This window comes from Myxocyprinus asiaticus, chromosome 18 (genome assembly GCF_019703515.2).
Source record: "Myxocyprinus asiaticus isolate MX2 ecotype Aquarium Trade chromosome 18, UBuf_Myxa_2, whole genome shotgun sequence".
In the NCBI taxonomy this organism is placed as follows: Eukaryota; Metazoa; Chordata; class Actinopteri; order Cypriniformes; family Catostomidae; genus Myxocyprinus; species Myxocyprinus asiaticus.
In genome coordinates, this window is record NC_059361.1 from 29,272,641 (window position 1) to 29,373,954 (window position 101,314).

A 101,314-nucleotide genomic window follows, 5' to 3' on the forward strand; every position below is an offset into this window, starting at 1 on the left:
TGAATCGATTTTGCTTGACAATCCTCATAAGGCTGCGATTCTCTCGGTTGGTTGTGCATCTTTTTCTGTTAACATGCTTGGATACAGCACTCTGTGAACAGCCAGCTTCTTTGGCAATGTGGCTTGTGGCTTACCCTCCTTGTGAAGGGTGTCAATGATTGTCTTCTGGACAACTGTCAGATCAGCAGTCTTCCCCATGATTGTGTAGCCTAGTGAACCAAACTGAGAGACCATTTTGAAGGCTCAGGAAACCTTTGCAGGTGTTTTGAGTTGATTAGCTGTTTGGCATGTCACCATATTCAAATTTTTTGAGATAGTGAATTGGTGGGTTTTTGTTAAATGTGAGCCAAAATCATCACAATTAAAAGAACCAAAGACTTAAACTACTTCAGTCTGTGTGCATTGAATTTATTTAATACATGAGTTTCACAATTTGAGTTGAATTACTGAAATAAATGAACTTTTCCACGACATTCTAATTTATTGAGATGCACCTGTATATATATATATATATATATATATATATATATATATATATATATATATATATATATATAAAACACTGGTGGCCAGAAGTTTGGAATAATGTAGAGATTTTGCTCTTATGGAAAGAAATTGGTACTTTTATTCACCAAAGTGGCATTCACACAATCACAATGTATAGTCAGGACATTAATAAAAAAAAATCAGAACTATTTAAACTACTTCAGAGAGTTCTCAAAAAATCCTCCACGTGCAGCAATGACAGCTTTGCAGATCCTTGGCATTCTAGCTGTCAGTTTGTCCAGATACTCAGGTGACATTTCACCCCATGCTTCCTGTAGCACTTGCCATAGATGTGGATGTCTTGTTGGGCACTTCTCACGCACCTTACAGTCTGGCTGATCCCACAAAAGCTCAATGGGGTTAAGATCCATAACACTCTTTTCCAATTATCTGTTGTCCAATGTCTGTGTTTCTTTGCCCACTCTAACCTTTTTCTTTTTGTACTTATCTTTCAAAAGTGGCTTTTTCTTTGCAATTCTTCCCATAAGGCCTGCAGCCCTGAGTCTTCTCTTTACTGTTGTACATGAAACTGATGTTGAGCGGGTAGAATTCAATGAAGCTGTCAGCTGAGGACATGTGAGGCGTCTATTTCTCAAACTAGAGACTCTGATGTACTTATCCTCTTGTTTAGTTGTACATCTGGGCCTTCCACATCTCTTTCTGTCCTTGTTAGAGCCAGCTGTCTTTTGTCTTTGAAGACTGTAGCATACACCTTTGTATGAAATCTTCAGTTTTTTTGGCAATTTCAAGCATTGTATAGCCTTCATTCCTCAAAACAATGATTGACTGACAAGTTTCTAGAGAAAGCTGTTTCCTTTTTGCCATTTTTGACCTAATATTGACCTTAAGACATGCCAGTCTATTGTATACTGTGGCAATTCAAAAACAAACACAAAGACAATGTTAAGCTTCATTTAACAAACCAAATAGCTTACAGCTGTGTTTGATGTAATGGCAAGTGATTTGCTAGTACCAAATTAGCAATTTAGCATGATTCCTCAAGGATAAGGTGCTGGCGTGATGGCTGCTGGAAATGGGGTCTGTCTAGATTTGATCAAAAATGACTTTTTTCAAATAGTGATGGTGCTGTTTTTTTACATCAGTAATGTCCTGACTATACACTGTGATTAGTTGAATGCCACTTTGTTGAATAAAAGTACCAATTTCCTTCCATAAGAGCAACATCTGTACATTATTCCAAACTTTTGGCTGCCAGTACATATATATATATATATATATATATACAGACACTTCCGGTCAAAAGTTTTGAAACACTCATTCTTTATTATAATTTTTTTTTTTCTTTTTTTCACATTTTAGAATAATAGTAAAGTCATCAAAACTATGGAATAACATAAATGGAACTATGGGAATTATGTTGTGACTAAACAAAATCCAAAATAAATCAAAACTGTGTTATATTTTAGCATCTTCATAGTAGTCACCCTTTGCCTAGAATTTGTAGAAATGTACTCTTGATATTTTCTCAACCAACTTCTTGAGGTATCACCCTGGGATGCTTTTTAAACAGTATTGAAGGAGTTCCCATCTATGTTGGGCACTTATTGGCTGCTTTTCTTTATTATTTGGTCCAAGTCATCAATTTCAAAAACTTTTTTTATAATAAAATTTTTGTTTTGTAATGAAATAAATTAATATGGTGACACAATTATATTTTTGTCTACAAAGCTAATTTCAAACATTTAAGCATACGCCTTCAGATCAAAAGGTTAAGACCATGAGAAACATTTCAGGCAAGTGACTCCAAACTTTTGAACGGTAGTGTATATATATACACTGATCAGCCACAATATTAAAACCACCTGCCTAATATTGTGTAGGTACCCCACTCAAAATTCTAGAGACTGTTGTGTGTGAAAATCTCAGGTGATCAGCAGTTACAGAAATACTCAAACCAGCCCATCTGGCACCAACAACACGCCACAGTCAAAATCACTGAGATCACATTTTTCCCCATTCCGATGTAAACATTAACTGAAGCTCCTGACCCATATCTGCATGATTTTATGCACTGTACTGCTGCCACACGATTGGCTGATTAGATAATCACATGGATGATTGTTGGTGCCAGATGGGCTGGTTTGAGTATTTCTGTAACTGCTGATCTCCTGGGATTTTCACACACAAGTCTCTAGAATTTACTATGAATGGTGCCAAAAACAAAAAACATCCAGTGAGCGGCAGTTCTGTGGATGGAAATGTCTTGTTGATGAGAGAGGTCAACAGAGAACGGCCAGACTGGTTTGAACTGACAAAGTCCACGGTAACTCAGATAACCACTCTGTACAATTGTGGTGAGAAGAATAGCATCTCAGAATGCTATTCTGAGATGCGGGTTGGCGCTGTTTGGCGGCATGAGTGGGACCTACACAATATTAGGCAGGTGGTTTCAATGTTGTGGCTGATCGGTGTATGTATATATACTAACATAATTTTTTCCCATGTTGTTACCTCTAACAGTGTTCTCACAAACTCATACATTCAACTAAGTGCCTCCATTAGAAAGTTTGCCACATGACTTTACAAGTAGTAGTTTTTAATTAGATTTTAGCCTTAGCTGCTGAACCTGACTTTCAAGCATGTTTCTATGTGCTTATTTGTTCTCTTGCATTATATGCATTACAAATCATTACAGACCTTCAATCAAACCTCTTTTTTTATTTTTATCAATAAGCAGCCTTAACCAGACTAAATGAATAATGCCCAACTGGCTGTGTGGTAAAATTCAGTTACCTTAGGTCCATCTGTGCCATTACACACATAACTACAAACAGCACCTAGCCATTCTGAGATCATCCTGAATTTGAAACATAGTGAGGAGTTTATTCCAAAAGAAACTGTTTTTCTGATTTTCTCAAAGTGGACAGAAATAATAATAATAATAATAATAATAATAAAAAATGTAATTTCTTTCAGATCACAATTTTAACACAATAATAATTTCACATATTAAACTGTGTTTCATTGAACCCTGTAAATAAACAATTTAAGAGCTGAGTTGCTTGCATTTCTTAGCAGTGCAATCCTTTAGCTTTGTCTATAACAAACTCATGTCAGACTCCTAATATTAAATAAACTACTACGTAGGCTGAAGCTGAAATGTATCAATATTAAAACATATTTACAACCTGACATGCAATCTTTCCTCTGAGGAAAGATACAAGTATGCTCATTTACCATACACAGTCTTATTAAAATGGTTTGGCCTCATATCCCACTGTGGTTCAGTGAATTCCACAAACTGTTCACTGACTTAAAAAAACCCAGAGGAAAACAAATGTTTACTTTTAAAATTCCTCCTCAGCTATTTCTGCTAAGATTACAACCTCAAAATTGCTTTCTGGTTGTATAAAATCTTCTCATAATTATATGTACAATTGCATTTCTGTTGCCATTTAAATAAACACTGTCTTACAGAAAGAAACACTGGGAGTTTTGCATTTTCATTTTGTAAAATATTTAGAATCTCTCTTTACGGACAATATAAACTGCAATTTTGGTGGGCAAATGGAACCTTTCAGTGCAAAGATAAAGAGGGGTCATTAGATTGCACTGCTTCACATGGCAAGTTCACATTTTGGACCAAACTGTGAAAAGACCTTCAAATTTCATAGCATGTTAAACCTATATTACAGGTAGATATCTGCGATAAAGGCATCTATATATAAATTAACAAATTTAATCTTTTAGAATAAATGTATCTTTTAGAAGCATTTACATACTGTATAATTCATGAAGTAAATTAGAACTTTTTTTCTTTCTTGGTTCTTTCTTTCTTGGTTTCATTAAACATATACTTAAAAGATATGCCAAGTTATCTTTTAAATATATAAAGTCAGCATTTCGAAAGATCACAATCATACTTTCTAATCAATGTCCAAAATCTTTATCCACTGCTTAATCAAAAATAATTGTACACATCCATCATTACAGTCTTCCTCCTCCCAAAGCCCTCGGTCAAATAATATTTCCAAAACGTCCACCATAGCAACTTTATCCTTTAATCTGCACTTTAAGCAAACTCCTTCAAATAACTTTACCTTGTTTGGCTTGAAATTATTTGTTACAAATGAAAAAAAGGGGAAAACAGCTCTCCTTACTGACCCGGAAGTTTTAGACATTTCACAGCTAGCCTTTGTTTTCTTTAAAAGGTTTCAAATAGAAAACATTGAAACATTCTACATGCAAAATTGTCCTTTCCAGTCCCAGGATAGTTTCCCTGGTAAAGCACGTTCTGCATTGGTGCCCTCTGTTGGCAGTACTATCTTTGTAAATGGGCCAGTCCACAGTCCTGTGAAGCTGTTTGGTGGAGGGGGGAGTTGTCATCTGCATTTACTAGCTCCTGAGTGTTGCCGTTTGTGGGGCTGCAGCGAGGAGTAAGCTTGCGGAGATACTCTGCGTGGACAGGCTTATGGCACTGTAGCACCCGGATTGCCTCATCAATTTTGAACCATTTTCGCTTACGACCTGCAAAACATATCATGGTATATTAAATCAACAGCATTAACTTAAATTGAAAATCCAAGAATGAAAACTCTGTCATTATTTATTCACCCACACATCATTCCAAAGGTGCACAGTATGCTGTTATTTTTTCACAAAAAAAAATAAAAAGAAAGAAAAAATCACCATAAATGTAAAATGCTAAAAGAAATCCATACATCTTGTTCTCTTATTGAAGCTTCTGAAGTCTTCTGTGTGAGTAACAGACTTACCGAAAAGTCGTTATTCACTGATAATCTTTCCCTCTGCCAAAGCTCTGAAATCTAATTCGCGTTTGCATTCAGATTCAAAATTGGCATGTCAACGTACCGTGCCAGGTTTGGCATCACTGACAACAAATAGCATCGGTTCTTGAATGTGCTGTAGCCAAATGTGACATGCAATTTCAAATACGCGGAATAGAGAATGCAGTGGAGGGGAAGATTTTCAGTTAATAACAACATAAATTTAGGTCTGTTCTTCACACAAAGCTATTGTATGGCTTCAGAAGATTTGGAATACAATGCAGCAGTCATATGGACTACATATGGTGATTTCTTGTCCTTTTTGGAACTTGACAGACAGTGGTCACTATGAATTATCATTGCATTGAGAAGAGTTGTATAAAAGATTCTTTAATATTTTTGCTTTGTTCCACAGACAAAAAAATAACAGCATACGGATTTGGAACAACATGGGGGTGAGTAAACAAAATAATTTACATTTCTTTTTGATTAACTATTTATAATGTTGATATGTTGTGACTATAGTGATTTTGGTAGATGAAAATATTTACATTTTGTGCATTCCTTCAGGTGATAATTTTGGTCTTTTTAATTGCTTCATTTACTTTTGACCAACTGCCATTCAATACACTTGCTGCTTGGTTTTAAAAATGCATAGCATTGATTTGAATACAGTACAAAAGGTCAGTTTTGCAGTGAACTTGTCAGATGTTCGGCTGCACAATCATCTGGCTGACAAACATTCCACTTTATTTGTAGTCCTCAAAACTGTATCTCACAAAGTGCCAATACTTAAACATTCACCTAAAGGATTAAAAAAAAAAAAAAAAAAAAAAAAAAAAAAAGGCATGTGGATGTCGAATATGCAGGGGGTTAAAAGGTCACTGAGTTGACAATAATCTTATCGAGTTGGTTTATTTAACTCGGCTCTGTGTCAAGTATGCAGCTTGCTTCCTCTCAGTGTACTAAGGTTATGATGCCCTATTTGGCAGCTGAAACTATGGTACAGGCAGAGAGAGAGGGAGGCCAGTGATAGGGGAGCGTAGTGACGTTAACTGGAAAACAACTGTGCCGCTGCTACAGACACGCCTCCCTATGAACAAACTTAGGGCTATTTATATGGCTACTGGGAGTGAAGGATTACCAGGTTTTCTCTTTCCACACCATCTACAAATAGTTCAAGTTGTGAATTGCACCGTCTGTGGGCAATGTTATTTTTATGGATCCTTCCCAACAACAAAAATCCAGCAAGTAGCAGATTTCAGTGGCTAATCCACATGCCTGCTAAACATCTGTAATAGCTTTGTTAAATAGTTACATAAATCCCCATTTTTGCCCTTCTTCCAGATCAGCGGTTAACAGAAATTAGTTTGTTATGAATCGGATAAGCTGGCGAAAACCGCCATTAAAACCAATTATACTGTGTCCTTTTAGCAGACTAAGCCTCTTCTGTACACAAAAAAATTCCCCACTATTGATTTACCGCAGGCTTGGGAAGGGGTAATTTTGTTAAAGTTTATGGAAACACACCTTTGCCTTTTTATACTATTCCTTTAGTATAAATCTGTAAACAACTTTTTGCTCTGTCGGGCTGATTGCGATGCTCAAACAAATAGAGCAATGTTTTGATAGCGCCACAGCCATTAAACCAGATTTGTTATTATTCAGATAGCTAGCTACATGTTGATAATTTAAAAACTTTAATGTGCTCAGCAAGATTCTCTTCTAACCATAAAATAAAGATAGTTCACACTAATTCCTGCTATAATGTCAGAAAACAACATGTCAGTTTGAAATACAATGTGTACCTGTACTTTCTTTGCGTTGTAAAAAATGTTGGAATGCAACATTTGAAATGCAATGTGTACCTGTACATCCATTGCATTTTGAAATGTTTTTGGAACGCAACATTTGAAATGCAATGTGTACTTCCATTGTGTTGTCAAACATTTGAGAAAGCAATAACATTTGAAATTCAATGTGTACTGCCACTGCCTTGTGAAACATTTCGGAATGCAACGACACTTTATAATACAACGTGTACTTGCGCTGTCTTGTGAAATATTTGGAAACGCAACAACATTTTATAATATAACGCATACTTCCATTGTGTTGTCAATCATTTCGGAAAGCAGTAACATTTGAAATACAACGTGTAGTTCTATTGCTTTATAAAACATTTCGGAACGCAAACTATCTTTAATTGTTTCTTTGGTAGTAAAGTTAGAAAGATGGTTATAGCTATAGCTTCCCCAGCTGACACTCGTGTGATGTGACAGAGCAGCCAGACCTATTTTTCTGAGATTAGGGGCATGACTTAAACATGCAAAGAATACTGTGAATTTGCACCATATCCAACTCAGCAGCACAAAATAAAAAAAATCATTATTGTAGGCTTACCGTAGTGAATCGGGATAAGGACAGAGTTTTGAACACTGTTTATGTACTCACTCAAAAATGGATTTGTGTTCATTGCAACCAAAAAAATCTTCTTTAATGCAGCTTTAAAAAGCTGTTGTATATGCCTAGTCATGACCTTATCTGACACTAACAATAGTGGGGAAGAAGTTGCATAAGAAGAAACAAAAGCATGAAATTTGCACATTTTAACTGCAGAGCTGCCATTGTTTAGACCCACATAGAAATCTGACAGTAAACAACAACTCACCTATATTGACCGAGTCCTCCCAGTCTTCCAGTGTCTCTGTTACAGTAAGCACATACACATAGGTCCGATGTTTGCTGTCCTGGTTCTGCTATACAGAATGAGAAAAATACATTTATAATGTGGTTACACAAACTCAATGTGTGATACACTGGAAAGCATGCATTGAGAAGGTGTGAAGATAAAATTATTATGGAGTGTTTATGAAATAAAGTCTTGTTTATTAAAGTCTCAAGTGTGTGACATTTACCAGTACGATATGCTAGCAGGACTGAAGTAACATCTTACTTTATATAAGGCAGCTTGGCAGTCTTACCTCAAACACCCCCAGTAACCTGCCAAGAGTGCCCCTCACACCAGCCTGTTCAAGCAGGAATAGACATGGGAAAAAAAACATTCGTGAGACTTGAACAGGAAGAGAAAGCTGCAACATCTGCATTCTTCCCCACCCAAAAGCTACTTTTACAGTTTGGGTATAAATAAAGTTGCTTTCACAAGATGTCCCACACTGTAAATCATGCAGACATATTACTCAATTAACTAAACAATTTTTTACTTTACTAAACAAAAGTAAACAATTTTTTATTTTTTTTTATAAACCTCACATTATTTAAATTGTTACCTCCAATAGGTCATGTAGTTTAACATTAAATACTGTATATATATTAAAAAAAGGGGTTATTATGGTTAGGTGATATATACTGTAGAATATTTAAAATATAAATGGTGATAAGACTTCAACACAACACTTTTCACATGCTTATTTTTGTAATAGGCCTGCGAGCATGAAAGCATTAGAGATATTTGTAACAGGTAAAGGTTGGGCAAGGAGGATGCGGGAACCGGCTGAACAGTCAACATAGTTTAATGTAAAGCTCAACATAAAACAAACAAACACACACACACACACACACACACACACACACACACACACACGCAGCCACGTGCATCTCTCTCTCTCTCTCTCGAACTGGCATCTCCGGCTCCCCTTTAACTCGCTCTCCCACTGATCATCTGATTCAGTGCCAGCTGTGCACCCCCACGGCCCGGCCACGCCCTCCTCGTCACAATATTTTAATAGCATCTCAGATTTAAACCTCATTAAAATGAGTTGGGAAGTTCGATCAGTTCACAATTATTATTTAAATATGAATATGGAAGTCTCAGCATGGCATTTTACATGCTTTGTGTTATAGTAAAAATATATGCAGGAAAATATTGCTGTTCATTACCATGTATTGTTATATTGGTAAATAAATATAAACGAGGCATAGTTCACCCTAAAATGAAAATGTTAGCCTCAGTCACCATTCATTGTATGGAAAAAAAGATGCAATGAACATGAATGGTGACTGAGGCTAACATTCTGCCTAACATCTTTTTCAGCTATATGGCCCATCCCTAGGGGTTATGATGCTTTATGGTGTGTATACTTAAGAAAAGGAAATTTCTGAGAGTCACGTGGTGCCATGCGAGGATCGGACGTGTGAACAGCGAGCTCTGTGCACTTTGCTTGTTTTTAATTCTTTTTGTATCATAAACTGGTGAGATTCGATACACCCTGCTACATAACTGTTCTAAGAAGTCAACATGTTAAAGAATTCAAAATCCTCGGGCTCTGGAGATATTAAAAGACACTTACGTGCTCAAGCTGATACACCAGACAGCCCCCAGACCAGGGAATCTGTTTGGATGGTGCAGCAGGAGAAATTCAGCGGCAACTGGCGAGTATGTCTGTAATGCTTGCGAAAGTCGTAGCAGACCTGGAGGATCTCATCGATCGATTACGGCGATGGAGGAGAAATTCTCTGAGTTGGTTACAAGAATCAGGGATGTCGAGAAATTGATCGATTATCAGAGAGGGAATTAGCTGCTAATCCGCTAGCGACCAAGATAGACTTGGAACGCGTTTGGGAAAAACTGGGAGGATTTGGAGAATCGTAGTCGGCGAAACAACGTCCGAATTGTTGGAATTCCTGAGCATGAGGAAGGCCAATATATGGTAAAATTCCTAGACGAGCTCTTCCTGAGTCTGCTCGACATAACAGGCCATAAGCTGGAAATCGAGCGAGCTCACAGAGTCCCTGAGGAGTCTGCTGATGGAGACAGGCCCTGATCAATTCTGGCCAAATTTCTGTGATCATCCAATAAAGATCTTGTGTTACGCGAGGAAAGGAGTAAAGGAAGGCATTCTTGGAAAAACCACAGCATTTTCTTGTTCCCAGACTTTGCGATATCGACAAGAGAGAAACGTGATTGATTCAAGGAATGCAAGAAACTCTTACATCAACGGAAGGTCGCTTTTGCACTGATGTTCTTGGCCAAATTGAGAATAGATACTAAAGGATGGCCACAAAATATTTACATGCCCACAACAAGCGATGTCTTTCATAAAATCAATGGGGTGAGTAAGCCATTTGGTGTTTCTCACGTTGCTCCCAAGTGAGCTTGTCTCACTGAACATACACTTGACCATCCGAGGAAGCTGGGCGCCTTTCTTGCTTCTTTTTGTGCTGGGTCCGCCTAGCAGCTGGAGTTTGTTTTGTGGAATAACACTCCTTCGGGACAGTTGTGGGTGAATCTGCTCGTTCTTTGTGCTTATGCCTCCTACTGGCTGGAGTTTGTTTTGTGAGAATTTTTTGCAGGATATTGGAAGGATTAGGTCATCTGCTGCACTCATGAACAGCCAGCTCACTGAACAGTCGTTTGACTGTCCGAGGAAACTGAACAGGTTTTTTTTTCCTTTCCTCTTTGTGTGCTGGTTCCACTAGCGGCTGGAGTTTGTTTTGTGCAGGAACACACCTTTGGGACAGTTTTGTGAATGAATCTACACATTCTTTGTATTTATTCTGCCTATTGGCTGGAGTTTGTTTTATAGATTATTTTCTGTTATGTAATTCTGTCTGACAAAATTTATATAGAAACACTGGACTTGAGCAATCCGACGGCAAAGTTGTCGCAGGGACTCTCATAGGCGTACATGTACTGTTTGAGTTTAGAGGGATGGACACCGGTTGGCGCTGTCGTGCGTGGGGTTAATGCGCACATTTTTCTTTTTTTGTTTGTTTGGTTCGGAGGGAAGTTCGGGGTTTGATTGTTGCACTAATGGGAATGTAGTCTTTATAATTTTATTTTTGACACACAATCTATTTTTTCCTAACATGTCAAAATGTCAAATGTTAATATGAGTGGATTGTCTCTCTCCATGTGGAATGGGAATGGGTTGGGGCACCCCATAAAAAGAAGGTTATTTCTTTTCTTAAACGTAAGAAATATGATAGTGTTTCTTCAATAAACGCATTTTTTAAACGCATCTTTCCCCACAGGAAGCTGAAAAATTTGGGAAGATTTGGGGTGGACAGATTTTCTTAACCAGTCACTAATTAAAAAATAAAAATAAAAATTCTTGTTGCACTTTAATCTGTTTTGAATACTATTCTGATGCTAGTTGAAACTTTGTAATATGGCACTTTTTCATACCACTGTCTCCTGAAGATGATTTACTTATATTTTCCTCTTTTGTAAGTCGCTTTGGATAAGTGTCTGCCAAATGAATAAATGTAAATGTTTAGTGCTGGCTCAATTAAGAGCAGGGGAGTCATTACATTGATAGGTAAACATCTATAATTCAAATGTCTCAAACAGATTAAAGATAAATTAGGAAGAAATTTAGAAGAAATTCAGGGGCAAAGGTTGATTTTGGCTAATATTTATGCACCTAACGTTGATGATCAGGGCTTTTTTATAGATCATGAAGGGACCCCTCATGATATAATACTGGGAGGAGACTTTAATCTATTGATGGACTCAGTCCTTGATCATAGTGAAGCAAAAGTGTGCAAGCCCCCTAGAGCAACACTGACACTTCACAGGATGTATAAAAATCTTGGTCTTACAGATATTTGGAGACTTTTAAACCCAAATGGGAGGGACTATAAACAATTTTTATCAGTCCATAAGATTATTCTAGAATAGATTTTTTTCTTATATCCAAGTCTCTCATTTCTTCTGTCGTTTATTGCTCAATTGGAAACATCAGTCTCAGATCACGCCCTGGTGAGTTTAGAGGTGTTGCCACATACGGAGAAAAATAAATCATAGTTGGCGCTTTAATGTAACCCTTTTGCAAAATCCTGATTTCCAACAAATGTTAAAAGGCTGAAATCAATGTTTATATGGAGACCAACTGGTCCTCAGTATCCTCTGTGGGCGTGGCTTGGGAGGCACTTGAGGCGGTTCTTAGGGGCCGGATCATACAGTATGCCTCATTCATCAAAAAATCCAAAGCACGAGACCTCGTGGAGTTGGAAGGGAATATTAAAAGTGCCGAGGCAGAGCTGAAGCACAGAATGTCGTCTGATGGCCTCAAAGAATTGACCCAAAAATACAGATATAATACTATTTTTGGCTATTCAGGGCAAGACAGTCATACTTTGAGTCGGGGGATAAAGCAGGGAAGCTTTTGGCTAGATATATAAAGCAGAGAGAGTCTTTTTCTACCATTCCCTCAGTGAAATCTGCTGGTGGTGAAATATTAATATCAATGGCTGAGGTAAATAATGCTTTTTAAAGAATTCTGTTTTGATCTTTATAGTTCCACAATGTCTTCATCGGTAGACGAAGATATTAGAAACTTTGTGGAACCATTAGAACTCCCTAAACTGACGACTGAGCAAAAATATTCTCTTGATTCTGAGATAACCTTGGAGGAGCTTGACGAGGTAATTAAGGCCTTGCCTACAGGCAAGGCTCCGGGGCCAGATGGCTTTGCCACTGAATTTTTTAGATTTTATGCTACAGGCCCCAATTTCGTTAGAAGTTTATACGGAATCATTAAAGAATTGAAAGCTGGGGCCTGGGTAGCTCAGTGGTAAAGACACTGACTACCACCCCTGGAGTTCGTTAGTTCGAATCCCAGGGCATGCCGAGTGACTCCAGCCAGGTCTCCTAAGCAACCAAACTGGCCCGGTTGCTAGGGAGGGTAGAGTCACATGGGGTAACCTCCTTGTGGTCACAATAATGTGGTTCGTTCTCGGTGGGGCGCATGGTGAGTTGAGCATTGTTGCCGCGGTGGATGGCGTGAAGCCTCCACATGTGCTATGTCTCCGTGGCAATGCGCTTAACAAGCCACATGATAAGATGTGCGGGTTGACGTTCTCAGACGCGGAGGCAACTGGGATTCGTCCTCCGCCACCTGGACTGAGGCGAATCACTACGTGACCACGAGGACTTAAAAGTAGCACATTGGGAATTGGGCATTCCAAATGGAAAAAAGAGAATGGAAAGCTTCCACCAACCACGACAAGCTCAGATTAGTCTGATTCTTAAAAAGGACAAAGATCCAAGCGAGTGTAAGAGTTACCATCCAATTTCCTTGATCCAGCTGGACGTAAAAATAGTCAAAAAATTCTGGCTAACTGATTATGACATCTCTTATACATATAGATCAGGTGGGGTTTATTCAGGGCTGCAGCTCTTCTAATAACATTAGGCGTTTCATCAATATCACGTGGTCAGTGGCGAATGATCAGACTCCGGTCGCTGCTATCTCACTTGATGCCGAAAAGGCATTTGATATGGTAGAATGGGATTATCTTTAAGATTTTGGAAATGTATGGGTTTGGGAATATGTTTCTTGGATGGATTAAGTTACTTTATAGACACCTGGTAGCGGCGGTACAAACAAATGGATTACTTTTGGATTATTTTACTCTGGATAGTGTCACCCGGCAGGGTTGCCCTCTTTCCCCATTATTGTTCTGTCTTGCCCTGGAACCATTAGCAGCCGCAATAAGAAAGGAGGATGATTTTCCAGGGGTGATGGCGGGAGGTATGGCGCATAAGCTTCTGCTTTACACAGATTATATTTTATTATTCGTCTCCGACTCTACTAGATCTATGCCTTGCATCCACGGAATAATTAATTCCTTTTCTAAATTCTCGGGATACAGAGTTTTGGGCCAGTGGCCCAAACAGGGCATTAAATATTTGAGTATTTTATTTCCAGCAAATTTGTATTTAGTTAGAATTAATTTTCATGTTTAATAAAAAGCTTTGAGCAACGTGGACAGGTGGGCTTCATTACATTTATGATTGGGAAGCTAATGTTATTAAAATTAATTGTATTCCAAAATTCAACTACTTGCTACAGTCACTCCGTATAGATGTCCCCCTCTCTTATTTCAGGCAATTTGATAGCATAGCGAAGTCCTACATTTGGAATGGGAAACGTCCCAATTACATTTCAGTAAACTGCATAGGCTGATTGACAAAGGTGGGCTTGGCCTACCCAAGATTTTGTTTTATTATTATGTGTTCAGTCTCAGACATTTGGCTCATTGCTCGCTTCCACCTGAGAGAGCCCCTCCCTGATTTTGTATTGAACAGGAAGTTCTTGCCCCTATTTCGCCATTGCAAAGCCTTTCTATCAAAATAATCGGAGAAGTTACACCCCGTTATCTTGCATTTATACTCGGTATGGACAAAGTGTCCAGGGTGTTTAATTCGGACATTTATTTAAATGTTGCCTCAAGCTTGTGGCTTAACCCCAAATTATGTATTAATAAGTCCCCATTTTGCTGGTCAGATTGGATTGTGAGGGGGGTTACTACACTCTGTGACCTATATGAGAGTGGAGTATTGAGATCCTTTGAAAATCTGGTTCAACATTTTGGGATTCCCAGATCTCAGTTCTTTAGATATTTACAGCTGTGACACCTGCTATGTACTATTTTGGGAGCAGCATACCCCCCCCCCCCCCAGATACTCTGGGAGTGGTGATTACTGCTTTTGGAAAAGGTCATGAGGCATCAGTGTATTACTCCCTGCTAATTCAGAGTCTGGGGGTCAGAGCTTCAACCTCTCTCAAGAGATTATGGGAGAAAGATTAAATTTGGTATAGGAGGAGAGAGAGTGGGCTAGGATCAAGTTTACATCTAGAGATGCAAGGGTGCGCCTTATGCAATTCAAGATTTTACATCAGTTTTATTGGACCCCCTCTAGATTGTATAGGCTTGGTCTTAAAGACACAGCCACCTGCTGGCAATGCCAATCAGAGAATGGATACATAACCTATGTCTTTTGGGGGTGCGTTAAGATCCAGGAGTTTTGGTTGAAATTTCAGAGTCTTGTATGTGATGTATTGGGCACTTTCGTTTAGCCCCAGACTCTGTATTTTGGCCGATGGGGTGGTCATCGATGTTGAGAATAGGCACATAAAGAGTTGGGTCCTAACTAGCGTCATGATCGCCAGATAGGTTCTTTTAAGGGGATGGAGGTTGGTTGTGGGTTTAAATGATTGAATGATTCCACTCTATATATATGTGTTTTTTTTTTGCTCTTGTATATATGTTTTGTGGAATCAATAAAAAAAAAAGTTAATTACAAAAAAGGAAATGTCTTTGTCATTTTTACATGAGCTGCAGGATGATTCTTAGCATGTTTACAGTGGCTTAACAAGATGATCACACCAAATTTTTGGAACCATGCCAGGTGACACGGACACATCAGGCCAACGCATTAGACCCGGCTCACTTATCTGGGAGACCTGAGCCCCATGTTTCCATAACACAGGAGATTCCCAGACATTGCTCAAGGGAACAGCATGTCTTGATACAGACACCACAAAATACCCCAACCAACCTTGGTTCACCAGGTTTGAGGAAAAAAACTCTCAACCCTTCAACCACATGCAAATCTGGTTGATGAGACCATTTACAATTGGAACTGACAAACAACGGGGCAATTTTAGAGACTAAGAGAGTTTGTATATTTAAACTGCCTAAGGTGTATTTCTATCATGAAATGTATCCTCTTCTGACACAGTCACATAACAGTGTGCATAGTCCCAGTCAAACCCGTCAAACTCATCTGACCCTCAAAGAAACAGTATCAACAGTATCGAAACCAACATACAACCAAAAATAAATAGAAAATATAAAGACAAAAAGAAAAACTAATGATAACATGAAAATTGATATGAAAAAAGGTTATTTCATACTCTAAACATTTTTTGCACTTCTGTTTTTGCAGTTCAAAACAACAGAACTCACATTTTACATTTATGTACTGTATATGATAGAACAGTGGTTCCCAACCTTTTTCAACTCACGGCCCACACAACCAAACACACAAGTTTCCATGACCCACTGCAAAAATTTTAACGGACCCGACTATGTGTCGTGTTGGTAACTGAGGACTCCGAAGCAGAGATTGTCTTTATTGAATAAACTGGCAATAGACAGAAAATGCAGATAATGGGTCACTGAGCCTCGTGAGACTCGGGCTGGCAGTGCTCAGGAAAATGGGAAAACCAGATCCAGGCATAGGTCGGCAGTGGGTAGACCGTCAGCGGAGCAATCAGTCAGAGGGAACAGGCAAAGCAGGGTCGAGATGAGCAGAGTCAAAACCGGAAGAGGACTGGAGCACTGGACAAAGCAAGGCAAGGCAAGACTAGTCAGGCTCGAGTGACAAGCACAAAGCGAGGGCAGATATAGAGCAAACAAATCAATCAATAGAGAGAAAACAGGTGAGAAACCAATGAGCGTCTGCGCTGCGTGCAGCTGCCACGCAGAAGGGAAAAACAAAAACAAAGATACGAGGGAAACACAGAATTGAGAAGACAGCGATCAAACCCGAGTCCTGACCATTTGTAATTTGCAATGTGTGAATAATTTGAAAACAACAACCATGAAACAAACATAGCTAAACGGATAACATAAAAAAATAAAAAAAAAAACCCTTCTCGACTTGTTCACATGACAATTAGACCTCATAAACTACGATCATTGTGACTCACCTAATGCAAATGGTTGGTGTTGTTTAGCATTTACTAAGCGCTGTATGTCGGGCTTAAGAGAAGAAAGTTGCAAACGGAGATCAGGCTCAGCGTGAAGCTTATTCCGGTATTCTGTCTTGAGTGCCTATATTTTGTCTTGAGTGCCATAAATGCAGAAAATCCAGCTTCGCATAAGTATGTTGTCGGGAATGGCATCAAAAACCTCAGAGCTTTGTCAGAAAGATCAGGATACTCGGAGAGAGTATGAATCCAAAAATTCGTCAAAGATTTTTAAAGCACTGTCAATAAGGCTGTCATGCTCCTTTGTGCTTAAACTTGTGACAGCTCCCTCACACAAGTTTACAAAAGGATTTTCAATCAAGGTAACCTAAACATCTGGAGATGGAAAGTAGTCGCGCAACTGGCTCTTAAGACCTTGGAGATGCTCTTCAATCAGCTTTGCAACCGAGGCGGGTAGGCTCATGGCTTCTTCTGTCAAAACATGTGACAAATTCTCAAATGATTCAGAGTTTGATTTACAAATACGCCCAGCCCACATGTCCAGTTTCTTTATTGTGGCTTTGATTTGATTTTGGACTTGAAACGCTGTCACTTTGCCTTGAAGACTCAAGTTCAAACCATTTAAGTGATTGAAAATATCAGAAAGGTAGGACAATTTTGCAAGCCACTCAAAATCAGGTGGTCCGAAAGGTGACATTTCGAGTCGGATAAAAAAAAATTGTGCTTCGGTGCGTAATTCGAAGAGATGAGTAAGCACCCTACCCCATGAAAGCCATCATACCTCAGTTTGTAGAAGAAGCTGAACATGGTCACTGCCCATTTCTTCAAAGTCGTTGAAACAAATGTGACTGAAGGGGCCTAGTCTTTATGAAATTAACCATTTTAACAGCCTCATCCAAGACCTGTGGGCATCTTCTTGGTAGCTAATGCTTCCTGATGTAAACTGCAGTGGACGTTGCTCATGATATTTTTAGTCTTTTCGGTGTCAGGCATTGCTTAAGATTTATCCTTACATGTAGATGAAGAAACATCTGTATTTGTCCTTTTCAGTTACCCTGTGGATAACCATTTATCCATTTTTAAATCTGTTGTAGCCTACAGTTACTGTATGCAGCAAAAATATGATAAATTGGCAGGTTATTCTTAAACCAATCAGCGAACTCGAATAGTGAACGCACAGTAACAGTTTAATATTTATTTTTCGTTATTTAATTATTTATCAATTATACTTAATTGAGTTAGACATTTTTTATATATATTAACAAAATTATTATTTATATTAATAATAATTGGTGGCCCCTCTGCAATACCGTCACGGCTGTGGCCCACAGGTTGAAAACCACTGTGATAGAACATACATTTATACTATCCATATGTTGGGCAATTCCACAGAAATGTCAACCGCATATTGGGAAAATAATACATTTAAACCAAAGGAACAAAACCCCCTATTAAATTCTGTATTATATGCTCACTGAGCACTTTATTAGAAACACTTTGGTCCTGATTAAGTGCCCAATGTGGTCTTCTGCTGTTGTAGCACATCCGCCTCTAGGTTCAATTTGTAGTGCATTCTGAGGTGCTCTTCTTCTCACTACAATTGTACAGTGGTCCGAGTTACCGTAGCCTTTCTGTCAGCTCGAATCAGGCCATTCTTCATTGAACTCTCTCATCAACAAGGCATTTCCATCCACAAAACTGCCACTCACTTTATGTTTTTTGTTTTTGGCATCATTCTGAGTAAACTCTACAGACTGTTGTGGGTGAAAATCCCAGGAGATTAGCAGTTAAAGAAATACTCAAACCAGCCTGTCTGGCACCAATAATCATGCCACGATCAAAATCACAGAGATCAAATTTTTTTCTCCATTCTGATGGTTGATGTGAACATTAACTGTAGCTCCTGACCTGTATCTGTGTGGTTTTATGCATTGCACTGATGGCACACAACTGGCTGATTAGATAACTGCATGAATAAGTAGGTGTACAGATGCTTCTAATAAATTACTCAGTGAGTGTAGTGGTTAATGGATAAGGCCATTCAGACTGCTAGAGGGCGCCGCTTGCTAACACAGTGCTGACTTAAGCACTGAATGCAGAAACACAGCCTTTTAAGGTTTAATATTTGCGCAAGGCCATTTTAAGATTTAAATCTTGATTCAATCAATCATGCAGCATTAATGGATATCATATCGATGTCTCAGAAGTCAGTGTACTGTTTCAAAGCATTTTGAATGGTTTCCCTCATCATGTAGCCTATAGGTAAGTGCTGTTTTCACAACTGTCACACCCCTTTAAGGCGGTTTTGCCGAATTAACATAAGATCAAACAAAAAAACAAACAAAAAAATATTTCATGTTCTTTTTTTCTTTTCTTTTTTTTTGTTATAAAATTTTTTATTGATTCATAAATTAACACAAGAAATACAACAACATCTATATAATGAATCAAAAACTTTTAACATTAAACCCCCACTATATCCCCTCCCCCTACTAAACTCTCAACCCACCCTGACCCCCCAACGAACACCCCTGTGGTCAATAGAATATAGACACACACACAGAAAACTAAAACAACAACATAAAATAACATACAATAAATCAAGTATAATAATAATTAAAAAAAAAAAAAAAAAAAATTTACTCCCTCCACCGCCCCACCTACAGATTCCCTCAAAAATGCTAAATAATTGCCCCATTTCTTATTGTAAGTTTCTCTAACCCCCATCCTAATGCTCGACCCCTCCTCGAAGGCAGCCACCCTCCCCATATCCGCGCACCACTCCGGGAACGAGGGTGCTCCATCCGACTTCCAACTCCTCAAAATAACCCGCCTACCAATCACCACACCGGTCAAAACCCAGTCCTTCATGTACTTATCTACCAAATCCATGACCTCCCTATCTCCCAAAATACAGAGTCTGGGGCAGAACGAGACCTGAGTGCCCAACACATCACACACAAAACTTTGCACCTTCAGCCAAAATTCTTGGATCTTGAGGCACCCCCAAAAAACATGGATGGTGTCTCCATCTTCAGTATGGCATCGCCAGCAGATGGGAGTGTCCTTAAGACCAAGCCTATACAATCTAGAGGGGGTCCAATAAAATCTATGTAAAATCTTAAATTGCATAAGGCGAACCCTTGCATCTCTAGATGCAGACTTTATGTTTTTTAGAATCCTTGCCCACACTCCCTCCTCCAATACCAAGTTTAAATCTTTCTCCCATAATCTTTTAAGAGAATTTAAAGCTCCGTCCCCCAGACTCTGAATTAACAAGGAGTAATACACTGATGCCTCATGACCCTTCCCAAAAGCAGCAATCACCACTTCCAGAGTATCTGCCACTCTAGGGGGGTGTATGCTACTCCCAAAAACAGAGCAGAGCAGGTGGCGCAGCTGTAAATACTTATAAAATTGAGATCTGGAAATCCCAAAATGTTGAATCAAATTTTCAAAAGATCTCAATACTCCACCCTCATACAGGGCACCAAGTGTATTAACCCCCCTCACAATCCAATCTGACCAACAGAAAGGGGACTTATTAATACATAGTTTAGGGTTCAGCCATATGCTCGAAGCTACGTTTAAATAAATATCAGAATTAAACACTTGATACTTTTGTCCATATTGAGTGCAAATGCAAAATAACGGGGGTGCGACTTAACCTCTCCAGCTAGTTTGATCGAAAGGCTTGCAGTGGCAAGATAGGGGCAAGAACTTCCTTTTCAATACAAAACCAGGGAGGAGCTCTCTCAGGTGGAAGCGACCAATGAACCAAATGTCTAAGACTGAATGCATAATAATAAAATAAAATCTTGGGTAGGCCTAACCCACCTTTGTCAATCGGCCTATGTAACTTACTGAAATTTAACCTGGGACGTTTACCATTCCAAATGAAGGACTTCACCATGCTATCAATTTGCTTAAAATAAGAGAGAGGGACAACTACAGGGAGAGATTGTAGCAGGTAGTTAAATTTTGGAATGCTATTCATTTTAATAACATTAACTTTCCCAATCATCGATAAGTGTAATGAAGCCCACCTGTCCACATTATTCGAAAACCTTTTTATTAAGGGATCAAAATTAACTCAACTAAATCAGACAAATTTGCTGGGAATAAAATTCCCAAATACTTAATGCCCTGTTTGGGCCACTGGAAGGCACCCGGCTGGAAGGCCGTTACTGGACAGTACGCTGTCAAAGCCAAAGCTTCAGATTTAGACCAATTGACTTTGTATCCTGAGAATTTGGAAAAGGAGTTAATAATTCTGTGGAGGCAAGGCATTGATCTAGTGGGGTCGGAGACGAATAATAAAATATAATCTGCGTAAAGCAGAAGCTTATGCGCTACACCTCCTGCCGTCACCCCTAGAAAATCATCCTCCTTTCTTATCGTGGCTGCTAATGGTTCCAGGGCAAGACAGAACAATAAACGGGAAAGAGGGCAACCATGCCGAGTGGCCCTATCCAGAGTAAAATAATCTGAAATTAACCCTTTTGTTTGTACCGCTGCTACAGGGTGTCTATAAAGTAACTTAATCCAACCAATAAATGTATTCTCGAACCCATACATTTCCAAAATCTTAAAAAGATAATCCCATTCTACCATATCAAATGCCTTTTCGGCGTCAAGAGATATGGCAGCAACCGGAGATTGATCATTCGCTATTGACCACATGATATTGATGAAACGCCTAATATTATCAGAAGAACTACGGCCTCGAATAAACCCCACCTGATCTATAAGTGATGTCATAACTTTACTTAATCGATTAGCCAGAATTTTGGACAAAATTTTTACATCTAACTGGATCAGGGAAATTGGGCGGTAACTTTTACACTCACTTGGATCTTTGTCCTTTTTTAGAATCAGACTGATCCGGGCTTGGTTGGCGGAAGCTTTCCATTCTTTAATGAATCAGTATAAACTTCTAACAAAAGTGGAGCCAGTTCTGTAGCATAAGATTTGAAAAACTCAGCGGCAAAGCAGTCAGGCCCCGGAGCCTTGCCTGTAGGGCTTGCCTGCTCCTCCAAGGTTATCTCAGAATCAAGAGAATTTTTTTGCTCAGTCGTCAGTTTAGGGAGATCTAATGGTTCCACAAAGTTCCTAATATCTTCATCAGTGGATGAAGACGTGGACCTATAGAGATCAAGATAAAACTCATTAAAGGCATTATTAATATCAATAGCCGAGGTAAATATTTCACCACAAGCAGATTTCACAGAGGGAATGACAGAAAAAGACTCTCTTTGCTTTATATATCTAGCCAAAAGTTTTCCTGCTTTATCACCCGACTCAAAGTATGACTGTCTTGCCCTGAACAACCAAAACTCCACTTTCCGTGACAAAATAGTATTATATCTGCATTTCAGTCGGGTCAATTCTCTGAGGCCATCAGATGACATACGGCACTTCAGCTCTGCCTCAGCACTTTTAATATTTACTTTCAACTCCACAAGTTCTTGTGCTTTGGATTTTTTAATGCATACTGTATGATCCGACCCCTAAGAACCGCCTTAAGTGCCTCCCAAGCCACGCCCACAGAGGATACCGAGGACCAGTTGGTCTCCATATAAACACTGATTTCAGTCTTTAACATTTGTTGGAAATCAGGATTTTGCAAAAGGGACACATTAAGGCGCCAACTATAAGATTTATTTTTCTCTATATGTGGCATCACCTCTAAACTCACCAGAGCATGATCTGAGACTAAGATATTTCCAATTGAGCAATCAACAACAGATGAAATGAGGGATTTGGATATCAAAAAAAAATCTATTCTAGAATAAATCTTATGGACTGATGAAAAAAATGTATAGTTCCTACCAGATGGGTTCAAAAGTCTCCAAATATCTGTAAGACCAAGATTTTTACACATCCGGTGAAGCGTCACTGTTGCTCTAGGGGATTTGCACACTTTTGCTTCACTATGATCAAGGACTGAATCCATCAAAAGATTAAAGTCTCCTCCCAATATTATATCATGAGGGGTGCCAGCGGCTTGCAACATCCCCTCAAGATCTATAAAAAAGCCATGATCATCAGCGTTAGGTGCGTAAATATTAGCCAAAATCAACCTTTGCCCCTGAATTTCAACTAACACAATAATTACTCTTCCTAATTTATCTTTAATCTGTTTGAGACATTTGAATTGTAGATGTTTATTTACCAATATAATGACTCCCTTGCTCTTACTTGAGCCAGAACTAAAGAAAACATGTCCACCCCATATCTTCCCAAATTTTTCAGCTTCCTGCGTGGAGAGATGTGTTTCTTGAAGAAACACTATATCATATTTCTTATGTTTAAGAAAAGTAATAACTTTCCTTCTTTTTATGGGGTGCCCCAACCCATTTACATTCCATGTGGAAAGAGAAAGTACACTCATATTAACATTTGACATATTGATATTGTAGAAAAAATAAATTGTGTGTCAAAAACAAAATTATACAGACCACATTCCCCATTAGTGAAACAATCAACCCCTGAACTTCCCCCCGAACAAAACATACAAAAAAGAAAAACGTGCACATTAACCCCGTGCACGACAGCGGCAACCGGCGTCAATCCCTTTAAACTCAATAGGAAGAATGAACACAAAGAATGTGTAGATTCATTTACAGAACTGTCTCAAAGGTGTGATCTTCCACAAAACAAATTTCAGCTGATATAAAACCGATCAGATTCCTCGGACAGACAAACGAATCTTCAGTGAGCCGGCTGTTATGAGTTCAGCGGATGACGTAATCATTCCAATGTCCCGTAAAAATACTCCACAAAACAAACTCTAGCCAGCAGAAGGAATAAACACGAAGAACGAACAGATTAATCCACAGCTTGTCCAAAGGAGTGTTATTCAATAGAACAAGCTCCAGCTGCTAGGCAGAACCAATACAAAAAGAAACAAAACCGGCATCCCGGTTCCTCGGATGATCGAGTCAACTCACTCGGAGGCTGCATAAAAGTATATACCATGACTTACATAATCCGTCGACTTCATAAAAAACATCCTTTGTGTGAGCAGCATGTAGATATTTTGCGGTCATCCGTAGTGTCCACTCTCAATCTGTCCAGGAACTTCAATGCAAAAGTTTCTTTAAGTTTTGTTATTCACAAAACAAGTTCCAGCCGCTCGCCGGAGCCAACGCAAAAAACCCAAAATGTCGCCCAGCTTCCTCAAGAGTTAGTACAGCGAGTCAGGCCCACTCACATGAGAAACATCCAATGGTTTACTCAGTCATTGATTCTATAAAAGACATTGCCAGATTTGGACATGTAAATACTTTGCGACTGACCTTCGTTTCTATTCTCAGTTTGGCAGGAAACATCAGAGCAAACGAAATCTTTTTCTGATGTAAGAGTTTCTTACATTCCTTGAACCGATCGCGTTTCTCTTGTCGAACTCGCAAAGTCCGGGAACAAGAAAATATTATGGTTCTTCCAAGAAAGCTTTCCTTTGCTCCTCGCCTGGAGGAACACAAGATCTTTATCGGATGATCTCAGAAATCTGGCCAGAATCGATCTGGGCCTTTCTCCCTCAGCAGATCTGCGAGCCGGCACACTGTGAGCTCGCTCGATTTCCAGCTTGTGGCCTGTTATGTCGAGCAGACTCGGGAAAAACTCGTCTAGGAATTTCACCATATCTCTGCCCTCCTCATGCTCAGGAATTCCAACAATTCGAACATTATTCCTGCGGCTTCTCTTTTCAAGATCTTCAAGCTTTTCAAGGAGATGTTCCAGATCAACTTTGGTCGTGGGTGGATTAGCGGTTAATTCCCTCTCTGAAGATTCCAGAAAATCGATTCGTTTTTCAACATCAGTCACTCTTGTACCTAACTCGGAGAATTTTATTTCCATTGCCGTGATCGATCGATGCATTACAGCGAGATCCTCCAAGTCAGCAAGAATCTTCGTTAACATCACCGACATGTTGGATAACTGACGCTGGATTCCTTCTCCCGCTGCGCCATCCAAATCGAGTCCTCGGTCTGTAGGCCTGTCGGGGCTTTCATCCTGAGTGTCTTTTAATGTCTCCCGAGCCCGAGGATTTTGACTTCTTTGCCAAGTTTTGCAACAAAGGGCAAATGTGTAACTGGGTGTATCAAATTTCACCAGATTATAATATGAAAATAATCGAAAATTCAGCAAAGTGCGCAGAGCTCGTCGCTCACACGTCTGCTCCTTGCATGGCATCACGTGACCCCCATTTCATGTTTTTAGGAATGCCAACCCTTCTACAAATTGTGGCTATTATTATTATAATTTTTTTTTGGGGGGGGGGGGGGGTCTTAAAAAGTGTGTTACTAATTAATTTTAAATCAACCAAATAAATAAAAAACATGGAAATGTATAATGTGGGCCCTAATATGTTGTAAAATAGCAAAGAAATTAATTTTCAGTGGTACCTTACAACTGAAATTGAAATTAGATAAGCTATTAAAGTGGTGAGAAATGAGGGGATCGCAAAACTATAATGACGTTGTCTTTAGGAAACTTAATGGCCAATTAAAAACCACAAAATCATTGCGAAAATAATGAATCTACAATATATCGCTAAGCTCCAGCTGGAAGAGGACCACATTTTTAAGATGCTCATTTAATTTCCTGTGGCCAAATGCCATCCTTTACATTTGTTTTACTGTGGTAGCCACATATATTCAAGCCCACAGAGGAATAACCTGCTTCACCAGAACTTTGAGACATCCTGCAACTGGCAGGGTCCTATGAGTGCTGCCATACCGAGCAGCATACCATAATTCACAGACAGGTTTATGGTCTCCTCCAGGGTCTCGGTAACATTATAATGGTTTGGGTTACACCTTTTAAAACATTATGTAACAAATAAATCCCTCGAAGTAAAATTCAAATCTTGCACATAAAGAACAAAATGGATACAGAAAAAAATAGGCCTAATATGGCTTAGTTGCATGCATGTTTTTATTCAGAGCTTAATCTTCCTTTAACTGAAATGTCAAACTCTTAGCATGCAATTTCAAGTGAATTTAATTAAACCTGTTATCTACGGAAACATCAAGATTTTGACAGCATAGTTGACTAATTTCTTTATATGATCATATAGCCCATCCTAGCCCATACACTGCAAACATAATTTTCTAATCAGAATTTTGTTGTTTTCCATTAGAAAATCTATTTATCTAAAGACTATTTTTGAATTAAAGACTTAATTCAAATGTATTCTCTGAAACCAAGCCCTATTATTTTGTGCAATTATATGCTACATGTACATTTATCTTGCATGTTTAGATTTTTTTTTTGTTTTTTTTTGTTTTTTTGCAGTGTACTATGAAATCACTGGGACTATAAATAAATGACATACTTGGAAAAAAATTAATAAAAAAAAAATTAAGCAAGCAATTAAGCCACAGAAATTGGGCAACCGCAAGCTTCCAAACACTGTGACTCGTGAACCTCAGTGAGATGTACATTTCAGATGGAGGAGGCCAGCAGTAACAGGACACAGTTTCTAAATGTCACTGCAATACTTCACAGCTGTCAACAAATTACACTCTTGGCAGCTTCTTACAATGGCTTTTCAATGTCATGACACAGGTCTTCCTTAAAACGAACCACAAAACCATTAGCTCAACTTATCCATGACAGACATACAGGTGCATCTCAATAAATTAGAATGTCGTGGAAAAGTTCATTTATTTCAGTAATTCAACTCAAATTGTGAAACTCGTGTATTAAATAAATTCAATGCACACAGACTGAAGTAGTTTAAGTCTTTGGTTCTTTTAATTGTGATGATTTTGGCTCACATTTAACAAAAACCCACCAATTCACTATCTCAAAAAATTAGAATACATCATAAGACCAATAAAAAAAAAAAACTGTGAATTGTTGGCCTTCTGGAAAGTATGTTCATTTACTGTATATGTACTCAATACTTGGTAGGAGCTCCTTTTGCTTTAATTACTGCCTCAATTCGGCGTGGCATGGAGGTGATCAGTTTGTGGCACTGCTGAGGTGGTATGGAAGCCCAGGTTTCTTTGACAGTGGCCTTCAGCTCATCTGCATTTTTTGGTCTCTTGTTTCTCATTTTCCTCTTGACAATACCCCATAGATTCTCTATGGGGTTCAGGTCTGGTGAGTTTGCTGGCCAGTCAAGCACACCAACACCATGGTCATTTAACCAACTTTTGGTGCTTTTGGCAGTGTGGGCAGGTGCCAAATCCTGCTGGAAAATGAAATCAGCATCTTTAAAAAGCTGGTCAGCAGAAGGAAGCATGAAGTGCTCCAAAATTTCTTGGTAAACGGGTGCAGTGACTTTGGTTTTCAAAAAACACAATGGACCAACACCAGCAGATGACATTGCACCCCAAATCATCACAGACTGTGGAAACTTAACACTGGACTTCAAGCAACTTGGGCTATGAGCTTCTCCACCCTTCCTCCAGACTCTAGGACCTTGGTTTCCAAATGAAATACAAAACTTGCTCTCATCTGAAAAGAGGACTTTGGACCACTGGGCAACAGTCCAGTTCTTCTTCTCCTTAGCCCAGGTAAGACGCCTCTGACGTTGTCTGTGGTTCAGGAGTGGCTTAACAAGAGGAACACGACAACTGTAGCCAAATTCCTTGACACGTCTGTGTGTGGTGGCTCTTGATGCCTTGACCCCAGCCTCAGTCCATTCCTTGTGAAGTTCACCCAAATTCTTGAATCGATTTTGCTTGACAATCCTCATAAGGCTGCGGTTCTCTCGGTTGGTTGTGCATCTTTTTCTGTTAACATGCTTGGATACAGCACTCTGTGAACAGCCAGCTTCTTTGGCAATGTGGCTTGTGGCTTACCCTCCTTGTGAAGGGTGTCAATGATTGTCTTCTGGACAACTGTCAGATCAGCAGTCTTCCCCATGATTGTGTAGCCTAGTGAACCAAACTGAGAGACCATTTTGAAGGCTCAGGAAACCTTTGCAGGTGTTTTGAGTTGATTATCTGATTGGCATGTCACCATATTCTAATTTTTTGAGATAGTGAATTGGTGGGTTTTTGTTAAATGTGAGCCAAAATCATCACAATTAAAAGAACCAAAGACTTAAACTACTTAGTCTGTGTGCATTGAATTTATTTAATACACGAGTTTCACAATTTGAGTTGAATTACTGAAATAAATGAACTTTTCCACGACATTCTAATTTATTGAGATGCACCTGTATATGTGATGCACTTAGTGAAGGCTCTTAAATTGAATTTGACAGTAAACTTGCAGATGGATTAAATCACCTTGTGAATGATGATTAAGGAATCTATAATGTTGAGGTATCCAATGGCCATAATTTTCATACCTAAACTGCCTATAACAGTTTCAGATATGTGGGCAAAAAGTAAAATACGTAAAAATTATGAATGTGTGGTGCTCTCCTGTATTCAGGGTATCTGCAGGTTCAAAGGAATGAAATTTAAGACTTTAAGACTTTTTAAGGCCAAACAAAAGAAAAATGTAATACCACTTTCGAAACTCCCCCCCCCCCAAAAAAAACACATTAATTCATTAGCTGGTAAATACAAAACCACTGAGGCTACTTGAATGTCTCAGGACATGTTTTTATTTATATATATTTTATTGTGCATTTGTGTGTTAATAAGTTAATACAACATTAAAACTCTAAATGAAATCATTAAGAATGCATGTAGCCTAAAGTATATAGCCTATATTGTGACCCTTCTCTTTAGTCACTTGCTTTCTAGCAAGACATGACGCATTAGACCAGTGCTTTAGCAACGTCACAGCTTATGTCAAACACAGAAGTGGTGGCAAAAACCATGCGCAAAAATTACGTTGTTGAAAAATTATTCCGAGGGCTCTAGTTGACTGCTGTGGCTTCAAGATCATCAACAGAGCTGACTGGACAGAGGAGATCATTTCAACTCACAACTTTGCAGCATAAATTTATAACAAACATGATTACATGATTGTTATTAACTCACATCATTATAGTAATTGTATCGCCAAGAATATGTTTGTATTTATGATGGTTTTGTGTCATACATTCATTTAATCATCTAATCTGACAAATCTAACAACAATCAGCGGGCTTTCTGCCACCACTTGCTGACATTTTTGTAAATAAGAGGATTGGTCTATAGACCTTATTCACAGTAGCACCATGTTTGATTTTTAATAGGTACGGAAACGAGGCTGTGAGAGATAGACTTACCATTTCTTCAATGGCATGCATGGTATAAATCTGTAAAAAGCTCCAATATCCCATCTGATTTTCCACAACTCATATTGTCTGGAGTTTTTTGTCTACTGAGTGTCCTTGAAAAGATATTTCTTCAATGTTTTGTACACGGAATGATCCAAAAACACTTGAAACTGCAGTACAGCCAATTGAAGAGTCTGTACGTCTATCCCACACAGCCTAGTTGTCATTGTCATTAAAAAGCAAAGATACCACTGCTGTGAATAAGGTCTAGCATGTGCTGAATAACATTTATATATTTTTTTCTTGGCAGATACCTTTACCAAATACTTTAACAGGTAGCTAAAGGGCAGTTCATTTAAAAATTAAATTTCTGTCATCACTGCTCACACTTGAGTCTGTATGAATTTTTCTCTGCCACGGAACAAAAAAGGAGATGTTAAGCAAAACATTAAGTCTCAATCAACATTCACTGTCACTGCATCTTGTTTTTTATTCAATGAGAATGGTGACTGAAACTCCCTAATATCTCCTTTTGATATCCACTGGAATAAGAAAGTCATACAGGTTTAAAACAGCATGAAGGTAAGTGATGACAATTTAAATTGAGTGAAATGGCCATTTAAAGTTGACAAGATGTATTGAAAATGTTAACAGATTAAATTATGAAAGAGAGGGAGAGATGCTGTGCTGCTGCTTTCCCCCGATTAGTCTGAATAACTTGCAGCATCATGCAGGCTGCTCTGTCTTGTCTGTCCATGTGCTGTCAGTGTCCTCTTTGCTCCGTGATGTTATCACTGCGTGAGAAAACGGACGTGTGGCGTGAGAGCGTGAGAACAGTGTCAATTGCGTTGGCAGCCCTAGATCTAGAGAGATGGAGATGGGAGATATAACAGGTGTAACTCTGCAGCTGAGTAGTTCTGTTAGCTTTACAATTATTGTCAAAGGTAGTGTAAAATAAGTAAGCGCAACGATTCGAAAGGTGTCAAAAGACTGCTCCAACCTTGAGCACTTGCAAACTGTAACGTTGACTGCTTTGTCAATTATAAGCGGGAGCAAGTGTTAGAGATGCAAAATAATGCCATTTGCATTTCTAATGGATGGGTTTATGAAGGTTTATACATGTAACATCGTTAGTTCAGTAAAAATGCGCTTCCCTGTGCGCGCGCTCACACTAAACCCAAGCATCAGCTGCTAAATGCACGAGAGAGAGAGAGAGAAAGAGAGAGAGAGAGAGAGATGATTATGACTCATGCAGATTCTGCTGTTTTAAGCGTCTCCTCTATTCACGCCCCAAAATTTAAGACCTCAGCAAACGAAATTTAAGACTTCTTGTAATTTAAGACATTTAAGGCTTTTTATGGCCTTAAATTTTAAAAAGTACATTTAAGACTAAGACTTAAGGACCCGCGGATACCCTGGTATTGCAGACTTGCGCAGCGACTGATCTCTTAAGATCTTAATTTACAATTACTTGTATTTTTGGTAATGTGATAGTGTGTAATAAGAAATCGGATTTGGTACACAAGTACATGCCTTAAGTTGAACATCAACAACCATATCATTCAGCATCCATATCATAACCTGTACAGTTTAAACCATCTTAACAGGGCCCATATATTATGCCTGAAAGGTTAAAACCTATAATGCAACTATGACATCTCTAGTCAGAGAGGTTTGAAAGCTGGTCTTGTTGACCTTTTCAAAAAGTGTAGTCAATGTGGTGAAATGGAATTCCCTAGTAAGACTACAGTTTCATTGGCTCAATCAGTCTGATTAGCTAACAAGTTACACTGGTGGCCAAAAGTTTGGAATAATGTACAGATTTTGCTCTTATGGAAAGAAATTGGTACTTTTATTCACCAAAGTGGCATTCAACTGATCACAATGTATAGTCAGTAATTGTTCACATTATTAATGTCCTATTACAATTTAAAAAAAAAAAAAATTCAGAACTTCTTAAACTACAGTGTTCTCATCAAAAAATCCTCCACGTGCAGCAATGACAGCTTTGCAGATCCTTGGCATTTTAGCTGTTAGTTTGTCCAGATACTCAGGTGACATTTCACCCCATGCTTCCTGTAGCACTTGCCATAGATGTGGCTGTCTTGTCGGGCACTTCTCACGCACCTTACAGTCTGGCTGATCCCACAAAAGCTCAGTGGGGTTAAGATCCATAACACTCTTTTCCAATTATCTGTTGTCCAATGTCTGTGTTTCTTTGCCCACTCTTCTTCACATAAGGCCTGCACCCCTGAGTCTTCTCTTTACTGTTGTACATGAAACTGGTGTTGAGCGGGTAGAATTCAATGAAGCTGTCAGCTGAGGACATGTGAGGCATCTATTTCTCAAATTAGAGACTCTGATGTACTTATCCTCTTGTTTAGTTGTACATCTGGCCTTCCACATCTCATTCTGTCCTTGTTAGAGCCAGTTGTCCTTTGTCTTTGAAGACTGTAGTGTACACCTTGTATGAATTCTTCAGTTTTTGGGCAATTTCAAGCATTGTATAGCCGTAATTTCTCAAATCAATGATTGACTGACGAGTTTCCAGAGGAAGTGGTTTCTTTTTTGCTATTTTTAACCTAATATTGACCTTAAGACATGCCAGTCTATTGCATGCTATGGCAACTCAAAAACAATGTCAAGCTTCATTTAACAAACCAAATAGCTTTCAACTATGTTTGATATAATGGCAAGTACCAAATTAGCAATTTAGCATGATTACACAAGGATAAGGTGTAAAGTTATGGCTGCTGGAAATAGGGCCTGTCTAGATTTGATCAAAAATTACTTTTTTCAAATAGTGATGGTGCTGTTTTTTTACATCAGTAATGACTATACTTTGTGATCACTTGAATGCCACTTTGGTGAATTAAAGTACCAATTTCCGGAGAGAGTCACATCACGCCATGCAAGGAGTGGATGTGTAACCGATGAGCTCTGCACACTTTGCTTATTTTTTTTATAATTTTTATGTCATAATCCGGTGAGATTCGACACATCCTGCTACATATCTGTTCTTTGAAGTCAACATGGCAAAGAAGTCAAAATCCTCAGGCTCTGGAGAGATAAAAGACACTTATGTGCTAAAGCTGAAACCTCTGACGGACCTGCAGACCAGGGACTCGGTTTGGACGGTAGGGCGGGAGAAATCCAGCGCCAACTGTCCAACATGTTTGTAATGCTAATGAAAGTTGTTGCCAACTTAGAGGATCTTGCTGTAATATGTCGATCGATTACTACGATGGAAACTAAATTCTCTGAGTTGGTTACAAGATTGTTGGACGTCGAGAGAAGGATTTGATTATCTGGAGTCATCAGAAAGGGAATTATCTGCAAATCCGCTAGCAACCAAAATAGATTTGGAACGAATTTTTGAAAAATTGGAGGATTTGGAGAACCGCAGTAGGCGAAATGACGTCCGAATTGTTGGAATTCCTGAGCATGAAGGCAGAAATATGGTGGAATTCCTAGATGAGCTCTTCCCGAGTCTGCTCGGCATAACAGGCCACAAGCTGGAAATCAAGCGAGCTCAGAGTCCCGGCTTTCAGATCTGCTGAGGGAGACAGACCCCGATCAATTCTGGCCAAATATCTGGAGATCATCTTGTGTTACGCGAGACAACATTTTCTTGTTCCCAGACATTGCGAATTAGACAAGAGAGAAACTTGATCGATTCAAGAATTGCAAGAATCTCTTACATCAACAGAAGATCGCTTTTGCTCAAATGATTCCGGCCAAACTGAGAATAGATACCAAGGATGGCCACAAAGTATTTACATGCCCGCAGCAAGCACCGTCCTTCATAGAAACATTGGAGTGAGCCATTTGGTGATTTTCATGTTGCTGTCTAGTGGACCTGTCTCATTAAACATACACTCGACTGTCCGAGGAAGCTGGGCACCTTTTTCGTTTCTCTTTGCACTGGTTCCACCTAGCGGCTTGAGTTTGTTTTGTGTAATTCATTTATTCAGGACAGCTTGTGAATACATCTGCTCATTTTGGGTGCTTATGCCTCCTGTTGGCTGGAGTTGGTTTTGCTAAATATTTCTTGCAGGGCATTGGAGTGAGTTTGACTGCCCGAAGAACTGAACGGCCCGTTTGTTTTTTTTTTGTGTTGGTTCCGCTAGAGGCTGGAGCTTGTTTTGTGGAGGCACACACCTTTGAGACAGTTAAGTGGATGAATCTACATGTTTTTTTTGTGCGTTTATTCCGCTTATGGGCTGGAAATTGTTTTATAGACTATTTTTTGCTGTATAATTCTGTTTCACAAATTTGTACAGAAGCACCGGACTTGAGCAATCTGACGGCAAAGTTGTCGCGGGGGCTCTCGTAGGCGTACATGGACTGTTTGAGTTTAGAGGGATGGACACAGGTTGGCGCTGTCGTGTGCAGGGTTATTGCGCATGTTTTTCTTTTCTCTGTTTTATTTTGCTCTGGGTGAAGTTCGGGTTTGATTGTTGCACCAATGTGGAATGTGGTCTTTAGAATTAAATTTTTGACACACAATCTATTTTTTCTCATATGTCAAATTGTAAAATGTTAATATGAGTGGATTGTCTCTCTCCACGTGCAATGTGAATGGGTTGGGGCACCCCATAAAAAGAAGGAAGGTTATTTCTTTTCTTAAACGTAAGAAATATGATATAGTGTTTCTTCAAGAAACACATCTTTCCTCGCAGAAAGCTGGAAAATTTCGGAAGATATGGGGTGGACATGTTTTCTTTAGTGCTGGCTCAAGTAAGAGCAGGGGAGTCATTACACTGATAAGTAAGCATCTACAATTCAAATGTCTCAAACAAATTAAAGATAAATTAGGAAGAGTTATTGTTTTAGATGAAATTCAGGAACAAAGGTTGATTTGGGCAAATATTTACACACCGAACGCTGATGATCAGGGCTTTTTATAGATCTTGAAGGGTTGCTACAAGCCACTGGCAACCCTCATGACATAATATTGGGAGGAGACTTTAATCTTTTGATGGACTCAGTCCTTGATCATAGTGAAGCAAAAGTGTGTAAGCCCCCTAGGGCAGGGGTGTCAAACTCGGTTCCTGGAGGGCCACAGTCCAGCAGAGTTTAGCTCCAACCCTAATTAAACACACCTGAAGCAGCTAATCAAGGTCTTCAGGAGCGCTTGAAGATTACAATGAGGCATTTTGGAGCAGGGCTGGAACTAAACTCTGCAGGGCTGCGGCCCTCCAGGAACTGAGTTTGACACCCCTGCCCTAAGGCAACATTGACGCTCCATAGGATGTGTAAAAATCTTGGCCTTACAGATATTTGGAGACTTTTAAACCCATCTGGGAGGGACTATACATTTTTTTCATCAGTCCATAGATTTATTCTAGAATAGATTTTTTCTTGATATCTAAGTCCCTCATTTCATCTGTTGTTGATTGCTCATTTAAAAACATCTTAGTCTCAGATCGCACCCTGGTGAGTTTAGAGGTGCTGCCACATATGGAGAAAAAGAAATCATATAGTTGGTGCTTTAATGCATCCCTTTTGCAAAATCTTGATTTCCAAAATATTTTAAAGGCTGAAATCAATGTTTATATGGAGACCAACTGGTCCTCAGTATCCTCTGTGGGCATGGCTTGGGAGGCACTTAAGGCGGTTCTTAGGGGTCGGATCATACAGTATGCCTCATTCATCAAAAAATCCAAAACACGAGAACTCGGAGTTGGAAAGGAATATTAAAAGTGCCGAGGCAGAGCTGAAGCGTTGAATGTCGTCTGATGGCCTCAGAGAATTGACCCGACTGAAATACAGATATAATACTATTTTGTCACGGAAGATGGAGTTTTGGCTATTCAGGGCAAGACAGTCATAGTTTGAGTTGGGGGACAAAGCAGGGAAGCTTTTGGCTAGATATATAAAGCAGAGAGAGTCTTTTTCTACCATTCCCTCAGTGAAATCTGCTGGTGGTGAAATTTTTACCTCAGCCATTGATATTAATAATGCTTTTAAAGAATTCTATCTTGATCTTTATAGTTCCACGTCTTCGTCCACCGATTAAGATATTAGAAACTTTGTGGAACCATTAGAACTCCCTAAACTGACGACTGAGCAAAATAATTCTCTTGATTCTGAGATAACCCCTACAGGCAAGGCTCCGGGGCCAGATGGCTTTGCCGCTGAGTTTTATAGATCTAATACTACAGAACTGGCTCCACTTTTGTTAGAAGTTTACACGGAATCACTAAAGAATGGAAAGCTTCTGCCAACCATGACACAAGCCTGGATCAGTCTCATTCTTAAAAAGGACAAAGATCAAAGCGTGTGTAAGAGTTACCGTCCGATTTCCCTGATCCAGCTAGATGTACAAATTTTGTCAAAAATTTTGGCTAACCAATTAAGTTATGACATCTCTTATACATATAGATCAGGTGGGGTTTATTCGGGCCGGCTAATTAATATCATGTGGTCAATTGCGAATGAGCAGACTCCGGTCCCTGCCATCTCACTTGATGCTGAAAAAGAGTTTGATATGGTAGAATGGGATTATCTTTAAGATTTTGGAAATATACGGGTTCAGGAAGACTTTTATTGGATGGATTAAGTTACTTTATAGACATCCGGTAGTGGCGGTACAAACAAATGGATTAATTTCAGATTATTTCACTCTGGACAGGGGCACCCAGCAGGGTTGTCCTCTTTCCCCATTATTGTTCTGTCTTGCCCTGGAACCATTAGCTGCCACCATAAAAAGGGAAGATTATTTTCCAGGGGTGATGGCGGAAGGCATGGCACATAAGCTTTTGCTTTACGCAGATGATATTTTATTATTCGTCTCCGACCCCACTAGATCTATGCCTTGCCTCCACAGAATTATTAATTTCTTTTCTAAATTCCCAGGATACAGAGTCAATTGGTCTAAATCCAAAGCTTTGGCTCTGACAGCATCCTGCCCAGTAATGGCTTTCCAGCCGGGCACTTTCCAGTGGCCCAAACAGGGCATTAAATATTAACAGTATTTAATAGTTAATTTTGACCCCTTAATAAAAAGGTCTGAGCGATGTGGGCAGGTGGGCTTCATTACATTTATTTATGATTGGAAAGGTTAATGTTAAAATGAATTGTATTTCAAAATTCAACTACCTGCTACAATCTCTCCCTGTAGATGTCCCCTCTCTTAAAGCAATTTGATAGCATAGCGAAGTCCTTCATCTAGAATGGTAAGCGTCCCAGATTACTTTTCAATAAATTACATTGGCCGATTGACAAAGGGTGGGTTAGACCTAACCAAGATTTTGTTTTATTATTATGCATTCGGTCTCAGACATTTGTCTCATTGGATGCTTCCACCTGAGAGAGCCCCTCCCTGGTTTGTTATTGAACAGGAAGTTCTTGCCACTATTTTGCCACTGCAAATCCTTTCCATTAAACTAACCGGAAAGTTAAATTACACCCCGTTATTTCACATTTCCACAAGGTATGGACAAAAGTGTTGCCTCGAGCATATGGCTAAACCCAAAATTACGTATTAATAAGCCCCCTTTCTGCTGGTCAGACTGGATTGTGAGGGAGGTTAATACGCTCGGTGACCAATATGAGAGTGGAGTGTTGAGATCATTTGAAAATTTGGTCCAACATTTCAGGATTCCCAGATCTCAGTTCTTTAGGTATTTACAGCTGTGCCACCTGCTCTGTACTAATTTTGGGAGTAGCATACCCTAAAGGGGGAGATACTCTAGAAATGGTGATTACTGCTTTTGGAAGGGGTCATGAGGCATCAGTGTATTACTCCCTGTTAATTCAGAGTCTGAGGGACAGAGCTTCAGCTTCTCTCAAGAGATTATGGGAGAGGGAGTGTGGACTAGGATTCTAAAAAACGTCAAGTCTGCATCTAGAGATTTAAGGGTGCATCTGATGCAATTTAAGATTTTGCATTGATTATATTAGATACCCTCTAGATTGTATAGGCTTGGTCTTAAAGACACACCCAACTGCTGGCGATGCAATTCAGAAGAAGGGGACACAACCCATGTTTTTGGGGCTGTTTTAAGATACAATAATTTTGGTTGATGGTACAGAGATTTGTGTGTGACGTATTAGGCACTCAATTTTCATTTTGCCCCAGACTATGCATCTTAGGTGATGGAGCGGCTATTAATTTTGGGGATAGCCATTTAAAAAGTTGGGTCCTAGCCAGGGTTGTGGTTGGAAGGCAAATTACTCTTAGGGGGTGGAAGATGGTTGGAGCACCTTCGTTTCAGGAGTGGTGCGGGGAGATGGGCAGGGAGGCAGCATTGGAGGAGGCGATTTTTAGTAGGTTGGGAAAATGGGATTTATCGAATAGGAAGTGGGGTGGATATTTATATTTTTCTGGAGGTTTCTCGGGAAGGGGCAGTGGAGAGATATTTTTAATTTTTAGTTTGGTGTGTACGTGCATTCTTGTTTTTTGAAAGTATATTTTTTTAGGTTTTTTATTTTTATGTTGTATTGTAAGTGACAACTGTAGTGCGTGTTTGTGTCGGGTGGGGGGGGGGTTGTTCAGGGGGAGGGGTTTAATTTTATTTAACCGATTCCGTATTTTATGTTGTGTTTATTTGTCTTGTTGATGGAATCAATAAAAAAAAATTGTAATAAAAACATTATTCCGAAACAGCAAAATCTTTACATTATTCCAAACTTTTGGCCGCCAGTGTATATCTGCTATGAAGTCATACCATGAACTACACTAATTGTCATTTCTATCACATTAAATTACTTTTGGACAACATAAATGGGTGTTTCCTGTTGGGTTGTACACTCCTGACAGAAAAAAAAAACATGCTTATACTATATTAAGAATGTACACTGTATACTTCAGAATGAAAATTGGATATCCGAGATATTTACAAGAGATATCTCCACCATGGTCCTACAGCTGTTTGGATTTGCAACCATGACCCGTGAAGTCCAGTAGAGGAAACAGCTCTTGGCTATAGGGCCACTCCAGTAACAAGTCTGAAGTGACACAATTCTGATGTCTCTAACATTACCCTAACCAAGGCAAATCAGACACATAGTGGATATGTGAAGCACAATCCTGGTGACAAAATAATGAGGGACAGCTGGAACCCATAACTCTCAACCCAAACATGAGAAAGGCCTCTATGCTAGTACAGATTTAGCACTGGAGTTCAGTCAGACCACATTTAGGACCCTGGACTAACAGACTGCAAAGTCTATGCCCCTCAAAGACCATGATTACTCAATAGACCACCTATAGTACTGATGATGCAACCCCCTTCAAAAAGTTCAGATAACCTCACCTGCTGAAGAAAAACAAAAACAAAAAAACAAGTAAGATGGTTTGCTGGACATGGCTAGTCTCCCAGCCTTGTAGTTGTCTGTTGACTGGTTTTAGAGGCCTTGAGGGTAAATTTAAACTGTTTAGGCAGGGAAACCAACTGGCCTCCCAGCTAAGTCCAGTAAACCAGATAAGGATGGTTTGAGCTGTTTTTTTTTTTTCAGGGTCAACAACAAATCCCCCACTTACTTTTCATTTTTTCCCTTAATAAATACATAAATAACCTACTAATCAACCTATAACCTGTCATTCACGTAAATTATGTAAATATAAATAATCCTTATATTTCTGACTGTTGTTTTTTCATAGTGGATAGCACTGTCACTATGACTTAAAAAAAACAACAACATTTAACATGTTTTATTTAATAAATACATGGATTTACATTATCTCTGGAAGGTGATTATCTGCGAGGTGAGCTGGGATTTGATCCTCTCATTGTCCCAAACTGATTTTTACATGGTAGTTAATTAAACTAGTCTGTATACATATGTATAACTGCTATTGTTAGAAGATTATAATGACTAACAAGTAGTCAATAATAAAGTTGAGGTCTTAGCGGTTTACATTCAAACCTCCTGGTGTGTCTTTTCTAATTAATTGAGGAGCAGATCACAGGAGGACAGAGCTCACCTCCTCATAGACTTCTCGAACCGCAGCTCCTCCAGGTTCCTCTTCCGGCTCCATCCCACCTCCGGGAACGATCCATTGATCTGGGTGCCGACTGCTGCTAACAAGCAAGACCTGTCACACACACACACACACACACACACACACACAGACCCAGATAGAGCTTAGTCAGAGAAGTCCAAATCCCAGTTCTCAACAACACTTTGTCAGAACATCTTCATTAAATAACTGGGCCCAACCTGACACTGCTCACAGTACATCAATCTGCAAAAGTATCATCCATCTGCTGACCCTTCTGACACTGCTGGAGGTTCAGCATGTACTGTGGCAATTAATTTAATTAAGTCTGCTTGACAAAAGCCAACACACTATTATTCTACAAACATGGTATAGGGTTTTTTCAAAATCCCTAAACCAAGGAAAAAATTTCTAATACTAACTCCTAGAGAATTCAAGCTACATACAAAAAACTTGGTACAGACCTTCAGACTGTTCTGACTTAGTGTTGTATGTCTTTTCTAACTGATCAGATTTACGGTTTTCGCACAGTAGACAATAAAATATTACAAAAATCCCATAGACTTACATTGACGGAATTATTAAACAGGCCAACAAAATACTCATTAAAAGGTGCTGTAAGCATTTTTAGCGTTCAGAAGCTTTCACATGACTGAGCCGTTGAATTATCCACGGCCCCTCATTCCAAAACCCCACCCTCCAAAGGTAATTTTGAGACCAAAAGAGCAAAAGAGCAGCATTGTTTGTTCCTGTGGGTGTCAAATTCAACAGTGGCACAATAGCACCCTCAACAGACAAACATTATGAATCATAGCCTCAATGATCCACTTCAAATTAAACACTGAGAACAAGTAAAATGACTAACAGGTGAAAAGTGTCAATGTCCGCGGTACGTGGACACATATTTGTTTGCTGTTTACAAAGTCTCCAGCTGTCACAGAAACCGGTGAGGTATCTCAGGACTAGTTTTGTCAAAAGTACCGGTACTTCAGTACCAAGTCGATCCTAAAAAACAAAAAGATGTAACGATACCAGTGATTCTACAGTACAGTACAGTACATTACCGAGCACAGACTCAATCCGGTACCTGCACACACGACTGCTTTCAAATACTCACGCTTATTTGAGTGTGTGCTCTGTTGCCCCTTTTACACTGAAATGCACAACTAATCAAATTAAAATTGTGATATGTCCTAGTGTGATAAACTGTGAAATGCTGCAATCTTAGTCTGTATGAGCTACATGAAGCAGACCACTCATACACTGGAAACCCCACAGACTATGAGAATCATTCGCGTTGTATGAGAGATGAGCACTAATCCACTCTGAAGCATTTTTTATATAATTTATATAATTAAAATCACATCATTTGCGCTTTAACGATCACACTGGGCCATGTCAATCACACGTTTCACACGTCAAAATAAAAGCATGATTCATAATAAAAGCTAAACACCTGAAATTGAAGAAAATGCAACAGAAATATATTATAACTGTACAGTAAAATAATTATTAATGAATAATGATTGTAATAACACAAATTAAGCAATATATCACAAGCAAGAGTGCTTTTGTACTGAATAAAAGTTTGTTAAATGCAGTGGTATGTTGATAAGTAATTGTTCTATATTTTACTTTTTAAAAGTTTAAGGAAAAATTATTGATTGGACACCATTTTGATAATGAAATTAACTTTAAAACATGGAATAATAATAATGCAAGAAAAGGAACAAAGAATTTGGGGAAAAAATAAAACAGATTTCAGTAGGGCCCTGCTTAAAAACAAACATGCATATCTTTTAATTTATTATTTACATTGAAATTTAACTTTAGGCTAAAGAAGTGTGTTCAAAGTACATTATCATATTAGCACATATTTTCTGCGGTATCGAAATTGGTATCGAGAACAATGAAATTTCACTGGTATCGATACAGACTACTGAAATTTTGGTATGGTGTTACAACCCTACTCAGGACACTTATTTCATTAATATCTTTAAATATCTAAAAAAACACTTACAGCACCTTTAATTCAAACTCCAACAATAAAAAAAAAAATATATATAAAAAAAAAATTAAAAGAAATGCAAATGTAAACAAACCCACAAAAGGCCTTTTATCTGCTTTCAAGGTGCTGTAAGTGATTTTAGCAGTTCTGGAACTTCTACCAGACCAGTCGTTGAATTAGAAACGCACCCTCTTTCCAAAACACTGCACTCCAAAGACATGTCCACACACACAAACACACTAGAGACCGTTGTGTTGGAGCAGAAGGGTCACCCGAAGCATTTAGCCGTCTGCCTGTGAGTGTTTCGTGGGAGCAGGACACCATACCAGCACTTACAGTATACGAGCACATATGGGCTGCACTGTGAGCGCATACAATGATTGACAGGCAGAAAGTCTTCTGATTGGCTAAACAAACAATCAGACCACAGCCCGCTGACATCTTTTCCCCTGTTGTTTATCGAGCCTAGGGCTGTTACAGTGGCACATATTTCAGTGATATCTGACAGGTAATAAAAGACATTTTCTGCATGTCATTTCATAAAAAATCTCTTACAGCTCTTTTAAGTTGCTCTCTCTCTCCATCTATCTTTCTATCTATCTGATGGTTTATCTGACTATCTAGCTAGCTGGCTGTTTGTCTTACAGTAAGGTTTGTATAATCATCAAACTTAAAACTTGTTTAAATTCAGACAAGGCTTTGTCAAGCCAACATCAAAGATTTTTTGTTAAAAGGGGTTATGTAGTCAAAAAAGGGTTTTATTTATCCATGACACCATTTAAAAATACATAAAACTAGATTTTTACAGATTCTGAAGCAAATGTAAATGGTGCTTGTCCATGCAAAACTCACTGCCACAATGCTAGGGTGTTGTGGGTGGTTGCCAGGGCATTGCTAAGTGTGGTTGCCAAGTGGTTTTTAACATGTTGTTATGCACTTGGTGTTCTGGGTGGCTGCTAACTGGCCCAAGTCAAAAGACCCCACATCCAAATTTCTATTATATTCTGTTGGGTCCCTACTTCAGCTTAAGTAAGGATTTTTTCACCTGTTTTATCATCAGGCAGGGAAAAGTCATACTGTATGTCTGATTGTTTTAAAAAGTAATATCATTCATGTCTATAGCACAAAGGACACTGCATGTGCCCAAGTTTAATACTTAGGGTTAGTGGTTTGTTCAAATCCCTAATCCGCAATAGTAATAGTGATGCAAATACCACTTGTCACTAATGGCACACAAATTTCTAGTTGGAGACACGGCTTAGCAGTTAGCACACACTCCATTTTGGTGCTCATGCATGTTGCTCAAATGGACTACGAGACTTTGAGTCTGGTTTGCGTTAATTCCTAATCCCATTCCCTATCCCCATCAATTCCTATCCTCTCTCTCTGCTACAATCAGTAAAAAAGGCCAAATAATGGTTAATGGTGTAACTCAAATGTCTTTCACTAAAATGTATGAATGTGTTCATATCTGTTTATGAGTCACATGCTCCATCAATGATGAGCTAATGTGATTCTACTGTATTACTCCCACATTTAATGCTGACACTCCACTACTTTTCTAGAAGGCAATGTATATCTGTGGTATCACTTCATATAAATAAACTACCGGCAACAGCTGCCCCCAGCTAGAGCGGCAGATTCTGTATGCCGAGAGTCAAGCTCTTCTTTGGGGTATGAGGTGTGGGAGCAAGAACAGGTGCGGCCAAACCAAGTGGCCCTAACAGATATGGAGAAATCTCACAGATTCATCCTTCGCATTGCTACTGAAAAGGCACACAGTTCAATCACAGCCTTTGGTTGAGAAAACCCAAGAATCAATATGCTCACTAATGCAGATAATAAGTTGGGCTAGTCATTTAAGTTCCAAATAACACAGAGTGACACGATTTAACAGGTAGGCAATTAGTTTAATTAGACCAAAAAATATGTTTAATTGCATTTGTATTGACACAGAATCACTAACACAGGGGTGTTCAAACTTTGTCAAGCACCCCTAAATATGATGATCCCCTTGCAAAGGACCCCTTTTCTAAAATATAAAAGGCAACTATCCACTTGTAATAATTAAGAAGCGTGTTTTTAGAAAGCTATGCTATAAGTTTTCATTGTATTACAATGAAGTCAGTTTCTTCACTTTTTTACTACTATAAAATGCATTTTTCTCTCTCTCTCTCAAAATTTTCTTTTGGCCTCCTGAGGGTCCCTAGACCCCAGTTTGAAAACCACTGGTCTAACACACTAAACAAACAAAAATCTGGTAGTGCTGGCATACAAGATTAAAGTCACTAAAACGTATTATGGTACTCCCAAAGAAAACAATGCAACTATGAACTATTTACCAAATTTTGCCAATGAATCCTATTGCATGATTGCTATTTACAAATAAGAACACACCTGCCTCTTATTTTGTTCACATTTTTTTCACTTTAATTCCATTCAGCACTGCAGTCAGTATTGGAGTATGTGATGTGTCAGATAAAGTCCCCTGCCCACTGATAGCTATAAAACTATTTTCATTCAGCTCTTTCAGTTCACTCATCCTTGGAAGTTTCCAAGGACAGCAAACCTGCTGGCAGCGCTACTGTTCAAACGTGTTCTCATCACAGCATGTGTGCCCGCACACTGAACAGCACAACACACTGATGGTATTTACATTTTCCTGATTATGTAGAAAGGTAAAGCAGTATGGTGATTATATATATGGTGCCAATGGTATAAGGTGTCAGCGGTATAACCATTTTGCTATTCAATGTATATAGCGATATGTAAATCCATGTGCGTCATGATCAACCTGCACGTGAGACTGCGAATGAGAGAGACAAAGAAACATAGAGAAAGGTGAACATACAGATTGGGATGACTCCCAAACAAGTCAAATACAGGAGGAACTTTTTATTTAAAGAGGTGCAACATCCATGGCTTGGGCACAGGTTTTTTAATCTGCCAAAATAACGAACAGCATTTTGAAATTATCCGTCAATGTTTTAAAATTAAAATTTTAAATTAAACTATTGTCAATAAAATCAATGTCATGATAAATATGAATCACTGAAAAATGAAATGCATTACATAACTTCACTTATATAAATATATAACTGCCGTTATATACATTTCTTTGAATGTTAATTCAGTTCTACATGCCTCAAATTTAATACAAATTCAGGAAATGAATTTAAAAGGCATTCTCGATTTTATTCTGAATGGTGCATAATCCTGCACTGTTTATGAAACATTTTACTGGATGACAACCTTAAAGTCAAGGGTAAAGAAAAATATTCTCTTTTAAGATAAATAATGAATCAAGGACTGTCTAAAATTCACAACAAACGGACAATCGTTTCAATATGACTTTTAAAATTGTTCATTATAACTTCTGAATCTATGTACTGATTATCATTCTCCTATGTCTGCCAACCATGTTAAGTGGTTTAAACGTCATCTGCAGCCTGAAACTTTTGATTGGAAGTTTGATTGAATTAACTTAACTTCAAAAAGGAAGCTATAGGATGCTCCCTTTCTCCCTAATTAGGGAATGACTTAACCTCCAGCGTGCGGTCTGTCCGCACTGGTCTCAGAACAGTTTGAAATGCACCATATTTTCATCCTAACTCCATATAAAGCCTTTGAAAGCAAAATGTTTTTCCTCAATGTGAAAATACACAGTAAATGTAGAATTTCTAATGAAAACCTTGTACTATTCTACACTGTATTTAGCAGCGTGGCATTTCGCGATAAATCGTTCAAATTTTAAAAGTGGCATATCGGATAAAACTAGAGACTTTAATCTTTTGACAAACAGGTTTCAATGTAAAAACTTCATTAGGCTTCTAACCAGATGTAGTTTTGTTACCGTTTCTCCCAAAGACAAACTCTGCTGTGATCATCGCCATGTTGTTTTATCACATGACTCCATCCATCGAAATTTTAACCTTTTACTGACAGCTCAGAGTCTCCTGAACTGAGATCAGTCTGTTTAAATGAAATTAAATTATGCGTTGCGTATAGCGAAGCCAAAATACAACGTCCACGCATGTGTTCGTGGGGTCACACAAGGTTGAAGCAAATTTATGACGTTTTTTTGTAAAAGAAATTGTTAAATTACACAGGAATTCGATTGGAAACTGTGGAGACTGTGAATCAGAATCGAGGCTAACGACTATCAGTCACATGATGGGAAAGGCGTAATTTTATAGCGATTACACACCTGATAACATTAGTGTAAATGAACAGAACTGCTCATAACATCTCATAACAGACCCATTATGATGCTGCAAATGATTGTCTTTACCAAGACCTGAATCAATTCATGAATTAATGTTAAGTTATTAGCTTTAATTTATCTTGGAGCAAATGTAGGTGTCCTTGGTGATGTTATACATGTTCATTTGGAAATGAGGGCTGACATAGTTTAGTCCATAGCATACTTTTCTCGAGATTTATTTACAGATTAAATTAAAAAACAAATACTCTGTGTATCCTTTCTAGGTACCTCGTGTCACTATAACAAGTAACCCAGCAACAATGGTTTACATTTTATGGATAGTTTCTATCAAATTCACCTTAAAACTACTCAAACAAACATTACTCCCATAGACTCTCGTTGGAAAAGAGCAAGCGTTTAAATGGAAGACGACAACAGTTTCTAAAACAGGATTTTTAGGCTTATAAGGCGGGGCTTAGCAAAGGGTCAATTGCCTGTTTTAAAACAGCGGTTGTTTAAAACAATAATTGGGCTGCAGGTCTGTTTTAATATGATCAGACGGCAGTGAAAAACTACACTGAAAGCAAATGATAAAATAATAAATGCAAGATATAACCTTATAATCATGCATAGGTAGAATAGCAAAATAAAGGCTTATCAACTTAAAAATAAAAAGAGGAAAAAATGCTTCCCATATATTTTACTGTTAACGTCAAAGGCTATGCACCCCTTAAACTCTCATCTGTCATTTGATAGAAGCTAGCCAAATTAGGCTGATGGGCATTGAAAGGTTGAATGGTATGCCCTCTTTCTGGAAAACCACAAAGAAAACTACACAAGCCAAGGTAAAAGAAAAGAAAATCTCAGAAAATATTAAACATCTGGGTCCCTGAAGCAAAACCAGTTGAGAACCACTAGTTAAAATAATTTTCCCTCATTTAATTCACAACATTCAATTCACTGAATTAATCAGTTTGTTAGTTTGGTTTTTCATAATGTTATTGATTAACTATTGTACAAGGATTAATTAGCTCTGGCACTTAAATCACTCATTGTCCTGAGCATCAGCTGACATACTGACCCAGTTCAGAGCCCCAGTGACACCCAAGATGAATTGCATCTTAAATTCAACCATGTGTCTGAGATGAGAATGTGTGGTCAACACAACCCAAGAGAATGAGAATCTTTCACTTGGGCAAACACCAGTTAAAAATTACCAGTGGCTGTCTTCCAGTCATGACAGGCATCAGGGTCAGAGCTGTGTTATAAAGTTGAGTGTGTCTATTTGTGGATTGCATTAAGAACTGCATTACAAGATCCACAGATACTGTGTAACTGTTTGAAAGCAAAATATCACCACAACCTTTTATTGGGAATGTCATGTCAATCCAGAATACTAGCAATTCCTTTCTTTTTTTTAAATACACAATTTACATGCATAACAGCAGGTCAACAAACTACTATGCTCACAACCCACTTACACTTTAAATCAAACTTTCATATAGACCGTTAAACCAATTCTTCTCTTGAACCATTTCATTTGCTAGTGCTAAATGTAAAGCTCACAAGCTACAGTACCAGGAGGAAGCCCTCATGGTTTAAAGTCACGTACAGCATGCCACTCTATGCGGTTTTAATCTGGTTTGTTTTGATTGTCATTGTTCAGGGGCAGTCTAATGTATCATGTTCACATTAATCAGGATCATGGTTGCTAGGACTACTTTCACATTATTGTTATTCAACCAGTCTGCTCGGCTTAACAATTCAAGAACTCCAATAAAGTCCCTGTGGCAAACCATAAATGTAAATGTTTGTAAACAATTACAGTATTTGACCTAAACTATCCTTTCAAAAAAAAAGTTGAGCATTTCCAAATGTTTTTCATCAAGATGCTAAAGGAAATCAATTCAATTCAAACAAACAAAACAAGCGAAGCCAACAAATCCAGTAAGTCATCAACAGTGGCGATTTCTCAGGGCCAGCAAAGCCTTCTCTGCTGGTGTAACATGCCTAATAAATAAATATTTTTTCATCCTTTCATTCTCATTGACTTTTTTGCCTATGTATTTTCAAATCACTTTCCAATCCTAATTCACCTACATACGAATAGCAAAAAACAAAGTTTATCCAATCAGAATTTATTCCTCGATGCTCACAAGCAAAGTGTGACAACTGTTTCACAAATCGCATGCCCGAAGCCAAGCTCATTAGCCAAAGCAGCCCATGAGTCTGAGCTCCACCCCATCAAGCCTTCAGAATTCCCACAGAATCCCTCAACACTGCAGTGAATTGGCATCTAAAGTCAGATTGTCAGATTCATCAGCCAATCATTTTGATTTATTTGTTCTTGTGGGTGTGATCTTTAGGATATGTCCCGGTCGAGGCCTTCTAGCTGGCATTGAGTGATGCAATCACGCTTTAAGTGATGTCCGTAATTTGAAAGCGAAGAGCGCGAGATCTTGCTGATGAGTCGGCTGTCATCACCATTGAGAAAGAGATCCTTATGGATTTAAAAACCTGAGATGTTCTGCATGATCATGCGATTGATTAATTAAACAGGAAAGGAGGACTGATTTTCACTTCAAGTAAATTGATAAGTGCTTTTTGCATTGTTATAGCAACATCAGGAGTTTTCTAAGTGTAAATCAGGCTGCTTGAGCATTCAGTGTCGGATCAAGTTTTGAAAAGTAACCATGTACCCTGATGAAACAATTTATTGCAAGCAAAATTTTAATCACAAATATTATTAGAGAGCTTTTTCTTGGTATTAGACCTCCTCGGTTCTGGCTTTCGTGCGTGGACATGTTTTTAAAATGTCAATTGGTACTATTAGTTGACTGCCACATGCTGTATGCCCATCATACATTACCTTATTCATTGTGAAACTGTGTTTCTTAATGACATGAATCACACTGAAGGCCTAGACTTATAATGCACGGCCCGCGGCTGGTCATCAGTGGGTGGCAGAAATGACAGTGGCACAACCCATACGCACACCCACAAATACATTTTTTCAAAAGCACTGTTTCAGCAGTTTTACTTATGAACGTGAACACGCAGCAGTTACAACTGCACTGTCAAGAGAGGTACGTATGCACATGATGACTGGACAATCAACAAGCATGTTTATGAAAAAATTATTATTATTATTATTATTATTCGTGGTAGTATTACTCATACTTAGGGTTAAGGATTTGAATGTCCTGGTGGATGATCAAATAAAAAAAACAAATAAAAAATAAAAATCCCAAAGAGAAGAGAGAGACTTGGGCCAGTAAGCAATTATCTATCAATAACCCAGAACACCCTAATAACCACCAAAAATACCCAAAGCAACTGCATGTAAACACCATGGGCGGTCCGATTTACATGCACAAGCACCATTAACATTTCTTTAAAAATGCAACAATCTACACTCACTTAGAACTTGGGCTGTTGTAGCCCATCCACCTCAAGGTTCAACATGTTGTGCATTTTGAGACGCTATTCTACTCACTAAAATTGTACAGAGTGGTTATCTGAGTTATAGTAGCCTTTGTTAGCTCGAACCAGTCTGGCCATTCTCTGTTGACCTCCCTCATCAACAAGGCGTTTCCGTACGCAGAACTGCCGCTCACTGGTTGTTTTTGGGACCATTCCGAGTAAACTCTAGAGACTGTTGTGTGTGAAAATCCCAGGAGATCAACAGTTACAGCCTGTCTGGCACCAACAAACATGCCACAGTCGAAATCACTGAGATCACATTTTTCCCCACTCTGATGGTTGATGTGAACCTTACTGAAGCTCCTGACCCCTATCTACATGATTTTATGCATTGCACTGCTGCCACACGATTGGCTGATTAGATAACTGCATGAATACGTAGGTGTACAGGTGTACCTAATAAAGTGCTCAATGAGTGTAGGTATTATTATGTGGCTTTGTAATGCCTTATTTTATATAACAGGATAAACAGCAGAAAAGTTAACTACTTCAGGCCACATTACGTTTTTGCCTGTGCATGATTCACGTTCGCTGTTACAGGAATGTTATGAAATCCACTGTGCTGTCCCTGGATTTAACACTAAACATTATCAGCAGTAAACAGAAATTAATAGAGATGAGATCCTTTCCCAAAAGGAGGATAAAATGACAGAAAAAGGGTGACTGATCAAATAAATAAGAAATAAAGATACTGATAAAAACAAAAAAGCAGTAAAAGGAATATGTCTGGCGACAGAGAGTGCTTTCGTTCTGGTTCTATAAATTGCTGCTGATAGGTCACTTGGAGCCTTAGCACATAGTGTAACTTACCCCCTACCCCCAACAGAACCCTCTCTGTGATAATCACATGGAAGAGACCAGGGAGACTGTGTCCTGTTGCTATGTTGAATATTCAGGATCCAAGGCTCCCATGCCTCAACAAGCCTAATGTCTTCACTTCAGTAATCAAAATTTGAACACTGTATTCTATACAGTAGTTATTATTTTAATGATAGATTATTTGATCATAACTCCATTTGAAGGTATAGTTTGAACAAGTTAAAGGAAAAAAATACATGAGGCAGAAGGGGGTGGGGCGGAGGTTAAAGTATTTGTGTATGCAACAGCATTTTCCTGTCATTTCTGTGCATCCCCTTGTATCAAAACTCAAGAACACCTTAAGTGTAACTGACATGGTTCATAATAGACAGTATTTTTAGTCTAAAGTGGAACCTACTTCGAGGAGGTCACAAAATGCAATGGGTGGTCAGTGTCATAACAGCTTTTTAAACATTTTCAACAAGAATTTGTCGACATAAAAATGAATATTAGTAAAGAATTTTATTCTGGCCATGTAAATGAGGCATGTTAATTAGCTGTGTCAGCAAAAAATGGAACGAAAACAGCTTCTACAAAAGTTCAAAGAGTGCTGTGGTTCAAATGTTTATGGTTAAACAACACATTGTGAAGTAAAGAAGGTGGAGTGACTCATCATCATGCCATCCCAGATGTGAATGACTTTCTTCTGCAGAACTCAAACAAAGATTTTTAGAAGAATATCTCAGCTCTGTAGGTCCAAAGTGAATGGTGGAAAGAACTTTGAAGCTCCAAAAGGACATAAAGTCAGCATAAAAGTAATCCATACGACTCCAGTGGTTTAATTCATGTCTTCAGAAGCAAACTAATCGATTTTGTGTGAGAACAGACCAAAATATAACTCGTTTTTCACTATAAATCTTAGCGATCATGATTTTAAGCTCGAATACACTTTCTAGTGCTATCAAGCAATTTGCATATTAGGAAGTTTAATCGAAGTCGAAATCATGATCGTGCCTAGAAGATGCAATGGCAAGATGTACAATGAAAAAGGAGCTGTATTTTGGCTTGTTCGCACCCAAAACCGATTGGATCACTTCAGAAGTAATTGACTAAACCACTGGAGTCTGATGGATTACTTTTATGCTGCTTTTCTGTGCTTTTTGGAGTTACAGAGTTTTGGTCACCATTCATTTGCATTGTATGGACCTCCAGAGCTGAAATATTCTTCTAAAAATCTTCATTTGTGTTCAGCAAAAGAAAGTAATTCATACACATCTGTGATGGCATGAGGGTGAATAAATGATGAGAGAATTTTAATATTTGGGTGAACTATCCCTTTAACTAAACATTTATTTTACACTTATTTCCTTCACATTTTTGCTCACAAAAAAAACAGAAAATGTGCACTTTCAACTGACAGGTTTGTCAGTAGATTCTGGAACCGACAGATGGCTGATGCCTATAATCTGAAAATACCCAAGTATTGGCCAATATATTGATCGATCACTAAATCAGTCAATTTTCCTGATTTAGATATGAAAGAGCCAATACTTTTTATGTATCCATTTAACTCGAACTGATGAAGCCCAGGGAAAGCATGTGCACAAAATGTCTACATGTCAAACTACTGCCTACCAATTATACAACTACATACAGTACAACTTCCTTTTAATAAATGCATACCCAACCTGTGACAGACAAATAAAGTTAGCTGTATGAAAGTGACAGATGGAATAGAGTTAGAGATTAGGCAACAGCCTTGCTGTTTGTGTCCTCCTCCTCTATCACATATAAACTACAAAACTCTATACTGTACATACACCTTGCGTAGACACTAAACAAGCAAAAACCACGTTGACATTATATACGTATGGGAGACATGATCTGGGACAGAAGGTCAGTTACCTGTTGATGACAGCTGTCATTACTCATGACTAAAGCTCACTTCTGGCCTGGTGAGCTGATCTCACTGATTACTTTTATCTTCTATCATCAGCCTTCCATGCAGAGTCGATGTATTTTCTAGCCATGAATCATGAATTAGTTCTTCGGGACAAATAAGCAGATTAAATCATATTTGGAGGTTTGTGATCTGAGTGAGATTCCATTAATAAGAATAAACTTGATTACAGCAGCACATCTAATCATTTCAACGTGAAAGCCAACTATGATTTTTATCAGCAGCGATAACTTCGATCTAGTGCTTTTTTTACTTTAGGGAGTTAGAAGGGATGAATATCATATTGACTTCAGGCGTCTTACATCAGTAGTACACATTTCTTCAACCTTACCTCTTCCTCCCGGTCGTTCTTAAAACAAAGACACGCTGCCCGTTTTTTGAATCCCTCTCCGTCATATGTCCTTGTCTGATTGGGCTTGAATTTCATCATGTGGGGTTTTCTCCGAACAGAACAAGAATGCAAGTGTTCTCGGTTGATTAATGTTTGGCTATCACGCGCAACGCAACTGCCTTTCAGGCCAGGAGCTGAAAATCGTCCCAGAGAGTCCAGGTTGATCATACAGTTTGCGCTTATAAAAAATTGGCTCACGTTGACAACATAACTCCTCTCTTGACAGTGATGATTGTGAGATGGGGTGCTCTTGTCTTGACCATGGTAGCTGGTTGCTGCTGCAGCTCTGCGCAGTCGCCTTAAATCAGTTGCGTTAACCAAGATACCATCAACAGATAGGCGTTTCCCTCCTGAAAATATGAATGAGACATCATCCGTGCGGCCAAACCTTCCCGAAGGGGGAGTTGGATAATTTAGGGAACGCTCGCAGTGGACAGAATGGAACAATGCAACATTGTTACGCTTCATTGCTACAATAAATGTCAGTTATGGAGACAAACTAACAACTGCAGCGTTCTAATAACGATGATTGTGATATGTTGTGCTGGCGCCATCTGCAGGCTATCGTTCATCAACACAACCAACTGTGGAAACAGTAGGTCACGTGTTAAAAATCAATTCAATATATGTAAATAAAACCGTGCAAATAAAATCACTGTTAACAAATATGTCAAGAGTGATACTGACATAACCTAGAGGCAAAACAGGATCTATTTACAAAATTAAGAATTATTAAATGAATTAAAATCGAATGTTTAAATAAAATAAAATCCATAAAACATTTTTTTTTGACAAATTTAAATAAATCACTCTCAAGTCCAATTAAAGTTGCATTTAAACTTCCATTACTACAACCAGTTTCTCAATGCTTATAAAAATATTTATTCTCCATTTGAATGAAGAGTTAAATTACCAGTTAACCTTATTCATCCTCCAAAACGTAATAAAACCACCACATAAATGCTTCTTATTAATCAACAGATTTTATTTACAGAAAGAACAGAAATATGTGTGTGGACCGTTATCATCACGTCAAAAAGCAGGATCTTTCTCCTCTTTCTATAGAAAGCAGAAATTTACAAACGATGAGTTGATTCCTCCCCCCATATTTTTAACCAAAGACCAATCATGGAAATTGAGACAAAGCCTTTATTGAACTTTTGCAATGTTTTTGCCAACATTCCCACCCTTTTACTAAAATATCACTATTTATCATCTTTTCATCTCCAGCCCCCTTCAACCATGGTGTTTTGAAATAAATGCATAAGGGAAGAAACAGAAAAATGAATCGATGCACTGGACAGTGACAGACACAAGAAGAAAAAAAAACACACAATGTTGGAGTTTTGAGAGTGCAATTAGTACAGTGATGGCAAGACAGATAAAACAATACACTAAAATCAAATACATTAACAGAATTGTTATACTAAAAGAAACAACGCAAAATCTCCTTTATCTCTAGCTCTGCCTTGCCCATAGTCCAAAACATAAATCAAGTCCACATTAGGGGCTATGTTTTTAACAGTTTCTGTGACTTTCCAGTTGAACTATTTCTCTGGTGAAATTACTGTTTGCATTTTGTTTAAATCTTGCAACTTTTCCATTTTAGTGAACCTATATTTTCTGCTAGGTTTTCTAAGAGGGTAAGTCTGTAGTTTGACAGAAAGGGTGCTCTAAACAGGGGCTAGTCTGCTGCTCCTCATTAACAGAGAGCAATAAAAAAAAAAAAAAAAAAAAAAAAAAAAAAAAATTAAAAGAAATATAAAAATTTATTTACCCTCACCCCCCCACCCCCCCAAAAAAAATCAACAACAATGGGACAGACAAATGACGGTCAGTTTAATGCAAGCTTCATAGCAGAAGTCAGCGGCTGCCTCCCCAACCACTGTAAAAGAAAGCCGTATGAGTAGATCATCTGCCCATGCATCGGAACAGCAGTGAATAAGGACAAAGACGTTTTTTGTACTAATGTGCATTTAAATCACAAATTGTCTGCAGTTCTCTTTTTACTTTGTTAATATATTCTTTACAGTTTGTTTTATCATGTTTTGTTTCCTAAGACTGTGGAGACTGTTGGAACATGGAGTTGTGTTCACTCTTGACTTCCATTATTTATTTATTTTTTTACTTTTGTTGTCCCCCAAACATTTCTAGACTTCGATATTGTTTCCAGCATAAAGCCTGGTCCATGTTCGGGCTGCAAAAGAAAAACAAATGCAGAGTTAATTCACTTCCTCCACTACAGCAAAATAATATGACAATCATTTAGTTCTTTGACAGTGCATGGTGTAGTAGGAAACCTCAAATTGTACTCTATATGTGCCAAGTTTTATATCACACTCAAGCCCCTGAGGAGATCAATCATTCAGAGCACCTTTGGTACAGAGTTGACTCGTCTAAATCAAACTATGTGATCAATGAGGGTGTGTTTTTGCCCTTGCAAAATCAGTATGACTAACTATAACAAGCAATTAGCAAAAGCAAAAAACAATTACTTAGGAGACATTTACATGAGATAAGAAATAATTTTCGTAAGGTCAGCTCAAATGCTTCTGGGACTAAGGGGCCATTCACACAGGACAAAGCTCACTGGAATTTAACAAAAGGTCAATTTACAATTTATAGGTGCTTTAACTCCCATCTACACTGTAAACCCTAACAAGTTAGCAGAACTCAAACGATTTGAGGCAATCAGTAACAACATTTTTGAAGTTAATAAACTCCTAAGTTAACAGAACTATCAGATGTTGATTTTGTACTACACATGCATGATAATTACTCTTAACTTGAAACACTTAGTAAGCTAACTCATACATTTCAATGACACTTTTAATTATTTGACTGAACTTAAAATTATCATGCAAACTCAACTTAAATACTTCAAGTACAGGGAACCTAATTAGCTAGAACTAGCTAGTAAATTGAATGCATGCTAATTGGAAACACTATGCTTTGGTTAGCATAGCAATTGCTCAGCGAGTAAAGAAATATACGTAGAACAATCTTAAACTGTACCTGTCCTCAAGCTAAGCTTAAGCTCCACTCTTGACCATAATGGTAACCCCAAAAAACTTTAAAATAGCAAACTATTCTAAATAACACAACAAAACATTAAGTCTCCCCCTTTACATTAATCTTGCACAAAGACACATTATATAACACTTTATTTTTACATTTGCTCTCCATGTGGATTGCCATGCAAAACATACTGGGAAATAAAAAAGAAATCCCCTACACAGTTTCAGTTAAATATAAGTTTCTGTATGTTAATTAAACTCAAAACAATAGAACAACTCATGTTACTTAAAAGGTGTCAGTTTTGTGAACTCAGAAGAGAAAGTTCTAAATACTCAAGGTTAATTAATTTGAATGAACTTGTACAATTTAATTATTCCCTACTCAAAACAATTCATTATTTTGAGCATTAGGGTTTACAGTGTATCTTTGCTAATATTAACACTCTTGTCCATACGCAAATATGCTTACCACACCCCTAGATTCTTCTGATTAGTCCACTGTTTAAAAAAAAAGAATCTAATCTATTTTTAACTAGACACAAAAAACAATGCTTATGGCTCGAAATGCTGAAAATACATCACAGCCAAAGACATGTCTAGGACAAGTTTACATCGAACAATGATTTAAAAATAATGCAGACAGAATATATGAATGCTATGAAGGGCCCCTAAAAGATTCTTGCCTAGTACTAATGACTGCGCTCATCAGTGAGTTTAGTTCAAACAGACAAAGCACTACCAGCATCTTAATTTTTTATATTCTTCATGGCACATTACAACAGCTGTAGCAGGCAGAGCTGAAGTATGCAAAGTGTTGTTTAAACACATTTAACCAGCACCCACCTGTCTCTATGGCTTGAGCTTCATTACTCTTCCACTGCTCTGCGACATCGTTTGCTAGAGGATCATCAGGGTTGGGAGCGCTTAGTAATGCCTGGATTGATAGCAGCACTGTGCGGATCTGCAAGGCCGGAGACCACTTATCTGCATGACATCAAGAGAGATAAACAAGAGAAAGAGCATTAGGAGAAAGTAGCTGGTAGCTTTCTATTAGTAGTCCAGCACAGTACAGTAGCACAGAGAGAGATAATTTCTGAGGGGTCAAAATAGTAATCCGAGATACTTTTGATCTTTTAAAAGAGCAAATCTCACATAGTCTGTTCATGCCAAATGTCATCTATCCTTGTAGTTTACAGCTGCGATACACCATAACGTGGCTATGGTTATTAAATGTTGCAATTCTGGGAGTTACTCCAGTATACCGTACACGTATAGAATAAATAAATGCAGTTGTCACTCCCAAATCTGTGCATGTGGCCAATATTACCTACCTTACACAGTCAAAAAAGTAGCATTCATATTATTTTTATCATATAACTTGAAAGTTTCATTATAACAGATTCAGAGCACAAACACAGATGACATGTCCATCCCCTCCAAAAAATAGTAAACTCAGTAGAATTTATTACTTGAAAGGCTTTCCCAGTTGTACATTTAAAATGTGTTTGTTTTACAGGCCGAAATTTTGAGGATGGAATGAGACGGTCGCTCACCTTTCAAAATATCTAGACATATTCTTCCCAGCTTGTCTACATTGGGGTGATATATTTTGGTCATGAAGCGTACTTTTGGAGCTGCCATGGGATATTCTTCAGGAAGAAAGAGTTCAAGTTTAAAAGTTCCTCCCTCAAAGGGGGAGTCTTGAGGTCCGGCGATGACCACGTGGAAGTAGCGAGCGTTCCCCTCATCTGGCTCTGCCTTTATACCTGGCACTGGCTCAGCCAACAAACGCTGCGTTTCCTAAACACACATGGAAACAGGATCAATCAGGTTAGAACATGAAGATCTGAGATAGTGAGCCAACTTGTAATGCACACAAGAAAAACAGTTTTATTTGTGTTTTTGTAATGGAAAATTTCTATGACTATCTACTTAATTTTTGTTTTACTAAGGGGAGACTATGCAGACCAGACCACCATGTAAAGTTTTGTGGAAGGATATCAATCTCAAATGATAAGCAAAGTGTTTCTTACTCTGAATATCAGCCAAGTTCATGCACATTTAAAAATAGTTACTAATGTCACAAGACTGCAATATATATATATATATACACACAACAGCAACAAAGAAAATACAGTAAACTTAACCTTTGTACAGTATTTTCTAAATATCACTGGTAAGGCAATGTTTTTCAGTAAACATTTCCTTTGCACATCATACAAGGAAGACATGAGTGTTGAGTTGCTTGGAAATTTTTATGGCTTTCATCCAATGAAGTATTTTTACTATCCTGTAGACTGCACTGCTCTCTGACATTTAACCTGACATTATACCTGAAAGTAGGGCAAAAAGTCATATTGCGATTATTTAGAAAAATATCGCGATAGCGATTTGAACTGCGATTATGAAAAACAGAAAACAAAAATGTTTGTCATATGTTCAACTGCCAAAAGGCTATTGGGGTTTTCACACTTGAGTCCTCTTAAAAAGAGCCAAACTGAGACGTTTTTTTTTTTTTCAATTCACCTACAAACAAATAAATATATAAACCAGGGGTACTCAATAGGTGGACTCCGGTCCGAAGGACACTTCAATCCAGATGAGATCCAAATCTTTGTGCTAGTTATCTGACACCTGGTTAAGTGATTGTGTAGGCATACGTGTATACGCGTTCGGAGTGGGAATAGCGCGTTTCGCGCTGGAGAGAAATATTTCTCTCAAGAGAGGGAACAAAGCGCGTCCAGCGCTACGTGCTTATTCCTGCTCTCCGCTCGTTGCCGCTCTCCCAACTATAGGCATGATGCACCGTATAAAGCCTGATTTACTGTACGTAGTTGCATGCGCGTTTATTTTAACAATAGTAGCGGAGACCCCACTACAGATACTGCCATCTTTAGCTTAAACACACTGTAGAAAACAAAAATGAAGCAAAGTGAAACTATCTTCACCTGCCTGATATGTGATTCAGACGGTTCAGCAAAGCCAGGTTTGTGTCAGGACGTTTTTTCTAAATTTAGCTTCATTAATCAGCATTTTTGGAGCCTTTTATATAATAAACAAACAGATTTTTGTTCTAATTTTGTGAAATTAGATTTGTCTGACATGGATGGCAAGGAAAGTCTATTTATACTTAAATGAATAAAATATATTATATATATATATATATATATATATATATATATATATATATATATATATATATATATATATATATATATATATATAATAGTCAATTCAGACTTTAACATTTTTATACATTTTCTCTCAGGGGACCCCCCTACAGTATTTTTATCTGTCAAAAGACCTCCTATGTCCCATACACACATATATAATAATATAAAAATATTTAAACAAAAAAGCTGGACTGCTGTCATTCAGTTTTAAAACTATTGATATTTTCATTAAATATTTATATCCAATTGCCCTCGACTGATGAAGTCCTGATTAAATATTTTAATCCTTCTGAGATCCATCAGACCCCACTAATTTGACAGTCTCTGGGCCCCCAAAGTCCTCATCCCTGCCCAGTTTTGAAGAGACTATTTTGACTGTTTAGGATTTATTTTTTATTTCTTTACAAAGTACTATTGCTACCAATGTGACAAGTTATAAAAAATATTCAAAAATATACATTATATAATTTCATATCCATATGAATACTGACACCATGTAAGTTACGTATTATTATCCAGACCTTTGTTTGGAAGGAAATGTAGAGACCAGACCTCTTGGAAATTTAATTGAATACCCCTGATATAAACAGTGAAACAAAGAAAAAAACACTGTCTTCTTCATATTCAAATGGTACCATCCACCGTGTACCTGTTTTTGTCCATTTTGTGATTATAACCATTCGTTTTTGAAATCCAGTCAACTTAATAATGAATATTAGGGATGCTCCAATCAGGATTTTAACATCCAATACCAATCTCCAATTTTCTTTTCATCTAATCATCCTATGCTGATCATTTAACTTTTTATCAACAACTCTGTCAAAACTGGTTATATGTAAGCTTTCTGCTCAATTTCACTGTTAATTGAATTTCCCTGTTGGTAATAGTAGTTTTTGCTGTCAAAAATACTGTTGGTTAGTTGAATAATTAAATAAAATATTCCATTTGACTCTTTACTCTAGGCCTTATACAAACTATTCTCTACTGTATATAAGATAGTCCTAAAGAACGAGGCTTAATGTCAAACTGAAGTTGAACTGATAAACTATTGGTGTAATTAAACTTAAAGTGAAAGTTTTGGTTTGTCACCATTTCAATTAATTATTTTTATTAATTATTTTATTATATTTAAATTTAGCAATGCATTATATTATAGTATATAAATATTTTATATAGATTTATTATATGTACGTTCCGTCCTTTTCATTTTGTTGGATGTTGGTAATATTAGATACGCTTACACTTGTGTTGCTGGGAGAGTAATAAGGGTGACACGCTCTCTCATGAGGTAAACAAATGACAGGAGAATGGAGAATACAGGTGCTACTGTTAATGCCGTTTGCTCAGCAATCATTTAATAAAGATGTTTGAATTATACCCCATCTTGTATTCCCGTGTTATTATTATGATACCTGCGCCTGGCAGAGACTGAGATGCTGCTACCACAGATAATAATAAAAACCACTTCACGCAGGACGAGCTGGTTTAGTGCAAATAAAGCGCTTGGCGCACGTAAGCAAACGGAACCGAACTCTGAGCACTTCTGTTACTGTTAGCATGAGACGGCGTTGTGGAGCACAGAACCGCTCTGAAAACACTGTAATAATGCTCTAACTAAATACAGACTGGACAGAGCAGCACAAATAAACTTTGAAGCGATAACAATACCAGTAAAACAGTGTCTCAGAGTCCTGGTCTAACTCAATGTAATAATAAAATCGCAACATAAAAATAAAAAACGTCCAAAGACCTTGACACTAGTGATTGACCGATATGGGTTTTTCAATGGCCAATGCCGATATCCAGAGAGCAGGGTTGCTGATAGGCCGATATATCACACAATTTAATCTAGTAAATAACAAACATAAAATTGCAAAAAAAGAATCTAAAAAAATAATATTGTATTTTAAATGGTACATAGGCGTTTCTTCTGATTGCTATTCAGTCATCAAATTTTAGTAATTTATTTGCACATGAAAAATTGTTAATATATTAGGAAGAAGGAAATGACAGTACACACAGTAGTCCAGCAACCATGGATGGCATGTCCATGTTAGCAGTCGCATTTTCTCAAAAATTACAGAATCACACCAATTGTACATACAGTGCATAGTGAATAATACATTTACTTATAGCGCACGTGAAGTGCTTTTACTTTGAAGTTGTTCTCACGCGCTTGTGCGGATCCAGCGCGAGCAGCAGCAATCTCCTGAGTTTAAATGGCCTGGATCTCCTGCTTGGATTGTCACAGCCTGACCGTCATGATTTGTGAATCCAAGGAACTTTTGATCCTGAAGTTTTTGATTGGAATACACGCTTCAGAGAAAGATATCTGAATACGCGCTTCAGAGCACTCGACGTGAAGAAAACGCTGGATTTTCATGAGGTTCGTGAATTACATCTTTTTAAATGAGATATCTGCATATTTGCAAACGGTATATAATACAAGTTTTATTGATATTTGCCTTTTATTATTAGAAGAGTTACAGGGAACTGTTGAAGAGAGACTGTTAGAACACGTGCTTCAGAGGAAGATTTAAGAGCGTTCCACAGGATGCTGGATCTGCTCAAGTTGTGTGAGGTTGGTTTATTACATCCTTTTAAACGAGATATGTGCATATTTGCAGATGTATATGATATTAGTTTTATTTATATTTGCATTTTTATCATTACAAAAGACAGTTAAAAGTTACAGGGAACTGCTGAGGAGAGAGAGGGAGAATGAAACTAAAAAGTTGAAATTAAAGTTGAACTCACTTTAATATTATGAGTTCAAACACATCTCCTGCGGCTCTGAAATGCTGTATAATTGAGACTGTGTTGCACACCAGTCTATTATTGTAGTAACACAATGGCAAGTAACAACAAAACGAACCATGACTGGTCGTTTACATGTCTCAGTCACTTCACATTCAAGCAGGCGATTCTCAGCACCCTCAAGAAACAAACTGCCCAAAGGGGAAAATTTATCGGCCTATGATGATAATAAAACAATGTATTATTGGCGATATATTAGTTGACACCCTAGTAACTGTAGGAAAACTTCATGAAATGTCGCCCCACCAACCAGAGCCTCTTTGCACAACTGCATGAGGATGAAGCACATCAAACATATTCTGCTTCTATAACAAAGGCACGGTTTTCTTTTCCTTCGATCTTAAAAATTTATGGAAATTATACAACATCATAACCACACACTGCAAGACTGAAAAACCTCTTAAAACTGCATACATTGTTAAAATGTACATGCTTTACAAGGAGACCAAGCGGCTGCAAGGCTCTGTGTCGAGGCAGTGCGTGTTCCAAAAAATCATTGTATTATTATCATATTATTTTTATCAGTCATTACACTTTTGCAATTTGTTTTGTATTTTGCATGGCCACACACACACAGTGCACAGGGAGAGAGAGACAGTGCATTCATTGTCGTGACATAGCCTATGTGTACAGTAGACTTTCTGATATACAAGTAGATAGAGGCCTTCAAGGTAAAAAGGTTGGGAACCACTGGTCTAGCCCATATTTCATAAAGAAAAAGAAAAAACAGCATACACCGATCAGCCACAACATTACAACCACCTGCCTAACATTGTGCAGGTCCCCCTCGTGCCACCAAAACACCACCAACCCGCATCTCAGAACAGCATTCTAAGATGATATTCTTCACACCACAATTGTACAGAGTGGTTATCTGAGTTACCACAGACTTTGTCAGTTTGTACCAGTATGGCCATTCTCTGTTGACCTCATCAACAAGGCATTTCCATCCACAGAACTGCCACTCACTGGATGTTTTTTGTTTTTGGCACCATTCTGAGTAAATTCTAGAGACTGTTGAGCGTGAAAATCCCAGGAGATCAGCAGTTACAGAAATACTCAAACCAGCCCATCTGGCACCAACAATCATGCCACGGTCAAAATCACAGAGATCACATTTTTTCCCCATTCTGATGGTTGATGTGAACATTAACTGAAGCTCCTGACCCATATCTGCTTGATTTTATGCACTGCAGCCACACGATTGGCTGATTAGATAGCATGGATGATTGTTGGTGCCAGATTAGGGCTGGGCGATATGTAAAAAATATTTTTGCAACAACTGCCTTAAAAATATCGTGACATCCGATTACATCATCAAAACCCCTGCCGAGGGTCGGTAATTTTTTTGCTTTATTGATTTTGCTTTAAAAATTGTATTCATTTATTGAAACACAAAAAACATAAGACATTTCAAAATTCAAACTGCACTTTAAACTAAACTAAAAAAGCTATAAAATAAAGTGATCAAAAAATCTTATTTAACCACCCCAAATCCAAACATTTACAGTCTCCAACAGCACCATTTGCCATCACGCAAGCATCCATCAACACAGATGGAAAATTACTATAGCATATGATAGACAATTATAAATGTAAAGACAATGATAATCAAAATAGATAAGCCTAATAAATTCCCTTGTGTTCCCAAAATAATGCTGCCAAATGTGTGTTATTGAATTTGTGTTTGTACTGCATTTTGGTAATACAGTTAATGCTGCCAAAAGAAAATAATACTCAATTTTAGGTTCAAGGTGAACGTGTCTTGTATTACTTTATGATTTATTCACTTTCGTCTTTGTTTCTTTAAGATATATATTAGGCTACTGAACCTGCAGAGTTGTGTTCACAATGCATGCTAACAGCATGGAAATAAAGTGAACTAAAGTCACAGCACCTCCTGAGATGATCAGAGATCATTTGCAGCATTCTCATAGATGAATTTCACGAAGTGAAAATTCTTTAAATGCGCTTGTTCCACAAGACTTGTTACGGCTCACGCTGCACACCTCTGAAAAAACAGCTATGTTTCCATCCAAGTTGTGAATTTAATTTATGCGAAAAATCAGAATATCGCAAAAACAATGTGTGGATAAAGCCGCATTTCCATACCTTGCGTTCAAAAGAACAAAATCGTTAGGGGAAATTGTAGCGACTGTGTGACTCTTTTATTAATAAAATACTCATGGTTTAGGACACGCAGACAAAACACTTTAATAACTTGTTTCATGACTGGAAATGACAGCGCGTCACACAGTTCTGGGAGCACTATGTGTGTGCACGTTCCTCCATCATGACTTTGCGGTGTGGATCTAGAAGATATTCTTTAAAAGTATCAATAAACCTGCTCTTCGGGAAAAAGTGCAAGTTTGTGTTAAACTTATTTGCCCTGCAAGCTCTATGCAGGCTTTGGATTTTTAGGACACCGGTATTTCAGAATGACCAGGGCAACAATTCAGTTGCGATGATTGGTCTGCTGGTTCATCCAGTTATGAACGAATTATTTAGTCACATGATTTTTTTGATGCGCATCTTGTATTCCTGTTAAATTCAATAGGATTTTATTTGGAAAATGTGTTTCCATCATTGTTTATTCGATAAGAAGAAATGCGCATAAACTATGTATCCACTGCGAGCGCGTAAGTTTTCCATGTGCATTTTGGAGATTTTATTCGCATCTTGGCGTTTCCAACCAGCAGATTTTATGCGATATCCTAAAATGCACATAAAAAAAAGCATTGATGGAAACATAGCTATTGTCACTCCCGAGACGTCTGCAGCAGGTGGCCCGCCTGTTGCGGGTAGATGAGCAAAATTACCCGCACATGAAATACATTTGGACGAGGAGCTTGTGAACTGGATTCAGCCTCATCGCATTTGGCGGATGCTAGTTTCACACCCTGGTCACTGTTTAATATAATTGCTGACTTCCCAGATCCATGGTTTTGCCATTTCTCGATATTGTCGATCATGTCTGTTCGGAATCGGCATCGGGATCTTGTAAAACATCGTCAATATCCGATTACATCATCCTATCGCTCAGCCCTATGCCAGATACGGCTGGGCGACATATCAAATATTAACAATATATTCAAGATAATTTTGCAGACTATATCAAACTGACCAATATCGTGAATATCGCAATGATTTTAATGTGCTTTAATTTGGCCATTAAGATTCATAAAGAGCACATCAGTAGACTAATTTCACGATCCTTCAGGGATGCACAATTAATCGAAATAACATCAAAATGGCGAGTTGATCATGTGTGATTATTATTCAGCAAAAATGCCACATGCATGGCGCTCTCAGATCAGTTCACGTGCATTGTGAAATCAAAATAATGCTTGTTCATGCATTTGTGCAATTCCAAACATTAGTAACCACAAGATATTATACAAATCTACAAAAGTGGAATCGTATAACAGACAAGGCGGCAACAGCACTTTCGGTGTCAAAATAAAAGCCCCAGGTGGATTTGAAGTAAACAGGACATTAATATATTACTTTTGTATAATGTACATCTAATAATCAGAATAATGATAATTCAGCATTATATTATAATAATAAAACCTGACGTGTCCCACAGTAATAATTTAGTATTATGAAATGTCAACTGGCTTTCCAAAAATATGTCTGTGAAGTAGCTTTGCACTCCTAGTTCATTCACAAAAATGTATTTGTAAAGACTTTTGAAGGATATTTTAAATAATATTTTAAATATTGCTTTTTATTAAGCTACTATGTATCCTTTTAAATGAAATATAAATATAAAATGCATATCAATGAAAATTATTGAATTTCATTCTCCCTTGCGTTTAATGGAAAAACTAATTATTTTTAAATAGATTTTTATTTAATGTCTTTAAAATATTTAATCTACTTTGCTACAATGGCTGTTTGGATGAAATGATGGTTCCTCAAGCAAATAGCAAAATACATAATGCAAAATACAAAAGAGAGCAAATACATAATTATCGAGATATATATCTAATATCGTCAATAGGCTGAAAAATAACTAGATAAAAAAATTTTTTAAGACATATTGCCCAGCCATAGTGCCAGACGGGCTGGTTTGAGTATTTCTGTAACTGTTGATCTCCTGGGAATTTCACGCACAACAGTCTCTAGAGTTTACTCCGAATGGTGTCAAAAACCAAAAACATCCAGTGAGCGGCAGTTCTGTAGATGGAAATGTCTTGTTGATGAGAGCGGTCAACAGAGAATGACCAGACTGGATCGAACTGACAAAGTCTACGGTAACTCAGATAACCGCTCTGTACAATTTTGAGAAGAATACAATCTCAGAATGCTATTCTCAGATGCGTGTTGCTGCTGTTTTAGCGGCACAGGAGGACCTACACAATATTGGGCAGGTGGTTTTAATGTTGTGGCTGATCGGTGTATATGCCCACGGATGCAGAAATGCATCTTTGTGAGGTAGATTGTGTGTGTCATAAAATATGTTAACATTTTATAACTTTCATGAATAACCTTAACATTAAGCATTTTTGCATTACACAACGCTTAACAGATAGTTAACTGCAAATACATTCAGATAGTTATAAATGTCATGAAAGTTTTAATTTTATTCATTTAAATGTTGATGAACTACTATTCTGTAAAAAAATTACCTATATGTTTGTTAATGACAAACAGAAGTATAAAGTGTTATAGATATATTATTAGTGGCTTATAAAGGAGATCAGTCAGGACAGATGTTGTTTGGTGCTGCCTGTTAGGTTCATTTTAAAAATAAAAACTTGAAAAAGGTTCACCAGAGAAGGCATCCTTTGTCATGTATCAAGAATGTTTTGTTTATGAATTCTGTAGTAATTCTTAAAGGGATAGTTCACCCCAAAATGAAAATTCTCTCATTTACTCACCCTCATGCCATCCCAGATGTGTATGACTTACTTTCTTCTGCAGAACACAAACGAAGATTTTTAGAAGAATATCTCAGCTCTGTATGTCCATACAATGCAACTGAATGGTAATCAGGCCTTTGAAACTCCAAAAAGATAAAGTCAGAATAAAAGTAATCCATATGACTCCAGTGGTTTAATCAATGTCTTCTGAAGCGATCCAGGTGATTTTGTGTGAGACCAGACTTAAATGTAACTCCTTTTTCACTGAACATCTTGACAGCAGTCTCCTTGGTGATCATTATTTTAAGCTCGATTATACTTCTTATAGCGCACTGCACATGCGTCAAGCACAAGGAAGTGTAATCGAGCTTGATATCATAATCGTGGCTAGAGACTGCAATGTCAAGATGTATAGTGAGAAAGGAGTTACATTTTAGTCTGTTCTCACCCAAAACCAACTGGATAGTTTCAGAAGACATTAATTAAACCATTGGAGTCTGATGGATAATGTTTATGCTGACTTTATCTCCTTTTTGGAGCTTCAAAGGCCTGATCACCATTCACTTTCATTGTATGAACCTACAGAGCTGAGATATTCTTCTAAAAATCTTCGTTTGTGTTCTGCAGAAGAAAAAGTCACACACGTCTGGGATGGCATGAGGTTATGTAAATAATGAGATAATTTTCATTTTTGGGTGAACTATCCCTTTAATGCCTGCTTTTGTATATGCATGCTCTGTTGTGATACATTTTAAGTTACTCATTAAAAAAAAAAACTGAACTCCGACGGTGCCCCTAAAATTCTTTACTAAGGGGCGTGGCGTTAGGGGTGGACTTACCGGGCTTTGTTTCAGGAAAAGCCCCCACTGTTTTTATAACCTTGTAATAATCATGAGTTTTCATGCGCGCAGTAAAATAAAATCCTTGTTAGAACCGCTATTCTGCTCGCTGCACATCCAACAGTGTCTCCTTTTACGTTGATTCACTCTTGACAAGAACTGCCCACTCTGACAAGAAGTACTGATTGACATGTAAACTGGCCAATCGTCGATTAGCAAGTTACATGCGATCCAACCAATGAGACTGGAACTTTTGGATGCAATTACCTTGATGCTTGAGAGACAAATGGTTCGTAGGTGTGCGCTTGTCTTGGTGAGGGGATTTATTAGAATATTGAAATGGACATTTTAAAAAAGAAGTACTAAAACAGCTTCAGCCAGCATTAGCACTTCAACAGCAAGATGCGGTATGTGCAACTACTATATAACTTATTGACTGCATTATCAAACGGGGCTAACTATTTGTCCTTTAACAGCCCTGTAACTGTTAAGAGACAACTATAGATTTCATTATTATATTATTTTCAATTTTGTATCATTTATAAAAACAATTACAATAATAATTTAAAAAAAAAATAATAATAATAATAAAAAAAACTGTTTCTCTGAGGAAGAAAAGCTAGCAAAATTTCTGACTAGTCCTCGCATAGCCTCAGTCTTCCCAAAACACACACACGCACAGATTATATAAATGCTCAGTTTCTGTGATTTCCATGTGTGGTTCGAGTTTCCTACACCAGGCTTTCAGTTGATCTGATCTGGATGTATAGTGTTGTTTGTGCAAGACTTTTTTCCGGGTTTAAATATAATTGGCTTCAACATGTGTCTGTGTTTGTTATTTATCTACGTGTTTGTGTATAATACGACTAAATTATACAAATGTAATTATGTGATTGATGAATAGGTAAGGAATCTTTACTTATTATAGATAATATTTATTTATGCATTTGTTTATTCTCACAACAATATATTCTAAAAATTCAGTGCTTGGAAAGAAGTTTGGATTCACGGGCAACATAATATGAAAGAGAAATGGACTGATTTCTCGGTCACTAATGGCTACAGCAGTAAACATGTTAAACCTTACCTGTGCTGTACTTTTGTTTGTCAATCTAACATCTAGGAAAGTCTGGTATTCTCACTTTGTGGTCATGCATTTTTGTTGATGAATATGATATAATATATGGATGTTCTGTAGGCAGGTTCCTAATAGGAATTACAGATTGGTGTCATGGCTCTGGATTTGTAGGTTTTAAACATATAGTCTATGTGTTCAATCAGTTTGATTAAAAATTATAATAGCATAGAGCAGTATTATTAAGGAGGATTGCAGATGATTGTAATAAAGCATTCGGTAGATCTGAAAAGTTTCCAACTCATTTTATGCTCAGGCATATATTTTATGTTTTGTATTCTTTAACAAACAATAAAGAAAGATTTTTACTACATTTAAAAATTGAGCCTTTGCCGTTGTAACTTTTAAACATATTTTAAAGTGTTTCCTGTGTATTATGATGCATTCATGGAGTCAGTAGGTGAAGCCAAAGATGTCCACTGACCCTAGGACCACCCCTGCTCAGGGGAACAAGCGCTCCTTAGCAACAACGTTAGCGTAGAGCCCTGAAGGGTCTATTTATTATTTATTTCTATTTTCTCCCCAATTTGGAATGCCCAATTCCTAATGCGCTCTAAATCCTCATGGTGGTGTAGTGACTCGCCTCAATCCAGGTGGCGGAGGACGAATCTCAGTTGCCTCCACGTCTGAGACCGTCAATCTGCGCATTTTATCACGTGGCTTGCCGCGGAGACATAGCACATGTGGAGGCTTCACGCCATTCTCTGCGGCATCCATGCACAACTCACCACGTGCCCCACCAAGAGCGAACCACATTATAGCAACCACGAGGAGGTTAACCCGTGTGACCCTACCCTCCCTAGCAACCGGGCCAATTTGTTTGCTTAGGGGACCTGGCTGGAGTCACTGGAGCACACCCTGGATTCAAACTCGCGACTCCAGGGGTGGTAGTCAGCGGCCCTGAAGGGTCTATTAAGTTTTTTGTTATTTAACCAGTGGCCTCCATGGGGTATCGCCACATAGACACATCTGAGCATCTATTGTCTTTTTGAGTAGCATAACTTTCAATTTAGCATACAGGTTGAACTCCAAACGAAATTCCTAACATGTTTCAGATATCCCACAGACAAAAACATGCAGAGAAAACAGAGACACGAGAGGGGCTCCCTTTTATGCTCTCTCATGCTTGGGGGACAGGCTATTAAGGATGCGTTCCCAGCCCTCCCACTCATGTCAGTCAGTTCACTTCCCAACCTATCTGTTCACACGCAAACCCACTGACCACAACACCGTAACTCTTTTAATACCTTTAGATTTAGCGGGTGTAAATGTTTGTCGTTGCAATTTCTTTTGCATGTTCTTCCCGAATGGCCAAAAATGCTCGTATAATTCACTACTGAGGAATTATACATGGACTAAAAACCGAGCAATTGCAGATAGAATTGTTTTTTTTGTTTGTTTTTTAAATCAAACGTTTAGGAAAACTGCCTGTAAATGTCTTAAACATTTGATAATTATAAGTGAGATACTGAACAACACAAAAAACCCTGATACAGTTTTAAGGAGAATTTATCAGGGCGTTTACGTCTCTATTGTTACTTATTTCCTCATCAACTAAACATGTATATCCAGACTTATCTGTCCGAGATTACATTTCTGTTTGAATATGCGGAAAGATGTGCATTCATAGCAGTGATTTTTTTTGGAGGAAACGGCTTCAGTCATGTCATAAGCCATACATTTTAAATGTTAAATCTTTCTTAATGGCTGTTTATCTCAGTAAGGGGATTGTTCTATTATTAACGGCCCATTTAATCGTCACAAATCGCGTTTTAGTTGACATCTCTTCTGTTAGGGGCCTGCTGTCATTAGTTCGTTTAGCAGCAACACAACAAACAGCTTCCCTAGCTCACATCGAATAATTGTCCTCATACTCGAGACTGTTTTGACCAGATAATCGTCCAAATGTAGAAAAACACATTTATACTCCTCTATTTGTATAAATTAGTGGGAAAAGCCTTGGTTGAACACATGAGATTATTTGGTTGAGTTTTTTTACGCCATATAGCGCGCGGAGCAAGACGGGCGGCTTAGCACGTGAGCTAACAAACAACAGCTCGCGCTCAACCAGTTAATGACCGCATGCGAGGTTTTAACATCTAAACTTTTGTTTTGGGTGGTGGACTTTTGTCATTTTGTGTCGCATTTATTGTTTTCCCGTACAAATAGTAATGAATTAGAGACAGGCCCTCCGCCATCTTTCGGTCAAAACACAGCGCTGGATGTATTTTTAAACCACCCATTTTCGGGATCCGAGCGATTGTACCAAAACGGAAGTGGCTAACAAACACAGTGCTCAGGCGCACAAAGCTAAGCCAGCTGTCGCTTCTCGTTGGCTGAATATTTCAATGATATTTGAGGATTGCATGGCGTTCTGATATCAAATGACAGACTAAACATGTGCAATGTATCTAACTTCACGGTTACCTTAATAATCCTGCGGGGCAACCCTGCCATCTTGTCTTGAATGCGGTTTTGTGCTGGGACTCGGTGCCTCTTACTTCGTTTGCATTGACGGCGGAGACGCAGTGCAACACGCCCTCCGGCGCCTTGCGTCAGACCGGCCTGACCTCCAGACGCACGCGGAAACGAGTGTCCTTGATGATTTGGAACATGTAGTTTTGTAGTGAGGGAAGGCTGTTTATTTCAATGCATTGCAAACTACACATCCCGAAAATGCATGATAAGTTTTTGTCCTTCATTAAATTCAATGCAATGCACTTTTATGCAATGTTTTATATTGAGGATCTAATAGAAAGGAAATTGCTTTATACAACTTTTTTTTTTACATTGCTAGATAGCCAGATCATCCATTTAATACCGTACTGAGCATGCATGTATTATCATGCATGCATGTTGGGCTATTTTATGAAATATGAAGACAATGTTATGGCCCTATACATATTCACATTCACAGTAGGATAGACTGAGTACACTTTTTGCTATACTGCATAAATACTGAGCAGAAAAAAGTCATTTTTTCATATGATATGTCTTTATCTGTCTACCAACAAAATAGGCGAAATGTCAAAAAACCTACATAGTTCATATTTTCCACAATCAGAGTGTGAAGACATGGTTTGCATTTGTTATTGTTACAAGTGTGTGCTAATGTGAATGTGCATACTTATAATCACAGTTCGAACTTCCATGAGAAAGGAAATATTTACAGCATTACAGTTGTACTAGGTCTACCCCTACTTTAAACCCTTGCAAATACTTACAAAATTACACTGTGAAGGCAGTTGGCATTGGTCATGTATGCCTAGACATATTCTGGCATAGGTTGAAAATATGTATTGCTGAAGCACCTCCCCATTCTCTCTCTCTCTCTCTCTCTCTCTCTCTCTCTCTCTCTCTCTCTCTCTCTCTCTCTCTCTCTCTCTCTCATACCTCTTTTATTTGAATATTGGGACACTGTAGTTTTTGGTGAGATAGATGCCATAGAAATAACATTTGGACAGCTTCACAGTGTTGTAAAAACGGAGTCTTTCAGCGGCTTACAGGACAGAAAGAGGCTGGCCATCACAGATATGAAGTGTCTGCTGATATTTACACCAGGTAAAAACTGTGTTTGTGCTAAAGAACACATTACTTTTTTGTTTTAATCACTAAGATTTATTATCAGACATTGTGTTACAATAACTGTAGACCATATTACTTACAACTTTATTATTTAGTTTGAATCCATATTTCATTCATATTGAGTAACAGAACCGGTTTAAAAACAGTGTTGTTCAGCATCAGTGAATCATAAAAACATTTAGCCAAGTTTAATATTCTACAGTTATGATTTGTGTCTGATTTACTGTATTGAACAGTGAAATAATCTCTTTTGTTTATGAACTGATGCATAACTGAACTTGAATACCAATGCTTAGCCAAACAGGCCATTAAGAAAGGCTGTTTTCTATATGGCATTCAGTCATTGTGGCATTAAAGCCATTTTGTGTATTACATTAATGAATAGTGGGATCTGAGAAAAGGCGAAAGTGAATGAAATAGCTCAATATCAAAAAACTTGTAGGACTGATTTTGGGTATTTAATGTAAGACATTCTTGGATGAGTTATATGCTGATTTACAAAACCATTTTTTTAAAATTAATCATTAATTTTAAAGGAATATTCCGGGTTCAATACAAGTTAAGCTCAATCAACAGCATTTGTGTCAATGTTGATTACAACAAAAAATCATTTTGACTCGTCCCTCGAGGTTACAGTTTACAAAATCAAGGTTACAGTGGGGCACTTAATGTGGAAGTGAATGGAGACCAGTTTTTGGAGGGTGTAAAGTTAGAAATTTGAAGCCTAAAATTTTATAAAAGCACTTACATTAATTCTTCTGTTAGAACTTATTTTATTTTAACTTTGTGTATTATTTAATCATTTGAGTATTATTATATTATATGACCGTTTTTACCATTATACAGCATTATGTTGTTATGACAATGAAGTTTTAAAATGTAATATAACTTTTACACAGAAAAAGTTAGTAAGCGATTTATATTAGCATGCATATTGTTTACATCATGTGGCTATATTTTTGGAAAGGTGAGTATTTTAATGTTTACGGACTGGCCCCATTCACTTTCATTGTAAGTGCCTCACTGTAACCCAGATTTTTGCTTTTTAATAACCCTCCTGTTGCGTTCAAAATCTAAATACACCTTTTTCATTTGTGGGTCAGTTTTGACTTGGTGGAGTTTTAAGCTCATGAATCATTCATAATACAACTGTTTTCATCAAAAACATAGTGCAGCTCATTGTTAACCTCTTCACTGTTCATACATGTAAAAATATCTTTTTTTTTTTTTTTTGGCATGTTAATTGAAAAATATGAATGTTATCATGTATGATGTCAGTTGTTTTTTTTTATTTATTTTTTTTTATGTAGAAATTCTTTAACATTTCACAATATACATTAACTACAGCTAAACCAGTGTGATACATCTGAAGATATATATATATATATATATATATATATATATATATATATATATATATATATATATATATATATTATCAAGGTTTATATAACATTTTATTTGAAAATAACATTGCATTAAATTTATATAAACATTTAAAGTGAGGATTTCTAGTAATTATCTTCCATATTAATTAATTACTCATTACTGCTGAAAAACAACTCAGTAGTGAAAATCGAAGTACATTTTTTTCCAACCATGTTTTTAAACTAAATGTATTCTGTTTATTTCATGAACTGCTTAATGTTAATGTGTGATTATGCTGCAAGCTGGTTCAATATCAGATCAGTCTGTAGAGAGCTGCAGAGTAAAATGTGGACTTTCCTTCCTTCAACCCATATTCAGACTATGTAAGCTTGAACTTTTGCTCTTGCCACACCTCCCTTTAGGCAGTTTTTCCTTTGATATAATTTATTTGTTATGTTTGTTACATCTTATTTGTCAGTTCTGTGTGTGAGTGTGCATGAGACTGTATATGTGTGTGTGTGCATATTTGTAAACAAGATACAGTCCCATTATGAGACAAAAAAGTGAAAGAGGCTAAATGTAAGTAAAGTATATTTATGAAAAAAAAAATTCATAAATGTGCGAAAATATCGGCATAATACAGTATCATGTGTAAAGTCACAATTGATGCCCGGGTCAAAATTGACTGGAGCACGCAAAAGATGTAACAATTGTTTATAAAAATGGTTATATCTCTTAAATAAGTTCTTCTAAAAATCTGAAAAAATTACTTGTTCATTTTGGTAGTCTTGACAAAGTCGCAAAGTTTGGTTCCCGTACGAAAACTTTGTGGTATTTAAAAATTATGGTTTACCTCTACCAGGTCAAAAATGACTTGAACGCAGTAGGAGGGTTAAAGAAAAGTAGGGACATGTCGAAATGCATTTTTGTGGCAATCAATATATAAAAATAGATATATTACAAGGTAGGTACAATATAATAACAAAGTAGCCGTAGGAATTCTTGGCTAAACATTTCCTTATTGTCAATATGAGTCATTTTGACAGTATATCAAAAAGAAATGAAATACTACCCCTTGGTCACTTACTGGCCCTTAAAGGGATAGTTCACCCAGAAATGAAAATTCTCTCATTATTTACTCACTTTAATGTCATCCCTGGTGTGTATGACTTTCTTTCTTTCTTCTGCAGTACACAAACGAAGATTTTTAGAAGAATATTTCAGATCTGTAGGTCCATACAATGCAAGTGAATGGTGACCAGACCTTTTGAGCTCCAAAAATTACATAAATGTAGCATAAAAGTTATCCATATTACTCCATTAGTTTATTATATGTCTTCTGAAGTGATGCAATCACTTTGGGTGAGAAACGGATCAATATTTTAACCCTTTTTTATTTTAAATCTCCACTTTCACTTTCAGAATGTAAAAGAATGTGAAAATGGAGATTTATAGATAAAAAGGACTTAAATATGGATCTGTTTCTCACCCACACACTGCATCGCATATATTAAATCACTGGAGTCTTATGGATTACTTCTATGCTGCCTTTGTGAATTTTGGAGCTTCAAAGGTCTGGCCACCATTCACTTGCATTCTATGAACCTACAGAGCTGAAATATTCTTCTAAAAATCTTTGTTTGTGTTCTGCAGAAGAACGAAAGTCATACATATCTGGGATGGCATGAGGGTGAGTAAATGATGAGAGAATTTACATTTTTGGGTGAACTATCCCTTTAAAGGTGTTGTAAGCAATTTTAGCTGTTCTGGAACTTTCACTAGGCCGAGCCGTTAAATTAGACACGCCCTCTCTTTCCAAAAAACTGCCCTCCAAAGATAGAGTTGAGACGGTCATTGAACAGTAGAGCAGTGCGTCTTCTCACGGATGTCAAACACAGCGCCCTCAGCTATTATTAATCTGAATTACATTAAACCTGAATGTTCCGCTTCAACTACATTATGAGAACGTACAAAATGATCGACAGGCAGAAAGCACATCAAAGTCTTCTGATTGGCTGATCAAAGAATGTGTTGTTTACACAGTCTAATGATGTCACAGAGACCGGTGAGATATCTCAGGACAATTATTTCAGTGATATCTATCAGGGAGAAGGAACATTTTCTGCATACCATTCCATTAAAAAATTGCGTACAGCACCTTTAATGGAGACCTTATTATGGTCTCTGGTTTGGTCTTCATCTGTTATGACTGACTGAATCATCACTTGGCCATAAAGTCTCCCATGGATCTGCACCCGTGACATGTTTCAGTCCTCCCTCCCAAATATGCCTTTGTTCCAGCACATAAGAGCAGATGAACCAATGTCTAATCTATTGCCTTTTGCCAGTGCACATTGTGAACAGACAATGGCAGCTGAATTAGAGGGACTACTGCTTCCACTGAGCACTTGATATGAGAGGCAGAATCCATTCTGACAGGGTTAAACCTAACTTCCTAGCACATTTATATGGCATTTTAACCAGTTCATTACACATTAGATGGAGGGGGTGCAGGACCTTGAAGCTTTGAAGTTTTTTTTATAAATATAAGTGAGTGACGGAGAGTGAGAGAAGATCAGACGATAATATGATGACTGATAAAAACAAATTTTTCACAGGATGCTGCTAATAGACCTTTTTCACAGCAGCTCCATCTTTGATTGTTTGACGGGAATGACAATGAGGCTGTGAAGGACAGACGTACAGTCTCTTCAATGGGTTGTATTGCAGTTTAAAGTGTTTTTGGATCATTCCGAGGACAAAACATTGAAAAAACATATTTTTAAGAACAAGAACAGTAGACAAAAAAACTCAGCATGAGTTGTGGAAAATCAGATGTGATCTAGGTGCTTTTTGCAGGTTTATACTGTTCGTGCCATTAAAGAGATGTAAGTTAATCCCTCACAGCATCCCTATTAAAAATCAAAGATGGTGCTACCATGAATAAGGTCTGTTGTCAGGGATAGCAACAGTGCTAAACTAGATAGTTAGAGGAATGTATGGAAAATATGGATTTTTATTACACTTCCCTCTGGAATACTTCATTCTTATTGGTCAATCATAATATTTTGTGGTCAAATATGTATGATAATGCCTGTTAAGCTGTATATTTGGCCGATGTCTTTTTTATCTCTCCGCTATCTTTTTAATTTAATTGGGTAAATAGCCATGTCAATAATCAAGATAGCAATATCTGCAATATTTGCCAGTAATAAAATAATCTCACAATAGTAAAAAACTCTTTTGAAGATTTTGATATTTTTATGTTTTCAGCCGTGCCCAAAAGGTGGCACTTGATTTCTGACAAATGGTTCACCCACACATAAAAATTCTGTTATTATTAACTCACCCTCAATTTGTTCCAAATTCATATGACCTTCTTTCCACCTTGGCAGAATATTAGCCTCAGTCACCATTCACTTTCATTGTGTGGGAAAAAAGATTCAGTGAAAGTGAATGGTCTAACATTCTGTCTAACAGCCCCTTTTTTGTTTTCTACAAAAGAAAGAAAGTCATACGGGTGTTGACCAACATGATGGTGAGTAAAAGATTACATTTTTGTGAAATCTATACCTTTAAGCACCTTTGAGCATAACGATGATGTCTCCTTACTGCAGCTGGTATGACATTATGGAGACCATGCAGATGTGTTTCCTGTTTACTGTGGCTGTTCATCTATCTGTGCTGCGTGACTCCCTTGAACATTACTCCAATGACGTCAGGCCTGCGCTCGGCCTTCTCTGCCACACGTAGTACCAGTGTGTTGGGTGGCTCTCAGCGAGCTTTGTCCTTTGACCGTCTCCTAGTCAACGTTGGTGATGACTTCAACCCAGATACAGGCCGTTTCCGATGCCGCTTGCCTGGTGCATACTACTTCTCATTCACGGTGGGAAAGTTTCCTAAGAAGATGTTGTCGGTTATGTTGGTGAAAAATGGGATGGAAATTCAGGCCATGGCATATGACGGATCCAGAAAGAAAGGCCGCAAGGTGCAGAGTCAGAGTGTGATGATCAGTCTAAAGCCTATGGACACAGTCTCCCTGCTGCTTCAGGAAAGCCCTGACTATGCCATATACAGCAATATCGGACCATACATCACATTTAGTGGTTATCTCATCTACCCAGACTCCACGTCCTCTATTGAGTATCTCAATAACCACTTGTCTCCTCCAGGGCTCCATCTCCCAGGTTGTCCTCCCCCTGTAGACCCTCATTATAATTGGAGAAGAAGAGCTGCCTATGAGGAACCAAGGTCTGCATTTTCAGTGGCAAGGACATCATCGGCACTGGGAGAACGCAAAGGACATCATGAGAGAGAAGCTCTCACGTTTGACGTGGAGTACATCAACATTGGTGGCCATTTCAACAAAACATCTGGACGTTTCACCTGCCACTTCCCTGGTGCATATTACTTCGCATTTACCGTGGGCAAGCACCCCCACCGGGCAGTCTCTGTAAAGTTGATGAGGGGCAGAACGGAGGTTCAAGCCATGGTGTTCGACGAGGACATGTCTCGGAGGAGAGAGATGCAGAGTCAGAGTCTACTGTTGTCACTGAGGAAAGGAGATAATATCTGGCTGTACAGTCAACAGGATGAGGGCTATGCTGTTTACAGCAACCAAGGACGCTACACAACCTTCTCTGGTTTCCTTGTCTACCCTGATGGTGAATCCATAAACACAGACAGAACTTTCCCTTGAGACCAGAAGCCAGCTTAAGTGCTAAATAATTAATTGGTCTGCCTTTAAGCTTTAGTTTTTATATTAAAACTGTCAATACCTGCGTTTTTCTCAACATAGTGTTGATGCCATTTACCTTTACATACTGTCCCAGCTAAAATGTATCACTGTGGGGGCCTGGGTAGCTCAACGAGTAAAGACGCTGACTACCACACCTGGAGTGGCGAGTTCGAATCCAGGGCATGCTGAGTGACTCCAGCCAGGTCTCCTAAGCAACCAAATTGGCCTGGTAGCTAGGGAGGGTAGAATCACATGGGGTAACCTCCTTGTGGTTGCTATAATGTGGTTCGCTCTCGGTGGGGTGCGTGGTGAGTTGTGCATGGATTCTGCGGAGAATAGCGTGAAGCCTCCACACGTGCTACGTCTTCGCGGTAACACACTCAACAAGCCATGTAATAAGATGTGTGGATTGACAGTTTCAGACGCGGAGGCAACTGAGATTCGTCCTCCGCCACCCGGACTGAGGCGAGGCACTACGCCACCACGAGAACTTAGAGCACATTGGGAATTGGGCATGCCAAATTGGGGAGAAAAAGTGGAGAAATAATAATAATAATGTATCATGTTGATTATTTTTATTGAACATCTTATTAAGGTCAGGTCCTTATACTTAAATCATAATGTAAATATTGTATAATTTCATGGGTAAACCTTAATAATGGTAATCACATTCATTCATAACATTATGTTATCATATTATATAATGGCTTGCCGGTGATAACTAGTTAATGTACATTAAAATAAAAATTAGAAGATAGAATGTGTACAAATTTCTGATATGTTAAGCATTATACATATATATCTGTTAAGCATTATAAATATATATATATATATATATATACTATACATGGAAGTTAAAATGGAAGTCATTAAAAGTGTCACATTTTCTTGTATGATTGTTTTGCGGGTTATGTAAGTGCTAGTTTCTCATATTGTTAGAGCCAAAATGCTCAATGTAAGTATAGTTTATGCTAATTGTATTTAACTTTTGTATTTACTGTTGCTAACAAATAGAGGTTTAACAAATATTGGAAACATTGCCTTCTTAGGAAGCTATGATATTCCAGAGATCATGTGTATTATTTTACAAATAATAAACTGATACAAATACAAATAAACAAATAAACTGATTTAAGTAGTAGTAGTAGTTTTATTATTTTAGTTAGTTTAGTCGTAGTCATTTTTGTAGTTACATGCTAATTACATGGCAAGAACAAGAAATCAGTCAATCAAATCAGTGAAATCAATCACTCAATAAATAAAGCTAACCAACCTAAATGAAATAAAAATAGATAAGATACATAAAAAGATAAACAAACAAATGAAACAAACAAATAATCTTCATGCAGAAAAAGTTCAAATCTATATACATTTATACTGATTTAACCCTTATGTTGTGTTCTGGTCATTTTGACTTTATTTCTTTTTTTTTTTTTTCTTAATCCAGTTGCCATAAAATTACCTGACTTTGTTCACATATGGTATCTGAAAACACACACACACACACACACACACACACACACACACACACATTTGACCTATTAACAGTATTTCACTTTGTTACACTTGTTATGTTCCCGATCAAAAATGACCAGCCATTGGAAATTAATGGATTAGACTACAAAATACAGAAAAATTAAGTGTTCAGGAGCATTCCAATCCTTTAGATGAGCACATACTATGTGTGGATGTGTGATTGCACACACAAAGTCCTCATGTGCTCACTCACAACACACACACACACACACTTACACAGTGTGTGTTGAGCGCCCTTTTATGCATTGTCTTTCCATGTACACTCTTTGAGGAATATTTTATCATATAATGTTGTGTTTGGGCTCGTTACCATAACAGTGTCTGTGTGTGGTGCAAGTGTCTGTGTGGGGGAGGGAGGAATTCACTGTAAGTGTGAAAAGTAAAGTTTACATTGCAATTCTCAGTTTAAACTAAATTTTACTCACTCTTTCTTTGTACATTTTACTCAAGCAATGTAACAATGTAAGCTATGCTTTTAAAAGTGTACTAGGATTTCAGTGTGTTTTTAACTTAATCATGTACCACATGAGTCACACACAAGCCTTCCACAGGTAAGCTTAATGCATGCTATTTCCTCTATTAGACAACATCACCTTGCTTTAATGGTGATAGCAACAAGATCCAGAGCTGCACATGCAGACCTTAACACTTGGTATACAAACCACAATGACAGTAACAATCAACAGATAATTCTTTTGATCATGAATAGATAATCAAAAAAACAAGAAATCACCAAACTTCACAACAAAAGCAACAATAAAAACGTCGTAAATCAAATAGCAAACAGTGAAACCATGCAAGCTCATTCATTATTCAAGCCCGGTGCATGCTGGGAACACCAGCTTCGAAAAGTAAAGTAAAATGTACTCAAATTAGCACATAAATATGACAAGGTTTTTTACTTTAGGACTGTTACATGATGACACATTGTAAAGATAATAAACAAACATAAATAATATTTACTAATAAGCTAGTGCATTAATTTTGAATTGAGTACAAATGTAGAATTTACTTAATATTTTCAAGTTCACGCTTTAAACTAACTTATTCTATGTGGAAACTTAATTTTTCTACTATATTTACTTAACCAAAAAAAAAAAAAAAAAATAATCATAATAATAATAAAAAAATATTTTTTTTCCCAGTGCAATTCCATTTCCATTTTATGTTTATTTTACACTATGATCAAGCAACCAATTCTACAATTTTTGTATCTTTACATTAGCATGCTATTTATTAAAATCAAATCAGAGTCTCAACTAGCTTATGCATTTTTAAAAAGATTTTACATTTAATTATAATATCTACAATAATACAGTAACAAGCACATTTCATGTATCTTTTATTTCAACTACTGTCATTTGGCATTTATTATTAATAATCACCTTCTTTTCAGATCATTAAATAACCAACAGATGTGAAGCTTTAATTTAACTGCACTGATTGGTTGCTAAAACTGGCTCACTCACAGATCATCTTGTGTTTCAAGACATTTTAGGCTAATTTCGGACGTGAGCAAAAATGGTGATGTCCGAGTGGATTAGTTGTTTATTGGAGATATATAAATCTTGGAGAAAGCTATCCATTAACCCCCGGACAAACACAATCTAGAGGCTGCCATATTTGCTTTAATTTTTTTATAGTATTTTATTTATTGACAATTTATTTCGCATAACATACAACAAACAGAGAAACAGGACTTAACTTTTACACAAGACACATAACATATTCAATCTCAAACAAAATAAATACATTTTAAGACAAAAACATTTATGATCATAGTAATATTTTGCATTGAATAAATAAATAAATTTCACGCTTTTCTAATCTGCAGAAGAAAAGAGTGGTGACTTCTATTTGGACTCACACCTACATGATTATTTAAACACTTATACTTCCATTTTCCCCCCTTTTCTTTTCCATTCAAGTTTGAACATTAAAAGTGTTTAGAACTTTCTTTTAGCTGAATCCAGGGTTGGGGAGTAACGGAATACATGTATCGGGATTACGTATTTAAAATACAAAATATAAGTAACTGTATTCCACTACAGTTACAATTTAAATAATTGGTATTTAGAATACAGTTACATTCAAAAAGTATTTTGATTACTGAAGAGATTACTTTGAATTTTATTGTCATTTGTTTCATTTAATATTTAGTCCTTTCAGAAGAAAAAATGTATACATATAAATGATGTGATCCAAAGTGCATTTGAACAGTGGTGAAACACTTTCTTATGACGTGTTACATTCATATGAGCAGACAGAGAAGTAAGTTTGAAGTAAGTTTGGAGCAGAAGAAACAGAAATAAACCTTGTGTAAACTGCCAGCTTTACGCTAAGATAAAATGCTATTTCTAGCCATTTTACATGCACGTTACCAGGCACAATCATATTTTGTATCAAGAAAATTCACGTTGGATAATAATTTCTTTTTATCTAGTAAGATCTTTGATATTAGGGCAAAAATCTTAGTCTTGATAATAATTTTTGTTAATTTGATTTGATAATATCTAAAAATCCTTAAAACAAGATCAGTTTGATTTATCTTGTTTTAGAAACAACACTGCATAAGATATTTAGGTTTTTCAGAGAATGTATTTTTAACATGTGTATTTTGTCTTACTGTACTGGCAGAGTTTTTATAGTCAAAACAAGTGAAAAAATCTACCAGTGCTGAAGAAGTAATCCAAAGTATTTAGAATATGTTACTGACCTTGAGTAATCTAATGGAATATGTTACAAATGACATTTTACAGCATGTATTCTGTAATCTGTAGTGGAATACATTTCAAAAGTAACCCTCCCAACCCTGGCCGTATGTTAATATCAACATTACAATCAACCTTAATTGAGAATTGAAAACAGGTTCTGTCACTGGACGTTATGCCAAAGTTACACTCTGTACTGTAGTTGGGTTTTGAAAATATAATCCTCTGTCTGACTCATCCATCTCTTGCTGCTTTGACTTCATCCGTGCAACCTATTGAAATTGAGGCATGGTTATTTACAAAGCAATCCTGTTACTTAAATTACATAATCTTGTGCGTGTGATCCATTGACTGACCTCAGATGACTTTTGTCTTTGAGCTTTGGTTTCTGTATCATTATATGCCACAAAATGTATTAATGTGTAGATTCTGAAACAAGGAAACATAAACTTAATTACTTACACCAAGTATCCATGATATTTATCAGCTTGTGAGACAAATGTAAAGACACTGAACATTGCAACTGAGAGTCATGTTTTTCCAATATACTATACAGTAGATTGGTTTCGCATTTATTGTGGATAAGCTTCACTTTGTGATTTAGTCAATGACTAAAAGAGTAGTCTATATTTGGCATGAAAGGCCTATGCTAATAAAAACATCTCTTTATCAGTGAATGTGATTTGATTCTTTTGTGTATGGTTAGTTACCTGTGGTAAAGCATTGCAAAAAATTGCAATAACAGCAATACTGCAAAGCTCAGTAGAAACATCAGTGCAATTGGATCAAGGGAAAACGTTTCTGTCTTGGAATGAGTCCCATTGGGATAGACCTTTGGGATCTTTATGGAAATTGAGTTGCCAATAGTTTGAAGGAAGAAAGTTATCACTAACCAAAGTGCATTGAAGAAAAAAAAAACAAATGTCACCTGTACGGAAAAAGAAAAGCAAAACCTTTTAATGAGATGGATGAAACCACTGATACAAAGTAGCTTTTGCATTTGAATGGCTTACCTTATTTCTAAGGTCTCTCAGATCATTAGCAATTTTTTCCTGTTGTTCTTTATTCTCTTCAAGAGGCTTTAGGTACTTTTCCTGCAGCTTTAGCCAGAAATCAATTTCATCCTGCAAAATATGAGAAGAAAAAGAGACATAAAAACTTGAGGATTTTCTTATTAATGCAAATATATAATCAGCCAATCATGTGACAGTAATGCATAAAAGTAAGCAGACATGGTCAAGAGCTTCAGAAGAATGAAGAATATATGATCTATGAGAGTATCTCGGAAATTGCTGATCTCCTGGTATTTTCACGCATATATTTCTCTACAGTTTACAGTAAATGGTGAGAAAACATTGCAGTGAGTGTACATTCTTTGTGTGACAACACCTTGTGAATGAGAGTCAGAGGAAAATAGCCAGACATTACACCCCTTAAAGGGATATTTCACCCAAAAATTTTAACTCATTTCCTCATCATATTGTTCTATACTTTCTTTCTTTTTGGTTCCACAGAAAAAAAGAACATCATATAGTCTTGGAACAACATGAGTTTGAGTACATGACAGAATTTTGAGACTCCAACAAGTGCGCCATGACTCAGTGTATCTGGAGCTAACCACTAGACCACGGCTTCAACAAAGAATTAGTCTTACCTCAGAAAGTGTAGACTCCTCCATGGGGATATTGTTATCGTTAGATTTGTTCCACAGTGTTTCATTCCAAGGTTCTGGAATTAAACATACAGGAAATGTTAATTAAATGAAGGCTAACTCAATGATTAGAATATTTAAGGGAATATTCCATGATCAAAACAAGTTAAGCTCAATCAATAATATTTATGGCATAATGTTGATTGCCACAAAAATGTATTTCAACTCACCCTAATGGATAAAAAAGCAGTTAAAGTGTGGCATTTACAATGGAATGGGGCCAGTCCCTAAATGCTAATGCCACAAATTCTATTAATTCAGCTTAACCTGAACTGAAGACAGAATATTCATTTAAAAAGTATGAAAGTTATAGTTACTTTTGGATGGGCGCTGTAGTGACCTAGGAATACAGTATAATTATTATTAGTAGTAGTAGAAATAATAGTATTTTAATCTTAAATAAAGTAACTTCTTATATAAAATTTGTTTCAAAGTAATAGTATGGACATGATTTTACCTTGTTATTTCTGAAGGAATTTGATCATTTGTCTTCTTTTCAGTCATTTTTATGGTTTCTGTTTCAGGGACCTCCTCTCTCATTTCTTCGTAAGATCCCAAGCATGGACATTTATAACATCCCTTGATATTCATACAAAAGCCCTTGCTCTTGATGGCATTAATTGCTGAAGTCTTAGCTTGGCCTCCAGTTTCCCGAGTGCCCCACGAGACGTTGTTCATGTTGACTATGGAGTAAATGATTAATAGGAGATACCCGCTAGGAATGCAAAGGAAGTAAACAAATCCATAGATGACCAGTGAGAACTCTTGAGGGTGTAGAGCTGCTGTGATGATGTACATTAGCACCATGCCAATGATGAACATACCACTAGGGGTCACAAAAGTGCCCTGTTTAACTAAATCACCTGTGAGAGATGAGATGAGGAGAGATAGTGTATTATAGTTAAAGCTGAACTCATACAAGACAGGTTCATCACTTATTTGCATCTGTACTGGCTTAACATGAATTTTTAAAGGTGCGTGCTGTGACTGTGTCCAAATATGCATACTTGGACACTCCTATCGCATAATCCCATTATGCTGAGTCGTCGTCAGTAAACATCAAGTAAAAATAAAATGTCTGTGTCTATGTCTTCCGCCTAAAGATGTCAGAAGTCTAAGTGAGTAATATTCAGCTGGTCTTGAATGTGCACCAAGCACCATACAGTATGTAAAATAAAGCAGCTTTTTTCTCTTATACTGATGTGACTAGTGTCTTCATCTCATGTTTATGTACATAATTTATTTATTTTTTTTATTTTTCTGTTTAAATGTTTAGCAATTAGCAACAACCAAAAAACTGCTTAAGTACACCTTTAAAGGAAAAAAAGATTTTTTTTGGACATCTAAAAAAATCAACAGTTACCTATGATTGAGAGAATTGTTCCTGCCATGAGAAATGCATAGAACACACTCATAACTCCTGCGATTTTAATCTGCATATCAGCACTCAGTTTGAAGCACAGTATCAGGTAGACAGTAGGGGGGACTGTGGCCAAAACAAGTGCAATATTTACATCCAAATTAAAGATGAATACAAAGCATCCTGCAAAATAAACAAAGCATTAAATTACTTAACGAAAGTTACTGTACAAACAAAGCGTCCTTTTGGGATCTAAAATGCAACAGAGAAGCACAAATGAATGACAATTAAGGGATAGTTGACACAAAAATGGAAATTCTGTCAACATTTATGGATGACTTTGGTTGGCACACTTTTCATACTTTGTTGAATATCTCTGGTGGAACAAACATTAAGATACCCCAAGTAGGTGCAAACGAAAGCTTATTTCATAGGTAACAAACACATTCAATGTCATCAGATAGCCTATCTATTGACTTTTGTTAATTAATTGTCACAGTTATAATAATAATAATTATTATTATACACTATTTTATGATATTTATGTGTATATTAAATTCATACCCAGTGTGATAACCCACCCAAAAACCAATGTGCTAACGGACCCCACTCACACTGTTTTGATTAATGATGTTTGCCAGATAGCATAGCTTATCAATGGCTTACAAATCTTATATTAAAATATAGCTGAGACCTATCACTATTAACTAAAATTAATATATTTAAAAAAACTTTCTTGGTATTACTTCTATAACATTTTTTGCAGATGAGTTTAATTTTGGTTTCGAAATAGATCAAATGAAATGTTGACTTCACAGTAACAGATTTTAACATTCAGATGCCCTGACAGAATCAATCAGTGTAGGTCAAGAAAGTGAACAATTAGATGTTACACTTTTGTGAAAATTATTTCAAAATTACCAGAAATGAACTCTGTGCCAACCAACCACTACTCATCCTCATATTGTTTCAAACCTGTATGAACTGACATGGAACACAAAAGGAAGCAGAATGTTAGGGACTAAGAGCCTCAGTCACCATTTACTTTTTATTTTTGTTGTATGGAAAAAAGAGCAGTGTCACATTACTAAAAAAATTTCCTCTTGGGTTTCATGGAAGACAGAAAGTCATACACATAAATTTTGGGTTTGGAATCACATAAAGGTGAGTAAATTACTTAGATCCACCCCCCTCAGTTTTTTTGGTGAACTGTTCCTTTAATAAAAAATGTCTGTTCTCAACTGTACCTGCTAACATCAGACAAATAGTGGCAGGGCCCAAGATGGAAGCTGCCATGTTTAAAATCTGGTACAAGATGAAAAGTTTTGAGATGGAAGTGTTCCTCTGAGAAGTCAGTCCTCCTGAGCCCAAGAGGTCAATGGAATTGGCCATGGTGGAAGGGCCCCAGCGTCGGCGCTGGTTGTAGAATTCTTTGAAGTCCTGTGGAGCGTTTGTGTAAGCATCAGAGGCTGCATTATACTCCACTCTCCATCCCTGCTGCAGTAACAGAGTGCACAACCAGCGATCCTCACCTGACATTACACCAAATGAAGGATAAAGTAGTTTAAAGGGATAATTCATCGAACATGCTGTCATCATTTATACACTTAACATAAATTGTGGACAAAAGTTACTGTAAAAACAAATCTTCCTTTTGAGAGATTAAAAAAAGGACAATGCAACAGAAAAGAACAAATGAATTACAATAAAGGGATAGTTGACCAAAAATGGATATTCTGTCAACATTTAGTCACCCTCATGTTGTTCCAAACCCATATTACTTTATTTTATCTGTGGAAAACCAAAAGGAGATGTTTGGCAGAATGACAGCCTTATTCATCCTTCACTTTCATTGTTTGGAAAAAAGATAGAAGTGAATGGTGACTGAGACTAACAATCTGCCTAACATCTCATGTCATATAGGTTGGGAACAACATGAGTGTGAGAAAATGATGACAGAATTGTTATTTGTGGGTGAACTAGGCCTTTAAAGTTCAGTATGGCCTGATATTATTTGTCAATGGTTCTCTGCAGGTACCTTGGTCATACTGGACATATTGGCTGGCCTCAGTGGCTTTGGTTGTGTATCTCTTCATGATGTTGTCGTCAATGAGTGCGGCTCCTCTGAAAAGACTAAAACATCCAGGGCTGCACAGTACACAGCCGAGCACATGCTCTGCAGTCTTTTGCAGCCAGTGGGCGACAGCATATTCAAACTTCTGATACCACACCGTGGGTCCTTCAAGCATAGTAAAAGTAAAAAGCAAAGTAAATTATGGGCTCTAGTTTTGTGAGCGAAATTTTTACTGTGCGCTACGTCTTATCCAATTTTCATGAGAGTGCAAATTCTAAGCAAAATTTTTGTGCCAGCTCAAAGCGCAAGTGGGCGTGTGTGGGAGTGTTTGCGCTGTCTGTGGGTGTATGCGCGCAAGCTGTAGGTGTACTGTATTGATGAGGTGGCACAAAGTGCAATTTGTTGTTTTCCTGATAAATCACATCTTATCTCTGCGCAAAGTCTAAACTCAGTTCCTGCATTTGCAGTTTGGAGATTCCACCAGCAAGTGGTAATATAGTTCATGTCCAAACTCTGAAAATAAAGTGGAACATCAAATTATGTCCTGAAAGTTCACTGTTGTAGCTGTTTTAAATGAAGAAGAAAAAAAAATGTAACTATTAAACTGTTAAACTATCTTCAGGTCATGGTTTATTTTTAAATTATTATTAGCCTATTATGTTTACAATATTAACAATTGTATGTGAGGCTGCAGGACTATGAGTCTGATGTGTGAAGTGTTGTACCGGAGTCCCACAAAGAACAGTTCTAGCCCCTTTCCTGTTTATACTCTATACATCTCATTTTCAGTACAAAACCGGTAGCTGTTATCTTCAGAGATTTTCTGATGACACAGCAGTTGTTGGGTGCAACACTGAAGATAATGAGGGTGAATACAGGGGGCTGATCAAGAGCTTTGTGGACTGGTGCCAGCTGAACTGCCTCCAGCTTAATGCAAGTAAGACTAAAGAAACTGTAGTTGATTTCCGAAGGAAGACACACCAAACAGTGCCGGTAAACATCCAGGGGGAGGACATTGAGATTGTGAAATCATACAAATATCGTCTATCTAAATACTAGCTGGACTGGTCTAATAACACAGACTATTTGTACAAGAAGGGTCAAAGTTGTATCCAACTCCTGAGACAATTGAGATCCTTTGGTGTGTGTCGGGTATAGCTAAAGACTTTTTATGATACTGTGGTAACATCTGTCATTTTGTATGCTGTGGTGTGTTGGGGTGGAGGTGTTTTGGAGAGTATACATAAATAATAAATTGATCAGGAAGTCTAGTTCTGTCCTGGGGTGTCCTCTGCCCTTCATATATGAAATAGGACAGAAAAGGATGGTCATGAAGTTATCTTCTATTATAAAACAATAACTCTCAACCCCTCCATGAGACAGTGGGGGGCTCTAGGCAGCACATTCAGTGAAAGGGTTATTCATCCACGCTGCTCAAAAGAGCGTTACAGAAAGTATTTTCTTCCAACTGCCATACGATTGTATAATCAATATCACACATGATTGGCTTGACTATTGTGCAATGCTTTTATGGTATAGTGCTTAGGTTGGTGTAATATTGTCTGTTGGTTTGTTCTTTTTATATTTTATCACTTAGGATGTGCTGCTGTAATGTGTGAATTTCCCCTTAGGGGGATCAATAAAGTTGATCAAATATTCATGATATAAGTTGTATTGCTATTTTTCCACCTGTTTTGGTAGAGTCATTTTTAAGTCACTTAAAAAAGAGCTAGTGAAAGAAGTTGGAGAGAGTAAAATGTTTGGATTTGGTATGATATTTTCATTTCATTTCAAGTGTAATTTGAATTTAGAAATATTTTTGGTTTAATTTTTTTGTGTTTTAATAAATGAATTTAGTTTTTCAAAATCAAAATCGACCGGTAGAAGTGAAGTGCGATCCGACACAATCACTATTAATACTAGCCATGATTTTTGTGTCTCTAGATGAAAATGATTAATAATACTTACATTCTCTATCATTTTACGGAGCGTTCATCCAAATCAAGACGAGTACCACATTTTCCAAGCATATAAAAGGAATGTGTCACTGTCATAGAAATATGCCTGACATTCAACAAGGATGCAGTTAATACACAAAAGAATGTAAGTCCATATTTCTATTCTTCTACTTTATTGCACACAGTCCATTTACATTACCAACCGCTAATGAATGTGCTGGACTATATCATAGGTTGCAGATGGTGGAATAACAGGAGAAGAACCTCAGAATTAAAATTCACTTGACCCAGCCCATTAGCGATTGCGGAAATTCGTCAAACACACTTGCGCCTAGAATTAGCGCATGCTTGTATGAAAATGCTTGACCTATGGCATAGCTCTTCGCTTAATGCTAGTGCTGTTAAAATAGGGCCCTATTTGTTTATATTTAAAAATGTATACAAATATCTGATTATTAATACAATCGTCTAGAAAAAAAAAAAAAACAGAGAGGAAAAGTTTGTCAAGATAAACTTTGATGTTGGGTTGGCAAAGCCTTGTCTGAAAGTTTAAACTAGTTTTAAATGTTTGATGGTTATACAGACATTACAGTAAGAGAAACAGCCAGCTAGCTAGCTAGCTAAATAGTCATCAGACTGTCACATAGATAGTCAGATAAAGGATAGATAGACTAATTCCTTAAAATCAAATCATTTTTGTCATTTGGAAAATAAAAGTGGAATAATGGGTAAAACTTAGGGCTCTTAGTCAGAAGGTTCCTGGTTCTATTCCTGAGTGAGCCCTAATTATTATAATATTTATACTTAAAGAAAATGTATCCAACCTGTGCCTGTTGGATGAATCCTGCCGCACACAGCCCCAACCTCTGGGTAGAGTTTAAGTCTGTCAATTAATAACATCACTGCAGATGGCTGGAAATCAGTATCTCCATCTAGTGCCAAGATGTATGTGTTCTCACTCTCTTTCTGTTGAGCATTGAAAACATAGACAAAACTATAGGGCTTGTCATTATTATATTACTTTTTAGGGTACAAGTTCATTTCTAACCTTTAATCTCTTCTTAAGGGATTTCACGTCTTCTTTTTCGTCAAACTTCTTGAAGTATGGTGTGTTAAGTTTCCAGCCAAGAATGTAGTATAAATACATTATCTGAAAACATAGATGATTAGGGAATCACAAAATATCTCTAGCTGTGTTTACATCAGTGAAAAGTCATTTAGGAAGAAGACCAAGTTAAAACAATTTGATTAAAGATTATGAAGACAGACATTTTATTTGGGATGGGTGGATCGATCCTAAAGTATCAATACTTGACCGGTCACTGTGACAGCACTAGACTGTGTAAACCACAAACAAAAATGTGACAGCGGGCCACAGACTCATCAGCCAATAAGAAGACTTTGATGTGTTTTCTGCCTGTCAATAATTTTGCATGTTCTTATCATGTAGAAGTTGAAGCAGATCATTCGAGAAGGTTATAGCTGCAGGCAGAGCTCCAAACTGCCAGCAAAGATACAGGGAGCACCTAACCTAACACCTTCCATAACCCTAACGGTGAGTGGAAGTGACTCCCCATTTTTGGAGCTGTCACGTCCCCCCTTTTAGAGTAACTCCAACCCCTTTCTGGAGTAACCCCACCCTCTTTTGGATATTCTACCCCCATTTGGAGATCTCCGGTCTGCAGATATATCTACTTGGTATTGACAGAAAACAACCAGCTTCTGGAGTTTGTACACACTAAATAATGACCGATCTAAATGTGACTTTTATTTTATTGGTGTTGTTTGTACATTTACTGTATTTAAATTAAAAGTTGTTAAAACTGTTCTGATACCCTTGTGAAAAATTAACCATGGCTTTACTGTAGTAATACTGTAGTAACCATAACTGTACTTACCATGACTGTAACCAAAGTTTTTTGGAAACCATGGTTTTAATACAATTATCAATGGTGTAACTAGAGTAAAACGTCCTGGTTACTTTCGTAACCTCCGTTCCCTGATGGAGGGAATGAGACATGTGTGTTGATGTAGTGACACTAGGGGTCACTCTTGGGAGCCCGAAACACTTCTGGTCTTTGAAAAAAGGCCAATGGGAATTGGCGAGTGGTATTTGCATACCACTCCCCCGAACATACGGGTATAAAAGAAGCTGGTATGCAACCACTCATTCAGGTTTTGTGCTGAGGAGCTGAGACAAGGTCCCGGCCATTCCAGCGGGTAGTCCAGCGTTGTGGCAGGAGGGACACAACGTCTCATTCCCTCCATCAGGGAACGGAGGTTACGAAAGTAGCCAGGACTTTCCCTATCTGTCACTCACTCGACGTTGTGTCAATGTAGTGGCACTAGGGGTCCCTATACAAAACGGCACAACTAGCTGAACAGTGTTAAGTGAACTGGCGGTGTGAGACGGACAGACCACTGTGTGCCTTGTAGCCAGCGCACCAGGGTGACACGTAACCTCCCCCAATGCTGTTATGAGCGTCGAACGGCCCTTCGGGGAAAAGTGGACTGCCCAAAAGATAGGGACAGGCTAGCCCAGTCTTATCCTCTTTTTTTTCTCTCCCCAAAAAAAGAGTGAAATGTGTTAACCGACTGGGGTCACCAGTGTCTACATCGGGGGGGGTGGGGGTGTCACTCCCAAGGGGAAGACACCGCGGAGAACCCAGGAACCAATCATTGAGCCGCGAGGGTTCAGGGGAGAGCGGGGGGTTCCACTCTAGCCCTACACTCACGGCTGCCCGGGAAACATGTCCGTCATCTCCACGTCAGCCTGTGACTGGGCGACCGTACCCGAGGGGGGAAGACCAGCTGAGGCTTCCGCATCTGACTGGACAAGCCCGCTCTCCGATGCTGCGTTTGAGAGCTCATCACCTTCGCAGGCTCCGAACAAGAGGTCGAACTCGCCGTGAGATGAGCTGGCGGACTCATCCGGAAGCCCGATTGGGGCAGAGGAGCGTGCTGGGGAATGGGAGGTCCGTGGGGGGATACCCGACGGAGGTGGTCCCACTGAGTTCCCCAAATCGCCCCCAGTGCTAGCCACGCTGGCCTCATACCTGTAGGTAGAAGGACCGAGGCGGGGAGCTGCTGGGGTGGCTTGCTTTCTTACGAAGGCAAGCAGCGACTGCAATGTTGCCATGGTCATGTTCTCGCAATGAGTATGACCCATCCACGAATGTTGTCTCCACGTGGGTAGCGCCCAGACACGAAAGAAAGCGATCGTGACCGTCAGAAGGCGAGAGATAACGACTGCAACCAGGAATAACACACAAACGGAAGGGCATCTTTACAAAGACGTTCCATGTGTGCCGCTCTTTTAGAGAAATATACTCTTTTTTTAGAATATACTCTTTTATTTCTGCCGAAGCGCCCAGGGGCATTCTCTGCAGTGTACCAGTGCAGAGGGGGAGAAGCCGCTGAAATGCGCCATCAGATCCAGCAGAGGTGAATGAACAGCCGTGAGAATTCAGCTCAGTGAGCATCGACCGTTCAGCTCCAAAGAGAAAATCTGAATGAGTGGTTGCATACCAGCTCCTTTTATACCTGTATGTTCGGGGGCCAATTCCCATTGGCCTTTTTTCAAAGACCAGAGGTCTTTCAGGCTCCCAAGAGTTACCCCTAGTGTCACTACATCGACACAACGTCAAGTGAGTGACAGACAGGGAACTTTAGTATTCACATACAGTTGTAGCCATGGTTTTACAATAGTAGGCTAACATTTTAGTAACTATGGATAATTTAGTGGTTGTGGTTTTAGTACAAATAACATGGTTAAACTATGGTTACTTTCACTAATCTATAATATATATATATATATATATATATATATATATATATATATATATATATATACACACACTCTATACCCTCATGCCATCCCAGATGTGTATGACTATCTTTCTTATGCTGAACACAAACAAAGATTTTTAGAAGAATATCTTAGTTCTGGCGGTCCTTACAATGCAAGTTTTGAAGCTCAAAAAAGCACATGAAGGCAGCATAAAGTTAATCCATATGACTCCAATAGTTTAATCAATGTGTTCTGAATGATTCAGTCAGTTTTGGATGAGAACAGTCCAAACTCCCTTTTCACTATAAATCTTGCCATTGCAGTCTCCAGGCACGATCATGATTTCAAGCTCGAACATTTCCTAGTGTTTGACGCATGCGCAGAGCACTAAATGGCGCTATAGGAAGTGTAATTGAGCTTGAAATCATGATTGCCAAGGAGACTGCTGATGTCAACATTTATTGTGAAAAAGAAGTTATATTTTTGGTCTGTTCTCAACCAAAACCGATTGAATCACTTCAGAAGACATGGATTTAACCACTGGAGTCATTTGGATTAACTTTACATTGCCTTTATGTGCTTTTTAGAGATTCAACATTTTGGTCACCATTCACTTGCATTGAAAGGACCTACTACAGAGCTGAGATCTTCTTCTAAAAATCTCCATTTGTGTTCTGCAGAGGAAAGAAAGTCATACACATCTGGGATGGCATGCGGGTGAGTTAATGATGAGAGAATTTTGATTTTTGGGTGAACTATTACTTTTAAGTAAATCTTACCTGAGACCACCTTTTTTTATGACGTATAAGCGCCTTGTCTTTGAGGTGAACCAACAACACATTGCCTTTAGGGAGGGTGTATTCAAGCCGACCTCCATAGGGAGTTTTTATGATCTTCAGGGAAGGGCAGGATGTCTTCTGATTAAATATACATTGATCCTCTGCACTGAAAATGCTAAAGTATGACAACAAAGGATTTTGATATTCAGATTTTTGCACATCAGTTACCAGTACACACAAAAGGATTAGATTAAGGATCATTCTTACGTGTAAACCTCCTTAATTACTTCCACAAGGATTTCAGCATATTCATTTGCATGTCTCTCTTTACTACCACCTTTGAAAGCATCATCAAAATAAATGTGGAATTCAAATTCAACATCACGGTTTTTGTTATCCTTTGGCCTGTATTTATCAACCCTGGTTGTGAAAGAAATAGTGTTGCTGTTACAATTCGGTTGACATTTAAACAAGCTGTGTAAGTGTAGTCTATGTTTACTGTACCTGAACATAGAGATGATTATCTTCATAATTTCATCGTACGTCTCATGCCACATTGTTGCACATAGATATACTCTGATGGTTTCTTCTGGTCTGAGGAGGAAAATCAATTTTTTTATAGAGTGATGTGTGTAATGTTCACACCCACAACTGCCCTCTTGCCACATCCCACACTCTGTTTTCCTCTTTCTCTCCTCTTTTTGAGACTGATGTCTCCAAAGTGCTTTTTTCTAAACACTCTCCCACCCATCCCCTTGACCCTATCCCCTCCCATCTTCTAGAAGCTATCTGTCCATCAATCATGCCTACACTCGCACACATAATTAACACATCTCTTACAACTGGAAACTTTACTAACACATTTAAGCAGGCTTGAGTATCTGTTTGTTCAACCAATGAAATACAAACAGCATGAGTTTTTAGAATCTGTTTGAAAAGAGTGATAATTCTTGCAATTCCTTTTGGTGATGCTAGTGGCTCAGAAATTATACACTTCAGCTGTAACAAAGGTGTAAAATTCTTTATAATACTTACTGTTTCTCTTTGGCATTCTTTCTAATCTTGAAACGGGTGTTCAGCAACAAGGACTGCTCCAGAAATGCACCTTCATACATTGGTCGCACAAACAAATCTTGGGTTCTTTCTATTCGATGGACCTTCAGGCGGCAGATGTAAATTGTACTGAGTATGAGTCCCAGCCACCAGCTTATAGCACTGCAGCCCCAAAATGCCAGTCCCTCTGTCTTCATATTAACAAAAATGTTGCGGGCATACAGAGTTCTTTTAACAACCATTACCAAGTGCAGGCAGATGCCAGTGTACGTCTGATCGGTCTCAGAGACGGTCGAATTTTGCAAATCCAAGGGTACGACAAAAGCTGGAACCAAAAACACCGCCAAAACTGTGACCGATGCCAGGTACATGGGTATGACGAAGCTGCGGAACACGAAATGCATCTTACATGCCACAACCACAAACCAGCGGCACAGGGCAGAGGATGTGATCTGGATAACCACCAATGAAATGATAACTGTACTGAAGAAATGTCTCACTGATTCCCAGCTTTGATGAGACAACGGAACATAAGCTCCAACCACAGCTGATGTAATCACAATTCTCACCAAACTGGAGATAATGCAGACCACATTGCGGGTTCGAGCCATGTCTTTGGAGATGTCTTCTAGAAAAGGCACCTTAAACACTGTGCTGTAGTTCTCCCACCAGTTCATAGAAACAAAGATGGTTCCTATGATGGCAAGGTAGACTGATATTTTAATCAGAAAGGTGCTTTCTTCTGACACCAGATAACTAATTGCAAAAAGGACATAACCAGCAATAATGAGGACAATGGAAATTATAGGCAGCATTACATCTCTTGTCAAAATTCTTTCTTTGCTGGCAAGCTGAGCGACCACTTGGAACACTGCAGACAGGATGCTCACACTGTTCAGGATCATCACATTAGTGACAATGTCAAAGTGTGGCATGGCTACTATTGTTAGGACTGCAGCTCCCAAAGCTATCAGGAACTCTACACACAGCACCTATAGTCAGAAAAAGTATGGCAATTATGATTCAACTTTGTTCTTTAAAAAACAAATTTGGCTTTTTGTTTACTTTTATTATATTTCTGGTAGTTGTACATGAGCAATTAATCTATGGGTGTTTCTTCAACTACACTAGCTTTTGAAAACACTTTATTGGGGGCAACATTTTTGGGTGTGGTGGAAATGACGCTTGTTTTGAAATAAATAAATAATGCTAAAAATAATTTCCCCACAATAAATATTGAAATTTTTTTTATTTTATTTTAGTTTATTTTTATTTCACTCTTGTTTTGAACGATATACATAATTTTAATTAGTTTTTTATTTTATTTATTTATTTATTTATTTTTAATAATGGATTTTCACAGTTTAATATTGAATGTCTGGGTACATAAAAGACATTTGAAAAGTACCAGAATAAATGATGAAGGCCTGGTAAAAAGTTTCCAGGTCACTTTTAATGTGGCCTTTATATAATTAAAAGAATAAAATTTTTAATAAAAATCTACCCCTGGGACATGAAAATGCCTGAAGTTGAAGAAACACATCTGCATATTTAATGCAAAGAAATGGCACTGGAAAACTTCAACTACAATAATTTTATACAAGTTTGCTTACACAAACAGCTGTTTTTTTAGAGGGCATAGATGAACTCTTGAAAATGAACTTCCATACGCTCTTAAGCAGAGTGAGAACACTTGGCACAACCAGAACAAGACCAATGCAAAGTAGAGCGGTTGGTTTTATTTCTGGACCTGAAATCCTAGTTTGATTGTTCCCAAATGTTATCAGAAGCAGAAATGATGTCTGTGAAGACAAAAACAGGGTCTTACTTAGCATATTTTTAAATATTTGATTGAAAAGTGAAATGTTATCTCTTAATCAAAAAAATTAAAATAAAAAATGATTAGTTAATGATTAATTAAGCAGCTCACTTTACTGAGAAGAGTAAGAACAAAGACAAGCAGTCCAACAATGACACACGAGAACCATTTTAAACACGTCCCAAGTTTCTTTGGCTTCTGCTCATCCTCAATGATGGGCACTTCTCTGCAGGTATCCCATGTGTCCCTGTTTTGGAAAAAAACAACAACAATGTAATGCATGGCCTAATTTCCCAAAAGCATTTATAGCCTCGTTTTAGAATAAAAAACATCTAAGCAGTACTTGAAAATGGCTGTAGATTTACGAGTGCTGTGGAGTAATCCTAAAGCGTTTAAGAGCATCATAAGGATGTATGCAGACATCTGCGAAATAACACTTCATACAATTTAATACAGTTAATGCTGACATTCTTACACTTTATGCAGTAGAAGCAATTAAATGTGACCATGATACTTTAAAGGAATATTCCGGGTTCAGTATAAGTTAAGCTCAGCATTTGTGCCATAATACTGATTACCACAAAAAATCCTTTTCTTAAAAAAATAAATAAAAAAAAAGCACAAATCTGTGATGCACTTACAATGGAAGTGAAAGGGGCCAATCCATAAATGTTGAAATACTTACTGTTTCAAAAGTATAATCACAATACCAAAACAATATGTGTGTTAACATGATTTTAGTGTGATAAAATCACTTACTAACCATTTCTGTGTAAAGTTATATCCAGTTTAACAACTTAATTGCCATGACGATGTAATGTCATCAAACCAAAACAACTGTATAAATGATTTAAACAACTTCACAGCTCAAATGATACCTGAGTTTTAACAGAAGAATTAATGTAATTGCTTTTATAAAATTATAAGCTTCACATTTCTGCCTTTTAAACCCTCAAAAAAATTGGCCCCATTCACTTCCATTGTAAGTGTCTCACTGTAACTTGCTTTTTTTTTCTCTTTTTTTTTTCTTTTTTTAAAGAAAAGGAGTGATGAGTCGAAATTATGTTTTTGTGGTAATCAACATTATGCCACAAACGCTGTCAAATGACCTTAAAGGTGCTGGAAAGGTATGCAAAAAAAAAAAAAAAACATTCTGAAAGATATTAAGGAAATAAGTGTGGTGAGATAGCCTATCACAAATGTATCTGTGACAACTCGACAGAAAACAAAAATTGGCAGTCTGCCGTCAGTGACTCTTTCTACCTGTCAATCATTTTGCACGTTCTATTAGTATTGTAGTTGCAGCGAATTATTGAAGCTTAAAGCCATTTTTATGCCATGTTGTTTATAACAGTTGTCAGTTGAAGCCAATTTTTCGGAAAGAGGGGCTTGGCTAATTCAATGGCTCGGGGCGTCCTTACCCAAAAGCATCGTAACTGCAAGTAGATTAATGAGTGCTCTGGAGTTATCGTAAGCACACAGATTTATGCGGACACCTGCAGGACAATCTCGAAATTAAACCTAATACAATTTAATTACCTATAGCTACACTTTATGCTCATTTAATATCAGTTTACATACGTTTTATTTTATTATTATTTTTAGCCGACAAAGCTAATAATAATAATAATAATAATAATAATAATAATAATAAATGCAGAAAATGGTTAGTCAATATTGGATGAACAGATAAATTAATAAGTAAACAAATAAAGTTATTTGTGGACTAGTTGGTAATAACAAAGTGGTGGCATGATTGTTGCAGAGAACTGTAAAAATTACAATCAGAGAGAGAAGAAAAAAAGTCAATGGCTGTGTCTCGTTTGGAAGGCTGCATCCTCCGGAGGTTGCATTTGTCAGCCGCATACATCATCGAGGCTGTCACGTTTCAGAAAAGTGAGTAGGACACTTGGAATGCAGCCTTTGAATGTGACCTTCTTTCACGGGAATTCAGAGGATGCATGAGGCGTATCCTTCGGGGGCACTCACAACCCACAATTCTTTGCTTCAACGGAAATGTCTAAAAAAACGTATGCCAATTTGCCCGTAAATATGATGTTCAAACGCAAGTAATGTTAATTCCCAAGTTGAAGTACCTCAGTGGATGGGTGCAGAGTATATAATATGTATTATTATATTAATATATAATTAAAATAAAGTATTAGACTAAAATTACACCTGTAAAATCTATTTTCTTTTCTCTTTACATCTTTATAACTCTCCTAAAATGTACTTCATACATTCCCTTCTTAAGGGGCTGTGTTCCCTTCTCACTCAAAGCGCTGGCGCTTGTTAAAGAGTGGCGTTCTGTCATAGCAACCATGTTACGTTCCGTTTCCATTTGTCCTATGAAGGCCGTCTCATTTAAACGAGACTTGTTTAAAAGAGGGCACTCGGTATACTGCAGCCTTCAAAGGACGCGCGAGACACAGCCAATAACTTGCTGTCCGTAAGGTATATAGCTTCTCATCCTCGTATCCTCTTCCTCTCTGACACCATAATGTTAAGTGCAGTTTTGGAAAACGTTCGTAAAATCGCTCTGAGAAAACGCTCTTACCCGCTAAGATCGTTATTGGGAAACGAGGCCGTGTTTCGGCTAAAATCGCTTACAGCACCTTTAACTTGTATTGAAAGCAGAATATTCCTTTCATTTTAAATTTTGTTTATTTACATTTAAATAAAATTGTATCGTTCTGCTTATAGCTATCAACTGCATAGGCCTAATATGTAATATAAAATTAAATAATTAAAAATAAATACATAAAATAGATAAATAAAATCTAATTTTTAATTACAAATACAAAATAAGGTACTATAAAAAATTCGGCATAAATCAATAAATTACATATATTTATTTATATTTATTACCTAATATAATATAAAATTAAATAATTTTAAAAAATGCATAAAATAGATAACTAAATTACAATTATAAAATAAAAATACAGAATAATGTACGATAAAAAATGGCATACTGTAAATCAAGAATTATCAACTACATAGGCCTATTTTTATTATCTAATTTATAATATAAAAATTCATTATTTAAAATAAATGAATAAAATAGATAAATAAAATAAAATGATTAAATAAAAACACAAAATAATGTACTATAAAAAAATCGGCATAAATTATTAAGTTACTTGTTTGTGTGCAGGACATAGTTGGTACAAAGTGGTCGCATGATTGTATTATAAATTAAATTAACAGGGAATGGAGACGTTAAATTTAAGCGGAAAACAGCCTATCTTGGCTCATCTTCCCCCCATCCTCCTCTTCTACAACATCCAGCCTGTTTAATTATGTGGTTAGACTATTTAAGAGAATGACTTTAAACATTTCCAAGCGAGGTAAATTACATGTATTTGTAAAGATAAATGCTGTTAAATGCTGTTAAGTGTCTTAAGTGTTTTATATATATATATATATGAAATATTATAAATAATAAAAAATAATAATAATTTCTAAAATGCCAAATAAAAGTGTTAAGTAGCCTACCTGAATTTATTGTTCTGTTGCTCTTCACTCTTCGTTTTCTCTTCCATGGTGATGCTCTGCTAAACAGCAAAAATTGTAATAATGATATTTGAACAGGGCCAGTGTCTTTTAAACAGAAGGAGTGAACATTTCCCTATTCAACAAGTTAAGCTACCAACTGCATATTTTCATTTATTTCCTCTTTGTATTTTCTCTGGGGCCTGCCCTTCTGATTTTTCCCTGTGATGATGTCGTAATTTGCTTGAGTCAGCAGATACTGACAGGTTTGGGGAGTAACGATATACATGTAACAGATATACGTATTTAAAATACAAAATATAAGTATCTGTATTCCACTACAGTTACAATTTAAATCATTGGTAATTAGAATACAGTTACATTCAAAAAGTATTTTGATTACTGAAGAGATTACTTTGCATTTTATTGTCATTTGTTTCATTTAATATTTAGTCCTTTCAGATGGAAAACATTTATACATATAAATGATGTGATCCAAAGTGCATTTGAACAGCGGTGAATCACTTTCTTATGATGTGTTACATTGATACGAGCAGACAGAGAAGTACGTTTGAAGTAAGTTTGAAGTAAGTTTGGAGCAGAAGAAATAGTAATAAACCTTGTGTAAATTGTCAGCTTTACGCTAAGCTAAAATGCTATTTCCTAGCCATTTTACATGCACGTTACCAGGCTCGATCATATTTTATTATCAAGAAAATTCACGTTGGATAATAATTTCTTTTTTTCTAGTAAGACCTTTGATATTAGGGCAAAATTTTTGTATTGTTTTCCTGTAAAAATATAAAAAAAATCCTTAAAACAAGATCAGTTTGATGTATCTTGTTTTAGAAACAACACTGCATAAGATATTTAGGTTTTTCAGAGAATGTATTTTTAACATGTGTATTTTGTCTTACTGTACTGGCAGAGTTTTTATAGTCAAAACAAGTGAAAAAATCTACCAGTGCTGAAGAAGTAATCCAAAGTATTTAGAATACGTTACTGACCTTGAGTAATCTAACGGAATACATTACAAATTACATTTTACAGCATGTATTCTGTAATCTGAAGTGGAATACATTTTAAAAGTAACCCTCCCAACCCTGTATAGTGGATACCTTAAGTAACAGGTTTAGCATGGCCTCTCACTAATGAAGACCATTCTTAATGTTACGGAGAATTGTCAGCTTTTAAATCTGTGGCAACAGTTTGGGGAGAGCCCTTTTCTGATCCAGCATGAAACTGCACTTATGCTCAAAGTTTGGGCCAAAGGAATGCTTGTTAATTTAAACTCCTAGAGCCGGATTCACGAAAATGTTCTTAAGAAAAAAATTAAGAAAGTTCTTAGGATAAATTATAAGAAGTTTGTAAGATCGTTCCTAAGTGCAATTCTTGAAAAATTCTTAAGAAGTTCTCAAATATTTTCTTAAGAACATCTTAATTTTTTTTTATTAAGAATGAAAAGACAGGCTTTGACATTATCTGACCAGCCTGCTAATGGAGTTGCTTTGTCTAATAGCCTATAACAAATTCAATACTTTTGGCAAATTTATCTATTATCCTTTTCTTTTTTTTTCTTTTTTTTAAAGTAGCAAGCACCTCGCGATACGTTTATTTGAATGTAAAGTGCACGAGATGTGTTAGTTTAATGACATTATCTGTCATAAGAGTGTTTACTTGCTGCTAACCATTTGATCACTTTTAATTTTACATGTTCTTGTTGAGGAAATTACTACAAGGAAAAAGTTCTCCTTAGGAAGC

At 37.5% G+C, this 101,314-nt stretch overlaps 4 protein-coding genes across 6 annotated transcripts; 1 reads left to right on the forward strand and 3 right to left on the reverse strand.

Moving 5' to 3' along the window:
- Positions 1–3,365: 3,365 nt before the first annotated feature.
- On the reverse strand, positions 3,366–52,160 carry LOC127456425 (diphosphoinositol polyphosphate phosphohydrolase 3-beta-like). 3 transcript variants are annotated; one of them, XM_051724907.1, is made up of 5 exons: positions 51,668–52,160; positions 38,869–38,979; positions 8,276–8,320; positions 7,963–8,047; positions 3,366–5,034 (listed from the first exon to the last, which is right to left on the reverse strand). In XM_051724907.1, the coding sequence occupies exons 1-5, from the start codon at positions 51,893–51,895 to the stop codon at positions 4,829–4,831; spliced, it is 675 nt and encodes a 224-aa protein (XP_051580867.1). In that variant the 5' UTR covers positions 51,896–52,160; the 3' UTR covers positions 3,366–4,828. The 3 variants fall into 3 exon arrangements, with proteins under 3 accessions (XP_051580867.1, XP_051580866.1, XP_051580868.1); XM_051724906.1 differs by having other exon boundaries at positions 7,963–8,050; positions 51,668–52,159; XM_051724908.1 differs by lacking the exon at positions 51,668–52,160 and adding an exon at positions 51,282–51,402 and having other exon boundaries at positions 7,963–8,050.
- A 531-nt stretch (positions 52,161–52,691) lies between these two features.
- Positions 52,692–70,157, reverse strand: LOC127456255 (ubiquitin-conjugating enzyme E2 N). The gene is made up of 4 exons (XM_051724658.1): positions 70,004–70,157; positions 56,298–56,544; positions 55,588–55,728; positions 52,692–53,924 (listed from the first exon to the last, which is right to left on the reverse strand). The coding sequence occupies exons 1-4, from the start codon at positions 70,031–70,033 to the stop codon at positions 53,878–53,880; spliced, it is 465 nt and encodes a 154-aa protein (XP_051580618.1). The 5' UTR covers positions 70,034–70,157; the 3' UTR covers positions 52,692–53,877.
- An 847-nt stretch (positions 70,158–71,004) lies between these two features.
- LOC127456109 (complement C1q tumor necrosis factor-related protein 4-like) lies at positions 71,005–78,408 on the forward strand. The gene is made up of 2 exons (XM_051724442.1): positions 71,005–71,137; positions 76,147–78,408. Exons 1-2 carry the CDS (start codon positions 71,110–71,112, stop codon positions 77,226–77,228), a joined length of 1,110 nt encoding a protein of 369 aa, XP_051580402.1. The 5' UTR covers positions 71,005–71,109; the 3' UTR covers positions 77,229–78,408.
- Positions 78,409–80,430: 2,022 nt separating this feature from the next.
- LOC127456473 (chitin synthase chs-1-like) lies at positions 80,431–99,609 on the reverse strand. The gene is made up of 19 exons (XM_051724990.1): positions 99,557–99,609; positions 96,170–96,305; positions 95,853–96,041; positions 94,222–95,231; positions 93,691–93,780; positions 93,454–93,606; positions 93,187–93,361; positions 89,666–89,767; positions 89,442–89,583; positions 86,624–86,824; positions 85,833–86,117; positions 84,589–84,768; positions 83,683–84,088; positions 83,543–83,565; positions 83,169–83,242; positions 82,528–82,638; positions 82,225–82,442; positions 81,871–81,943; positions 80,431–81,786 (listed from the first exon to the last, which is right to left on the reverse strand). Exons 1-19 carry the CDS (start codon positions 99,601–99,603, stop codon positions 81,688–81,690), a joined length of 3,714 nt encoding a protein of 1,237 aa, XP_051580950.1. The 5' UTR covers positions 99,604–99,609; the 3' UTR covers positions 80,431–81,687.
- Between the last annotated feature and the right edge of the window lie 1,705 nt (positions 99,610–101,314).

Bases quoted from the DNA above. Each gene is read 5' to 3' on its own strand.
- LOC127456425 (XM_051724906.1), bottom strand. From the start codon at position 51,895: ATGATCAACCTGGACTCTCTGGGACGATTTTCAGCTCCTGGCCTGAAA. The intron at 38,980-51,667 runs GTAAGGTTGAAG...TGTGTGTGACAG, and splicing joins AGAACGACCGGGAGGAAGAG to GTCTTGCTTGTTAGCAGCAG. The intron at 8,321-38,868 runs GTGAGCTCTGTC...CTGCTTGAACAG, and splicing joins TTCGAGAAGTCTATGAGGAG to GCTGGTGTGAGGGGCACTCT.
- LOC127456255 (XM_051724658.1), bottom strand. From the start codon at position 70,033: ATGGCAGGGTTGCCCCGCAGGATTATTAAG. The intron at 55,729-56,297 runs GTGAGCGACCGT...GATGTCATGCAG, and splicing joins ATGTCTAGATATTTTGAAAG to ATAAGTGGTCTCCGGCCTTG. The intron at 53,925-55,587 runs GTGGGTGCTGGT...TTTCTTTTGCAG, and splicing joins AGCTCAAGCCATAGAGACAG to CCCGAACATGGACCAGGCTT.
- LOC127456109 (XM_051724442.1), top strand. From the start codon at position 71,110: ATGAAGTGTCTGCTGATATTTACACCAG. The intron at 71,138-76,146 runs GTAAAAACTGTG...TCCTTACTGCAG, and splicing joins TCTGCTGATATTTACACCAG to CTGGTATGACATTATGGAGA.
- LOC127456473 (XM_051724990.1), bottom strand. From the start codon at position 99,603: ATGGAAGAGAAAACGAAGAGTGAAGAGCAACAGAACAATAAATTCAG. The intron at 96,306-99,556 runs GTAGGCTACTTA...TTTCCAAAACAG, and splicing joins CAACAGAACAATAAATTCAG to GGACACATGGGATACCTGCA. The intron at 93,781-94,221 runs GTAAGTATTATA...TTTCCTCCTCAG, and splicing joins AAGAATGCCAAAGAGAAACA to ACCAGAAGAAACCATCAGAG.